Genomic DNA, 144179 nt, shown 5'->3' with positions numbered 1-144179 from the left:
TTCATGTCAAACGGCTTTTGGCTCAATCATTTCTAGCAAATGGCCTTTGGCCCAATCATTCATGTCAAACGGCCTTTGGCCTAATTATTCATGTCAAACGGCCTTTGGCCCAATCATTTCTAACAAATGTCCTTTGGCCTAATCATTTGTATAACGAATATCCAATTCAATTTAATAACTTTGTAGAACTCATACATAAGTGAGCATTTGGAAGTAGCATACTTCAATACATTCTTATTAAGATATTACTCACAGTGTTCTGCCAGTGGATTTGCCTTTGTGCTTGGCCCTACAGAATTTATAACATATCGGGTCACAAGCGATTCAATTCGTTCTCAAATTATTTATTTCTCTTAGGCTTCTTTCTTAACCCTTTAACTCATTTATAATGTTTAAGAGTGCTTAGAAGTGAAAGAGAACGGAAAACAGAACATAAAGCAACTTTTCAAATTTCTGAAATAGGGCTCTTCGCTCGAGCACAGGTTTGGTCGCTTGAGTGGACCCCTTTTGCCTGCAAAAATACTGGTTGCTTGCAATTTACGCTCGAGCAAGACTTTTGATGCTCGAGTGAGGAGTCATGTAAAGCAGGGTACGCTCGATTGTAGATTCGGCTGCTCAAGCCACCGTGCAATCTTTGCAAAACTTCTAGGAGCTACATTTTCACGCTCAAGCGACGCTTTCTCGCTTGAGTGGACATATCGAGTTTTGGGTTTTCCAGAATTCTTTTTGAAGCTCAAAACACATCTTCAAATGACCAATTCATGTATAACTCATCCAAACATGCAAGAATAGACCTAAAAACATAATTTTGAAGGGAACTTTCAACCATAATTCAAAATTCCATGGATCCAATGGTTTTAAAACATGAACTTTACATATATACACAATCTATGTTTTGTGTCTTGCATAAACAAGCTTCAAGGCTTGAAACTAACCCTCAATACATGAAATTTCTTACATGCATGTATTAAACAATCCTCAATGAAACATAACCAACATGTTTTACATTTAAATATGTAAAATCATGGTCGATTCTCACATGCATGCATCCTATGATCTCAAATTCACCAAACTTAGCTTAATTTATGCATTAAGCTTCACATATACTTGGAATTCACTTAGTTATGAACTTAAAATCATGAATTTGAGTTCAATTACTCACCTAAAAGCTTGAACCCTCACAATTTTAGCTAGTTCTAGAGCCTAGCCTTCCAAAACTTGAGTTTTCTTACAAAATCTTCAAGAATGGCTTATTTCTCTCTCTAAATTCGATTCATCCTTTCTCTCTAGAGTGTAGAATCTAATTTGAGCTCAAAAATATGAGCTTAAGCATACTTAGCTCATTTATATAGGCCTTCCCTAATCACACTTAATTAGAACTAATCAATGGTGCTCTAATTCAATCATATTGAATCTAATTATTTTGATCCGAATCAATTTTTAATTAAATTTCACCGTAGATTCTAAAAATCATGCTAAGCACAAAAATACAGTCAATTTCACTTTCTGATGCCTCTACGACCTTCAATTTAAATTCTATAGTAGAAAATCAAACAATTTTTCCTACGATGAGCAGATAGGAATTCAAACACACACATAATCATATAAGTAGCACTCAAAATCATATTAAGCACATAACCACAATCATAATTAAGATAACCATAATCATAATTAAATTTAATTAACATAACACGGGACAGGGTTATCACATTTAGCTTTCTCAATTCTCACAGAACCGGCCCAGTTCATACTCATATAAGTGATTTCTTATTAATAGTATCTTGCTGTACTCCACTTGGATATCCAAGCTATAAGAATCATTAAAAACAAAGCTTATCCTAATAACGTTGCGGGTATCACTTTTCTTATCATAGAAATGGGTAGGAGTAAACCTCCTTAGTGATACGTAAAGTCATCCATAATTCGATTGTCCCTTTGAACCTAGATCTTGGGATCTCCAGTCAACTAGGTTGGGTTGCCATTATGGCAACTTTTAAGTAATAGACTTTAATCCATTCTCCTCAATAAATAGTACACTTTCTCTCTGGCTAGCCTTTTAGTCAATGGATCCGCAATATTCTCCTTTGACTTTACATATTCTATGGAAATTATTCCATAAGAGAGCAAATGCCTAATGGTTTTATGTCTTCAACGAATGTGTTGAGACTTATCGTTATACATATAATTCTGTGTCCGTCCTATTATTGCTTCACTATCACAGTGTATGTATATACCTGGCATAGGTTTAAGCCACATTGGAATTCTTCTAAGAAATTACGAAGCCATTCTGTTTCTTCTCCTGTTTATCTAATGCGATAAATTCAGATTCCATTGTTGACGTTGCTATGCATGTTTGCTTGAAGAATTTCTAAGAGACTACAGCACCTCCCAGGGTAAAGACATATTCACTAGTGAATTTTGAGTCTTTAGCATCCGATATCCAATTTGCATCACTGTACCCCTCGAGTACTGCTGGATATTTGGTATAATGAAGGCCATAATTCTGGGTATGTCTTAGATACCTAAGTACGCTAATTATTGCTTTCCAATGATCGGACCCTGGATTACTTGTGTACCTACTCAATTTGCTTACAGCATAGGCTATATCTGGCCTAGTGCAATTCATTAAGTATATCAAACTTCCGATTATCCGAGAGTACTCTAATTGTGATATGCTTGCACCTATATTTTTTGACAAATGAAGACTAATGTCAACAAGTGTTTTAGCAGGATGGTCATCATGCTTTCCATATTTCTCTAAAATCTTCTCAACATAGTGAGACTGAGGTAAAGCATATCATTCAGATGTTCTAGTAATTTTTATTCTTAGAATTACATTTGCTACTCCTAAATCTTTTATGTCAAACTTTTTGTTCAACAGTTTCTTTGTAGAAATCATGTCATTATTACTTCCAATAATGAGCATGTCATCCACATAAAGACAAATTATGACATAACTTTTGTCTGTGTTTTTAACATAAACGCATTTGTTATATTTGTTTATCTTAAAACCATTCGATAGCATAGCGTGATCAAATTTTTCATGCCATTGTTTTGGAGCTTGTTTTAATCCATAAAGGGATTTGATAAGTTTACAAACCTTTTTCTCTTGGTCGGGAACTTGAAACCCTTCCGGTTGTTCCATATAGATTTCTTGATCTAACTCGCCATTCAAAAGCGCTGTTTTAACATCCATTTGATGTATTTCCATATTATACAAAGCTGCAATCGCAATCAACATGCGAATAGATGTTATTCTTGTCACTGGTGAATAGGTGTCAAAATAATTAAGGTCTTTTTTCTACCTGTATCCCTTAACAATAAGTCTAGCATTTTATTTATCTATTGAACCATCTGCTTTCGTTTTTCTCTTGAATATCCACTTATATCCAAGAGGTTTACACCCTGGTGGAAGATCCACCAGCTCTCAAGTATGATTTTGTAGTATTGATTCAATTTCACTCTCACAGCCTCTCTTCACAACGAAGCTTCAGGACTTGATATTGCTTCGTTGAAGTTTTGAGGCTCATTTTCTAACAGGTATGTCAGAAAATCTAGACCAAATGATTTAGAGATCCTAGCCCTCTTGCTATGTCTAGGTTTATCTGCTTCATTATCATTTTGGTTTTCACTGCTACCTGTAGACGTCCCCGAACGTCCCGGGAGGAAATCCTGTTTTGTTCATTTGGGGCTTACTACAGTTCAGGACTCAATGTCACGGTCCTATATCTAATCTCGCAGAGTGCAATGCAAGACCGATGAATCATCAAAGAGTCCAAATCCGACAAATCGTTTTTGAAGAACTGATTTTTAGAAAGAAGTGCCAAACATGGACTACTTTTCCAGATACAGAGTTGCCACCTAAATTTATTTTGGGAGAATTTAGGAAACCCTGACTCGTTGCCTAAGGCCACATGTCTGTCATCACCAAAGTTGCCTCGGCTCGGGAACTTGAGTACGATTGGGAAAGGTCAGCCATGAGCACCCCCGCTTGCCCGATCAAAGATCGGCCACTACTAAGCATGATATCAAGTTTTGAAAACATATGTGCTCTTATTCCGGTTATTAGCCTAGAATTACTATGTGATGCGCACAGCATACAAGTATAGACTGGGTCGCCTGAATTGGAACAAAACATCTCATGTTCGTTTTGAAAAACGGTTTGAAGGTGCTACTCGTAAGTAGGCTAAGACGTGGATTTTGTCACCGTCGAGTGGACTTAGAAAACATGATTTTGTCACTCTCAAGTGGGCTTAAAACTCTCATTCAATGCATTGTTCTAATTCAAATAACCCAACCTCCACCCACAGGCATTCAGGCAGTTATGTCACATAAGCAAATAGCCTCATGGTAAGCATGCTATCATGGCAGTCACTCACACGTATGCAAGGATGCTAAAGCATAAATACTCACCGAGTACTCCAAGCCAAAACAGAAACTAGTTAGTAATCAATGCATGATCCTAGTTCATGTTAAGATGGCTAATGCAACACATGCAAAATGCAACTAAGATAGGCTCGGCTATTTTAAACATGGCATATGAAATATAACAGATAACATGTATTCAACTTGGAATTGAAGTACAATGCAGTTAGTATGATGCGCCGAGCCCGGTGCATGCAAGATAGATAAATGGATGCAAACATGTGAGCATAAGGATGCTAATTGAAACGTGTCCTAAAACTAACCATCGAAAGTAAGTAAGTAAAAGGGAGAAAGACGTGGGGTTGGAAGACATACATCACACATACGCACACTTATTACAACATTGCCCTCCTCAGAGGGTCTGAATGAATAATACACAACCAACTAGCTAATCTAAGCTAATCAAGCTAATTATTACACAACATTAGCTAATTAACAAATTAACTAAATAGGCAAATGATCTAGCATGCAAACTACATATGATGGACCGCCTCAGCTCTACTTTGAATGATAAGGGATGTATGCATGCTCGAGTCGCCTCGTCGGGAAATCCATCGCGATGCCCCGATTTGCCTCTGTTTGCAACTGGTCCCAGAATACTGTACAAAGCTCCAAAAGACTAAAACTCTACCATGGAAACCTATAGGGATACTGCCGACCAGTTTTTGCTGCTGGTTTCTGGTTTGCTGCAACAGAGAGCAAGAAAGAGGCATGGCAAAGTATTTTCAACATATGTGTGCATGACCACTCTCCCCATCATTGCACAAGCTCCAGGGAGTATAGTCCTCGATCCTCGTGCCACCAATCATGCATCTCGATGAATGATGGCCGAGGAGTCAGATTGCACGACTCAATGTGAAATGGATGGGCAAATGAACATAATAAGGCTTAAACTCCATCATGGGTAATCAAGAGTGTCGGCGACCGGGAATCGAAGCACGTTTCGTCACTTTGAGTACGAAACGTCCCTCGTTTCCCATGTTTGGACTAGACCCTACTCCAAACACTATGCAACAACTAGAATGACATGGCATGCAAACACAATGCAACAACTTGCATGCAATCCTAAACGAAATGCAACTAAAACATGCAAACATGCAAGGAATGACATGCAAAGGTGCAACTAACATACGCAATGCTATGAACTACGAATGGCATACTCAATGCACATGGCGCTATATGGCATACACAACGCACATATGATGATGGACATACACAAAGGCATAATCAAGGCATACACAATGCGACGATCAGGTATGCGACAATATGGACATGGCATACACAATGCAAGATGGACTTAAACTAAAACGAATGGGCCTCAGCCACACTCAAATCAGTGGCCAAACATGATGAAATTAGGCAACAAAAACACATGCAAATATGCACAAATGCAAGGGACCAAACCTAAGGCATCAAATGCAACTCTACCAAAGCATGGCAAGGGATGAAATACGGCATACAATCACACATTTTCCAGCTCTGAAATGACATGCAAGATGGTCCCGAATCATGTAAACACCTCATACAATGCATGCTAGATGGCCCATATACTAAAACTAGTGAAGTGCATTATACTAAAGGTACACAAAGCAATGCTCAAATGACCCAACCAGCCCCAAACAGTCCCTATGTAGGTCCAAGACAGTGGGAAAATGGTCTAAAATGATGGCTCAAAATGCATAGAAATGAAGCTCATGCAATGGTCCAAAAATGAGGTATTCATGCACAACTCTCAAACACATTTAAGGAGTGGAAAACATGAGAATATGGCCGACATATAAGCTCTGAAATATGATTCACAATGATGCCAAAACATGAAAACACCTCAATATAAGCATGCAATAGGCTTCAAAACTCAAAGCTAGGCAAGGATATTGAACTACAACCATGCATAGAAAACATCATTCGACCATGAGGCATAAAAATAGAGCTAAGGCAGTCCAAAACATGCTCAAAATCAGTTTAAGGCATGACCAAAAAGTGCTAGAATCAAAGACCAAAGTAGTATGCAATACAAGCTAGTGAAGAGGGTTTACACTACAAGTATATGAAGCATTCAAGAGGTCACTAAACCAGCAAAAGTTAGAGGTATGACATGCCAAATAAAGCCCAAAAACTCATTGAAACATGGCCAATGCATGCAAGAATGACATGCTCCTTTGATAGGCTATGAAGAGGGTTATTCTACACATGCAAGATGGACACCCAATATGGAAAAACAAGCTCTGGAAAGAGCCTATGAAGGTCCTAAAACTCACCAAAAATGGCCTGAAACATGGCTTGGAAGCATGCAAATAAGGGCTTCTTTGTTAGGCCAAATATGCTAGAAATCAAAACAAGGAGAAAGAGGGTCACCCCTCTCTAATTTTGGCTCTCAAAAACACATAATAACCACCGAAAATCTGCTGGATTTCAGTGGTCAAAAGGGCAAACAAAGCTCAAAACAAAGGCCTTAATGCATGGCTCAAAACAAAGGCCTTAATGCATGGCTCAAAACAAGGTGAAATGACGCATGCAAGGGGGTAGATGACCCCCAACAGGAAAATAATCTTAAACAAACATGTTAAAGACCTCAAAATAAGACTTTTTTCAGTTTACACCAAAGCTAAAAAATGCTTGCAAGTATGGCTAATAGATGGAGCAAAATAAAGCTCAAAAGTGGGAATAGGGTGTTACCCTTGTAGCTTAGCAACTCCAGCGGCGTATGGACCAAAAATGCAGCTCCTTAGGACCTCTCAAGACCCTCCAAGAAGCTTATATTGGTGTTGGAGGTGTTAGGCTAAGAGGTGGTATGCAATAGGCCAAGAACAAGGGACTTTTTGAGGCTAAATAGAGAGATATAGAGAGAGAGGTGTATGTATGCCTTAACCAATTTTCTGAACCCTCTACAAGGAAGGGGAGCCCTTCCTTTATAGACAAGAGGGGCTAAAGCTTCTCCTAGAAGCTTAAAACCAAGGTGGAAGATCCTCCATACACGTGTATGGAGGATCCAGTCTGTGCCTCCCAGCTGGCACAACTAGAACCAACTCACTGAGACAAGACTAGGGGAGGTAGGCCGACCAGTTCAAGTGGTCGGCCGACCACCTACCCTGGTCGGCCGACCAGGGTCAAAAGGTTCAAGTGGTCGGCAGCTTCCTAGGGTGGTCTCCACAGTGAATGCAAGCTAGTGGTGTGGTGGGAGACCAACAATTGTGGCCCAAAAGGGAGGGAGACCACTTACCTGACAAGAAAACCGACCGACGGGGAAAAGTGGTCTCCAAGGAGAGAAGGTGGTCTCGTACCTTTGTACCACCTTCCAAATAATGAAAACAAGGTCCATGCCAAAAATGAACCAAGACGGATGCAAAACGAGGGTTCGGGGGCCAAAACGCACAGCCGGGTGCCCCGAAACTGATTGTTAAGCATCAAAAGTGGCGTGTGACCACGAAGGTGGTCTCCCGGGCCACTATGTCCCTCCAGAGAGAGGAAACAAGGTGTGTGCCAAAAACCGGAGCAAATGGAAAAAGTTAAGCGGTCCCGAACCGAGGCGCACGGCCGACGGCTCTAAAAATCGGAAACTAGTCTCCAAACAGGAACAGTGGTCTATGACCACGAAAAGTAGCCTACGGCCACTGAGAGATGGTCTACGAGACCTCTCTCTCCCTTCGAAAAGAGAAAACAAAACCTGGTTCGCAAACCGAGGCAAAGCACAAAAGAGTCCCGAAGTCCAGAGGCAAGGCTCTCAGCCGAAACTCCGAAACCTCAGAACGAGCGCAACATGCACTATCACCGAGCGCTCAATCGATGACGTCTGAGTCTTAAGGTCGGTCAAAAATGGGATGTCTACAGTTGCCCCTCTTTGACAGTACTCAGAAGTCAAGAAGTGACGGGAGTGAATGTCAAAGCCCAGAGACGACCCATTTTTGACAAGGCCGAAAACTTAGACAAGCAGGCGAGATAATCAAAGAGATGTTCCCGCAGGCAGGGGCAAGATGCAAAGGACATGCAAGATGCCGAATATAACTTATGATCATGCAAAGAAAGCTATAATGAAGCAAATATACACAATAAATGCAACAGTTTTAAGCAAGTGGAGAAAAACCAAACTACATTACATGCAGAAAGGATGTAAGAAAATTATGCAATCTTAGCGAGCATGTGCGATAAATACACAAAAGTGAACGAAGTGTGATGGATACACAGAGTGAGTAAGTATGTGCAATAGATACACTAAAGTGAACGTGTGATAGATACGCGAAACAAATGAAGTGTAATAGATACACAAAGTAAACGTGTGATGAATATACAATGTGAGTGTGTGATAGATACACAAAGGGTGAACACAAAGTGTGATAGATGCACTAAGTGAAAAAAAATGTAATGGATACACAAAAGGTGAACACAAAGTGCGATAGATGCATTTAGTGAACAAAGTATGATAGATACACAAAAGGTGAACACGAAGCGTGATAGATGCACTTAGTGAACAAGTGTGATGGATACACAAAAGGTGAACACAGAGTGTGATAGATGCACTTAGTGAACAAAGTATGATAGATACACAAAAGGTGAACACGAAGTGTGATAGATGCACTTAGTGAACAAGTGTGATGGATACACAAAAGGTGAACACAGGGTGTGATAGATGCACTATGTGAACAAGTGTGATGGATATACAAAAGGTGAACACGAAGTGTGATAGATGCACTAAGTGAACAAGTATGATAGATACACAAAAGGTGAACACGAAGTGTGATAAATGCACTAAGTGAACAAGTATGATAGATACACTAAAGGTGAACACGAAGTGTGATAGATGCACTAAGTGAACAAGTATGATAGAAACACAAAAGGTGGACATGAAGTGTGATAGATGCACTAAGTGAACAAAGTATGATAGATACACTAAAAATGAACACAAAGTGTGATAGATACACTATGTGGACAGATTATGATAGATACACTAAAAATGAACACAAAGTGTGATGGATGCACTATGTGAACAGAGTATGATAGATACACTAAAGATGAACACAAAGTGTGATAGATGCACTATGTGAACAAAGTATGATAGATACACTAAAAATGAACACAAAGTGTGATAGATGCACTATGTGAGCAGAGCAAATGAAGTGTGATGGATACAATAAGAATGAACACAAAGTGCGATAGATGCACTATGTGAACAGAGTATGATAGATACACTAAAAATGAACACAAAGTGTGATAGATGCACTATGTGAACAGAGCAAATGAAGTGTCATGGATACACTAAGAATGAACACAAAGTGTGATAGATGCACTATGTGAACAGAGTATGATAGATACACTAAAGATGAACACAAAGTGTGATAAATGCACTATATGAACAAAGAATGATAGATACACTAAAAATGAACACATAGTGTGATAGATGCACTATGTGAACAGAGCAAATGAAGTGTGATGGCTACACTAAGAATGATTTTAAACGCAACTTCTTTGAATGAATTGTACATCCAATATCGCCCGGCTGCGCCGACTTCAAATAAACCGTACATACAATATCGTGTATGTATAAGAAAGAAACTTGATAGGTACAATGTAATACAATGCATGATGTTTAAGGAATGCAATAAACAAACCTAGCGGCGCTTTAGAAAACACCTCATGGGGTAAGTGGCGATGAACCGCTCTACTCTGACGGGGATCTCCCCTCGTGCTCTTTGAACATTTACCTTTAATCTCACAGTACAAAGGCTCTGAAATACTGACAAGGGTTCTTCACACAGAACACTTTGGATGCTGCCTTTCTTCCTAATCATATTCACAACTTTCCCTATTCTTTAACGGGGTGACAGATTAGGTTGGTTCAGTATCCAGAATTGAGGTGCATACATGCTATCTCAACCTATGGGGCTTCCATACAGATTTCAAGCCGAGGACACGCCTTTGGGTATTTAAACCAGACTTTAGTCTCGGAAATTCCGAACCTTTGCCGTTCTAGGCAACAGCCATTCGAACTCTAGTTTCCACCGTCGTAGTTGGTCTCTTAGGAACTCATTGCGAACACAGCCAAGATGCCTTTGACAGGGAATGGTACTCAGGGAGAGCACTTTTGATCGCCATTCTGGCTTGAAACAGACTTGATCTTGAGCTTGAGGTAGGGGCATACTCATACTTCAGAGCATTTGGCAAGACCTGAAGAGGTACACACGGAATGTAATCTCGGAACTTACTGAAGTTGAAACAAACTCAGATACCCGACATTTTCCTCTTTTCTTTTGCTTTGCAGTGTGGAACCTATATAGCTTCAGATAGGTCCTGGTTTTACTGTTTGCGCATGACCTGGGTTGAAACCTGTGGTTTTATGAAAGAACGAAACTTGTTTTGCACAGATGTGGAGAACGACACGGCACATGGAGCGCAAAACGATTTTATTTTTGAAATTGAGAGATGAGTTCTTGACTGGGGTATTGAGCCTACGACTGAACGCAACGCACTACGACTCAACAATGGAAAACAAAAGGTAAACAACCTACACACATCGAGTAACATTCGAAACGACTCAAAACAAGAATCGAAATAAAACAAAAAGACACAACACTCAGACGTGCACAGGGAGCCTGTTTCTCTGGGTATTATTTCCCACCATTTCTCATTTGTGATTCTCACATCACTCGGCCCTCAAGCTCGATTTTTCTCTCAAAACCCTTTCCTCGCTTTTTCTCTCAGCGCACATTTCTTTATTCTTTAATCTCTCATTTTTCATCCCTCCCCAAGGTGGTCGATGGATAAACAGGAAGTTGCGGGCTCTTGCCTCTAGCATTCTGCTAGATTCTTCTTCTTGTTCACAACAGTGAGTTTCTCCCACAGAAGGGATGCACTACAACTGGGTGTGTAGCAAATTTGCAGCTGACATCGATTGACGATGCTCTGCTGGGGAGTTTGGACGTGATCAGATCTGTCCAGATGAGGGAGTGGAATATCTTGCCCCGTTCCAGTTCGTGCTTCGCACTTGGCTTGATACCTCATTGCTTGGAGGATGAGAGAACTTTCTGTCCTTTTGCGGTCAGCTTTAGTAGTCCCCTTTTCCGGTAGGTATGATGCCCTTTCTGGCAAGTGTGTTGATAAAGGGGAAAAGACAAAAAAAAACCTGACTCAACTGTGCCCCTAGTTCATCATTTTGACCATTTTTTGTTTTTGACGTTCTGCTAAAACAATTTTGACCAACATGAGAGTTAGATTAACATGCTTGTTTGATTTTCTGATTTAAAATCATGCAAGTTAGGCTATGAGCACTGAAAATTTTCTTTTTTGGGTTCAAGGAAATGGTCCAATTTTAGAAAAATGGAATAATTTTTGAGAGAATTAGTCAACCTCAGTAAAAATTCTCAAAAACTATTTTTGCAAATGGCCACTGCTTGACCAATGTGGAATTGATTGAGATGCGCAACCTCAGATCCAAAAACAATGGAAAATTGCCCCTTGTTTGAATTGCACCACAGCGTGCTGTTGTGAAACTCTTGAAAAATGTATTTTCTTTAAAAACCCTTATGTTTGAATTATTTTCTTAAAGCCCCTCGGTTACTTGATTATTTCAGATCTTGTCGGTTAGCATTTTATTTTATTTTCATCAAAACTAGAATTTTTCTAGCCAGATTAGGTTCCCAAACCTAATTTAATTTAATTCTACATAATTTACATGTATTTAACTCCAAGCCCTCACTCTTTATTTAAATTCTAAACTTACCCAAGAACTAGTACTTGTACCTTGTACCTTGAGTACCATCAATCTTGTAAGATACATATATACATATATATATATATATATATATATACACCTAGAGGAGTGTGCCTAGAACCTAAAATGATTTAAATAATAACCCCATCACACTTCCCCAAGGAGGAGCCAATTTTCAAGAACTACCGTCATGATGTTCTAGGAAAACCAAGACCTAGTACCGTAGACCTAGGGTGATGTTTTCAAAACTAGTTTCCTTTCAACTAAGAATCAACCAATTGTTGCATAATCCTATGGTTCAACTCCAAAATCACCCCTATTCCATTAGATTCCAAGCAAAATCCTAACCTTTCCATCCATATCCAACTAAGGGGCTTTTAGGACTTTTTGCCTCAAAGGTTTGTCTATAAATACCAACACACTCCCTAGCTTGCAAACACACACAACACATTCACTCACAAACACATTTCGGTTGGAGAGAGGGAGGAGAGCAAGAGGGAGAAGTCTAGAGGAGAAGAAGGAGGAAGAAGAAAGCTTTCTTGTGCAGAGCTTAGTAGGTAAGCCACAACACAACCTTGTTTTTTATTTTCCTTTTTTTTCAATACATGTTTCTAAGGGTTCTAAATGATGGTTTTAGATCTGTTATTACTAAGTTCTTATGTTAAAAATGCTAAGGGTTGAGTATTGATTCCATCTCTCTTGTATTTTTCCCATTTTGGCACAAAACCATCTTCTTTTTGTACCAAACTCTCAACTTTTCAAGGGCTCTCTTTCAAACAAATTTTCTGAGTTAAACATGTGATAGTTAGCATATTTTCTTCACAAAAGAAATGAAACTTTCCCTTGGTGGAACCCCTTTTTTCATAAATCTTCATGTTTTGGACAAAGTACCCTAGAATCTATTTTTGCAGCCCATTTCCAGAAATTCTAGAAAAATGTACAAAATTATTCTGGACCTATATTTTATGTCAAAACCTTCCTTAAGATGTTAGATTTCAACTAAAATTGGTTTCATCGAAAAACATCAAGCGGTTTGCAAGAAAATCAAATTTTAGTAACGGTCGACGGATCTGGACAGATTCTGGATAGCGCTGGAATATTTTCTAAATAACTTAAAATCTAGAAAAGCAATCCCATTTCCAAAAAGTGTTCTAGAAATTAGATCAAATTCTCTACGAACCTTAGGGAGACCAAGTCCGGTGGAAGATCTAAAGTAGTCATTTTATTTCAATCTTCATGTGATATTAGATCTGGAAACTGTGTTATGTATGGATGTTTTATGCCCTTAAATTCATGAAATTGCCTACTTACATATGAGCATATCTTGGCATGTTATTATGTGTATTATGGTTATGTTATTTATCTTCCTCGCTTTATGGATGCATGCCTATGTGGATATTATTGTCTTGTAAGTTGGATTAACTTGATTTAAAACATTTAATTTAACGGGAAACCTAATTGGGAGGGTATTGGGTTTTCGAGCACTTGAGTAATGAAAAGATGAGAATATGTGATATATGGATTGTTGGGATGCGTTCCCTATTTGGAAGTTAAAGTCTTGCGCAAGTGGTTTTCGGGACCCTTGAATGGAGCGGTTGTATTCGGACCCTAGGTGGTTTGGTGTGAGGAGGGATTCGGGCAAGGCCCTATTTTACCGTCTCTTTTGAGGCCCTGCGGTTGGCGCTACACAGTACATAACCGTTGGTAGGCATCCGAGGTTAGGTTTGCAACAAAACAGCAAAAGAGGGGGCATACCGAATAATCCGCGTCCGATTCTTGTAGTTGGGAGGACGAAATCTCTTTGGGGGATTTCTAGTTTACTAACATCTAACTTGTAACCTTTTATTTATTCATTTGAGTATCATGTTTTATGTTATACCTGTGATTGTGTGTTGGATTGGGAAAAAAGGGGCAGGGTATGTGTGTGTTTACTAGGCATTCGAAGCTCATGGCATATCATGCCAAGTGCCAAAGAGGAGTTTATAGCTGGAGACGACGAGCCTGAAACCTTTGAAGACTTTGGGCTATCTTAGGAAAGTTAGATATTCTTTTGATATTTTGTAAGACTCATGTGAAGATTTAAACTTACTTTTGGGATGTAATGTAAATGAACAAGCTTTTTAAATTAAGTATTCGTAGTTGTTATGTACTTATATTCTATTATTTATATGTACACACCTTATCATTGCTTATGAGACCTTGTGTTAATACCGGTTATGATCTGTCAAAAAGGTCGTGCGCTGCCTAAGAAAGCCGGACATAGGAGGGAGGCTAATTTGACTCCTCCGGCGATCTGGGATCTTACTAGTTATTGACTATAGGACTCATTAGTGACTCTCCCTTGACTGCAACCTATAGTGTAGAATAAGGGCGTCACAGCTGTAACCAGTTCTCATGGTGAAGGTCACAACCGAACTCTTGGATACAAAAATGACAAAGATGACCAGAACCATTACGTGGACACAGTCGAATTTGGAGTGTTTTACGGATGGACTTCAGAATGATGTTGCCTACGTATCCCAAAAATGGGAATCAAGCCTTACGTAGTTTGGGGTAAGGTACACTCGGGTATTAACCTCTCCTTTTGCACTCTAACTTTTGCCAAGGCCGCCCTTTCTGGGTTTTCAACCTTGCGAGCTTTGTTCTTTTTTTCATTTCTTTTCTTCTTTTTTCTTTTTCATCTTTTTTTTTTCTTTTTTTTTTCATTCTTTGCATTTTTTCTTTTCTTTTCTCTTTTCTTTTTTCCTTGCTCTAACTTTTGCCTGGGTTGCTCTTTCGTGTTTTCGGCCCAGCGAGCCTCTCAAGGGTAAAAGTGTAGCTTTGTCCATGTCAAATGGTTTTGAGATCCTGAAGTCATCTGAATCCAAGAGAATGGCTGTTGTTTGCTAATGATGTAGAAGTCCATCCAATGGAGGGTGAATTTGACCCTAGTGTTGTGGATAGGAACTCGGTTGTCCTTCAACAATGTCTTCTTCTTTCCTCCCTTCTGGGGTTTGGCATTCTTGCCGATCTTCATTGATTTGTGGAATAATCCATCTTCGGCTCTTCGAGCACAATCTGGCATCTTTTGTCCCTAGTTCGATGGGTGTTTCTGATCTAGCTTTGCAAGCTTCTTTTGATGACATCTGATCTTCTTGATCTGACTTCCCTGCCCCTAGTTCGAGGGCTGCTTCTGATCCGGCCACACAGGCCTTACATGGTGGTTGACCGTTGAACATTCTGAATCTAAGTTCAAGGTTTGAAAGCAAGGGATCGAGTCTCAAGGCTGAGAGTGATCCTAGGCTGCACAATCTTAAGAGCGATTCCACACAGGTCTTCGTAGGACCGCGCAAAATATTTTTTGAATTTTTTTAAGAAAGCGACAAATCACTCGCGCTGAAGACAGTGTAGAACCAATCTAGATCAAGCCAGGGTCCTTCTTAGTACTCACATTAACAAACATGATTTCATTCATTAAGGGCTTAGCATGCCTCTCTTTCTCTCAATTGATCAAATTTGGCAAAACCCAAGGAATTCCTCCCTCTTCATTTTCATCATAGTGTTTGAGAAGTTTTGAAAAACTTAGATCAATGTAATGAGTTTGAGGCACAGAAAAGTAGGCAAAAAGTACTACCGTTTCATTCAAACTTTCTGGCATAACTGGCACAAGGCAGAAGCAAACACAAGGGTGTGAAAATCACTGCTGTTCATTCAAATATGTTGGCATTACTGGCTCCAAGGCAGAAACAGACTAAAAAAGAAAGCAAAAAGACAAATGCAAAACAAAATAGTGATGCCCGAGGTAACATCCTCGGAATCACCTGACTCCAACGCAACAGGACTGACTCAGCATAAAAAGACTGACTCTATACAAAACAACAAGATTGACCCAATACCCAAGTCAGGAAGCACAAAAGCTAGCATTCGCAAATGCTCAAAATAGTGCATGCCATACGCCACATCTGGAGTAAACTAAGCGCCGCCCGCAGATGGTTCATCCCCTGATCGCATATTCGTACTATCCCCCAAGTTCACTGATCCAGTGGCGATAGACTTTACTGAGCTGGTGCGGCGATGACCTTGTTGTCAAACAGATCTTGTACATCATGGTGAAGACGAAAGCAACTGTCAGTGTCATGACCGGTTTGTTGATGGTAGGCACAGTATTTAGTCTGGTCATGCTTTGGAGGGATAGGATCGGGTAGAGGCCGTTGTTCCAACAGTTTCAGATGTCCTTTCCGGAATAAGACCTCTAGAGCTTTTGACAAAGGCATATAAAGTGGAGTAAAAACCCTCTTGACTCGAGGTGGATATTTGGCTTTTTGTGAGCTACTTCCGGACGCACCGGTGAATGGAGTAGTTGTTTTTGATGTGGTGGTGGTGACCAGGCCCACTTCAGAAGATCTTGTAGCTGCATCACTGTAGACACCCCATTTTTGACCGCCCTTAAGACTTGGGCGTTACTGATGGTTTACTTGGTGGAGAAAGGTGTGCAGGGCAAAGGTTCAAATTCGTCAGCAATGAGAGAGTCAAATCCCAACTTCATACCACTTTTGGACCAAAACAATCTTGATCAAAAGATTTTAGATCTTAAAATCCTCTCTTTCAAAATGTTTTGAAAATAAAATTCCTACGATGTTCCGACGCTCACATTTCAGTAAATGTTACGCTTTTCGGTAAACTGAGCAAGGACAAGTTGGAGATGAATGAAAGAGAGATGAAATCTTTGAAAAATCTTTCAAAACAGTTTGTTTAGGGGTTTGGAGTTGAAGAAAAGAGGAAAGGAGAGGAGAAAACTAGTTTGGGAGAAGTTCGGCATGAATCCGGGGAAGAGAGAGTTGAGCAACCCTCGCTGAATCGGGCTTATTCATTTGAATACTTGAATTTTAGCTATGAGGCCACCACCGTTGGAAAGCTTACTTCTGGGGCTTCATTTTGCACTCAAGAATCTCCTAGAGCCAAGTCCAGGTGCGGGAGATATGATTGGTTGAAGTTGGGTATCATCCCGGTTGGATCGAATCTGCGCGGCTTCACCAAAATGGGCATAACTTTTTCCACAGGAGGAATTTTAATGCAAGGTTTACGCCATTGAAAAGCTAACTTCCGGGGCTTCAATCTAGACACCAACCGGCCACTTTTTGACCTTGGCAGCCACCTATCGGCCATCCATTTAGCCGACCGGCCAGAACAAATAGCAGGCCGGCCATTTTTTGTGCCGACTGGCCATTTATTTGGCCAATGACCTCCTTTCATGGCCGATATGACCCTTTTGCATCCCTCAAGCATGGTGCATGCCAGCTGTGCCAGCTGGGATGCACAAACCCGTCCCCCCATATATATAGGTGGTTGTTTTGAGCCCTTGACCCCTTTTTTTGCACCCTTTGCTCAAGGCTTCTTGAGGAAGTCTTGATCCTTTATCTTGGCTTCCTCAAGAAGCTTACCAGCTGTCCTAGCTTCCTCAAGAAGCCTTGACTCCTTTGCCCCTTTCACTTAGCTTCCTTGAGAAGCTTAGAGCCATTTCCATTGCCTATTTAAGGACCTCTCCTCCTCCATTGTTAAAGGTTGATGGGTTGAACAAAAAAACCAGACCTATACATATATATCTGATATATATCCCCCTCTCTCTCTATATCTCCCTCTCTCTCCTCATTTGGGTGTGTTAGAGGGCTCTAAAGTGTGAGCTTCTTGGCCCTTTACACTACACCTCCAAGCCTACTACCTCCACCATCCATTCAAACACCTTGAGGCTGATTTTCAGAGGCTAGGAGCTCATTTTCTGGACCAAAGAGCTGCTGTCACCTTTTGGCTACAACGGTAACACACTTTTCCCTCTTTGTTCCCCATTTTTGCACACACTTTTAGCCTATCTTGCTTTCTGTTTTGAGCTTAGTGTATAACTGAAAAAAGTCTTGTTTTTAGCTCCTTTTTAAGTTTGTTTAAGAACACTTTTGTGTTTGGGGTTGTCTACCCCCTCTTAGGCCTTGTTTGGCCTCATTTTTATGCATTTTTTGTGAGCTCCGGGACCACCTTGTCTTAAGGTCCTAAGAAGGAGAGGGCCATCCCCCCTCCTTATTGTCTTCATTACTTGCATTTTTGGCCTTACAAAGGGGCCTATGTTTGCACACATCTTGAGCTCGGTTCAGGCATTTTCAGTGGGTTTTAGGACCCTCAGAACTCATTTTCAGAGTTGGTTTGGTCTTGCTAAATGTCTATCTTGCATGTGCTTAATAACTCCTTGCATGGCCCTCTAAAGTAACTCATCATTTTTGCATGCCATGGTTGCATATCAGTGGTTATTTGGGCATTTTTTCACATGTTTTATTCACTGATTTTTGATGGTTTGGTGAGATTCCATGTGCATTATATACTTGCCATACAACCCATGTTTGCTAGTCAAAGTTGCATGCTATTTTAGTCCATCTTGCTAACATCTTTTGGCCATGCTTTGAACTGGAAATATGCATGTTTTGGGACTGCCTTGACTTTGTCTTCATGCTTCATGATCAAATAATGCACGCTTTGTATAGCTGTAAGCCATCATATGTGCCTAGTTTTGAGTTTCGGGGCTCATCTCATGCATCGGGTGCCATATTTCCATGATTCGGGACTATTTTGTATCATATTTTAGTGCTAAAATTTGCATGTTTACATACCATATTCCATGCCTTGCCATGCTTTGGTAGAGTGGCATTTGATGCCTTAGGTTCGGTCCTCGATTTGCGTGCATGCGTGCACGCATTTCGAGTGTCTCATTTTCATCTAATGGCCACTGATTTTGGCATGCTTGCAAGCTATCCATGTTAGTTTAAGTCCATCATCGCATGTTGTTGCATGCCATGTTTGCTTACATGTTTAGGTTGCACGCCTAGTATACATTGCTCATTTGCATGTTCATGTTGCATACTTAGCCTCCATGCCTAGGTTGCATTTCATTGAGCATGCATCCCTTGCCTCTTGATCAATCATGATAGGGGTTGGGGCCCTTTGATGTGTTTTGTGCTTGCATTTCATTTGATATCGAAGTTGCAAAACTTGGCCTCTTAGGCCATCATGCATAATTGATGGCCCGAGGGTCGAGGGTCATGCTCCCTTGAGTCCCTTGCATGATAGGGAGTGTGCCCGCGCATACATTTGCTTGAAATTCCATGCCATACACTGTCTGTCCTTGTTGCTGTCAAAAACCAATTTCTGCAGGGAGTTTTTGCCGACCGGCACTTTAGAGTGCCGACCGGCCATGGATTGGTGGCCGATAATATGAAACCCCAGCCGAGGGATAAGTCCCATGGCCGGCGGGTATTCTCTTCAGCCGATGGTGTCCTACAGGGTTCAGGGAACCTGTCCCAGGATTTTGGCAGTTTTCAGAGAAGCAGGGTAGTGTAAACAGAGGCAGCAGTGGTATGGTACGGGCTTTCGGGGGAAGATAAATCCGAGCATGCATCATTCACGCATCCCGAGGCGGGGGCTGCGGCCATCTTCTCTTTGCATTTAATTTGTTAATTAGATTAGAAATTTTGTAATAAGTAATTTAGTATTATTTATTCGGACTGTAATATTTATTCGGACCCTCCGAGCAAGGGCAATTGTGTAATAAGTGTGCGTGAGTGTGTGTATGTCTTCCAACCCTACGCCTTTCTTCCCTTTTATTTACCTGCTTATGATGGTAGACTAGGACATATTTAAATTAGCATACCTTATGCTATGCATGCGTGCATCCACACATTTGTCTTACATGTATCGGGCTCGGCGAATCACTCTAACTGCATTTGTATTTCAATAGGTGATTAGTTGTAGCATTTTACATGTCATTATAGATTAGCCAAGCCTATCTTAATCGCATTTTGCATGTGTTGCATTAGCCATCTTAACATGAACTAGGATCATGCATATGATTACTAACTAGTTTTTGTTTTGGCTCGGAGTACTAGGTAAGCATTTATGCTTTAGCATACCGCATGCGTGTGAATGTTGTCATAACAGCATGATTACCATGAGGCTAGCTGCTTATGTGATATAACTGCTTGAATGCCTGTGGATGGAGGTTGAATTATCTAAATTGGAATAATGCATTAAAACTGTGAGTTTTAAGCCCACTAGATAGTGGCAAAACCATATTTTCTAAAAGCCCACTTGAGGGTGGCAAAACCTGCATTTTAGCCTACTTGTGAGTAGCAAACCATTTTCAAAACAAATATGAAATGTTTTGTTCCAATTTAGGCGATTTGGTCTATACTTGTTTGCTGTGCACATAACATAGTAATTCTAGGCTAATAACTGGAATAAGAACACATAATGCTTTCAAAACAAGATATCACGGTTAGTAGAGGCCGATCTTTGATCGGGCGAGAGGGAGTGCTCATAGCTGACCTTCCCCAATCGTACCCAAGTTCCCGAGCCGAGGCAACTTTGGTGATGACGGACACGTGGCCTTTGGCACCGAGTCAAGGTTTTCTAAATTCCCCAAAATAAAATATTTAGGTGGCGACTCTGTATCTGGCAAAGCAGTCCATGTTTGGTGCTTCTTTCAAAAATCTGTTTTCTCAAAACGATTTGCCAGATTTGGACTCTTTGGTTCAGATTAAGAACCATGACACAAATCGAGTCCGAACTGTAGCGGGGTCCCTCGCGGACGTGTTACAATCACCACTAGTGGTCACATTTGAACTGCGGGAAAACGCCCTCCTGGGCCGCTCCTTCTCCTGGCCAATGAGGCCCTACTTCATAGCGTCCTCAATCTGTACTCCAATCTCATGGAGGTCTGCAAAGGTGGATAGGGGGAGGACGATCATTTTCTGCATGAGCTTAGGTTGGAGGTTGCTCACAACCATCCGTATTTGATCTTTGTCAGTCGGCCTAACGGTCATCATTGAAGCCTTGGCCCTCCAGCGAGTTACGAAATCGGAGAAACTCTCTTTCGCCTCCTGCCTAGTCATCTCAAGATCATGGGTTGTAATCTCGATCTGTGTATTGTAGGAGTATTGTGCTATGAAGGCCTCGGCCATCTCCTCCTAACTCCTCTTGACGGAATCTTCCAATTTCGCATACCAAATGGCCGCCACACCTGACAAGGTCCGGCCGAACAAAGAGAGCTTCTGTAACCTGGTGAGGCCCATCGGTCTTAGTATGTCCGAAAACAGCCACAAATGCACCATGGGATCCCCAGATCCGTTAAAGCGATCAATATGTGGCATCTTAAAGCGGTCTGGCAGCGTCACGGTCGCGTCGGTGTACCCATCTTCAATGTCTGGAATGGACTTGACACCCTGAGATTTCTTGAACAGCTTTTCAAGCTTGCTCACTTTCAATGTTGTGGGGTCCACCTCGAACTCAAAAGGAGAATCCGGCAGATTGGTGGGTGTTTTGGATAATTGGGGTAGGATTGGGGGCGGAGCCGGCCTGTCGGAATGTCCGCTTCTCCCTGAACATTTGGCGCATCCCCGGGTGCTGGAACTCCTGGTGGGGGAGGGGCTTGGTGCGAAGCAAATGCTCCGGTTTGCTGCTGTAACCTGGCGATCAACTCTGCTTGTTGAGCCATGATCTCGGCCTGTTGTTTGGCAAATTCATCTCGACGAACAGCGTCTTGCTGCATAACCCTCGTACTTTCTTGGAGTTGACGCATCATTTCCTCCATTCTTGCCATACTGCTTTGATCTAGCTGAATAACATGTGTATCTCCCTGAGGTAAAAGCAAGTATCCCAACCCGACTGCACACAGGTGAGATGGATAGTGACCGCTGGTTCGAGGACTGTTGAACTGATGATCTGTGCCTGACTGGCCTTTTTACTCTGCCTCTGGCGAAGGAACACTATTTCGCCCTTGAACTGAATCTCTGACCTAACAAAGTCTATCCGCACAAGTCTAATGTACTCGGGAGATATCGAAGCCTTCTGAAGCTATGGTTCCCAGACTACATTGTAAAAGAAGAAAACAGACAGCATCTCAGCCTGATTTCACCAAAACAGATATGAACATAGCTGAATAACTGCATTCAACCACTGATCACCGTTCCTCAAATTATTGCCCCAAAACTGAATCTGATACCCACAGATATAACCGATTCCCAAAACACTGGTGCCCGTAGGCCTGATACCCAGACTTGCAAACTGATACGTACATTCCTGTAGAGACGCACTCTAAAAGCACATAGCAAGCAAGTGAGAGCCAAAAACACCTCTATGGTGGGGTAGGGTTTCCCTGTCCTATTTTGTCAGGAGCTAGGGTTTCACTACGCACGCAGCGGTTTCAAACAACCTATAATCGGGTGAGCAACCTATCTTAGTTTGGGATAGTCACTATGGATTCCAATATGCACTAGGTTGAATGGTCAAAAAGGGTGCCCCGGTAAAAACCGGGGTTTGTCTTCCCATCGTGGCAAAGCCCATAACTGGTCAGCCTTATGGCACGCTTCTCAAAGCGAGCCTTCGGCAAACCGTTCAGGAATAACAGATGACAAACACTGTGTCCTAGGCGCACCAATGCACATGCAATGCAAAGAAACACATAAGTGTAATCAAAACAAGATATCATGAGTTCGAGTCAAGTTCTCTAAATCCCCAGCAGAGTCGCCAGAAACTGTAGATGTCCTCGAAACGTCTCGGGAGGAAATCTCGTTTTGTTCATTTGGGGCTTACTACAGTTCAGGACTCAATGTCACGGTCCTGTATCTAATCTCGCAGAGTGCAATGTCAGACCGATGAATCATCAAAGAGTCCAAATCCGGCAAATCATTTTTGAAGAACTGATTTTTAGAAAGAAGTGCCAAACATGGACTACTTTTCCAGATACAGAGTTGCCACCTAAATTTATTTTGGGAGAATTTAAGAAACCCTGACTCGTTGCCTAAGGCCACGTGTCCGTCATCACCAAAGTTGCCTCGGCTCGGGAACTTGGGTACGATTGGGGAAGGTCAGCTATGAGCACCCCCGCTTGCCCGATCAAAGATCGGCCACTACTAAGCATGATATCGAGTTTTGAAACATATGTGCTCTTATTCCGGTTATTAGCCTAGAATTACTATGTAATGCGCACAGCATACAAGTATAGACTGGGTCGCCTGAATTGGAACAAAACATCTCATGTTCGTTTTGAAAAACGGTTTGAAGGTACTACTCGTAAGTAGGCTAAGATGTGGATTTTGCCACCCTTGGGTGGGCTTAGAAAACGTGATTTTGCCACTCTCAAGTGGGCTTAAAACTCTCATTCAATGCATTGTTCTAATTCAAATAACCCAACCTCCACCCACAGGCATTCAGGCAGTTATATCACATAAGCAAATAGCCTCATGGTAAGCATGCTATCATGGCAGTCACTCACACGCATGCAAGGATGCTAAAGCATAAACACTCACCGAGTGCTCCAAGCCAAAACAAAAGCTAGTTAGTAATCAATGCATGATCCTAGTTCATGTTAAGATGGCTAATGCAACACATGCAAAATGCAACTAAGATAGGCTCGGCTATTCTAAACATGGCATATGAAATATAACAGATAACATGTATTCAACTTGGAATTGAAGTATAATGCAGTTAGTATGATACACCGAGCCCGGTGCATGCAAGATAGATGAATGGATGTAAACATGCGAGCATAAGGACGCTAATTGAAACGTGCCCTAAAACTAACCATCGAAAGTAAGTAAGTAAAAGGGAGAAAGACGTGGGCTTAGAAGACATACATCACACACACACACACTTATTACAACATTGCCCTCCTCAGAGGGTCCGAATGAATAATACACAACCAACTAGCTAATCTAAGCTAATTATTACACAACATTAGCTAATTAACAAATTAACTAAATAGGCAAATGAACTAGCATGCAAACTACATATGATAGACCGCCTCCGCTCTACTTTGAATGATAAGGGATGCATGCATGCTCGAGTCGCCTCGTCGGTAAATCCATCGCGATGCCCCAATTTGCCTCTGTTTGCAACTGGTCATAGAATACTGTACAAAGCTCCAGAAGGCTGAAACTCCACCATGGAAACCTGTAGGGATACTATCGACTAGTTTTTGCTGCTGGTTTCTGGTTTGCTGCAACAGAGAGCAAGAAAGGGGCATGGCAAAGTATTTTCAACATATGTGTGCATGACCACTCTCCCCATCATTGCACAAGCTCCAGGGAGTGTAGTCCTCGATCCTCGTACCACTAATTATGCATCTTGATGCATGATGGCCGAGGAGTCAGATTGCACGACTCAATGTGAAATGGATGCACAAATGAACACAATAAGGCCTAAATTCCATCATGGGTAATCAAGAGTGTCGGCGACCGGGAATTGAAGTATGTTTCGTCACTTTGAGTATGAAACGTCCCTCGTTTCTCGTGTTTGGACTAGACCCTACTCCAAACACTATGCAACAACTAAAATAGCATGGCATGCAAACACAATGCAATAACTAGCATGCAATCGTAAACGAAATGCAACTAAGACATGCAAACATGCAAGGAATGACATGCAAAGGTGCAACTAGCATACGCAATGCTATGAACTACGAATGGCATACTCAATACACATGACGCTATATGGCATACACAACGCACATATGACGATGGATATATACAAAGGCATAATCAAGGCATAAACAATGCGACGATCAAGCATGCGACAATATGGACATGGCATACACAATGCAAGATGGACTTAAACTAAAAGGAATGGGCCTCAGCCACACTCAAATCAGTGGCCAAACATGATGAAATTAGGCAACAAAAACACATGCAAATATGCATAAATGCAAGGAACCAAACCTAAGGCACCAAATGCAACTCTACCAAAAGCATGGCAAGGGATGAAATATGGCATACAATCACACATTTTCCAGCTCTGAAATGACATGCAAAATGGTCCCGAATCATGTAAACACCTCACACAATGCATGCTAGATTGCTTGGATATCGAAACTAGTGAAGTGCATGTCACAACCCAAACCCGGCCCTATGGGTTTAGCACCGTAACCGGCCAGTAATCCGAGATTACCGAAGGCCTGCTTAACAGTAATACAGTAAAACAGAGTACAGGGCCTGGCGGAAGCCAATACAGTAAATAAATAGTGTCCATTGAGCTGTGACAGTCTGTATGCCAAAAGATTTTTCATGCATTCACATACAACAGTACAGTCTATACAAAATTTACAGTCACACAGTACGGGGACCTAATCCCCTAATAACAGTACGGTAAGCAGTCAGTCTATACAAAGCAGTGAAACAGTACAGAAGGGGGAATTGTAAAACACCCCTAAGCCCTAACACGTTAGGCTCGGAACCTCGCAGTGAGGCACAAAGGCTGGCTTGACAAAACTGGAGTTACCCTGACGCCTCTAGCCGCGGTCTGGTGCCTGTACACCTACATATATATATGAGCAGTGAGCTAAAGCCCAGTGAATAACATAAAGCGTAAAGGGGTTTAGAATGAATGTCCTTACAGTAATGAAAACAGTTCAATTCAATCAGTATTTCAGTTGTTCAGTACAGTAAACAGTCATATGTGGTACATCCATTAGCATAACAGTGACAGTAGGTCTTAAAAGACCGAACAGTAATGATGGCCATTAGTCAGTAAACAGTAGTGGTTCCACGAGGGAACCGACAGAGATCTCTGTAACAGTAACAGTAACAGTAAACAGTAGGTACTAAGGATGCCACAATACAGTTCAGAATATAGGACATACATTCCTTCAGTTAACAGTAATCAGTTCAGAAAGCCGTACAGTTCAGTTGTTCAGAAAATAATCATTTGTGAACATATCTTTACACAATCGTTACTCATAGAGTTCGGCCTACAGTATGCTAGAGCGTGTCTCCCCAGTCGCCAACCCTACACAGTTAACAGATTGAACACACTAAGCTACACAGTTGGGAAAGATAACAACTTAATCCCTAATGCCTCGGTGTGTTCTACATCTATATCCTCAACAAGATGCCTTAAACTAGGCCTAAAAATGCCTAGAAGGGGATGAGGATGCAAAAATGCACATTTAAAAGCATTTTCAGGATTTTCAGAAAAACAGAGTCCCGCTCGAGCGCAGGTTTCCCCGCTCGAGCGTACAGGCAAATGAAGGTACACGCTCGAGCGTAAACTTTCCCGCTCGAGCGTACTGTAAAAGTACTGGATGGGTGAAATCCCCGCTCGACGCCCGCTCGAGCTTGAGACATGACTCCGCTCGAGCGCCCAATCCTTCGCTCGAGCGGACTGTAAAACAGTGCAAGATGCTGGAAGCTCGATTTTCCCGCTCGAGCGGCACTTCCCCCGCTCGAGCGGACGACTGAAATCTGGAAATCCCAGATTCGAGCTCCAGGTTCAAAACCAAGCTCAAAAGCATCAAAACCAATCCTCTTGGGCCCATTTTCTGGAAAACATTTATAAACACATAGAATAACATGAATCAAGGCTCAATTTTGAGAAATCAAGGCCCAAGGGTGGTTAATTCAAACCCAATTTCAAACCATTTTCCAAGAACAATCCTCAATCATGACATGCATGATCTTAAATCATTTTCAAAGCTTCAATGCTGTTTCAAAAGAGCTCAAACCTTCAAAAACAAGATGAACTCATGGAGTATGACCAAAAGATGGACATGCATGTGAGGTATTATGAACTACAACCTCAAAACTTCAATATATGTACATGCATGCAACAATTAAGCTACAATTAGCAATTTGAGCCATAGGGTGGCTCTAGACTTCAACTTAGCTCTAAACCATGCAAGAATCAACTCAAAACATGAACAAGAAGACAATGGAGCTACCTTTAGTCTTGTATTTAGGATAGGGAAGCTCAAATGTACAAAAACTCCTTCAATTCTTCAAGATTCTCAAGCTAAATCAACAAGAACAATTCTCTCTCTCTCTAACTCTCTTCTTGGTCGGTTAGAGGCAACACAAGGACTGATGAAAATGTGTTATGTGAGTGTAATGAGAATCAAAGATGACTCAAGTAGTGGGCCACTTATGTGGCAAAATGGTAAATAAGTCCAACTCTTTTATTAGCTTATTTTAATCTAATTTAATCATACCTAATCAGTTTTCGGGTAAATATTCCATAAAATTACATTAATTATGACGATCATAAAACATCAATCGGTTACTAATTCGGCCGTCGATATGGCCTTCAATTAGCAGTTTAAACATATAAGCATGAACAGATAATCATACAGTCAAACAGATAAAATGCAATTTAACTAACATATACTCAATCAATTCGGTTTCCAATTTCAGTCAGTCAGTTCAGTACTTTAATCAGTTCAATTATCAGTCATAATCAATTCAGTTTAACGGTAATCGATGGTTATCGGTAATCTATCAGTCATAAGTCGGTAAACAGTATGAGGGTTGTTACAGTGCATTACACTAAAGGTACACAGAGCAATGCTCAATTGACCCAACCAGCCCCAAACAATCCCTATGCAGGTCCAAGACAGTGGGAAAATGGTCTAAAATGATGGCTCAAAATGCATAGAAATGAAGCTCATGCAATGGTCCAAAAATGAGGTATTCATGCACAACTCTCAAACACATTTAAAGAGTAGAAAACATGAGAATATGGCTGACATATAAGCTCTGAAATATGATTAACAATGATGCCAAAATATGGAAACACTTCAATATAAGCATGCAATAGGCTTTAAAACTCAAAGCTAGCCAAGGATATTGAATTAAAACCACGCATAGAAAACATCATTCGACCATGAGGCATAAAAATAGAGCTAAGGTAGTCCAAAATATGCACAAAATCAGTTTAAGGCATGGCCAAAAAATGCTAGAATCAAAGACCAAAGTAGTATGCAATACAAGCTAGTAAAGAGGGTTTACACTACAAGTATATGAAGCATTCAAGAGGTCACTAAACCAGCAAAAGGCATAGGTATGACATGCCAAATAAAGCCCAAAAACTCATTGAAACACGGTCAATGCATGCAAGAATGATATGCTCCTTTGATAGGCTATGAAGAGGGTTATTCTACACATGCAAGATGGACACCCAATATGGCAAAACAAGCTCTGGACAGAGCCTATGCAGGTCTTAAAACTCACCAAAAATGGCCTGAAACATGGCTTGGAAGCATGCAAATAAGGGCTCCTTTGTTAGGCCAAATATGCTAGAAATCAAAACAAGGAGAGAGAGGGTCACCCCTCTTTGATTTTTGCTCTCAAAAACACATAATAACCACTAAAAATCCGCTAGATTTCAGTGGTCAAAAGGGCAAACAAAGCTCAAAACAAAGGCCTTAATGCATGGCTCAAAACAAGGTGAAATGAAGCATGCAAGGGGGTAGATGACCCCCAATAGGAAAATGATCTTAAACAAACATGTTAAGGACCTCAAAATAAGAATTTTTTCAGTTTACACCAAAGCTAAAAAATGCTTGCAAGTATGGCTAAAAGATGGAGCAAAATAAAACTCAAAAGAGGGAATAGGGTGTTACCCTTATAGCTCAGCAACTCCAGCAGCGTATGGACAAAAAATGCAGCTCTTTAGGACCTCTCAAGACCCTCCAAGAAGCTTAGGTTGGTGTTGGAGGTGTTAGGCTAAGAGGTGGTATGCAATAGGCCAAGAACAAGGGACTTTTTGAGGCTAAATAGAGAGATATAGAGAGAGAGGTGTATGTATGCTTTAACCAATTTTCTAAACCCTCTACAAGGAAGGGGAGCCCTTCCTTTATAGACAAGAGGGGCTAAAGCTTCTCCTAGAAGCTTAAAACCAAGGTGGAAGATCCTCCATACACGTGTATGGAGGATCCAGTCTATGCCTCCCAACTGGCATAGCTGGAACCAACTCACTGAGACAAGATTGGGGGAGGTAGGCCAACCAGTTCAAGTGGTCAGCCGACCACCTATCCTGGACGGCCGACCAGGGTCAAAAGGTTCAAGTGGTGGGCAGCCTCCTAGGGTGGTCTCCACAGTGAATGCAAGCTAGTGGTGTGGTGGAAGACCAGCAATTGTGGCCCAAAAGTGAGGGAGACCATTTACCTGACAAGAAAACTGGCCGACCGGGGAAAAGTGGTCTCCAAGGAGAAAAGGTGGTCTCCTACCTTTGTACCACCTTCCAAATAATGAAAACAAGGTCCATGCCAAAAATGAACCAAGACGGATGCAAAACGAGGGTTCGGGGTCCAAAATGCACAGCCGGGTGCCCCGAAAACTGACTATTAAGCATTGAAAGTGGTGTGCGACCACGAAGGTGGTCTCCCGGGCCACTATGTCCCTCCAGAGAGAGGAAACAAGGTGCGTGCCAAAAATCGGAGCAAACAGAAAAAGTTAAGCGGTCCCGAACCGAGGCGCACGGCCGACGGCTCTGAAAATTAGAAATTAGTCTCCAAACGGGAACAGTGGTCTACGACCACGAAAAGTAGCCTACGGCCACTGAGAGATGGTCTACGAGCCCTTTTTCTCCCTTCGGGAAGAGAAAACAAAACCTGGTTCGCAAACCAAGGTAAAGTACAAAAGAGTCCCGAAGTCCGGAGGCAAGGCTTTTAGCCGAAACTCTGAAACCTCAGAACGAGCGCAACATGCACCATCACCGAGCGCTTAATCGATAACGTCTGAGTCTTAAGGTCGGTCAAAAATAGGGTGTCTACACTATCCATAGCAGTATCAAAAATTCTTTTATTTGAACTTGTCTCTTAAGTTTCCTTGCATGGAAAATTGTGTTAAAAAAATGATGCATTCCTTGACTTAATAATAGTGTTTAGATGCATATGAAGATTTTTAGATCTATGAACTAAAAATCTATATACACTACTATTGTTTGCATAACTAATGAACACACAATCAACAGTTTTGGGTCCTATCTTAGTCGTTTTGGAACTTGGGACTGTCGCCTTGGCCAAACACCCCTACACTTTGAGGTAATTATAGGTAGGTCGTCGACCTTTCCATAATTCATAAGGTGTTTGATCAAGTTTCTTGTGGGGTACCCTGTTAAGGATAAAGTTAGCAAACAAAATTGCCTCCCCCCACCATGGTTATTAGAATCCCGATCCGGATCTTACGATCCTACGATCTTACGATCCATTTGAGTATAATCGATTCGGATCGTGTAAAAAAATCCTTATAGGTAGAATCTTTCGATCCTGGTAATGGGATTTTATAGGATCGTGGAATCCCGATCTGAATCCGATCCTATTTACAAGCCTTGTTTTGTATTGTATGACATATTTTATTGTAAATTTTATGTTTATTGTCTAAATACCCATTTATGTGGTCAAAATAAATAATAAAAATTAAGTAGTATTGAATCAAATAGACAAAAAAAAAAAATAAACTAGGAAACAAACATTCAAATATTGCGGTAATTTAAGAAAATTAACTAGTCAGAAAAACAAACTTAGTTTTAGCAGAGTTTAAGGAGGGTAAGATGATTGCAACTTTATCCCAATTTTTGGAGAGATTATTTTTGTTATTCGAATCCGCTCTACCAGGGATGCTAACGATAAACCTTATCATTCGGTTAAGTTACTCATTTTAGTTCTTAATCTATTTTCATATCCAACTTTGTTAAATATTTTTCATCACTTTTTATGCATTATTGTAGATTGTAAAGTATTTTGTTATAGAATTCTTCTTCTTCACCTTCTTTTTTGATGAAATACAAAACTTTTACCATCGAGTTGTCTATTATATAATATTATATGTACATTTTACATGGAGTATTATATTTTTCACAATATCTTCACTTTTTTTTAATAGAATATATGCTCATTTTGTGTATACTTTTTAGGAAATATTTATTTAAATTAAATAATTATGTAATTTGACTTTTTCAGTAGGATCTTACGATCCTCGATCCGATTCTACGATCCGATTCTATAAACACCTCCAACGACCCAACATAGGATCCCGATTTTAACAACCTTGCCCCCCACAAGTTTTGTGGTAACCTTGAACTAATTAACATGGCATTCATTATCTCTTTAAGAGTTCGATTCTTTCTCTCAGCAATTCCATTTGACTAAGGAGAATAGGGTGCAGTGGTTTAGTGAATGATACCATGTTCAGAATAAAATTCTTCAAATGGTGCATTATACTCACCACCTCTGTCACTCCTCACTATCTTTATAGTTTTACCAAGTTGATTTTCAACCTCAAGTTTATATTGTCTAAAAGCTTCTACGGTTTCATCTTTACTTCTCAATAAGTAAACATATCAATATCAAGTGCAATCATTAATAAAAGTAATAAAGTATTTCTTACCTCCTCTAGTTTGAACAAATTTTAAACCATAGATATCTGTGTGAATTAAACTTGGAGGTTCAGTACTTCTTTCAACTTTATTAAATGATGCCTTGGTGAGTTTTGCCTTAACACAAATCTCACATTTATGATTAGGATCAAATTCTAAGTTTAGTAAACATTCTAAAGCAACAAGTCTATGTAAAGAATTAAAATTAACATGTCCTAATCTACCATGCCATAAAAAGAAGACTCAACAATATAAACAGAAGATGTGTTCTTATTATTAAAAGCCAAATTAGGTACAACAGTTATTATATTGAGTTTAAAAAGTCCATCACTTATATAACCTCTCCCCACATACATTCTACTCTTGGAGAGTACAACTTTATCAGATTCAACGACTAATTTAAACCCATTCTTGATTAACAATGACCTAGAAATCAAATTTTTGCTAATTTTTGGCACATAGAGTACATTGTTAAGAGCGAGTTCTTTTCTTGAGGTCATTTTTAGCACAATCTTTCCTTGTCCTTCTACAGTTGAAGTGGAGGATTTTCCTATGAAAAGTTGTTCCCCACTTTCCACCACTTTGTAGGTTGTAAACATCTTCTTATCTGCACAGATATGGCGGGTTGCTCCAGTATCCACCCACTATTCCTTGGGATTGCCTACCAAATTTGCTTTAGAGACTACTGCAACAAGATTGATGTTTACCACTCCATTGAAAAGATAAAAGTCCTCGGCTATGTTAGCTTGTGCTGGTTTTTTGCTCGAACTCTCTCCGTCCTTGTGAACGTGACAATCCTTAACGCGATGTCCATCTTTACCGCACACAAAACACTTGCCTTTGAATCTCTTGTTGAACCCGTTGTTGATCCCTTTGATCTTACTAGTGAATCCTTGTTTGAGACCATTGTCATCATGCTTTCGCTTCTTGTTATTGGACTTTGACCCATGTTCATGTTCCACAACATTTTCTTTAGCTTGCATGACATGGTTTCTTGACTTCTTATTGGAACCATGGCTGTCCTTCTCAATTCTGAGTTGAATAATCAGGTCCTCCAATTTCATCTCCTTGCGTTTATGCTTTAGATAATTCTTGAATTCTTTCCAAGATGGTGGCACTTTTTCAATGATTGCCGCAACCTGGAAAGATTCACTGAGAATCATCCCTTCTGCATGTCTGTCATGGAGAATTAATTAGAGATCTTGAACCTGACTAATAACTGTCTTGGAATCCATCATTTTAAAATCCAGAAAATGGCTAACAATAAATTTCTTTGTACTGACGTCCTCTGTCTTATACTTATGATCTAGAGATTCCAATAGTTCTTTAGCAGTGTTTTTGACACTATACACATTGTATAATATATTGTCTAACCCATTGAGGATATAATTCCAATACAGATGCATTAACCGCGACAACCACTTGTTAGTCAGTTTCTCTCTCGTTTAGTGCCGGTGCTTTTCCATGAGTGAAGCAAGCCAAATTTAATGTTGTAAAATAAAATATCATTTTTTGTTACCATCTTTTAAAATCATTTCTATCGAATTTTTCTGACTTCTTCCCATGATTTATCGGTATTACTGGAGTCATCACTGGCATAACAGGTGTGGGGGTTGTGTAATAACAGTCTCAGTACTGTTAGTTGTCATATTTCTGACGAAATAAAAAATGTACCAATCACAATTTTATACAAAAAAGAATTTACACACAAAATATACAAAATAATATTTTGTAACAAAATTCCAATGATAAACAGTATATTACTACTATGTTATCAAAGAAATCATTAAACAGTATATTACTACTATTTAAGAAATTAAACAGTATATAACTACTATTTAATTTACTGAAACAAAATATTTGTCTGTCTTACACAAATAAATTAAAAATAAAAATTTACTTTAAGATTGTTATACCCACAGTGGTATGTGTGTGTAAATTAAATGTATAAATTAAATAAATAATTTAGAAAAATAATTATATAAACTATTTCCCAAATTAAAAGCTTACAGAAAATAATGTCGAGGCTTGTGTTGGACACAATCTCCTTAAAGTAGGTTTCGCCCTCGTTCCGGTGCTTCGAGTTTTAACCGTCGTCTACTTCCCAGGATGCAACGACTAACACTTGATTTTACAGCACTATAAAATCAAGTCTGGTGAACTAAAACTCTGTCGTAACTCTCTTTTTCTTCCTAAAAAAATAAATGCAGTAACACAAAGAAGACCAGAGAAAGAAGGACGGAATTATGATGAAAAAATCTGATCAAATGAATTGCTGGAAGCGGCCTTTATATAGGCAGAAAGGTGGCTGTTCGAACAGGTACCAAACAGATATAAATTTGTTCGTACAGATTGAACAAGTTCGGTTTTGACTTTCAACAGGCAGAAAACCTGTTCGGATGAAGGGCTCTGTTTGGGTGAGAAAAAACAATCTAGACAGATTTAATTTGAATTTTGAAACCAAAATTCAAAATTAAATAAATAAAACGCAAATATTTTTTGCCCAAAAGGATAAGTATTGGGTTGGACAAGCCCAACCTAATCTCACATCACGTACTCGCGCCCAAGCCAACTCGCCCGACCGGGTGAACGGTGGCAGCCGCGCACGTGATTTTTGTTTTGGGTCCAATGGGTCTCGCCCACTTCATCCGTAACCTCACCCTTCCACAAACTTGGGTACCTCTTGGGGCCTATCCCAAATATCCCAAGTTAAGGTATATGAACCCACTCAAATCCATAAGCCTTTTCAATGTGGGACAAGCACATTTCACAAATGTGTAGGAAACCCACCTAAATCCATTTCTACGAATCCGAAAATGCGCGTTGAATTCTCATTCATCCGGAAATGATTTTAAGCAACTAAATACATGGTTTTATTCACTGCGTGGCATTAAACATGAACCCAATGAAAAATATTAAAAATAACGTTTGAGTACCACTTTAATTAATGCTCAAAGTTAGCAAAAAATAAGGATTTTTCAAAACTTTTCAAAGCCATTTTTCCAACAAGATTCTTCTAGCAATTTAGATAACTCCTCGATCTTCTTGAGAGAAACAACTTTTCTTGTTCAAAGCTCCTCATTCTCCTGAATAACACTCTGCAGTTCATTTTCTTTGTCCAGTATACTTTCCTTCAATCTCATGCTCTCAGCCTTTGCTTCCCCAAGAACTTCCTTCAAATATATCACCTCAGATTCAACTTCCTTCAAAGTTTTCTTTAGCTGAGCTCCTTCCTCCTTTGTTGCACTAGCTTCTCCCTCAGCATCTTTTAGCAAATTTACCTGCCTGCTTATTTCTTTTTCCATTGAAGAGTTCTTGCTTTCTGATTGCTTTATACAATTCATCAAATGAAGCTCTTTTTGCTCCCACCCAGCCTTGGAACTCTGGTATTCATTCTTGGATTGTTCAATTGAATTAATAAGAACATCAATCTCGTGCTTTGCATCATCAAGCATTGTTTTATACTTCTCTTTTTTTCGATTTCAAAACCAATTAACTTCAAATCTTCCATTTGGGCTACATAATTTTCATTCTCTGCTTGACTAGCTACTAGTTTTTCTTTGGATTCTCTCACTTCAGAGGAAACTTCATGCAATGCTGCAGCTAAACTTTCCATTGCCTTCTTACCCTCCTCATCTTCATCCCTGGAATTTTCCAACTCATTTATGAGCTTGTTTTTTTTCTTCCAACAGGTTTTGAACATTATCATCTACAAGCTTCTCATTGTTCAAGATCTCTCCAAGCTATTTGCTTTCTCAGCCTGAACCTCTAAATCCTCAACCTTCTCCTTCAACTCCTCCACTAGATTACGTGCATATGATTAAGTCATTTTTGCAGCCTCCAGCTCAACTTCAATGGAAGCCTCTTTTTCCACCAACTTGTCCTCATAACTTTTGAATTTCTCAAGTTCTCGTTTTAGAATCTCTATCTCTGAATTCAGCTCAGACACCAACACGTTGTTCTCTTTAGCCTCCATTTCAAGCTTGGAATCAAGCAAGGCCTTCAATTGGGCCAACTCAGCAGATAGAATCTCCACCTTCTCTGCATGAATCTCAGCAATCTTCGTTGCGTTATCAGCATGGCTGAGGATTTGGTTCTTTGCATCGCAATTATGGCCAATTCTTGCTTAATCCTTTGGAGCTCCTGAGTAGCAAACAGAAGAGCAGTCACATCAAGAGCATGTTGGTTCTTCACAGCTTCAAGCTCTTTTTGCCACTCCTCTTCCTTCTTCTGAGCCACCTCAATTCTTGCATGTTCCATCTCAACAGCCCTGAACTTCTCAATCTCAGAATTCTCTTCGGCTCGCTTTTGAGCCACCAAAGCCTCCCTGAGCTTCTCATTTGCTTCCTCAGCCAATCTCTGGGCTTCTTTTAATTCTTTAATAGCTTGAACTTTTTCTTTCTCAACCAAAACCAACTTCTCCTTTGCATGCTCAAGATCTTCCTGAATAACACTCAATTGAGCCTGTAATTCCGATCCCTTCGAAACCGGTGTTGGTTGTTTCTGAAAATTCAAAACGAAGACACAGTGCGAATCAAATGTCACAATAGTTTCACAACTTACCCATGTTTGTCAGCAAACAAAAGGATTTGATTTAAAAACTCGCTTTTGGAGTTCACAGCTTTTCCTGTTTCTGTGGATTTGAAGTGCATCGAATTTAAATCCAAGCCCAAATTGGTGTATAAAGCGATTAAGCAGCAGAATAAGATTCGGAACCTGTAATTTCGATCCTTTCAAAAATCCATGTCGGTTGTTTCTGAAAAATCAAGATGAAGATGCAATGCAAATCAAATGTTACATTAGTTTCTCAAATTGGCCATGTTTGCTAGTGAGCAAAACGATTTGATCTAAAAATCCATTTTTGGAGTTTCGCTAACAATTCTTTCCTATTTCTGTGGATTCAAAGGAGCAAATTTATTGATGAATAAACAAAAAAAATACAAATATATATATATATATATATATATAAATTTAATACATTTTCATATTCTTGTATATTTATTGAATTTTAAAATATTTTTTCACAAATATTTTCCTTTTTAAATGAATCTAAGTTTGTGCATCTTAAAAGTAAAAAATTTACTAAAAACAAAAATAAAAAAAATAAAAAACTCAAATTTCATAAAATCAATCAAAATCAAATATGGTGATTAATACTTTTTGGTTGTAGCTAGGGTTCATCCGGTCCTCACTCCCACCGACACAGGCATTATTTTTTAGTTTTATAAAAGAGATATCACATTATTCAATCACATAGAAATTTATTAAATAACTGTATAATTCTTGACTAATTATTTTTATAAGTAAATGGAAAGGCCTCTGAAACACTCTCTATAAATCTTTCCTTGATTTGGATTAACATACACAAAATTTGTGCACAAAAATATATTAAAAAACAAAAAATTTGCGTTGTGTTGTGTAGTTCAAATTCATTCTAAAAGCAAATATCCTACATTATATGAGTTGAATTTAGATAATTTTTGAATATTTTTATGTGCACGAATTGAGGGCACATAATTTTCCATCTTGCGTGGGTCTCTTGCTATTGGAGTGTTGCCTATGTCTCTTCTTCCTGTTGCATAAGGATCCTCTAGAGAATTATCCTGAAGTGTTTGGTAAAGTGGTTTACCTGTGGCGCGACAACTGTCCCACTAAAAGTATACAATCCTTGAATTTTTTTTAACTCTGAAATTTTGAATGTCACTCTCACCCCGCAATGACATTTTTGATTTCTAAATAGAATTTTACTAATATCACTCATAAATATATTTGATGTTGACATTCTTTTACCTGTACCAACAACAAATTATAAAGGTTGTAAACATCATAACATTTCAAAACATAATGGTGGCGTGTGATAACATTTACGTTTAAAAAAAAAAAATTTATCAATTTAATTTAAAAAAGAACAATATGAACACACACATATCTTCTCTTTCATTTTTCTTTTGACAAAACTTCAAAAACTATTTATTTTTTGGAAAGTCAGTTTGAAGACGTTTAAACTTGCTGAAATCAAAGTTTTGAAATTCACATAAAACTAACCACATTCGATATAATCTTGACCAACCTGAACTTTTGATGTTGCTTCCCAATTCTCATTACACAAATCAAAAGACAAAGGTTGAAGAAAAAATCTTGCCAAGAATACAAACAAATCAGTGATATTTACAAATTCATCATTTTTTTTTTTTTTTTTTTATAGTTTCCAGTTAGTAGCTCGTCCTGTGTGGCGACTTCTAACAAGTACTCATTCATCCATATGAATCATGGATGACAACAATACCTTAATTTTTTGAGAATTTTCTCCTTGTTGGGTGCCAAATTCAGAATTAAAGTTGACTGGTGGTAGAGCATTTTTTTTTTTTTTTGACAATAATTATCATCCCAATGAAAATAATCCCAAAAGATATTGAAAATTGAAAATTATTTTGTATATTTAGTTTCATCTGCTTTTGTATTCTAATTAACAGCATGGTAGAGCCTCTTTGTTTTGTTTTTTTTTGGTCAATAATAATCATCTCTGAATCAACACAGCAAACATGAAAGAAATCAAAAAGCTAACAAAAACAATGTTAATTTGAAAGAAATCATGTAAAAAGCCCCTAATGAAAACCCTAATTTTTTTACCTAAGAATAGATTTGAAATAAATCATGTAAGAATCTCTCAATCAATACATTCAACAAACTTATATTACTATTACCATTTAAAAAAAATCCAAAATTTTGAAATTGTTTGAAGGATGAACCTGTTTTATTTCGAATCTGTCGAAGGTAGAGGATCCGAATAGCTTCGTTGAAAAAATAATGTAAGGACAAAATTTATAACTAAATTAAGGAAAAATTAATTCCTAATGAGATTTTGTTACTTCTATATAAATATTTGAAAAAATAAACTTAAAAAAAGTAGTCAATATAATATTATACATTAAGTAAAAAAAATGTGGTTAGCAATTATACTTACATAAATTTACTATAGTTTTAATTTCAAATTAAAAAAAAAACTATTTTAAAAGCATTTAGCCAGTACAAAACAGAATTTTCTTAGCAAAAATGAAAGTTCCAAAATTTTGTTGTAAATTTTTAAATGTCTATTGTTAAACATTATATTCTACTTGCTTGTTTGTTTGCTTGCTTGCTTTTGGAGTTTTGATATTTCATCTTTGATCTCTGATCTTTGATTTTTGCTCCGCATTCATTGTATTGTTTTATTTATTTATTTTTTCTTCTTGTTTGATTTTCGCATGATATTTTTTTCATAGTGTATCTCTAAGTGTATTAGTAAAAATGTCACATATTTAAAATGCACAAAATTACAATATATAGAAAAAAAGTAAGTAATTGCCCAAAACTAAAACTACTTTAAGAAAAAATAAAAAATAAAAACAAAAATGAAATTGTTTGAAATAGAAAATGATTTATTTATTAATTTTTAAAAATAAAATTTTAAAGAAAACAAAGAAAACTATATAAAAAAAAGTACAGAAACCAAACATAAAATATAATACAAAAAATAAATGAATTATAGGATTTTCAAAAAGTCTTGCTTGATTTTCGCATGATACTTCTTTCATAGTGCATCTTCAAGTGTATTAGTGAAAACATCATACACTTAAAATGTACAAAATTACAATATATAGAAAAAGAAAAAAAAGAAAAAAAAAGAAGTAAGTATACTTTAAGAAAAAATAAAATAATAAAAACGAAAATGAAAATGAAATTGTTTGAAATAAAAAATGATTTATTTATTAATTTTTAAAAATAAACTTTTAAAGAAAACAAAGAAAACTATATAAAAAAAAAAAACCAAACATAAAATATAATACAAAAAATAAATTAATTACATTTCAAGAAGTGAGATTCACAAATAAATTTTGTAAAATCTTGTCTATTCATATACTTTTTGTGTATATTTTATGTACATCTAATCCGGAGAATGACATTGAAGTAGTCTGCACTTCTGGCATTTGGTTCATTTAATAGCTTTAGCAAACACAGATGTAATAAATTTTATAACAAAAAACACAAATAATTGTGAGACAAAGTATTTAAAAAAAATGAAAGTAACATTCAATGGTGATATAGAATCACATCCGACGTTTTAATTGGAGGTACAACTAGATAAATTGCCATAGAAGGGAAATACAACCTTTATTTTTCATCACAATAATTGCATAACTCAATATATAATTTTAATGTCTCTCACTCTTTCGCACATTCAATTCTATATCAATATTAGAATGAATGCATGAACCAAAAAAATGAAACATTTAAGAACATAAAGAGATGTGGTATGAGACCTTTCAATTGTTGAATTCTATTAATTAGTAGTTATTAGGCTTCAATGGTCAGGCTTTTAATATTTGTTAGCCATTAAAGCTGAGTTCTTTGATTTTATCTATATTCACTTGATAATTTGAGAATGGACATGTGCCAAGCCTTTATACAAACACTTAGCACATTTTTTGAGCATTATTAATGAAATGCATAGTGTAATTTTTTTCTCTGCAATTGCAACATGTTATTTTTTAATAAGAATTTATATTTGTTTTAGATATTATTTAAATACAAAGTATTTTTTAAAGTTTTTTATAAAAATAATTTAATAATCTCATCACTAACCATAATGTATGAGAGAAGTTGAAAAGGGTACGACAGTAAGTATGGGAGAAGTCAAAATGGCTTGTGGGTTGGGAGACGTCAATAAATAATGAGATTTTTTTTTTAAATCAAAAAACTAGAAAATTGATATTAAGATATTAGAACTCCCACCAGGCTTGTGGGTTAGAAACTTCATTTTTCTTATATAATACTAGCTTATCATTCGTGCTATGCACGGGATAATTATAAATATTTATATTTGTTTTAGATTTTTTTTTAATATATAAATTATGTTTTTTAAGATTTTTTATAAAAATAATTTAACAATCTTATTGCTAACCATAGTGTATTGGAGAAGTTGAAAAGGGTACTGCAGTAACTATATATGGATTGTATCTATAATTATTTATATAAGGGGATTTTAAATGTTGATCAAGAGATTTTGACTAAATCAATAAATGCAGGCATGTGGAAAGACATGTGGATTGAAAAAATTTAATAAATACTGATCAGGGGATTTTGACCAAATCAACAAATGCTGAGTTTTTTTTTTAAATAAAAAATAAAAAATTTAAAAAATTCACATTGGGATATTGAAGCTCCTACATGCATTGAGGGTTAAAAATCTCATTTTACTTAATATATGGTATAGATATAGATTAATATATTGAGCATTAAATGTTAGCAATAATGTTTGTTTTAGGAAATAGGTTAAAAGTTATTTTATTTTATTTTTATTGTTTTAAACTTTTTTTGAAAAAATATATAAAAAAATAGAGAGATAATGTGATTTAAAAAAAAGTTAAAAAGTAAAAAAATCTACTTTTAACCTCTTTGTCAAAAGAGGCCTTAGTGAAAAATGCATTGTATTGTGTGTGTGTGTGTATGTGTGTGTTTGTTTTAACAACACTTGTTAACAAGGGTCTTATAAATATGAGGGAAATTATGCACCTTACTACAAAATGTGTAATTTAATTTCGTTACAATTTGGTGTAAAAAAAATATCATAACTAAATCACAAATTTTTATAGTATCAATCACAAAATTTTAAAAAATTTGTTACACCAATTTATGATGAAATTATATATTTTATTGTTAATATTACAAAATTTTATGATAAAATAATATATTTTTGTAATAGAGTGCATATAAAATTATCTAGATATGATAGACAATCAAAATTTAATTATCGTAGCAGCATAGTGTTTACCATAAAATGCTAGTGAATTCTTGCGTTTATCCCTTTTCCAGTTGATGGGTGAATTGCAAGCTCTGAGGGTGATTAGCGGATATTTTGATCCGCCTAAACTGATCGAAACAAATCGATCTGTCGCATTTTGGATGGATTCGTGATGACGAACGAATGGTTACGGATTGATTTTTTCTCATCCGCCTAGTTTTGGACGAATGGCGGATTTGAGATTCTTTTGGCCGCACTGAACTGCCAAACCACGAACCCTCTTAATAATTTGTAAGACATTGTATTTTCAATTTGTTTAGATATTCTGTTTGTGTTTTCAATTGAAAAAGTGTTTAGATGTTTTGTTATGTTGTTCATTTGTTTTCAATTTGGAAATTCTTTTATCAAATGGCAAGTGTTAATATTTGATATTTTTGTATAAAAAATATAAAGCTTAATTTTGTCATTTTTTTTAAGAAAATCAAATTAAATAGTTTTTGAATAAAAAAAATAATGAAATAGTTTTGATAATGCATGGTTTTTTTTTTACGTATTTATTATTGGTATTTGACAATTTACTTGATAATCTTTTAATTATGTTGAGTTAGATTGTTATCCAAAAAAAATGTTGACAATTTGTTGTATTATGTTTAAAATTTGTAAAAGTTTAAATCTCCAAACTGATTCGCATCCATCTGTCAGTCCGCTCAATCTGCATCCGCCAATCCGATGGACAGATGTAGATTATTTTTTTAATCCGCCAATTCAGGAGATGGATGGCAGATTGAAAGTTTCCCGATCGTAACCAAATCGTGAGCACCCTTAGCAAGCCCCATCTTATATTAATCTAATTTTAATAACATGTTAACATCTTACAGATAATAATAATAAACTTATCTTGTAATCCAATACTAATTTAATTCATTAAAAGGCTTTCTGTCTAGAAATTCAAAATCAATCTTTCTTCATCCAAAGATCCAGGCCAAAAAAAGCCTTGTCCATAACGACATGTTAGTGTAAAATGTCCAAATTACTTCTATATATATATATCATATACCTGGTTAGAATCTCACTTCTCTCCTACTCTCTCACACAGTCTCTCTTATCTAACCTTCCTCTTTTTCTCTCTCTCTCTCTCCTCATCTTCTTCCCGTCAGTCTTTCTCCCTCTCCTCATCACCGCTGATCTTCTATGGCAATGGAGCCAGAGTCAATCGCGACGACGTCGTCCTCACCAATTGAGTTCTCTCTCTTTCTCTCTCTCTCTTTCCTCTGTCGCCGTTAATAACAACGTCTCCATTGCCGCTTTTTACCTCCATTTCATTACTATTATTATTCATTTCATTTATTTATTTATCTATTTTAGTTTGCTTGGACTCCAAGCAAATGTTCTTTTCTTTTCCTCCAAGCAAATATTCTTTTCTTTCCCGCTAAGCAACCTTTATTTGCCTCAAAGACAATTATCTTTTTCTCCAAGTTTACTCGGAGGCTACTCTATCTTTCTTTCCCTCCAAGTTTACTTGGAGGCTACTCTTTATTTTGTCTATAAATTTGAACTCATCCTCTCAACTTTTTTTTTATGGTTCTTGTTCTTGGTCCATCCGTATCTCTCTGTCTTTCTTTATGATCAAAATGTAGAGTTTTAGATTAAGAGTAGTTAGCATTTTATTTAAGAGGAGAGTTGTAAATTTTGTTAAACTTTACATACCTTTTCGATTCACAACCTTTGGAGATTTATGGTGATATAGCAGATGATTAAAAGCATTGGTGTTGGAGGGATTTTACATCAAGTGGTCATGGAATTGTTTCGAGGTAATTTGGGTGGTATACAATATGCTTCCTCTAAATCTCTTTGCAAAGAGTTTTTATCTTAATTACTTCACATTTGTACTCTTCTTGATTATTATGGTCATATATTAATAATTCTGTGGAATCATTCTTATTGATATGTTTGATTATTCTAGTCATTTGATAAATTCTGTGAAGTTGTTTTATGTAGTTAATATTGATTTGTCTAGCTAAATGACATAGAAATACTCCGTACATAGATCGAGTCCTTGCCAATAGCTTGGACCAATAGCCCGGATAAACAGCTGTGCTTGGGTGAGGTGGGTGAGGCCGGTCACTTGTCACACCCCAAAATTTGAACAATTAAATATTAAATTAGGATTAAACCCTAATCAATATTCCATCATCCAAATCCTAGGGATGAAACAAATTTAAACGTTCACGTCTCCAAAGAGTTTAAGTAAATTTTCATCCTCAAAAGATTACAAGGAATTAAAAAAAACTAACAAAACGCCAACCAAACCATCCACTACAATTTCATAACTAATCGATACCTCAAACATTAAAGTAACAAAAAATAGTCAAAATAACTTAAAAAATGTAAAGTTACAAACCATGCCAAATTATCAAAATACTAAGGTCATAAAAAAAATAATAAATACATAACTAATATCAACTGTAAGCTCAAGAAAATAAAAGAAGTCCAAACAACGTGTCTAACAACTATAGTTATTTCTCTTCGCCACCGTAGTTCCAACAAATCCTGCAAAAGAAGCTCGGCTGCGCTCAAATAGAACGCACATGAGTTGCTAAGAGACAAAATGGGTCAGTATACAAGTACACTGGTATGAGTACAAGATTTACCACCCACGTGTCCACCAGACACAAACAAAAATACATTTAATTCTTGTTATGGGACAAGACAAGTAGTTCCATTCGCACATGCCGCACAGATTTGTTCTTCCCAGTTGGTCACCCATCCCAGAATTACTCCAGCCTAAGCACACTTAATTGGGGAGTTCTGCTAGGGATTTCACCATCTGGGAAAAGACCTCGATACTATATAAGGTTCTAGATTTTTACTTTTATAGCCCCGGCAACTCTCCTTTCATTCCGGATATGGGACACCGGGACCTTACATCACTGGTCATGTATTGAGTAGGACTGGGTAATTGGTCCTAGATAAATTCCCATATGTCGAGTTGACTTGTTTGTGCAATTTGGTAAATTGCCTGGTATCTCAAATCGAATTGTTTGTGCCATATCATAAATTGTTGGATCCCTAATGATTTATTCTCTTTCCGAGCATTGTTATTCCTGTCATATTGTATACTCTTCGAATAAATTTATTTTTTAGGTGTGGTGTAAATCTAGTGGCGATTGAAGTTGAAGCATTTAAAGGATTATTGAGTTGGAGATTTTTAGACTCACCACTATATATTGTTTTTGGAGATTTATATAAATTATAAATTATCGACATTTGTGTAATTATTTTGGAGCCAATTTGCATTTTTGATGTTATTAATTAGTTAGTATTTTAAATTTGAGGTTAATTTGATTTATTAACGGTCCGGAAATTAGGGCGTTACACTGCATGATCTCAAATCTTAGATCTTCTCTCTTCAATCTCATATCTTCTCTCTCTGATCTGTGAAAACAAGTGATTTTATATATGTAATTTGATGAATTTGTGTAAATCTTAGATTTATTGTTTGCTTAATTGTTGTTTTAAAAATAAATTAATGGGATCAATTTGGATTCAATTATGTAAGTGATTGTTATTTGTTGAACTCATCTCTTTAGATTGAAAAGAGTGTCATTTTGACACTAATGTTGTGTGAAAGAGTCTTGAATAGAACTAGAACACAACAACATATATAGAGCACACATAAAAGGCTTAATAGTAATGGGTTTAATGCTTGATATTCATGGAAGAAGTGATGCTAGTATGGTTATGGATATGAATAATAAGTGTACGGGGAAGAAATAATTCTCCTCGTATAATCCTGTTGACTAAGTCCACGTTCCTCCGTACGACGTCGCTTTGTCACCTGAAAACACAAACGTGAGCTAGCCGGCGGGTGTGTGCCGGAAACCTCTCCGATGCCTAAGTCAGAAAACTTGACAAATAGACAAAGCTCAATGTATTCAGAAAGCAAAATTGTATGTTGTGTTATGTTACCTCCTTCCAAGGTGATGCTTGTGAGCTTTTATAGGTTTCGAGTGGCCCAATCCTAGTAGGACTTTTATTTCTCCATGCAGAGTCCTCCTAGGATTCATACTCCTAAAGGATAATGCTTATCTTTTTACACCCCCCCACTGCTTAAACCAAGTGGGATGGTCTTCACCATGGCCGAACTATCATCCGACCGAGATAAACCTGGCTATGCTGAGCCACAAAGTAAGCCGAACTATCCTTAGTTCGGCCCGTTCCGCTTATATTTCCTTATCTCAGTTCTCATTTGTTCAACTCATGGTGTGCTTGGACCGAACCAACGACTCTTCGACCAGTATAACTCCAAAACCGGTATACCTCTAAAGCCGGTATAAATTCAAGAACGATGTACCTTCAAGACCGATCTAACTTCAAGTTGCTCCCGGACCGAAGTAGCTTAACAATTCACGAGCCGAAGTAACTTCATCTCTTTTGGTCGGAGTAACTTTATCTCCCTTGGGCCTGAGTAACTTTTCGGCCTTTTTTACTCAGTCCGTCATACTTTGGGCCATAAAGTCCGTCTCATAGCTCGGCCCAATTTTCACTCAAAATTACCCTCTCAATAAGATAGTGCAAATTTTTGGTTTACGAGTCTGAGAATTGATTGGTAAGAAAATGTAGTGATTAATGAGTGGAGAACAAGCTGGTGTAATAATTTATCAAAATAAATAGTGGTGGTAGCCCATCCTTGGAGTGTAGTAGAATTTAGGAAAAAAATTGAACAGACAATTAAAATTTTTGAATAGATAGATAAAATATTTGAATAGATAGACAAAAAATTTGAACAGATAGATATAAATTTGAACTGATAATCAATAAAAATTCAAACAAATAAAAAAAAAGTCAAAAGATAAAATTGAAAACAAGATATCCTTAAAGACTTTTTATCAAATTATTTTACCAAATATGAATCTCTCATTAACAAAATATATACATATATATATATATATATATATATATCCACTGAATCTAATAACTTATAATTTTTTTGGATTGTATTTATCATTAATTTTTCCTTTATTAATCTGTTAGTCTCCTACATAATGCCATAAAAAATAAAAAAAAACCAAAAAAAGCCATCTTATCTTTTAGTGATTTGTCCTCATTTTATAATTGATCCCTATTGAGTGGGTATGTTTTCTCTGTCTTATCTTATTGCCCAATTGGTTTTCCAACCGTCCCTAACAATGATTTGTTTTCTCTGTCGTATTTATGTGTGTAAGATAGCTCTATTTCTTTCTCTTTTGGATTTAGGGGTACGGATGTGATCATCGCACTCTCAAAATTTTAAAGATATTAACTACTATATTAAAAAATTTAAAATAATTTAAAATTATAAAAATTTATATTTTTAAATATACTTTTACGCAGCTTATTTAGAATAACTTATAAAAGTTAAAAAAATCAAAAATTTATTAAAAAAATTAAAAAATTTATACTATTTGAAAGAAACTTGTGGAGAAATCTAGAGGGCAAAATTATTATTTTGCTCTTTGAATTTAACTATCCAAAAGTTAAAAAGTTAATAAGGATAGAATGATCATTTTAATTTTATTATAATATTTTATTACACATTTTTTCATAAAGAGTCAAAAAAATTATATCAAATATATATATATATATATTTGTTATTTTTTTAACTGAAAAATACATTTATATAGCATATCCAAAATAAATCTGTCCCTACTTATATGTATGCATGTACGTACGTTGGTTGTTAATTTAGATAGGTACAGCAAACTTCCACATGTAATATGCAGAACCACTCACCTACCTCAATAAAGATGCAATTCATTGGAGGGAGTTGAGTTGGGTGGAGAGATTAAACTTACCAGTTCAAGCCCAGTCCCATCGCAAGAAATTGAATTTGATCTAGTCCGAAACTGCTTCGAGGGATAATTAGACTTATTAATTTGTTAAAATTAGATTTTATTAAAAAAAATTTGATAAAATTATTAACAATATCAAAATAAATAAATTGTTTAATACTACATAGACACGGAGAAAAGAGGGATGAAAATCAACGAACAATTACGGCTCTGTTTGTTTGTATTCCCAAATCAATTTTCTACGTGTGTTTTGGAGCATCATGTTTGGTTACGTTTTCAAATCAATTTTCTACACTCTCTGCAGAGAACTCTGCGCATACAGGCGTGTTTTCTGTCCACCGGATGACCACCCGGTAGACCACCCGGATGACCACCCGGTTGACCACCCGGATGTCCACCCGGATGTCCGGCTGATTTCCAGATTTTTTTTTTTTTTTTTTTTTTTTTTTTTTTTTTTTTTTTTGCAATTGATTTACATAATCGGGACAAATATTTTCTGAAAATTTTTAAATTTTTTATGTGCTTTAAAATAATTTTGAATTGTATATTTAGTTATGAGTTGTAAATTTTTGTATCACATATCAAATGTCACATCAATAATTCCCCACTCAAATCAAACCTCTTTTCCAAAACTATTTTCAAAACTCTTTACCAAACAAATTTTCTACACTCAAATCATAATTCCACAACACACAAACTCAAAATATAACTCATACTCTCAAATCACATTTACAAAACTCTACCAAACGCTACCTACGTCATTATAGGGATCTTTGTCATTTTTAAGTAAAAGAAAATAAAACGATAGAATTTTATATTATATTTGTTGGCTTTTTTGGCTTTCGAAAGTTATTTTTATAATTGTGAGCGTGTCAGTAAGGATCAATCAGTCCTTACAAAAATTTAATTGCCAACAAATTATCAGACGATTGTGTTTTAGTTCTTTCAGCCTTAATGAAGAGGACTTTTACTGGTGACTTTACTTAGGAGGAATAAACTGACAATGATTAAATGAAGAACAATTGCAGTATTTCATTAAGTAAAACGAAAGACTTACAATAATCTAATTCAGCCTCGTAGAGGTTTACAACAACAATTTACTTGAAACTACTCCTATGAACGAAGTGCAGTGCAGGAATTTTAAAGTGCAGAAATACAAAGAACATAAAATGTAAAACTGGAAAGGAAATAAAGTAGATAAAATTGGTTTTTTAGATCTGAGTTTGGGGGCTTTTTCTGGAGCCTTCTCTGCTATTTATACTTCTCAAAAATGACCATCGAACTGCACTTCTAACCGTCGAATCATTCCTCCATGATCGCTGATCATGTTGCCTTATAGTTAGCTCTACTATGCCATCACTTGCAGTTAGGCTTCCCTTCTAATTTTGAATTTGAATGTGAGTAACTGTTGAAACCACATCACTTTGCATCTCTTTTCTGATCCAGTATTACGCAGATCTTGTAAGAACCAATACTAACTGCCACGTGTGCGATCACGATCGAAAACTTGAATAATCTTCCCGTATTGCCCTTATTTTGCCACGCATTGAATTGTAATTGGCTTATACAAAATATATAGCCAACATTACCCCCCGCACTAATATACCCAGTACTTGGTGATATTAGTGGATCAAGGTCTTTTATCCACGTTTTAGAACGTGCATGGGCTTTGCATTTTTAGAAACACAACCGTCATTCATTGATGAACCTTTGTATTAACTCCTTTTTGATCCCTTAAACAAACCCACTATCTCAGTATTCGAAAAGTCCAATTCAATGGATAAACAGACCTTTTCTTATCTCGATCAAGCATATGAAGTGTTGTTTGATAATACTGTTCGTCGTCGAAAGAATCTTCATGCATTGATTAGCCACCTTTACCCACCTTTATATATTCAAGTCATGGAAGCTTTTGCAAATTATCAACCTTTGGACTATAGACACACTGTCCACAATCCTTTGATTCAGAAATTTGTAAATATGGACATTAGAAGTTCTTCTTCTAATCCACAATCTTCTGCATGGGATGAGGCTATGGCTTCTTCTTCCTCTGGGGCTTCTAGTTGGAGAAGCTAGTCGGAACCTGAGGCATGTGAGTTAAGGGAGCAAGTTAATCATCACTTTGTCGAGTTCACTGATCCTCTAGAATTTCCTTTTGATGCTCGAAGTTTAGGGGTTTATCCTTATGTGCCCATTGACCGCCGACGCAGTTTAGAGGACAATCTGCTTGTAGCATGGTACACATCCTCGATGCTTACAAAGACAGTATAAGTTACCCGACACCCAGAAGAAGCACAAAGGTATAACCCATCGTTCTTAGCCAAGAAGGCGAGGCTTTACTTTCGACTGGCTTGATTGTGTTAATGCCCCTCAGTTTCCTCATTCTTTCGAAATGGAAGCCTCTATATGTCACGACCCAAACCCGCCCCTATGGATTTAGCACCGTAACCGGCCAGTAATTCGTAATTACCAAAGGCCTGCTTAACAGTAACGACAGTATTACAGAGTACAGGGGCTGAAGGAAGCCAAAACAATAATAAAAGATGTCCAATGAGCTGTGACAGTCTGTATGTAAAAAGACTTTTTTGAACATATTCACATTCATAAGCAAGGCAGTATATACATACATCATAAACAAGCATTTAGGTTAGGGATCAAATCCCTACCATAATAGTATAGTACAAGTCTATACAGTATATACAAAACAGAAACAGGAAGGGAGAAGCTAAAACACCCCAAAGCAGCCTTAGCTTGGCAATACTTGGAACCTCGCAATGAGGCGTGTTGGTTGGCTTGATAAAAAGGGAGTTTAATCCAACGCTCCTAGCTCCGATCCGGTGCCTGGACATCTACATATATACATAAACAGTGAGCTAAAGCACAGTGAATAACATATGCGTAAAGGGGTTAGGAATGAATGTCCCTTCAGTATTTAAAACAGTCATTTGAACAGTAAATCAATTATTCGATCATAGCAGTCATAAGTGGTATGTCCAATAGCAAATAGTGCAGTAGGTCTTAACAGACCGAACAGTCAGTTGATGGCCATCATATCAGTAAACAGTAGTGGTTCCAAACATGGGAACCGGCAGAGATCTCTGTGACAATACAGTAACAGTAAATTGCTATGGACGCCACGAATACAGTTTGCAAATAGGACAAGCATTCATTCAGTAAGAAATATCATTTCAGAAAGCAGTACAGTTGATCATTCAAAAAATTAGAAAATATTCATGATTGAACATATCTTTACAACATTGTTACTCACAGAGCATTGGGCTATAAGCGGCTAATGAGCGTCTTCAAATGCCAACCCTACACAGTTACAGGATGAACACACACTAAGTTGCACGTTTGGGAAACAATAACTTAGTCCCTATCTTGACTCGGTGTGGTTCTACATCAATATCCTCATTAAGATGCCTTAAACATGCCCTAGGAGTGCCTAGGATGGAAAGAGGATACAAAGATACACTTTAAAACACTTTTCAAAATTTTCAGAAAACAGGGGTCTCCACTCGAGCGTTACTTCCTTCACTCGAGCGGACTGTAAACTACAGTAAAAGTACTAGATGCACAAAAACCATGCTCAATGGGCGCTCGACCCAAGCTCGAGCGTGAGACACAAGTCCTCGCTCGAGCGTGAACTCTCTCGCTCGAGCGTGAACTCTCTCGCTCGAGCGGACTATAAATGTCACGCCCCACGTTTTATTACTCGAAATCATTACCAAATCCATTAATTCACTTCAAGTTCAGAGACAACATGCGGAAATAAACTCAAATATTTGACTAGTAGAATTAAATAGTAATTCTCTCATTCGAATGCAAATTATATACAATATGAGCATCTTATATAAACTGCCCGTAGGCTTACAATCATTAAAGAATCAAAAGAAGGGTGTAACCCTTTTACAACAATGGCACTCCGCCAACACAAAAGAGGCCCCGTGGTTAACAAATAAGAAGATCCAAATCACGTAGCTCATCCTGACTATCACCTGAAAAAGATTCAACAACGTGGGATGAACGTATAGTCCAGTAGGGATCTCAACATGATTCTCAACAATAACAACTTACAGATAGCTATGATCATGAATGCTCAACATCATACTACAATAGTAATGTGATAGTTTATACAAAATATACATAAGTATGAACTTTTCTCAAAACAGCCATTTCATTCAACGCTATAAGCGATTCATCTTTCTTTTCTTTTCATTATCCCTGGTTCCCAAACTTTTATAACAATAACAACATCTTAGAAAACAATTTCACTAAGCCCACTACCTTTTTCCCTTTTTCCATACTTACAACAGATTTTTTCCTTTTTCAAAACATACTTTCAAATACCCAATTTTCCTTCACACTTTCCCAAAATCTCACAATGGCATTTTGATTTGTTCCCAATACATTCATATTTATACATACATGCCTTTAATAAAAAGGAGATAACAAATCATCAACATGTATATAATCAAGAAATGAGGCAACGCGGCCCTCCAAAACTATAACCATCGCAATCCATGATATACTCAGATACACTGAGACAAAAATAATAAGGCTCTGCTCTACCGGCTATATGCACAGTAAGCCAAGGATACAATTCTCACAATGGTATGCCATTTTACCAGGCGCTAGCTGGAAGGGTATGGTACCTTAGATTCTCAGCGCAGTCAGTTCTCCAGGCGCTAGCTGAAATGTAACAGTACCTCTGATTATAAGCGCGGTGTACAACACCAATAATCACAATACAACAAAACATAACCAACAAGTATAATACATACACATAAGCTATTCAAGATACATAAGCAATGTGTTAAAGTATATGAACACATAGGTGTGTGGAGTACATCCCCTATCTCCTCTCACACACTGGAGTACATCGTCTATCTCCTCCCTAACAATTATACATATATAATGTACCTTAGCATTTCATTACATACAATGTTCAATCGACACTGATGTAATGCATACACAACAATTCAATACAACAATGTCATCCTCCACTGATGACCAAGGACAAAACCTCTAGATGTATGTATTCAATACACCTATTAGAAGAGCCTCAACTCTCAAGCAATCTTAAACCCAACAACGACACTAGTACGATAGGTAAAGGTAAAACCCCCAAATGTGTGTATTCAATACTCATGATATAATAGTTCAATTCTCATATTCATTTTTCAAGACTCCTATAGAGTTAACATTTCGATTTGCATTTTAAGATCAACTTTCCTAATTTTCCCAAACCAATATATTTGACAACTTATTCCAAACCACTTTTCCCATTTTACAAAAACAATTCCATTCCTTCCATTTTACAAAACCAATTCCATAGATAATAAAGCCATGACTCATCTCAGTCCAATACATTCATTTCAAAATAACCCCAATGACATAGTTATTCTCTAAACCATTTACACTTTTACACCACCCACTTTAACAATGGTAATTTACAGACATTACTCAACCATATTCCATTTTAATTTACCAAACCAAAATATAAATTAGGGTTTTCTCTTCTTTCCACAATAACATGCTAATTTACATTCCAATTAGCCCAAAGAACTATTAATGATAAAATAATCATTCTCAAACAACCAACCCTAGGTTCCCTCACATGGTTTTCAAAGAAATTCAACATGATATGATTTTTATGCAATACAAAACTACCATGTGTCTATCTATAGACGGAGTATTGAAAAAGAACAAGGAGAATCCCTACCTCAAATAGAGAACCCAAGGAGAAGAAGAGAGAAACTCGAAAGTGCTCCAAACCCCAATTTTTTCGGATCAAAACGTAGGTCATGCCAAACTCCACCTTTCTTACAAAGGATCTAGGCTAGAAACTCACTAGAGCTAGATGGATTTTTAGAAAGAATGAGGGTTTAGAGAGAGGGGCTGCCGATCTAGGGTTTTAAAAAAGAAAGAGGATCAAAAATGGGGAAAAAGACCCCTGTTGCGAACTGATATATACGTTCCTCGCTCGAGCGAAGACGTGGTCACTCGAGCGACCAGACACAAAAAAATCTCGCTCGAGCGCACAAAGGCCTCGCTCGAGCAAATAACATGAAACTTCAGGTCTGCAACCCAGAAGCACGCTCGAGCGAAGAAGCCCAAAACATACAGCTTGCTCGCTCGAGCCAAGGCTGCATCTGAACAAAAACCTGAAGACACACAAACCTCGCTCGAACGTACAAACCCTCGCTCGAGCGAAGAAGCAACAACACAAGGCTCGCTCAAGGGACAAAGTCCTGGCTTGAGCGAAGAGGCTAAAAACTAGACAGCAACCATATGCTTCCAATCACAACCAACCTGAAACGAATCTGTCCAAAACATCCTATAACTCAAATACAAAGTATTGAAGGATGGAAACAAGCTAAATACAACAACCCACATCTACGGAACTAAGTCCGGAATACAATACTCAATGGAGGGAAAACCGGGATCGCTATAGTAAACGTATGAAAAGTACTGGATACACGCATTTCACGCTCGAGCGCTACTTCTCCCGCTCGAGCGGGATGCATGCACTCAGAGTGTATACTCGAGCGTGAAGTCTTACGCTCGAGCGTGGGTCCAAAATCTAAAATTTCTAAATTGTCTGGAATTTCCAGATTAGACCTCCAAGCTCAAAATCAACTTTTAAAGTATCAAATTCGATCCTTTTGGGCTAATTTTCTGGAAAACACTTTAAAACTCATAATATGACATGTTTCAAAGATCAATTTACAAAACCAAAGCCCAAAGGTAGTTCAAATAAAACACAATTCCAAAAATGACTTCAAAAACATGATGAACATAATGTATATGTAACATACAAGTGTTCAATTGAAATCAAAGCTTCAAATACTTGATCAAAAGAGTCAATTCACTCAAAAACATGATGAATTCATGAGCTATAACCAAGGTATGGACATGTATGTAGCAATTTCCATGAAAACAAGCTCAAAATGCTAGAACATGTACATGCATGTATGATTTAAGCTTCAATTCAACATTTTGAACCAATTCTAGACTCTTAATCACCAAACTTTAATGAAACATGCAAGATACAACTTAAATACAAGTTCAAAAAGATGATTCTCCTACCTTAGGTCCTCAATTTCTAGAATGGAAGCTCATTGTGTGCAATTACTCTTCAATTCTTCTAATTTTCCAAGCGATTCTCTAGATGAAGCAATTCTCTCTCTTAAGTTTCTCTTTCTCTCTCGCTCGGTTTTGTCTCTAGGAAGATGAATGAATAGTGATGCCAAGCATAGATAAATCAAGACTAATAGATGGCCTAGTATTGTCCACTAATGGCAATATGGTAAATAACTCAAATTGATGTAATACAACTTTTTAATCTAATTTAACCACTCCAAATCAAATTTAAATTAAATCTACCATAAAATCACATAAATTCTAATTAGCATAAAACACTAATCAATTCCTGATTCAGCCGCCGATAAGGCCTTCAATTGGCAGTTTAAAACACAAAACATGAACAGATCATTTAGCAGTCAAACAGATAGATATGCATTTAAACTAATAGACCCAATCAATCAGTTTAGAATTTCGATCAATCAGTTACTTATCATATTCAGTCACAGTTTAGCAGTAATCAGTGGCAAGGGTTGTCACACTATACCTCCTCCTTCGCAAAATCCCTACTGGACAGAGAGACTGAGGCTTACCCTCTCTGCGGACAAGGTTTTTCCTCCTTATAAGCCTCTACCTTCTCGTACTCCAGCTCAGTAAATGCAAGCCCAACTTCTGCTTGCGGCCTTTTCTCACTTGCCTTTCAATGTTCTTGAAGACGATATCCCTCTCAAGAACCTTCGATGAGCTTGTGATATTATGACTCGGGGTCACGTCCTCAACCCCATCGCCCAAGCAGAACTCGACCATCGAACTGCACTTCTAACTGTCGAATCATTCCTCCATGATCGTTGATCATGTTGCCATATAGTTAGCTCCACTATGCCATCACTTGCAGTTAGGCTTCCCTCCTGATTTTGAATTTGAATGTGAGTAACCGTTGAATCCACATCATTTTGCATCTCTTTGCTGATTCAGTGCTACGCAGATCTTGTAAGAACCAATACTAACTGCCACATGTATGATCATGATCGAAAACTTGAATAGTCTTCCCGTATTGCTTTTATTTTGCCACGCTGTAACAAGCCCGCGGGGGACCTCGCTACAGCTCGGACTCGACTTTTCGTAGTCACGGTTCTAAGTCTGAACCAAAGAGTCCAAATTCGGCAAATCGTTTTGAGAAAACAGATTTTTGAAAGAAGTGCCAAACATGGACTGCTTTGCCAGATACAGAGTCGCCACCTAAATATTTTATTTTGGGAAATTTAGGAAACCCTGACTCGGTGCCAAAAGGCCACGTGTCCGTCATCACCAAAGTTGCCTCGGCTCGGGAACTTGGGTACGATTGGGGAAGGTCACTTCGTGAGCACCCCCGCTCGCCCGGTCATAGACCGGCCTCTACTAACCAAGATATCAATTTTTGAAAACATTGTGAGTTCTTATTCCGGTTTATTAGCCTAGGTTACTATATGATGCGCACAGCATATAAGTATAGACCGGGTCGCCCGAATTGGAACAAAACATTTCATGTTTGTTTTTGAAAATGGTTTGCTACCCGTAGGTAGGCTTGAAATATTTTGATGATTCATTCCAATTTAGATAACCCAACCTTCACCCACAGGCATTCAGGCAGATATATCAGATAAGCACATAGCCTCATGGTAAGCATGCTATTCATGGCAGTCACTCACACGCATGCAAGGATGCTAAAGCATAAAGCTTACCGAGTACTCCAAGCTAAAATAGGAATTCATTAGAAATCATGCATGATCCTAACTATACAGAAATGCCTAATGCAACACATACAAAATGCAATTATAGTAGGCTCGGCTATTCTAAGATGGCATATGAAATGCTACAACTAACATGTATTCAACTTGGAATTGAAAGTACAATGCAGTTAGTATGATGCGCCGAGCCCGATGCATGCAACACAGAGGAATGATGCAAACATGCTGTCATACTGTATGCTAATTGAAATATGCCCTAATCTAACCATCAAAAGCGGATAAATAAAAGGGAGAAAGACGTGGGGTTGGAAGACATACATCACACTCACCCACACTTATTACAGTTGTGCCCTCGCGCAGAGGGTCCGAATAAATATACAGTCCCAATATTACAGTCCCGAATAAAAGAATATTACAGTCCAAAATATTACAGAATTCTAATTAATTAAAGAATTAACTAGAAAAGCGAATAAAACTGGCATGCAAGCCAGGGACTGTCTTGCTTCTGGTGGATGATGCATGTCCGGATTGTCTTGCACGGAAATCCACCGGAATGCCCCAATTAGCCTCTGTTTAGCAGTTATCCTCGAAATGCGTGCCGAATCCCGAAAAATTGCTGATTCCTGGTTTTGCTACAACAGAGAGCAGGAAAGGGGCATAGCAATGTATTTGCACAAATATATGCATGTCTCGATCCTCGTGCCACCAATCACGCATACCGAGGCATGATGGCCGAGGAGTCGAAATGCACAACTCAATATAGGATGAATGCACATGAAACTACAGCTAAAACCTAACTCCATCATGGATAATCCGGAGTGTCGGTGACTTGGGAATTGAGACACATTCCGTCACTCGGAGTACGAAATGTACCTCGTTTCCCGTGCCCGGGCTAACTCCTATTCCGGACACGATGCAATATGCATGATATGCATGAAATGTAACTAAGATGCGATCCTAACATACACAGTGCTAAAAAATGAGGTGCCTCGAAATGCGTGCACACAGGCACGCGAACCGAGAAAATGACGGAATGCTGAAAATGAGGTGCCTCGAAATGCGTGCACACGGGCACGCAAACCGAGGCAGTGCTAAAATGACATGGCAATGACAAATGGGCTTATACCAACATGAGTGAGCCTCAGCCACACTCACATCGGATGCCGTCGGATAAAAAAGGAGTGCCTCGAAATGCGTGCACACGGGCACGCAAACCGAGGCAGTGCTAAAATGACATGGCAATGACAAATGGGCTTATACCAACATGAGTGAGCCTCAGCCACACTCACATCGGATGCCGTCGGATAAAAAAGGAGTGCCTCGAAATGCGTGCACACGGGCACGCAAACCGAGGCAGTGCTAAAATGACATGGCAATGACAAATGGGCTTACACCAACATGAGTGAGCCTCAGCCACACTCACATCGGATGCCGTCGGATAAAAAAGGAGTGCCTCGAAATGCGTGCACACGGGCACGCAAACCGAGGCAGTGCTAAAATGACATGGCAATGACAAATGGGCTTACACCAACATGAGTGAGCCTCAGCCACACTCACATCGGATGCCGAAGGCAGAAAATGAAGTGCCTCGAAGTGCGTGCACACGGGCACGCAAACCGAGACAGCGCATAAAATGACATGGCAATGACAAATGGGCTTACACCAACATGAGTGAGCCTCAGCCACACTCACATCGGATGCCGAAGGCAGAAAATGAAGTGCCTCGAAGTGCGTGCACACGGGCACGCAAACCGAGACAGCGCATACGCAATGCAAATGACATGGAAAATGACAAGTGGGCTTATACCAACATGAGAGAGCCTCAGCCACACTCACATAAGATGCCGGCGGATAAAAAAAAAAGGTGCCTCGAAGTGCGCGCACACGGGCACGCAAACCGAGGCGATGCAAAAATGTGATGAAATATGACAAAAATGATATGCAAGCCTACTAATGGAATTTCAGCACTAAAATATGGGGGAAAACAGCCCCGAAATGAAGCGAAATGACATGAAATGCAAGGAAATGTCCCGAAATGCAACATTAGGCACCCAAAATGGCCTATAGCTATGCCAAACATACACAATATGGACATGCGATGCAAAGACAGAAGCTAGACAGTCCCAAAAGATGCACTTTCGTAGTTATGAACATGGCCAAACAGCAAGCACAGGTAAGGGAAGCATAGCATGCAAGAATGGGGGCCAAAAGAGGGATAAAGAAGCAAGCGGTATAAGCAAAACTCAAACTGAAAAATTTCCTTCTACAACACTGAAGATGGACCAAAAATATGAACATTTACAGTATATGGCAGCCTCAAAATCAGTATACAAACATGCTAAAAATATGATGCAAAATAAGGCTCAAAAGGTGCTAAAACATGAAGTGTATAAAATAATCACCAAACAGAAAAAAAGTGTGAATGAAACATGAAGTATAGGCCAAAATAAGGCCACTTTTAGTTCGGACCAAGGGCCAAAAACAGAAGCAAAGAGGGCTATCAATTTATGCAAAAATGGGGCCAAATAGGGGATATAACTACAAGTGACATATGGAAACACCAAACAATGTTGAGCCCTTCTCCAATTTTGAAGAGGGGCTCAAAATAAGCCTAATATCAGTTTATAACATGCTCGAAAATAAATTGCCCATGGGTCAAAAATAGCATGCAAATCTATGACATACAAGATGGTCAATGAAGCAAGTATATTATGGAGAGCTCAAACAAGGTTGAGCCCTTAATGAGAAGTGATGGTGAGCTCAAAATATGGTCCTTTTCAGTTAGGACCGAAGCTTGAAACCAAAAAGAAATGAGGCTTAGAAATAGATCAAAGGAAAGGGTCAAAAGGATCAAAGTGGAACTTACCCTTGAAGATCTAGACTTTGGTTGCTTCTTGGATGGATTTGCTGCTCCTTTGGCCTTCAAGAACCCTTCCTAGCTGCTGGAAATGAGATAGTGGTGGTAGAGCTTGGTGGTATAGAAGGAATGGAGGTTAATGGACTTAGGGTTTTTGAAGAATTGAAGAAGATGAAGATGGAGTTGGCTATGGAGTTCTTAAGATCAAATTTTCTAACCCTCTAGAAGAAGGTCCTCAGCTGGTTATAAGGTCAAGAAAGGGGGTGTAAAAGGGGGGTGCAAAGGAGAGCAAAACTCTCTCCCAAAATATCCCCCGGATACAGAAAATATCTGGGGGATATTGCCTCACAGCTGGAAGGGGCACAGTGAGGAGAGCACGGCCGGCCGCTCACTTTGGCCGGAGGTGGCCGGCCGGCCACACCCCCTAGCCGGCCGGCTAGGGGTCAAAAGGGTCAACCATATTTTCTGGCCGGCCAGGTATTGGGGAGGTAGCCCTATGTGTGTACAACACAACCATGTAATTGAAAATCCAAGAAAGTGGGCCCAAGGGGTTCAACAATGGCTCGGAAAGAGGGGGTCAAAAGGGTCAAGTTGACTTACTGGCCGGCCATGAACTTTTAGGGGCCTCTCAGGTGTGTACATCACAGATATGTGGTTCAAAGTTCGAGAAAAAAGGTCCAAGGGGTTCAACATTAGCCCGGAAGAAAGGGGTCAAAAGGGTCAGGTGACCTTAATGGCCGGCCATGAACTTTTAGGGGCCTCTCTGATGTGTAGATCACAGATATGTGGTCGAAAGTTGGCAACGCTAGCTCTAAGGTATTCAACATTAGCCCGGAAGTTGGAAAAACGGGCGCCGGGAGGCTCCGGAGGAGAGATAACTGGCTGTCGCAACAATTGCTGGCCTCCCACCCTTCAGTGACCTTCCCTGTGATAAAACAGAGGTACCTGCCAAAAATGAGCGAAAACCGTTGCAAAACGAATATTCCGGAGCCAAAACACGCAGTTCGGGGTCCCGGAAATGGGCTGTTAAGCACCGAAAATTGTATTTGACCTCGAAGTGGGTTTCTCAGCCCTCAGTGTCCCTCAAAATGGATGAAATAGGATGTATGCCAAAAATCAGAGCAAACGGAGATGGTTAGGTGGTCCCGAACCGAGGCACACGGCCTGACGGCTCCGAAAACCGGGAACCGGACTCCGAAATGGGCAAAATGGCCTACGGCCACCAAATGTAGCCTACGGACATTGAGAGATGGTCTACGGGACCTCTCCCTCCCCTCAGGAAAAGAAACGGAGAAAACCGAGTCTGGTTCGCAAACCGAGACAAGGCGCAGAAAAGGGTTTGGAAGTCCGGAGGTAGGGCTCACAGCCGCGACTCTGAAACTTCTGAACAAGCACATTATGCAACATCACCAAGCGCTTAATCGGTGACGTCTGAGTCTTAAGGTCGGTCAAAAATGGGGTGTCTACAGTTGCCCCTCTTTGACAGAACTCGGAAGTCACAAGTGACGGGAGTGAATGTCAAAGCCTAGAGACGACCCATTTTTGACAAGGCCGAAGACTCAGACAAACATACAAGATAAACAGAAATGTGCCCGCAGGCAGGCCCGCAGGCAGGGGGGGCAAAATGCAAAATGATATGCAAGAAGCCGAACATAACTCAATGATCATGCAAATGCAGCAAGCTGTAACTCGGTGTTTAGGGACGTATCCCAGAGGTGTAGGGACGTATCCCAAGAATTTAAGGACGAGGAGGAGAAACAAAGGGACGTATCCTGGTGTTTCAAAATGGTGTGAGCATTGGGACTTCTTCCGAATGCTTTTAACCGAAAGGGAGAAACATAGGGACGTATCCCGGCGTTTCAGAGTGGTGTGAGCATTGGGACTTCTTCCGAACGCTTTTAACCGAAGAGGGAGAAACATAGGGACGTATCCCGGCGTTTCAGAATGGTGTGAGCATTGGGACTTCTTCCGAACGCTTTTAACCGAAGAGGGAGAAACATAGGGACGTATCCCGGCGTTTCAGAATGGTGTGAGCATTGGGACTTCTTCCGAACGCTTTTAACCGAAAGGGAGAAACATAGGGACGTATCCCGGCGTTTCAGAATGGTGTGAGCATTGGGACTTCTTCCGAACGCTTTTAACCGAAAAGGGAGAAACATAGGGACGTATCCCGACGTTTCAGAGTGGTGTGAGCACTGGGACTTCTTCCGAATGCTTTTAACCGAAGAGGGAGAAACATAGGGACGTATCCCGGCGTTTCAGAATGGTGTGAGCATTGGGACTTCTTCCGAACGCTTTTAACCGAAAGGGAGAAACATAGGGACGTATCCCGGCGTTTCAGAATGGTGTGAGCATTGGGACTTCTTCCGAACGCTTTTAACCGAAGAGGGTCTAACCCGTCGCACGCGCGAGGAGAAAGAAAGATAATTGCAAGTGAACTGGTGCATAAAAATGCAAGTAATTGAGCATAACAATGCGAGATAGATGTGCATAATCAATGTAATGGATATAATAATGCTAGTGAAGTGGGTGCTTAATAATGCAACAATGAGCATAACAATGCTAGATGAATGTGCATAACAATGCAACAAATGAGCATAACAATGCTAGATAAATGTGCATAACAATGCAACAAATGAGCATAACAATGCTAGATAAATATGCATAACAATGCAGCAAATGAGCATAACAATGCTAGATAAATATGCATAACAATGCAACAAATGAGCATAACAATGCAGGTGGAGTGTACGTGACAACGCATATTTGAAACAAAATACCGAACAAGGGAATACTAGCCTTAAGTAGACCAATTTCCAAACGCAACCTCCGATTTACCTCTCGGAGGGGTCACGATACATTCCAAAAAGGATACACCTCGTGCATGCCGACTGACGATGAGCTACACATCGAAGACATGAGTTTGAAAATCCCGCAGAAACATTTTGAGCTGAAAAGAGTAGGTCCTTCTTGCGCTTTCTTGACTGTACTTCCAAACCGCAGTTACTACCTTTCCTTTCTGGCTATGTTCACAACTTTCCCTATTCTCCAACGGGGTGACAGACTAGGTTGGTTCAGTATCCAGAATTGAGGTGCATACACGCTATCTCAACCTATGGGGCTTCCATACAGACTTCAAGCCGAGGACACGCCTCTGGGTATTTAAACCAGACTTTAGTCTCGGAAATCCCGAACCTTTGCGTCTTAGGCATCAGCCATTCGAACTCTAGTTTCCACCGTCGCAGTTGGTCTCCTAGGAACTCATTGCGAACACAGCCAAGATGCCTCTGGCGAGGAACGGTACTCAGGGAGAGCACTTCTGATTACCATTTTGGCTTGAAGCAGACTTGATCTTGAGCTTGAGGTAGAGGCACATTCATACTTCGGAGCTTTGGCAAGACTTGAAGAGGTACACACGGAATGTAGTCTTGGAACTTACTGAAGTTGAAACAAACTCAGATGCTCGACATTTCCTCTTTTGCTTTTGCTTTGTAGTCTGGAACCCATATGGCTTCAGATGGGTCCTAGTTTTGCTGCTCTGACATAACCTGGGTTGAACCCTGCAGTTTTATGAAAGAATGAATCTCGTTTTGCACAGATATGGAGAACGGCACGGCACTCGGAGCGCAAAATGATTTTATTTTGAAATTGATAAATGAGCTCTTGACCGGGTATCGAGCCTGCGACTGAACACAACGAAACGACTCAACAAAGAAATAAAAGGCACACAACCTAGACACATCGAGTAACACTCGAAACGACTCAAAACAAGAATCGAGATAAAACAAAAAGACACGACACTCAGACGTGCACAGGGAGCCTGTTTCACCGGGTAGTGTTTCCCACCCTTTCTCATTTGTAGTTCTCACATCGCTCGGCCCTCAAGCTCTGTTTTTCTGAAAAAGCCCTTTTCTCACTTTTTCTCTCAACGAACGTCTCTCTATTCTTCAATCTCTCATTTTTCATCCCTCCCCTGGGTGGTTGATGGACGAACAGCAAATTGTGGGCTCGCGTCCCTAGCATTCTGCTAGATTCTCTTTCTTCTGCTCACAACAGTGAGTTCCTCCTACGGAAAGGTTGTGCTACAACTGGGTGTGTAGCAAATCTTCAGCTAACATCGGTTGATGATGCTCTGCTGGGGAGTTTGGACGTGATCAGATGTGTCCAGACAAGAGAGTGGAATATCTTGCCCCATTCTAGTTCGTGCTTCGCACTTTGCTTGATACCTCGTTGCTTGGAGGATGTGGGAGCTTTCTGCCCTTAGTTGTGCCCTTTTCTGGCAGGTAGAGTGCCCTTCTTGGCAAGTATGTTGACAATGGGAAAGACAGGAAGCCTGACTCAACTATGCCCTTAGTTCATCATTTTGACCATTTTTTGTTTTAGTTTTCTCCTAAAAAAAATTTTGACCAAAATGAGAGTTAGATTAACATGCTTGTTCAATTTTCTGATTTAAAATCATGCAAGTTAGGCTGTGAGCACTAAAAATTTTCCTCTTTTGGGTCCAAGAGATGATCCAGTTTTAAAAATGGAATACCTTTCGAGAAGATTAGTCAACCTTAGTAAAAATTCTCAAAAACTATTTTTGCAAACGACCACTGCTCAACGAGCACGGAACCTACTCTCGAGATGCGCAACCTCGGATCCATGGCAATGGAAAATTGCCCCTTGTCTGAAGGACACTGCATGGCAACGGAATGTTGCCCCTTGTTTGAATGGCACTGCGGCGTTCTGAATGGCAACGGAAAGTTGCCCCTTGTTTGGATAGCACCGCAGCGCATTGAATGGCAACGGAAAGTCGCCCCTTGTTTGAATGACACCACGGTGCATTGAATGGCAACGGAAAGTTGCCCCTTGTTTGGATGGCACCGCAGCGCATTGAATGGCAACGAAAAGTTGCCCCTTGTGTGGATGGCACCGCAGCGCATTGTAGGCAGTCCTTAGAGCGACGAATACAACCAAATTCTCAGATACAGAGAAATCGAAGATGATCAAAACCATTACATGGGCACAGTCAATTTGAAGTATTTTACGGCTGGACTTCAGAATGAAGTTGCCTATGTATCCCAAAGATGGGAATCAAGCCTCACGTAGTTCGGGGTTAAGGTACACTCGGGTATTAACCTCTCCTTTTTAGGCTCTAACTTTTGCCAAGGCGCCCGTTGCGGGTTTTCGACCTTGCGAGCTTTGTTCTTCTTTTCTTTTCAATTCTTTTCATTTGATTTTCTCTTTTGTTCTTTTCTTTGCATCTTTCTTTTTTTTGTTCTCTTTTTTTTTCTTTTTGCATTTTTTGCTTCTACTTTTTTTTGTATTTTTCTCTTGCTCTAACTTTTGCCTGGGTCGCCCTTTCGGGTTTTCGGCCCAGCAAGCCTCTCAAGGGTAAAAGTATAACAAGTCCATGCCAAATGGTTTTGAGATCTTGGAGTCATCTGAATCCAGGAGAATGGCTGCTGCTTTGCTTTGTAAGCTTCTTCTGATGAGATCTGATCTTCTTGATCTGACTTTGGTGCCTCTTGTTCGAGGGCTGCTTCAAATCTAGCCACACAGGCCTCACATCGTAGTTGACCGTCGAACCTTCTGATTTCAAGTTCAAGGTTTGGAAGCGAAGGGGTTGAGTCTCGAGGCTGAGAGCGACTCTAGGCTGCACAATCTCAAGAGTGATTCCACACAGGTCTTCGCAAGACCGCGCAAAACATTTTGTTTTTGAAAATTTTTAAGAAAGCGACAAATCACTCACGCTGAAGATAGTGTAGAACCAATCTGGATCAAGCCAGGATCCTTCCCAGTACTCACGCTAACAAGCATGATTTCATTCATTAAGGGCTTGGCACGCCTCTCTTTCTCTCAATTTGATCAAAGTTTTGCAAATCCCGAGGACTTCCTTCCTCTTCGTTTTCACCGCAGTGTTCAAAATTTTTTTTTGAAAAACTCAGGTCATTACAATGACTTCAAGGCAAGAGAGAGTAGGTGGAATGTACTGCCGTTTCATTCAAATCCCGGCACAACTAGCACATGGCAGAAGCAAATGTGAGAGTGTGGAAATCACTGCTGTTTCATTCAAAAAAAACTGTTGGCACAACTGGCTCCCTGGCAGAAACAGACTCAAAACAAAACGAAAAGACAAACACAAAACAAAATGGTGATGCCCGAGGTAACACCCCTGGGATCACCCGACTCCTATACAACAGGACTGACTCGATATGATAAGACAGACCCGACACAAAAGAAAAGATTGACTCTATATAGGACAACAAGACTAACTCACTACCCAAGTCAAAAAGCACAAAAACTGGTATTTGCATATTGCTCAGAACAGTGCATGCCATTCCCACGTCTGAAGTAAATTGAGCGCTGCCCGCAGGTGGTTCATCCCTTGATCACATTATCCCCCATAAGTTCACTGATCAAGTGCCGATAGACTTTGTAGGACCTGGTGCGGGGATGACCCCGTTGTCGATCAGATCTTGTACTTCATGGCGAAGACGGAAGCAGTCGTCAGTAGTATGGCCAGTTTGTTGATGGTACGCGCAGTACTGGGTAACATCATGTGTAGCCGGAAGAGGGTTCGGGAGAGGCCGAGGCTCAAGGGGTTTGAGATGGCCTTGTCCAACAAGGATTTGGAAAGCCTTGGACAAAGGCATATAGAGGGCATAGAAGACCCTCCGACCTCGGGGTTGGTACTTCAAGGCTTGTGGATTTTTACTGGGCGCACCAGCAAAGGGATTGGCAGGTGCTGGCCTGGTTGGCCGATCTCTTCCGAGTGGAGGATTAGAGGTAACAGGATCGTCCCTGGTATGACAGCCCTTCTCCCGATGTTCCCTTTGATTCAGACTGCCCCCAACTTGAGTAGCGAAAGTGTCATCCACAGCTTTTGCAACAACTGCGAGGACTTGCTCTTTGTTCAGTCCTTTGACTTTCAAAGTCTCAACAGCCAACAGAAGATGTTCATTGGGATCCATGTCCGCCCCTATCTTGTTCCTTCCACTCACCTCCACTTTGCCAAGGGATTGGCCTTCCTCAAATGTAGCCCGTCCCAACATCAGGGAGCCTTTTGACATGAAGTTCCCGGTATGTGGTGTGGTTGATGATGGAGCCAATGTCCCGAAGGCCAGATCTGTCACAGTTCTCTGAAGATCTTTAATCATTCTCTTCAGCTCAAAAGTAGTGGGTTCACGGGCTTGAGATGATTGAGGTTCAGGTGCACCCATCATGCATAAGTCCATACTTTCTGGGATAAACACCTCAGGTTTGGGTAGATGGGCCGGGGTGATGTATATGCTGGGGTCATAGGTGGATGGCAGTATACGGATGAGATTGAGGTAGGCAGGAGATGTTTGGTCATTGGGGTCTGAAGGTGGAGCTATCGTCCGGTTGTCGATGAGATTTTGGACCTCATGACGAAGGCGGTAGCAACGGTCGGTGCCATGACCGCGCTGCTGATGGTACCTACAGTACTTGGCGGGGTTATGCCTGGCAGGGAGTGGATTTGGCAAAGGTTGAGGACTAAGGGGTTTGAGATGCCTCCTTTCCATCAGAACTTTGAATGCGCTGGTTAGGCTCATATGGAGGGGGGTGAAAAATCTACCCTGAGCTCGGGCTGGGCTGGTTATTTGTAGGCTGGCCTTGGCAAAAGGGTCAGCTATGGCGACTGTATTGATTTTAGCAGGTTTGGAAATAGTGCTATCACCAGCATTGGTACTCTCGACTGGGAGCCTTACGGCAACCTCGGTGGACCAATCCTCAATGTCGTGAATGGAGTTAAGGTCCTGTGCCCTTTTGAATTGCTTCTCAAGGTTCACAATTTTCACTGCAGTCGGATCGAGCTTATTAACATCGGAGAGACGAAGCCTCTCAGTAGGCTGCACCAGGGTTGTGGAAACTCGAGCTTGAGTCAACCTTTCTCGGGGATCTGGACCCTGCAAATCTTCAGCTAGTAGAAGTGGGTCGAAGTTCGGCTGGGGTCCCAAAGCTGGATACGAAACAGATGCCCCAGATGGGTGTTGCGTTTCAATACTGGTCTTAGCCTGCATGGCAGTTCCCTGTTTTAGCGCTGCTGTCACGGCCGCTAACTCTTCCGAACCCTGTGCCATCACGGTCTACTGAGTCCGAACAAAGGTGATGTGACTGGCGACTGACGGATTAGATGAACAGATGATCCCTGACCGGCTTTTCTTTACCTTGCCTCAGCGAAAGAACACTGGTTGCCCTTGAACTGAATCTCTGACCTAGCAAAGTCTATCAGCACAAGTTCGATGAACCTTGGGGGATATCAGAGCCTTCTGAAGCTATGGTTTCCAGACTACCTTGCAAAAGAGAAAACAGACAGCATCTTAGCCTGATTCCATCTGAACAGATACGAGCATAGTTGAATGAGTGTGCCCTCTACTGAATTCTGCCCCAAAATTCGGCCTCAAAAACTGAGTCTGATACCCACAGGTAAAGCTGACTCCCAAATACTGATAGTAATGCCCGCAGGCCTGATGCCCAAATTCGCAAACTGGTGCCCGCAGGCCTGACGCCCAAACTCATACACTGATACATGCATTCCTGTAGAGACGCACTCTAAAGCACATAACAGATAAGTGAGAGCCAAAACACCCCTATGTTGGGGTAGGGTTTCCCTGTCCTATTTTGTCAGGAGCTAGGGTTTCATTACGCACACAGCGGCTTCAAACAACCTATAAACGGGTAAGCAACCTGTCCTAGTTTGGAATGGTCACTATGGATCCGAATATGCACTAGGTCGAAAGGTCAAAGAGGGTGCCCCGGTAAAACCGGGGTTTGTGTTCCCATACTGGCAGAGCCCACAACCGGTCAGCCTTATGGTCATGCCTTGACAAGACAAGCCCCTGGCAAACCGTTCAGGAATAGCAGATGGCAAACACGGTGTCCTAGGCGCACCAATGCAAATGCAATGCAAAGAAACACACAAGTGTAGTCAAAAACAGATATCAAGAGTTCGAGTCAAGTTCTCTAAATCCCCAGCAGAGTCGCCAGAAACTGTAACAAGCCCGCGGGGGACCTCGCTACAGCTCGGACTCGACTTTTCGTAGTCACGGTTCTAAGTCTGAACCAAAGAGTCCAAATTCGGCAAATCGTTTTGAGAAAACAGATTTTTGAAAGAAGTGCCAAACATGGACTGCTTTGCCAGATACAGAGTCGCCACCTAAATATTTTATTTTGGGAAATTTAGGAAACCCTGACTCGGTGCCAAAAGGCCACGTGTCCGTCATCACCAAAGTTGCCTCGGCTCGGGAACTTGGGTACGATTGGGGAAGGTCACTTCGTGAGCACCCCCGCTCGCCCGGTCATAGACCGGCCTCTACTAACCAAGATATCAATTTTTGAAAACATTGTGAGTTCTTATTCCGGTTTATTAGCCTAGGTTACTATATGATGCGCACAGCATATAAGTATAGACCGGGTCGCCCGAATTGGAACAAAACATTTCATGTTTGTTTTTGAAAATGGTTTGCTACCCGTAGGTAGGCTTGAAATATTTTGATGATTCATTCCAATTTAGATAACCCAACCTTCACCCACAGGCATTCAGGCAGATATATCAGATAAGCACATAGCCTCATGGTAAGCATGCTATTCATGGCAGTCACTCACACGCATGCAAGGATGCTAAAGCATAAAGCTTACCGAGTACTCCAAGCTAAAATAGGAATTCATTAGAAATCATGCATGATCCTAACTATACAGAAATGCCTAATGCAACACATACAAAATGCAATTATAGTAGGCTCGGCTATTCTAAGATGGCATATGAAATGCTACAACTAACATGTATTCAACTTGGAATTGAAAGTACAATGCAGTTAGTATGATGCGCCGAGCCCGATGCATGCAACACAGAGGAATGATGCAAACATGCTGTCATACTGTATGCTAATTGAAATATGCCCTAATCTAACCATCAAAAGCGGATAAATAAAAGGGAGAAAGACGTGGGGTTGGAAGACATACATCACACTCACCCACACTTATTACAGTTGTGCCCTCGCGCAGAGGGTCCGAATAAATATACAGTCCCAATATTACAGTCCCGAATAAAAGAATATTACAGTCCAAAATATTACAGAATTCTAATTAATTAAAGAATTAACTAGAAAAGCGAATAAAACTGGCATGCAAGCCAGGGACTGTCTTGCTTCTGGTGGATGATGCATGTCCGGATTGTCTTGCACGGAAATCCACCGGAATGCCCCAATTAGCCTCTGTTTAGCAGTTATCCTCGAAATGCGTGCCGAATCCCGAAAAATTGCTGATTCCTGGTTTTGCTACAACAGAGAGCAGGAAAGGGGCATAGCAATGTATTTGCACAAATATATGCATGTCTCGATCCTCGTGCCACCAATCACGCATACCGAGGCATGATGGCCGAGGAGTCGAAATGCACAACTCAATATAGGATGAATGCACATGAAACTACAGCTAAAACCTAACTCCATCATGGATAATCCGGAGTGTCGGTGACTTGGGAATTGAGACACATTCCGTCACTCGGAGTACGAAATGTACCTCGTTTCCCGTGCCCGGGCTAACTCCTATTCCGGACACGATGCAATATGCATGATATGCATGAAATGTAACTAAGATGCGATCCTAACATACACAGTGCTAAAAAATGAGGTGCCTCGAAATGCGTGCACACAGGCACGCGAACCGAGAAAATGACGGAATGCTGAAAATGAGGTGCCTCGAAATGCGTGCACACGGGCACGCAAACCGAGGCAGTGCTAAAATGACATGGCAATGACAAATGGGCTTATACCAACATGAGTGAGCCTCAGCCACACTCACATCGGATGCCGTCGGATAAAAAAGGAGTGCCTCGAAATGCGTGCACACGGGCACGCAAACCGAGGCAGTGCTAAAATGACATGGCAATGACAAATGGGCTTATACCAACATGAGTGAGCCTCAGCCACACTCACATCGGATGCCGTCGGATAAAAAAAGAGTGCCTCGAAATGCGTGCACACGGGCACGCAAACCGAGGCAGTGCTAAAATGACATGGCAATGACAAATGGGCTTACACCAACATGAGTGAGCCTCAGCCACACTCACATCGGATGCCGTCGGATAAAAAAGGAGTGCCTCGAAATGCGTGCACACGGGCACGCAAACCGAGGCAGTGCTAAAATGACATGGCAATGACAAATGGGCTTACACCAACATGAGTGAGCCTCAGCCACACTCACATCGGATGCCGAAGGCAGAAAATGAAGTGCCTCGAAGTGCGTGCACACGGGCACGCAAACCGAGACAGCGCATAAAATGACATGGCAATGACAAATGGGCTTACACCAACATGAGTGAGCCTCAGCCACACTCACATCGGATGCCGAAGGCAGAAAATGAAGTGCCTCGAAGTGCGTGCACACGGGCACGCAAACCGAGACAGCGCATACGCAATGCAAATGACATGGAAAATGACAAGTGGGCTTATACCAACATGAGAGAGCCTCAGCCACACTCACATAAGATGCCGGCGGATAAAAAAAAAAGGTGCCTCGAAGTGCGCGCACACGGGCACGCAAACCGAGGCGATGCAAAAATGTGATGAAATATGACAAAAATGATATGCAAGCCTACTAATGGAATTTCAGCACTAAAATATGGGGGAAAACAGCCCCGAAATGAAGCGAAATGACATGAAATGCAAGGAAATGTCCCGAAATGCAACATTAGGCACCCGAAATGGCCTATAGCTATGCCAAACATACACAATATGGACATGCGATGCAAAGACAGAAGCTAGACAGTCCCAAAAGATGCACTTTCGTAGTTATGAACATGGCCAAACAGCAAGCACAGGTAAGGGAAGCATAGCATGCAAGAATGGGGGCCAAAAGAGGGATAAAGAAGCAAGCGGTATAAGCAAAACTCAAACTGAAAAATTTCCTTCTACAACACTGAAGATGGACCAAAAATATGAACATTTACAGTATATGTCAGCCTCAAAATCAGTATACAAACATGCTAAAAATATGATGCAAAATAAGGCTCAAAAGGTGCTAAAACATGAAGTGTATAAAATAATCACCAAACAGAAAAAAAGTGTGAATGAAACATGAAGTATAGGCCAAAATAAGGCCACTTTTAGTTCGGACCAAGGGCCAAAAACAGAAGCAAAGAGGGCTATCAATTTATGCAAAAATGGGGCCAAATAGGGGATATAACTACAAGTGACATATGGAAACACCAAACAATGTTGAGCCCTTCTCCAATTTTGAAGAGGGGCTCAAAATAAGCCTAATATCAGTTTATAACATGCTCGAAAATAAATTGCCCATGGGTCAAAAATAGCATGCAAATCTATGACATACAAGATGGTCAATGAAGCAAGTATATTATGGAGAGCTCAAACAAGGTTGAGCCCTTAATGAGAAGTGATGGTGAGCTCAAAATATGGTCCTTTTCAGTTAGGACCGAAGCTTGAAACCAAAAAGAAATGAGGCTTAGAAATAGATCAAAGGAAAGGGTCAAAAGGATCAAAGTGGAACTTACCCTTGAAGATCTAGACTTTGGTTGCTTCTTGGATGGATTTGCTGCTCCTTTGGCCTTCAAGAACCCTTCCTAGCTGCTGGAAATGAGATAGTGGTGGTAGAGCTTGGTGGTATAGAAGGAATGGAGGTTAATGGACTTAGGGTTTTTGAAGAATTGAAGAAGATGAAGATGGAGTTGGCTATGGAGTTCTTAAGATCAAATTTTCTAACCCTCTAGAAGAAGGTCCTCAGCTGGTTATAAGGTCAAGAAAGGGGGTGTAAAAGGGGGGTGCAAAGGAGAGCAAAACTCTCTCCCAAAATATCCCCCGGATACAGAAAATATCTGGGGGATATTGCCTCACAGCTGGAAGGGGCACAGTGAGGAGAGCACGGCCGGCCGCTCACTTTGGCCGGAGGTGGCCGGCCGGCCACACCCCCTAGCCGGCCGGCTAGGGGTCAAAAGGGTCAACCATATTTTCTGGCCGGCCAGGTATTGGGGAGGTAGCCCTATGTGTGTACAACACAACCATGTAATTGAAAATCCAAGAAAGTGGGCCCAAGGGGTTCAACAATGGCTCGGAAAGAGGGGGTCAAAAGGGTCAAGTTGACTTACTGGCCGGCCATGAACTTTTAGGGGCCTCTCAGGTGTGTACATCACAGATATGTGGTTCAAAGTTCGAGAAAAAAGGTCCAAGGGGTTCAACATTAGCCCGGAAGAAAGGGGTCAAAAGGGTCAGGTGACCTTAATGGCCGGCCATGAACTTTTAGGGGCCTCTCTGATGTGTAGATCACAGATATGTGGTCGAAAGTTGGCAACGCTAGCTCTAAGGTATTCAACATTAGCCCGGAAGTTGGAAAAACGGGCGCCGGGAGGCTCCGGAGGAGAGATAACTGGCTGTCGCAACAATTGCTGGCCTCCCACCCTTCAGTGACCTTCCCTGTGATAAAACAGAGGTACCTGCCAAAAATGAGCGAAAACCGTTGCAAAACGAATATTCCGGAGCCAAAACACGCAGTTCGGGGTCCCGGAAATGGGCTGTTAAGCACCGAAAATTGTATTTGACCTCGAAGTGGGTTTCTCAGCCCTCAGTGTCCCTCAAAATGGATGAAATAGGATGTATGCCAAAAATCAGAGCAAACGGAGATGGTTAGTTGGTCCCGAACCGAGGCACACGGCCTGACGGCTCCGAAAACCGGGAACCGGACTCCGAAATGGGCAAAATGGCCTACGGCCACCAAATGTAGCCTACGGACATTGAGAGATGGTCTACGGGACCTCTCCCTCCCCTCAGGAAAAGAAACGGAGAAAACCGAGTCTGGTTCGCAAACCGAGACAAGGCGCAGAAAAGGGTTTGGAAGTCCGGAGGTAGGGCTCACAGCCGCGACTCTGAAACTTCTGAACAAGCACATTATGCAACATCACCAAGCGCTTAATCGGTGACGTCTGAGTCTTAAGGTCGGTCAAAAATGGGGTGTCTACACACGCGTTGAATTGTAATTGGCTTATACAAAATATATAGCCAACAATATTATTTAGGTATAATATATAGTGGATATAGTCTTATGGATGTAAATAAATTTATCATTCAATTGTTAGTAATTTATATATATAATTTTTGGGTTGCTCAAATTGTCACGGTCTAAGCTCAAGCTAACTCGAATTTAATTTGAATTTTTAAATTTTTACCTAAATTTGCACTAAATTAAAAAATAATAAGTTACTTAAACTCAAAAAATATTTGAGTTGAGCACGAATTGAATCTACTCAAATTGCACTCCCACTCGTATGGTACCTTATAAATTTGGTCAAGATGTGGAGCCAGGAAATTCCCAAAGCAATCAATTTTTAAATAATAAAATTTTCTATATTTATATAACTACTTAATTAATTATAGGAAAATTGGTAAAAATATTTTTTTATTTTTTATATGACATTAGATTCAAGGATTGCTTTATTTGGTGATAAGAATATAGATGAATTTGTTGGGCTAGAAGAACAAATTATTATTTTGAAAGAATTTTTTTTTTTTTAATTTTTACCCCAGTATTGCTAGACTGCCAAATCATTGCTAGCCAGTCATCAAAATATTAGTCAAACTTCAAAAAAGCCACCGGAGGAGGGTGGTGGCTGCTGGTGACAACTGGTGGTGATAGTGATATAGAGAGATAGATAAATTTTGTGGGTACATAGATGACATGTGAGCATATAGATGGATGATATATGAATATTTAAGTGACACGTAAACAAATAAATGAATATATAGGTGATATAGACAAATAGATAAAGAGTAATATAGTCTTTCAAATTGTTGTTGTTAGTTTGACTCCAAAAGAGTAGAGCTTTGGGTTATTGCCCCAATTTTTTTGAAATTAGACTTATAGTCTGACTGCCCTTAATTATACGAGTAATGTTACACATTATGAAATAAATATCATGAAAAACTTTGAAACTAATTCAAGAGTAATTGCATAATATATAATAAAACATTACAAACTAATTCAAGGGTGGAGATTCTTCATGAAAGCTTTTTATGATATTTCTTTCATGATTTCTAACATTATTATAATTATATATGCATGTCTAATAAATTTTGAAGGAAAAGAATATCTCTAGTCTAAATTTGGAGACACTATTTTCTTGATATGTGAGTTCATCACAGGTCTTATTTTGATAATCCAGATTATTTATTTTGTAAGCCGTGAATGTATAATCATAACCAAATAATTTAATAATATTTATTTTTTTTAAAAAATGAATAATATAATTTTGAAATTAGACCATTTATTTTTTAAAAAGTAAAGTTAATGAAATCATATGATTACAATTATTTGATCAATTTATTTATTTATTCTTTCATAATCTATACATGTAAATACAACAAAATGAAAGAACTAGATCATCAAAATGGAGAAAAGAAGGGCATCTCATAAATTTCCCTCAACTAATTAGCTAATCATATCAAGTGTGGATGTATATACGTGCTTAAAATTTGTATTGTGGGTTGAAATTGGCCAATATAGATTTAGGGGTAGTTGCCAAAACCGTGCTTCAATTCTTAACTACAAAAATATAATTTGAGAATAAAATTATGTGGTGCAAAAGGGTCACTACTAAGGCCTTGTTTAGGGTGTACTAATAAGTATACGTTTTTTATCTTTTTATTTTTTTTCATCACATTACCTCTTTATTTTTCTACATATCTTTTCATAAAAAATAAAAAAATACACTTATTTAGATCATCATAAACCACCCTTAACTTAGGTCTTTACATATATAATAGAATATATATATATATATATATAGTTGAATGGATATATAAGAGATATGCACCAACACTTTCAACTCACTGCAGCCACTGAAAGAAAAGCCACAATCCCACCCACCCAAGAATAAGCTTTTGGCAGAGCTGAGGTTGGAGGTAGGAGCGGAGGAGGGGCATATAACCATATTTCCCAATCAACCATATATTATGGCTACTAAGAGCACCTCAAATTCAAAGATCATTACATGCAAAGGTAGAGCATAATAAGGTTATATCTATGTAAATTAATTATGATGTTTATTTATTCATATATATATATATATAGATGATAAGCATATACAGAGATGTATTACAAAATTTATTTCTGTAGCTCTCCTTTTAATTCGCATATAAGTTGATGATGATTATCATAGATTGATTGATGGTATTAGTATGATTATAAAGAAGAATTTAATGTTGGGAATTGGTTTTGTATGTATGGATATTGGGAATTGGGAAATGGTTGGTGGGCAGGGGCAGTGGTGTGGGGAAAAGGGGAAGGAGTGAAGGTGGAGGAGATACAAGTAGATCCTCCAAAATCATCTGAAGTCAGGGTTAAGATGCTCTTCGCCAGCCTTTGCCACACGGATCTCCTTTGCTGCGACGGACATCCACTCGTCAGTAATTTTCTACTTTTCTTCTTCGCACGAATTATACTTACAATCCTATAGTTTGAAGTTGGTGTCATTCTAGTCTCTAAATTTTTAATTATAATATATTTAATTTTAAATTTTAAATCTTATTTTAAATAAAGATAATTAAAAATATTATTACTTAATTTTAACAGTAAAATCGTCAATTAAATAAAATATACATTAATTTGACAAAATAAATATCAAAAAAATATTTTAAAATTTTTAAAAATTATTTTTACTCGCCAAAGATAAAATTATATAAAATTGATAAATTTTTTAGATATTTTTTTTTATCAAATTAATTTTTATTATATATTTGGATAATAATTATGTAATGGGTGGTTGTTTTTATTTTTATTAAATTAGTTTTTATTTTTTTAAAAGTCAAATATAGCGATAATTTTGATATCATTATTAAACCAATCCCTTAAATCAAAAAATCTAAAACTAAAAACATTTCATATGTTAAATATATCGATTATACCTTAAAATCTTAACAGTCACTCATTACATGATCATCATCCAAACACATAATAAAAATTAATTTGATAAAAAAAATTCAAAAAAATTTATCAGTTTTACATAATTTTATCTTTGGCAGATAGAAATAATTTTTAAAAATTTTAAAATATTTTTTTGACATTTATTTTGTCAAATTATTGCATATTTTATCAAATTAACGATTTTGCTCTTGAAATTAAGTAATGGTATCTTCAATTATCCTTATTTGGAACAAGATTCAAAATTTAAGGTTAAATGTAGAAAAATAAAAGATGACACGAATCTCAAACTATAAAAACTGATAGTGTAATTCGCCCTTCTTTTTCCTCTCCTCTTTTCCTCTCTCTTTTTTTTTATTTATTTTTTATTGTCACATAATTGCTATTAATTACCATGCAATCATATGTGTTCTGATTCTTATATACATAATGTGACTTTTTTTTTTTTTTTTTCAGCCTTTGTTTCCCCGAATTCCTGGACATGAAGGTGTTGGGTAATCTCTCTCTCTCAAATGCAATATCATACCAACTCTATCAGACAAAATGTCTTTTTTTTTTTTCACTTGTCCCAACTACCAGTCGAAAGTAGTAAAACAACACTACTGGTCAAACCGTCCAATGTTATGTAGCCTTTTTTATAATTTTGTTAAATGAACAATATAAGAGGGCCCAACATTTTTTAATTATTTTGGGCCAGTCTTTTTAAGACCGTAGGAGTTAAATTAATTAAATAAGCATAAAAAAATAAAATAAACTAAATAAATTAATAAAATAAAATTTCACATTCAAATTATAATTATTTTATTTTTTCTCTCACGATTAGAAGTCATCAATGGCCCGCAGGCAAAAAATCTAATATTACCTAACTCGTTCAATCCGTTCCATGGCTCTTCTCAACCCGATTGATTGCACAACCTATCTCATCCCATAGAGGATGATTTAGGACTTTGGACAAGGTTTTGAAACCGAAGTCCAACTAACCCGACTTGACTCAAACTATCCCTTAAAGTATATATATATATATTATCTAAAAAAATAACATTGTTAAATTCAATTTTAATCCATTAAAATTTATACTGTTCCATTTATAAAAAAAAAATACATTTGACAGCCTATATTATTCTTGTAAATTGTACTTTAAAAAAAATACATGAAACACTATTTGTTAAAATAGAATTTGACTGTGACCAGTGATATCTTTCTAACTCTCAACTTTTTACATATAATACTGTCATAATTTGTTAATTTGATAAATTTATACTTTAATTTGATTGTTTTAATAGTATTAATTAATTAGATCATATAAATGATTAAAAACGAAAAAATAAATATGTAGAATTTAATAGTCTAAGTCTAATAATAAATGTGTAATCCGGTTTAGTTTGATTTTGATCCATACGATTTGGGTTTATGGGTGAGACGTGGTTTTAATTTTTTTAAATAAATTCGATTCGTACCAACTCGTTGATTGGCCAAAATCTGAAAAATCCATTAATATATGAGATATGGATATAATAGTTGCAAGTCGGGTAAGTCCGGCCCATCTCATTGATGACTCCTACTCACAACCATTACATCCGAACAAAAAAAAGTCAAGAATTTTGCTTAAACAAAACTAATTTAACTAAAAAACTAAAAAATCAAATTAAATTAATTCTTTTCAAACAAAAACTTAATATTTACATACTATATACTTGTGTAATCTTTTTAAGTGTTTGGGCCGCGATATATATGCGTTCAGACAGATACTCCTCTACCGTGCATATTCAAAAAGCTACCTAGCCCGGGTAGCCTTTTATAACATTTTTCAACATGAATGGTACATAAAATTTACACCACGCCATTTAAAACATAATTACAATGTAATTACAATGATTTGTAAAATTCATTTTAAGATTACAAGCCACAAATTTACCAATTCTAATTTTTACCCCAGAGAGGCATAACATATACTACAAACATTCTTAACTTAGAATAGTAACTTTCTTACAATTTTTATTTTTTATTTTTAAAGTGCATACCATAAATTTCTTCTATATGTGCATCAAATCAAACAAATGAGGTTGTGAATAATAATACAATTTTTTTATGTACACAAAATTTAATTATAGAGTCGAGCATGAAATTCACATATTTAACGAGTCTCTCATCATGATTCCAATTTTGTAAACTTGGAATACTCCATAATACACAAGTAGTAGTGGTAGTAGGGGTGATTATTCAGTACTCCCGGAGTATGAACACGTGGTGCTCCATAAAGTTTTGATTGGTGGAAAGACATAAGGGCCCACGATTTATGTTTAGGATGGGGAAACAACATGGGGCTAACTAATTGGCGATTGGTTTGGAGTATAGACACGTGGTGCTCCGGAAGTATTGAATAATTTTCCGTAGTAGTAGTAATTAATTTGGAGAATCCAAAAAAATAGGTGTAATTGTTGCGGATGGTAATGATATACAGGATAGTGGAGAGCGTTGGAGAAGGAGTGAGGGAGGTGAAAGAAGGAGATACAGTGATGCCGACGTACATAGGGGAGTGCGGTGAATGCGCGAATTGCAGCAGCTCCGTAACCAACTCCAACTTATGCCTCACCCACCCTTTACCCTTCGATGGCCTAATGCCCGATGGAACATCAAGGTTGTCCAAGGCCGCCACCACCACCACCACCACCACCACCACAGCGGCAGCAGCAGCAGCAGCAGGAGACCCAGACCAGAAGCAGATGACGAGGATCTACCACCACTTCACATGTTCCACGTGGTGCGAATACATAGTCATCGATGTTCATTACGTTGTGAAACTTGATCCCAGGATTCCTCTTCCACATGCCAGCTTCTTGTCCTGTGGCTATTCTACTGGTTTTGGGGCTACCTTTAAGCAAGTCGTCATTTGTAAGGGCTCCACCGTTGCTGTCTTGGGTCTCGGTGCTGTTGGACTTGGGGTATTACTCTTTTTACTCATTCTTGTTTGGAAACTTATTATTTTAGTAATTTTTTTTATTTTTTATAAAAAGAAATGTAAAAAAATAGAGAAAGTGTAATAATAATTTTTTTTTTGACTAAAATACTTAGTTCCCCAACCCCACAGCTATTGGATTAACAATTCAACGGGAATGGAGCACAACAAATACAATTTATCTTTACATCTCTAACTTCATACCACAACACTCCATCACTCAATCCGGTCAACTTAATCCGTCAATCAAACATGATTTTACATCTTCAGTTTGGGAGTATTATATACATACATATTTGATGTGTGTTAACTAATGACGAAATACAGCAACGACAAAATCCAATAGTTTATTTATTTATTTATATTCCACCCAATCATTCACTCTGAAAATAAAAATGAAAAATGAAAAAACAAATTTGCTTTGCAGGTGGTAGAGGGAGCAAGAATGCAAGGGGCAGGGAGAATAATAGGGGTAGACATAAATGAAAGAAAGCGAGAAAAAGGGCTGGTGTTTGGAATCACCGACTTCATAAACCCCAGCACCACCACTACAGATTCAGATTCTTCTGAATCTAAATCTGAACCTGATGATCATGGAAAACATAATAGTAACAATAATAATAATAATCATAATAAAGCTAGTATTTCAGAAATGGTAAAAGAGTTGACAGGTGGTATGGGGGTGGACTACTGCTTCGAGTGTACCGGTGTCCCATCCTTGGTCAACCAGGCTCTTCTATCCACTAAACTGGTAAGCCCTATTGCTGCTAAAACTACCTCCCTACTGCTACTCAACTATTCTGTTATGTTCTGTTCTATTTTACAGATTTCTCTGCTCTCCAAAATGCTTTGTTTCTGGTACACCCCTTGTGTTTTACAATGTCTCAAGTTGGTTGTTTCCACTCTTCAAAATGGTTTGTTCAAAATGATAATATTCACATTCCGTTTTTATTAAACTCTCTCAGTCATACACTCTCACACCTGTAAATGTAAATTGATATGATCCCTAGCTACCTAATTGAGGAGATGAGGCTTCATATATACTTACTTGCTAGCTCGTACAGTATTAATTAGTAGTAATACTTTGTTTGGTTTTGATTTTGGTTTTGGTTTTGGTTTATGAATGAATGAATGATCACATGCATGCAAATGCAATCACAGGGAATAGGGACAGCAGTAGCCATTGGTTCAGGAAATGAAAAAAGCGGGGAGATCGACTTAGTTCCCCTCTTGTGTGGTAGGACTCTCAAGGGTTCTATTTTTGGTGGCATTAAAGTCAAATCTGACCTTCCCTTCATTCTTCACAAATGCATAAATAAGGTACTATCTATATCTTCCTCTTCTTGTCTTCTTATATATATATATATATATATGTGTGTGTGTGTGTGCGCGCGCGCATGAATGAATTCTGCACTAGAAGAGTCGGAGCTCCTTGAATGATGCAAATGATTCGGGCAATCTAGGAATTGCAACTTGAGTGACAAAGACACCGTGAGTGCTGCATGGCTGGGGTTAATTTGGTCGGAAAAGGCCATCCAATGCTAAAGTGAAGAATCCAAGAAAAGAGTAATGCATAGGAATGTAGAGAACTAGTGTTTAGAGAGATTGAATTTTGTCTAAAGAAGATGTGGGGTATGAAACAATGGTGATTTGGGCTATGAAAGTAACCAAAAATAATAAATGGGAAATAAAAACAAGTACACATCAAAATACAAACAATTTACATGATTCGGCCTTATACCCAATACAAAGACAAGACGGTAAGTAATAATACTTTACTATGAAATAAACAAGTTTACAAATGGACTCAATTTGTCTCTTACACCCTTAAACCCAATACACCCACATATATATGGGAAGTGATTGAGACCCCCTCCAATCACCACCTCCACCACCCCCACACACAAGTGGCGGCTGGTGATTGGAGGAGAAGGAAAAAAAAAAGAAAAAAAAAAAACTGGCCAATCAGAGAGAGAGGGGATCAAGGAGGTAGGGGGAAAAAGGGGGTCCGGATCATTTTTCCATATATATATACCTAAGTCATTGTATACCTAATTTTTATACAAGAAAAAACTCATTTTATATTTCTCTAGAACACTCACTCTATATTTTTCTCTAAGACTTCTCTCAGTTTTTGAGAGGAAAATTTGTGCCGAATATATGGGCCGACCTAAATTCCATGTGGACCTTTGACCGTGCCATCGAGTTAATATGAAATGGGCGTTGGGCCAAGCTGAATGAGCTTGGACTATGGGTCGAGATAAGTCCACAGATCGGACATAAACCGAGCGAAAGATCTCGACCAAGCTAAGTATGCACAGTGGAGAATGACCGAGCTAAGATGACGAGGGTGACTCTTGACCGAGCTGAAAATCTTAGTCAAGGCGAAAGGTCGCGCGGAGTTTGTTCGAGCAATGAGTAAACAACGCTTGACCGAGCAGAACGCAGCGGACCATACTAGTAGAATTCTTCAAGAGCCAACCAGCCAGAGCTACCTTGGACATAAAGCAGCCTGGGGGCTTAACTAGTTGAAATTAGCTCGATTGAAGGTAGCTCAGCAATTGTATACTGCGTGGCCCAATGAGAGTGTGAGGAGGAAAACCCACTAATAGTACGCATCAATACCGTTTGGCTGTTTTGTCGATACTGCTTGGCAATATTAACGCACACACGTGTAAGCCGAAGAGAGGATAGTACATCTCCATGTCCAAGAAAGGACGAGCAAGGTAGTGCGCGCACAAACTATATAAGTCGTCCGGCGCCTCCATGCAAAAGGTCTGCAATTTTCTCTTTACTCAGAGTTATCCTTGCTTAGTTTTTCTTCTCTCTTTAAGAGTGCTAATTTGACTGTTGGAGGGGTTTTTTCAGCAACACACCTACCGGGTAGCTCATCGTCATTGTGCTTACAGGCTGAATGACATCGTTTAGAGCGACACAGAGCTTGGACACAAGGAGTACGAAAGGCGATGAATATTTCATTCTCATACAATTGGCGTCGTCTGTGGAAATTTCGACATACGAAAACCTTGTCTTCCAAGCTTTTCTGATCACTTTCCATGGCGAACAACGATGACATTTCACTGTTCGCCGTCGATGGCATCATGCCAAAGTCTTTTCGGAGGAGTGACAACTTACCCGGTGATCAGACATGGCTGGACTGGAGACCTCCACCCGCGGGTTACACGAAGATGTGCGAGACAAGTGCACAAGGAGTTCAAGGCATTTCTAGAGCCTTGAAAGATGTCGATGACGACGAAAGTCGCATACTCAGCACTTGGAGAGCAAGCTGTGGGACCAAGACGTCATCATCAGAAAAATGGTGACAGAGGCCATAAAGCGCCAACTGAAAGGAAAGGGCATTGCTAGGGTGAGAAACCACAATGAGCATGTCCAGTCCTATCGTTCTAGCAGTCAGAGTAGACAACTAACTTCTTCACTCTCCATCTCGAGGAGTTTTAGAGCCGATGACTCCAATGTACTAGTAGAGGTGTCTCGCATTCGAGACAACAACTATCGTCCCTTATGTCCATTGATGACATCGAGATACTTGTATTCCAATTGATCGAGAGATTTGATGGATTTATTACAGGAGCGAGTGTGCCAGCGGAAGGCTCAAATGGTACCGTCGCTATAGCAGTTGTCTCCCAGAGGTCATACTAGTGAAGATGTCATAATGTTGTCGCTATAGCACTTCCCGCTGGTTTCCACCAGCTAAATTTACACTCTATGACAGAAAAACTGATCCGTATATGCACATGAGCCACTTCTGGCAAGTTATGGCTCAGACGGAACGATGCGTTGATGTGCCTTATTTTCCCATCGAGTTTAGGCAAATTGGGCCTAAAATAGTTCGAGAGGCTGTTGGAATTAGAAGACATTCAACGAGATACATGAATGCGCCACCAACTTGGCAATCATTCATTACAAGTGTAACGCCCCAATTTTTATACCCAAATGATAATACGATAATCATGGTTCTTTAAAGTAAAACTAAAAATAAATCTCCAAACTTGCATTACATGCTACAAATAGTCTTCAGACAATAATACATTCACTTCAAATCAAAATAACATAAACAAATAGATACCCCCAAAGGTTTACAAGTTTCCAAGGCTTAGGTTTGGTTACACAAAATGGTTATTCAAACCTACACAAATGTAGCCCTTGGCTTACAAACAGAGTTACAGCAAAATGAGAGCATTGTACTCTCAACACATATTTTCTCGCCTTTAGTTAGGCGGAATCACCACATCTTTTCCTACACAAAAATCCCGTAGGGTGAGCATAAAGCACAGTAGGAAATCCTTAACAAAGTATATACATTTTATACAAGTCTCAAGAGATGAATGCACATGTCATGCTATGTCTTTTTGCAAATAAATCATGTCTTTATCTTTTGAAAACCATCATGCTCAATGATACCATGAAATGTCCATTGTTCAAAACTTAACAATTTAATTCAAGGGGTGGTAAATACAACTTTGGTAATCCTTAGGTCGGTGTCTGCAAGTAGACTATACGAGTACTACCAAATTGTCATTTTTACCGGTATTAACCGGAAGGCTCGACACCTATCCGCGCAGGTTTTCGGTCTTTCACCCCGGACTCTCAGACAAACTTATTCAATATCATCTACACCACCTATCAAGACTTACCAACATATTTACCCCAAAACCATTCCATGAAAACTTATTTCTTAACATTCTTTTCTCACTGTAAGTTTTCAAATCAACTTTCAAAGTTTAATGTAATCAAATGAATTGATATGCGAATTTCACAAGATGAATATAAATACTTTTATTCCAATTCATCATCCAAGGAATAACACAATTCCCTTTTCTCAAGTATCCTCAACAATTAGTTATTTTAAGACTATTTCAACGTTTTGAACAATAATTTCCAAAATGAACAACAATTCTCATATTCCCTGAAATTCATTATTTATATTAATATAAATTTTTTTTTCCCAAACATCCATTTATTTTGACACACAAAATAAATATAATAATATCATTCGTGAATTTTCAATCTCTTTTAAAAATTCCCAATTTCTAGGTTTTCTCACAAAAACTATACAACTCAAATCTTTTGAAAGAAAACTTTTCAAAATCATCTTTTCTTCAATCAACGAAGATCAAAACCCATAAGATCATTTTAAAAGAACAAGAGACAAACTCACTTTCAAAATCACTCAACTTCTTGAATCAACAATCAATTTTCAAAGCTACCGAAGGATGATTTCAAAAATCATCTAAATCTTGCAAAAATATGTATATACAACTCTAAGAAAATCCCTACCTCAAGTATTGAAGAAGAATTTAGATGAAACCCCAAAATCAACGATGTCTAAACTCGATCTTCAACACACACAACGAAGCCCTCGAGATGATAACCAACTTTGGTGAAGAACTTAGGTCTAAATCCCAATAGATTTGGAGAAATCAAAGAGAGAAGATGACTTCTAGAGAGAGAAGCTCCCGATCTGGAATTCTGAAGAGTTTTAGAGAGAGAGGATTGAAAAGTGATTTGAAATATCAGATTCACGAACTGATATAACATGGTCCACTCGAGCGTGAAAAACCCTGCTTGAGCGTCAAATACACATTCCCAGTACTTTTGCAGACAGGTCAAACTTCTAGAACCAAACATTCTCCGCTCGAGCGCATAAACGGCCACTCAAGCGGACAAGCAACTTCGAATGCATTTTGCATTTTTACTTCGGGGGCGCTGCCCCTCGACCCCGCTAGGGCGCTGCCCTCTGGACCCCCGCGAGCTAACCGGGCAGCTCGGTCCTCGGCATAGTCAACGAAGTGGCAAAACATGAAAAATACGCTATAACCCGATACAAACATTACCTGTTCCAAACACCGCTACAACCCGATAACCAAAATAAGGGAAATACAAGGAACTAAGATACGTAATACCGTTCAAAACCATACCAACCCGAGCTCGGAACACCACAAAGAGACGGGTCAAAACTAGGATCGCTACAACAAGTGCGATCTTCCAGTTGGATATAGACTGAGGGACTCGCTCACGATGAATTAGCCTGCAACTACGGAATCTCTCATGCAAAGGATCAATGAACACATCTAGGTTGAAGATAACACGGCCGTAGCCACTATGAAGACAAATCTGGTAGTGGTGGACAAAGAGAGTAGCTGGAAAAGTCCACTCGGTTGGACAAGAGGACAATCGTCCAAACAATTAAGGAAAAGATCAAAACCGCGGTGCAAATCGCAATAGCCAGAACAAGAGTTCTAACAATGACTGGGATAACAATCCATGTGACGTAGAGGATGATGCGAAGAGAAAGTTAAAAGCCCGGACTGACATCACTACGATCTTCAAGTTACCAATATATCTCATATTGAGTGAAATCCATGACGAGGAATATGTCCAGTAGCCGGCCAAGTTGGGGGATGCCCCTAAAGGGTTTAATCTGAGATACTGTTTCATTTTTCATGATGAGCACTTTTCATGATGAGAGAGGGCACCAAACAAAAGATTGCATGTCGTTCAAACTACACTTAGAAAAGTTGGTGGCTATAAGGCATTTGGATCGTTACGTTGATGAAGGGGTCGGGCGGCTTCTTAAGAACAGACCTTGCCAAATGGCTTGGCAATCAAAGATGTCCTTCCTCGAAGAGTCATCAATTGAAGAGAACTAAGGAGATCGGTTTTGGAAAACATCGGTAAGAAGGCCGAGGAAAAGAGGCACCAAACTCGCAGGATATAAATAGCCGATCTATTCCCAGAACGTGGAACACTGTCAATCTGAAGTTTTATTTTTGTAATCCTTTCCACTATTGATGTAATGAAACAAGTAGACCGTTTTATTAAAAATTACTGTATTTTTGCCCCGTCGAACAGATTTAGCGTGGTCCAAGGAGCAGATCATTTTGACGAAAAGATTAAAATTCCTTATCGAACAGATTTTGCTCAAAAAGAGATTTATTGATGGTTTTGATCAACTTTGGAATTCCTCGCCTGGCTAATTTTGCTTGGTAAGATGAAAGTTGGTGTTTTGTTCAACTTTGAAATTCCTTGCAGGGCTGATTTTGCTCGATAAGATGAAAGTTGGTATTTTGTTCAACTTTGGAATTCCTTTCTGAGTAGATTTTGCTCAGTAAAATGTTTGTTGATGGTTTTGATCAACTTTAGAATTCCTTGCCGGGCTAATTTTGCTCGGCAAGATAGAAGTTGGCATTTTGTTCAACTTTAGAATTCTTTGTCAAGCTGATTTTGCTTTCCAAGAAGTCTTGCCGAGCTAATTTGCTGGCCTAGAAGAAGTTGTTGCGTTGATTTGGCTCGCCAACTTTAGAATTTCTTCACAACATGATTTTGCTCGCCAAGAAGTCTTACTGAGTTGATTTTGCTTGTCAAGAAGTCTTGTCGAGCTGACTTTGCTCTGCTAACTTTAGAATTTCTGGTTGAGATGATTTTGCTCTCCAAGAAGTCTTGCCGAGCTGAGTTTGCTCGCTAAGAAGTCTTACCGAGCTGACTTTGCTCGCCAATTTTAAAATTTCTTGCCGAGATGATTTTGCTCGCCAAGAAGTCTTGCCGAGCTGACTTTGCTTGCCTACTTTAGAATTCCTTGCCGAGATGATTTTTTTCGCTAAGAAATCTTGCCAAGCAGATTTTACTCGCCAACTTTAGAATTATTTGTTGAATTGATTTTGCTTGCCAACTTTAGAATTCCTTGCCGATATGATTTTGCTCACCAAAAAGCCTTGCCGAGCTGATTTTACTTGCCAATTTTAAAATTCTTGGCTGAGTATATTTTGCTCGCCAAGAAGTCTTATCGAGCTGACTTTGCTTGCCAACTTTGAAATTCCTTGTCAAGCTGATTTTGCTCATCAAGAAGCAAGTTGCCGAGCTGATTTTGCTCGCCAACTTTACAATTCCTTGTTGAGAAAATTTTGCTCACCAAGAAGTCTCGCTGATCTAATTTTGCTCACCAAGAAGTAAGTTGTCGAGCTGACTTTGCTCGCCAATGTTGAAATTCCTTGCCGAGCTGATTATACTCACCAAAAAGTAAGTTACCGAGCTAATTTTGCTTCGCAACCTTAGAATTCCTTACCGAGCAGATTTTGCTCGCCAAAAAGTAAATATCGAGCTGATTTTGCTTGCCAACTTTAGAATGTCTTGCCAAACTGATTTTGCTCACCAAGAAGCAAGTTGTCGAGCTGATTTTGCTCGCCAATTTTAGAATTCCTTGTCGAGCTGATTTTGCTCGCCAACTTTAGAATTCCTTGTCGAGCTGATTTTGCTTGTCAAGAAGCAAGTTGTCGAGCTGATTTTGCTCGCCAACTTTAGAATTCCTTATCGAGCTGATTTTGCTCGCCAAATAGTAAGTTGCCGAACTGATTTTGCTCGTTGAGAAGTAAATTGCCGAGCTAAGCTGATTTTGCTTGCCAAGAAGTTGCACTGATTTTTCTCGCCAAGGAAGTTATCGAGCTGATTTTGCTCGCCGAGAAGTAAATCACCCAACTAAGCTGATTTTGCTTGCCAATTGCGCTAATTTTGGTCGCCAAAGAAGTTGCTGAGCGACTTTGCTTGCCAAGAAATTGTTGAGCCGATTTTGCTCGCCAGCTTTCGGCGGAAAACTGATGATTTGTTCAGTCAAAGATAATTCTAACCGAGTAATGGACGCGGTCCAAGGGCAATCTATTTAACTTGGATCACTACTTTGCCTTTGTAAGTTTAAGGCAGGATTGTAGAGTTGATCTCAATAACTTGATATTTGTCTATACTGCGAGGTCAATATCATGCATCGCTTTTTTGGTTGACACTTGCATGTCTTTTACAAGGTCAACATTCGAGCTTCGTTTGCTCAGTAGACATCCAAGCACCATTTGCCCAGTCCAACTTGTTAAAACTCCATTTGCAAGGCCCATTTGCATGGTCCGTTTACAAGGTTACCAGAGTTAAGCCTAGCAAGGTCCGTTTACAAGGTTGCAATAGTCAAGCCTAGCAAAGTCCGTTTGTAAGGTCCATATGCAAGGTCGCCAGAGTTAAGCCTAGTAAAGGCGAGCCCATGACATCAAGCGTCAAGCCAGAGTGGTTCATGACCAAGCAATAACTCATGACTGAGATTGCGATGAAGTAAATCAAATCAATGCCAACCGAGTTGAGAGATTGCTAATTGCACCAATTGAGCTAAAGAGTAAAAGAGTTGGAATAAGTTTTGTTTGCACAATTCTACCAACCAATCACTAAGATTAAGATACGTAGTCAACCATTTTATTCTCGGCCAAGAATAATTTATCCTCCAAGTCATGGGCCCAAACAAATACTTCAAATATTCCCTCAGAGAATTGAAGCCTAACATCCAGCTCGACCGAGCTAAGGATTAACGACGATAGTCAAATGGAGCTCATGGTAGACATGCAATGGTTTATGGGTTAGGCCGAGGTGGTGTGAACATCACCGAGTTAGTGCTCGGCCCATTCTCACGACTAGCCGAACAAAACGAATAAAAAATGACTCACGACATCAAAGATTAAACCAGGGACTGACCGGGCATGGTGCTGAAGAGATGAAACCAAGTAACAACCTTGAGCAACAAAAACTCTTGGTTCTTTCGACCGAGCTTGTGTACGTTAATGAACCAATTTGTAAACTAATCAAGACGGTATTGACCGAGCTAGTGAATCGGTGAATATGGGCAACTCATAAAATGAACTCCTACATCGTCGAACGTGAGTTGGGTCAAGTAAGAGATAATACATCAATCAAGTCGAGAATTTGGACGCACAAAGTACCCAACCAAGCCAAGAAGAACGCAAATCACACTCATGGGCGAAACAATCAACCAAGCTCAACCATGGGATAACTAAACCAGATTCGAGCTCAGCTTCGCAAGAACTTGGCCCAAGAAGTTCGACTAATCAGTTAAGGTGAGGTACTTCAAACCTCGCCCGAGCCACCAAGGGCATCAATCTTACTTCGGCCCAATAAAGTTGGCCTTCTGAGATGGCCAAACAACAAGGATTGTAGATCCATGAACACTCTTAGGCTGGGCAAAAGACCAAACCGAAGCACCACCAAGCTACTTAGCCAAACCAACAACCAAACCTAACTGAAGCACACCAAATTGAGCAACAACGTCAATTCGGTGAACTAAGTAGAAAGGCAAAGAATCGCAGCCGAACTAAGCCCGCGCCTCAGAGATGAGCTGGGCTAAGCTAGAACGAGGATGTTTCTCTTAATCGGGCCATGAATTTAGCTCAGCACAATAAGGTAATCCGGATCATGCTAAAACAGACGTAATTGAGGGGCAATTGAGAGGAAAATTTGTGTCAAACAAATGGATCGACCTAAATTCCATGTAGACCTTTTACCATGCCACCAAGTTAACATGAAATGGGCTTCGGGCCAAACTGAATGAGCTTGGACTAGGGGCCGAGATAAGTCCACACATCGGACATAGACCGGGTAAAGGAACTCGACTGAGCTATGTATGCGCAGTGAAAAGTGACTGGACTAAGATGATGAGGGTGACTCTTGACCGAGCTAGAATCTTAGTCAAGGCAAAAGGCCGTGCAGAGTTTGTCCGAGCAATGAGTAAACAACGCTTAACCAAATAGAACACAACAGATTGTGCTAGTAGAATTCTTAGCTTGGACATGAAGCAGCCTGGGGCTTAACCGGTTAAAATTAGCTCGGTTGAACGTAGCTCAGCCATATACTATGTGGCCCAATTGGAGTGTGATGAGGAAAACCCGCTAATAGTTCATGTCAATACCATTTGGCTGTTTTGTTGATACTGTTTGGCAATATTGACGCACACACGTGTAAGGCGAAGAGAGGATAGTACATCCCCACATCTAAGAAAGGATGAACAAGGTAGTGCGTGCACAAATTATATAAGCCGTGCGGCACCTCTGTGCAAAAGGTCTGCAATTTTCTCTTTACTAAAATCTATCATTGCTTAGTCTTTCTTCTCTTTTTAAGGGTGCTAACTTGACCATCGAAGGGATTTTCTGGCAACACACTCACTAGGTAGCTCACCGTCGTTGTGCTTGCTGGCTGAATGAAATCGTTCGGAGCGACACAAAGCTTGGACAGAAGGAGTACGGAAGGCTACGAATATTTCCTTCCTGTACAATTTCTATTGTTCTTAAACTACGAAATCAATAGTTCCTATTTATAGTTGAGCTCCAGAGACATAACTTGCAATTATAGAGAGTTGAGGACCTTATATATAAATACATGAAGTACCTAAATTCTAGTACAATTTTGGCTGAAGATGTAATACACACGGCATTTACAGTAGGTGCATGTCCTAACCATTTTTCTATCCCTCCCATGTGTGAAACAATCTCTATTGTAGGTTGGCTAGTTAGTGTAAATTACTATGTCACCTAAACAATATAACCCCTCATTTGTTGACAAAACAATTGTTGGAAATATTTTTTCGATAATAATTAATTTAACAGAATAATAAAACAGAAAATAATTAAATACAGAACTAGAGTTAACTTACATCTTTCTGTAGAATCAAATTTAGAACAAATTTGTGATTGAGGCCAGTGTTTGGACACTGTGTCTTTAAGACAAAAATTCGTCCTCTCCTAGGTGCTTGAGAATAACGGACGTCTTGCCTCCAGGATTCAACAATCACCCCAAACAGATGCAGCACCGCGTACAGTTTGTACAGCAAACCAAGCTGTGTTATCAATGTTTCAGTATATAGACACAAAATGCAAGATGAAGACTGTATGAAGCAGCGATTGGAGAAGACTGAAAAGGAAACGGAAAAACTATCTTTTGTTTTGGAATGGGGGTTTGATATATATAGGCAGAGAAGTGCCTTTTCTGGAACAGAAGACCGTTGTGAAGAACAGTCACCAGATCGGAGACGCGACTAGTCGGAGAATGAGAAGAGTTGCAACCGAAAAAATTTAAATTTCAGATTTTGAATTTTCCCGCAGAAAATTATTCAAAATAATTTTGGAGCAAAAAACAAGGACGGGTTTGACCCATACCCACACCCGTGCCCGCCCCGGCCGGACGGCGGCGGCGCCGTGCGTGTGTGGTGATGGTTTTGGGTTTATCCATAACTCCTCCTCCTACAAAACTTGGGTACCCCTTGGGGCCCAACCCAAGGTCTCCAACTTAGAGCTTATATACTCATAGAAACTCTTCCATGTTTCCTATGTGGGACAAGGTTTTAGATACCAACTCATGGGAACCACGCCAAACATTTTTATGTTCATAAGGCTCACTTTGGTATCAATTTCTCATTCACTCGAAAATGGTTTTAACCACCCAAGTGTCTATTCTTGTTCACCACATGGCAAGGAACATGTTGCCACTCGGACCCACCAAAACCGAGGTGTGGGTCCTACATTAATGATAGCTCAAAACTACCAAAAATTAATGGTGATAAACCATTTTTCTCTAACAACAATACCTACCTTACTCTCCAAACTGCATATGGGATAACTACCTTATATGCTCCTTTGCTCAAGTTATCAACGAGCCTTAGAGTGAAAAATAATAATACTAATAATTAAGCTCAAAATATTTAAAATTTAATTATTTTTCCATTGAGAATTCTCAGCGAAACAAACTACTTGAATAACATTGACACAAGAATTTTATTACTAGTAATGAGATTCTCATTTCTTTCAATATTCCTGTCATTCAAGCATAGCCTAAAATAAAATTTATTGATGATTGGTACAAGCCACAAGGAAAGACCTAACAAAGTGTTGCAAATTTCTACAGGAACTCAAGCTGGATGAGCTTTTGACTCACCAAATTTCACTTGATGAAATAAACAAAGCATTTCACCTAATGAAGCAGCCAGACTGTGTAAAGGTTCTCATCAAGTTTTGAGCTCTCTCCCATAAATGTTACACCGTATGTGTATTAATAAGAATATGTTTATTAGGTTTTCTTTTCTTACTTTCTTTCTTTTATTTTTTTCGTTTTGTGTATTGTATTAATAATCAGACTATAACAAGCATGTTTGGGTCGGGTTTTTATTTATTTTTTTATTATTGTTCTTTTTTGTATCATAGAGAAAACATTTCTAGAATGATATATATTATATAATACGGCCTCGTTTGGGAACATACTATTTTAGTAACTTTTTAGCTTTTTGGCTAAAATATAAGTTTAAAAAACTATATGTTTAGGGTGATTTTTTGGCTTTTTACGAAAAGATGTGTAAAAAATAGAGAGAAAAGAGAATCTTTGATTTTTTGGTATAGATTATAAGCTTTTTGACTTTTTTAGTAGCTTTTTGCTAAAATGTTAACTTGCGAAATGAGTCCTTAAATAAATAAAAAAAACACTCATTAAAGAACTCATTAAAGTGAAGGTCCACATTATTGCTTTTTTTTATATATATATTTATATTTTTTTAAGTGAAGGTCTACATTAAGACACAAGATTCTATATTAAATTCTTTTATGAATTTTATATTTGTTTATCATTATTTTTTTTGAAATTATGAAAATAATAATGGGTGCTTATTTGGGGAAGCATTTTTGTGCTTGTATTTGTATTGTAAGAACTAGAAAGTAAAATTGTCCATTTTATTTGTCTAATTGGATAATTGAGATCCGTGCGTAGCTTGAATAAAAAACTAGATGGCTGAGATCCGTGTGTAGGGGTGTAATTTTGACAACCCGAGGCCTGGCTCGCCCATCCCACCCGATGCCCAGTATTATTTTTAATGAAAAATAATAAAATTTTGGTGAAAAAAAAAAAAAAAAATTTGTTTAGGCCCGCCTAAGCCGCCCAAAGCTCGAGTCCAAGCCCAAGTCCAGAGGCCTGGCCCATTGGCCCGCTCAAAGCCCGAATACCCCTGGACATGGACTTGGGCCTAGTTTTCTAGCCCATGAATCGGGCGGCCCGGTCCGATTTTTTGGCAGGAGTCCGCATGGCCCGACATGGGCCGGGCCTAGCCCGAGCCCGACATGGGCCAAGTCGGGCAAAAATTACATCTTTATCCGTGTTTAGCTTGAATAAAAGTACAACATACTTTTTCATCATCTTGGTTATTTATACTAAAATTAATACATACCATATGTCGTCAATAATAATAATAATAAATTTTAATGATCAGGTGTTCGGATCAGTTTATGCGCATCTTGATTAATTTCGAAACCCATGCAAAACAGAGTCCGCTAGCGTGGCCCTAAGGGGTTGATAACACCTAATGAGAGTTAAATCTAAGATATGGAGAAAGCACACCCTTAAACCTCAAACTACACCCACTAGGCCAACTCCTTAAGGTTGCCAACAATAATAATAATAAGGGAATGACTTGTTTCCAGTTGAAATTTCAACTGAATCAGACAATTGAGATCCCGTAAGAATCATTGAACGAAAGATTCTGACCAATAAAAGTGATTAAACGGAAGATTCTTACCGGTAAGTGTTTTTAAAAAAATTCAATTAGGCCATATTTTCATAGACACTTATTGATAAGAAACTTCAGTTTAATGACTCTTACCGATAAATTTTTTTAACTATTTAGATCAGTTAAAAATTTAACTGAAACAAGTCAAATCTTAATAATAATATGTGGATGCCGTGGTTTTGATTTCATTTTCATCGTCTTCTTGTTTATACCTAGGGGCATAAAAATGGCCTGTGGACGGCCTGAAGCCCGCTTGCGGCCCGGGGTGGACCTGGCCCATTTAGGCCCGGGCCCAAGCCTATCCCGAGGCCTTGGACCTAGACCTAGGCCATCGTTTTGAAGCCCAGCTTGGCCTATTTGGCCCAAGCCATGGCTCGGCTCATTGGCCTGCTCAAGACTCATTCAGAAGCCCGGCCCGCCCAAGGCCTAGTGTTATTTTTAAGGGAAAAAAATAAAATTTTGGTGGAAAAAATAAAAAAAAATTAAAAATTTGTTGAGGCCCAAGCCCAGCGGCCCGCCCAAAGCCCGAATACCCCTGGGCTTGGGCCTAATTTTCTAGCCCATGGGCTAGCCCGATTTTTGGTAGGAGCCTGCAAGGCCCGACACGGACAGGACTAGGCCGGGCTGGGCCAAAATTACACCCCTCCTAGTCTACTCCCACCTTAATGGACATTATATACAAGGAATCTTCTATGATTCACACCTTTTCTTAGGAATTTATCATACATAAGTTATGATAATTTGTGATGTTAATATCATAAGTATCATAACTAAATTAAACACAAAATAGAGATTATAATCAAATATCATTTGAGGCATAATAAAAAAAAATTGCAATTATATAACTAAAATAATAATCATAATAAGTCATAATTAATACTATAATAAATTATTACCAAGTCATAACAAACAGTTAACTGACTATAACCAACGAACATAAAAGTCATAACAACAAATATGATACACTTTTTTTTTTTAAGTGTGTATTATAAAATTTTTCTATATATATAGGGTAAATTATACTGACACTCCCTGAGGTTTCTATTTAGGTTTATAATCTCATTACAAATTACCTCCTAAATTGCTGATATCATACTCTAAAATTTTCTAAATGATCATTTTGCTCTTTTTCCTACCATTTCTTCTTCTTATCATCATGACTACATTCTATAACTTTTCATCATTAAATTCTACCTAAACATATTCTTATTGAGTGATGATATACAAACATAAATTTTATATAAAATTTTCAAATACAATGATATAACTTAATGGTGACCTTTCACTTTAAAACAAAATATCCATAAACATAATTTATATTTATACTATCACAACATTTTTATGATATTTTTTGTATAAATTTTTATATATGAATAGAATTTTTTTTTTTTTATTTCCACCATCATTTTTCTTTCCCGTGTATTCACCCACATTTATTGCAATATTACCAAACACTGTCATTCACGTTTATTACAGTACTACTGATTTTTTATATTTTTGTATTTTTATATTTTTTTTTTGTATTTTGTAAATTTAAAAAAAAAATACAAAATATTATACTTCTTAAGTATACTTAGATCAGGTGTATCTAAAAAATAAAAATAAAAAAATTGCTTAAAATATTTTAAAAAAATGAAAAATTAAAAAAAATTAATTTTTTGTGTGAGTTAAACCAAAAATAATAATTATTATTTCTTTTGAAATGACATAAATAAAATAGCAGTGTTATTTTATTATTTTATATATATAAAGGTTAAGAGCTAAATATGTCATTTTAATCTGACAGGAGAGTAAGTGTAATTTTTTAAATGTGAGAAAAAGATTTATATTAAATAGACCTCAGGGGATATTAGTGTAATTTACCTATATATATATATATATATATATATATATATGTTATACACACATGTTAGGTGCACATTGTACATCATGTACCTAATACAATATAGTGATTGTGGGCTACCATTTCCCTACTCTACTAATTAATTACAAGTTGCCCCTAGCTATTGCCAAGTTATTGTGTCAATTTTGCTCGTGTACAAAGGGAATTTGTCTTACTTATTGATGGGTAATTATTTAGTTGTTCAAAATAATTGTGACATTGTTTACATACGCCATGTTTGGTTTATATTTGTGAAATAATTTTAAAAAATAATTTTTTAGAAAGAGTTTATAAAATTAAAATTTTGTTTGATTGTATGTTTTGAAAATAATTTTAGAATTTGGGATGACTTATTTTTTATTTTTTTTTGTAGTTTAATAAATAAAAAATACTTCATATCACTAATTCAATATCACTAATGACATGGCATCATGTGAACCCCACTATTGATATAATAATTTGGCCTTTGTTTTTTTATTTTTTTTCTTGCACTTGCCAGCTCATTAGCAGTGCTTTTAGAGCTACTGATTTAGTGCTCTAAATCAAAACTGTTAATAAATAGGTGTAAAAGAAAAAGTAATTGATTGATGAGTAAGATGTGAGATAAGAACAAAGGAAAGGGAAAAAACAATTGATTGATATGTGTAGTAGAGAGAAAAGTGATTTAAAAAAAAATTAAAAAAAATTTCAACCAAACAAATTTTAAAAAAAAAAAATTCTGAAAAATTGTCTCTCAAAAACAAACCAAACAAGATAGTGTTTCAAATTAATGACGCAATGAAAAATTTTACCGACTAAATAAATTGGCTCATCTTTGTTAATAGTTGAAAAACAAAATTATTTATGTTTGGTTCACTAGAATAGAATAGAATGTAATGATTATTTGATCAAAATATTCATTCTCATGTTTGTTTGACTACAAAAAAATAAATTAGAAATGGAATCATTATTCACCATTGTAAGGTAATGATCATTTCATAGAGCAGTTTAAGAAATGATCATTCCGTTCCATTTTATCTCATTCCAGTGAACAAAATAAAACATTAGTTTGTATTGCAATTTTTCATTGTTAAGATTGTCATGCAGACAATGTTATATGGTACTTGAAAATATCTAATAATTTTATCATATAGAGTTATATAAATACAATAATATAAAGATTTTTTCATACCAAAAGGTATTTATCATTCATGGTAAGGGTGGGCGTCATATCCTATTGGGTCGTCTTCGTGCCATGTCATCTCGGGTTCGTGTCAGAATGACTTCAACACTAACCCAACCCATTTATCATTTCGTGCTATCGTACCGTATCATTTTTTATCCATGCCCGGTTCGTATCGTGTTAATGTGCCATGTCAAAAAATTTCACTATTAATGAAAAATATCAAATGTATTAAAAAAAATTAAATTTTTTTTCACAAGTTAAATTTAATAAAACTAATCTCTATTAAATGCAATTATTTATAAAAATATTTGATTTCAACTTAATTTTATTTTCTTAATTTATAAAAATTATATTTTATTATTATATTTTTTTACTAGATTTACTCAAATAATAGACAAAAAATACATTAAGTTCAATTAAAAGCAAAAAAACACATAAATTAAATTTAAAATCATATTTTACATATTTTTAATAAACTGGATATAATTATGTAAGAGATTAAAAAATGTCATGATACTCTTTAGTAAAAATAATATTAAATTATGTAACTAAGTTTTCATTATAGAGTTATCTATGTCAATTTCGTGTTATATAGATTTGACACTAATCTGACATGTTTAATATTCGTATTATCGGATCGTGTCATATATGTATTCCTGTCAAGAAATGATAAATTATAATCCACTAACTTCGTGTACTGTTCGAGTCGTATTATCATGTCGTGTTACAAATTCTATCCTTAATTCATGGTGAGATTCATTAAACTAATACAATTAAATTAATTATTACATTTCTTGTATGTCTAGTTTGATATAACTGTCACAATATTTATAAATTATATACTTATTTATTTTTTTACCTATTTGATGGACTATTATTGTCCGCGAGATTCTTGGGGAAATCTTGGTAGCGTATGCAAAATGATAAAATCATGATCCTTCTGTTTTTTTTTTTAAAATCATTTTATCATTTGTTTTTAAAAACTTACAGTACTCGCATGATTTTCTGCTTTGTTTCGTGTCATTTCAATACCTTTTTCCATACCAATAATTTTTTTTAAAATAATTTATATATAAACAATCCTTCAAGTTACCAAAGTACTTCCAATTATTCTGAAGACGTTCCAAGAAAAATAATAACATAAATTTTGTTTTATTTGGGTGAATAGAGCCCCTAGTTTTTGGATAAATATATAGACTTATTTTTAAAATTTGGTTAAAAATCATTTTTTAATCTATTTTGAGTCACATCACCTTTTTACTTTTTTAAACCTTTTTTTTTAATTTAAAAAAATCAAAAAATCAATTTTTAACTTACTTCTCAAAACAAGCCATAATTTACTAAAAATGTGGGCACACACAAACAAATCATGAGAAATAATTTCACAATTAGATCTAAAAGGGTTATTGTAACAACTAAAAAAAAAAAAAAATGTTTAAGACACCTAATTTATTATCTCTAAAAATCATTTCTAATGATGTGTCTAACAAGTGTCAAATTTTAATTTATCAAACATTTCATCATGTGAAATTTAGCTTCAATACCACGTCATTAGGCGTCATTTAGAAGTAATAAATTAGAGGGATATAGTATTGTTAATTAAAATAAGGATAATTAAATGAGTAATGTCGGAAAGAAAAAAAAAGTGTGTCATATACTTTATATAATAGTATAGATAGATATACAAAAAAATATTATGCTTACACAAAATTTATACCCAAAAAAAAAAAAAAAAATCACAAGAATAATGTAACAATATTATTCTTGTAAATAAAAATGAAACAAATGTTTACATTCAACCACATTATTCTACATAAAAAAATAAAATAAAACAAGTCTAAATTTTAGGTTTATATCATTATATATATATATATGCAATACATGCAGAGAACACATAGTTCTCCTCCAGAGCCGAACTCTGAAACCCACAGTGAGGGACAACGAGGACGACCTCCAAGTTTGTCGGTCCTTGACCATTTTCCATTGATGTCGAAAGCCAACTCACAAGAAGTCATAACTTGCAAAGGTAAGCAACCTCCTTCCTTCCTTCGTCTGTATGTCTTTTAACTTGGTTTCTCTCTCAACAACACACATACAAATATCTACCTACTAGCTAAAAGCCTAATTCATAACATTCAGGTTCAAGTCCACCACAATATCTGCGACCTCTCTCTCTCTCTCTCTCTCTCTCTCTCGCACAAACACAGATTTAATGGATTCTAATCCGTGAACATAATCTTGAAGTTCCATCGCCACAACTTCTCTCTGTATCCGACGGATCATATCTAGTATTTTTAGTATTATATATATATATATATATATATATATGTATATATTATCATATAAATATCATGCAATCTACATATTAATACTTTTTTAACATTTTCTTTTGGTATTGTATATATATATATGTGTGTGTGTGTGTGTGTGTGTGTGTGTGTGTGAGTGTGTGTGTGTGTGTGGCAGCGGTGGTGTGTTGGGCAGCGGGAGAGGCAGTGAAGGTGGAAGAGATACACGTGGATCCCCCTAAATCATATGAAGTTAGATTTAAAATGCTATGTGCCAGTCTCTGCCACACCGATATCCTATGCTGCAATGGCTTTCCAGTCGTTAGTACACACTACCACTTCCTTCTAATTAATGCTCTGTAAATTTTCCACACATTTCCCCATTATCTTGGCTGATCATCCCATTTTCCCTTTCCTTTTCCAGCCTTTGTTCCCTCGAGTTCTCGGACATGAGGGTGTTGGGTAAACCCTCTCTCTCTCTCTCTCTAAAGAAATTACAACTATTGACATGTAGTAGTAGTAGTAGTAGTGATGGTGGTATGTGAACTATTAAATTTGAATGCACGCATTATAGTAGAGAGCATTGGGGAAGGAGTGAGAGGTAAAAGGAGATATGGTGGTCCCCACATTCGTAGCGGAGTGTGGAAAATGCAAGAATTGTAGGTCGGGAAAGACAAACTTATGCCTGACCTACCCTCTATCAGCGTCTTTCACTGGACTGTTTCCTGATGGCAGCTCAAGGATGTCCACCAATGGAGGTCAACGACTCTACCACTTCCTGAGCTGCTCCACGTGGTCTGAGTACACTGTCATTAATATCCACTACATTGTCAAGATTGGTCCGAGGATAGCTCTGCCACACGCTAGCTTCATTTCCTGCAGCTTTTCAACTGGATTTGGAGCAGCATGGAAAGAAGCCAAGGTTGAAAAGGGTTCTACTGTCGCTGTTTTGGGTCTTGGCGCTGTTGGACTCGGAGTACGCTACCTACCTCTCAACTATATATATATATATATATCTAAATGAGTCTAATTTGGAAAACTGTGAGCCAGGTGATAGCAGGGGCTCAGACGCAAGGAGCGGGCAGAATAATTGGAGTGGACACAAACAAGAAAAAACGCGAAAAGGGAGTGGCCTTTGGAATGACTGATTTCATAAATCCCAGTGAGCATTCAAAAAAATCTATTTCAGAACTGGTTACAGAGTAGACAGGAGGATTGGGTGTGGACTACTGTTTCGAGTGCACTGGAGTTGGAGCCTTGGTCAATGAGACCATCAAATCCATAAAACCAGTATTATTATATAAAATCCCTACACATATTCATATTCGTAAACACAAACACATACTAATATCTATACATATATAACGCACAAATTATCTCAACAATTTTGAGCTTACTAGTTAATGATAAAAGTTTTCAACTGTTTTCAAGCCTTCCTTTCAATGATTGTTCAGCTTAATTCTTTTTTCTTTTTTTGTTTGATGGTGGTGGTGGCTGTGTACGAGATCAGGGGGTGGGGATAGCAATATTACTTGGGGCAGGAACTCATAAAAGTGCAGAAATCAACTTCATGCCCCTCCTTTCGGGCAGGGCAATGAAGTATTCTGTTTTTGGTGGGATAAAAGTTCAGTCCGATCTCCCTGTAATAGTTGACAAATGCATAAACAAGGTATGTACGTATGTAATACATTCCTGTTTAGTGTTTATGTTAAAACCTATCACCTACTTCACCCACTTAAACCTACTCCACTAAACCTAACCCACTACACCACTACCACCTCCACTTCACCTACTCCTTACCTACTACACACTCACCCTTCCTGTACAATTTCTATTGTTCTTAAACTACGAAATCGATAGTTCCTATTTATAGTTGAGCTCTAGAGACTTAACTTGCAATTATAAAGAGTTGAGGACCTTATATATAAATACATGAAGTACCTAAATTCTAGTACAATTTTGGCTGAAGATGTAATACACACGGCATTTACAGTAGGTGCATGTCCTAACCATTTTTCTATCCCTCCCATGTGTGAAACAATCTCTATTGTAGGTTGGCTAGTTAGTGTAAATTACTATGTCACCTAAACAATATAACCCCTCATTTGTTGACAAAACAATTGTTGGAAATATTTTTTCGATAATAATTAATTTAACAGAATAATAAAACAGAAAATAATTAAATATAGAACTAGAGTTAACTTACATCTTTCTGTAGAATCAAACTTAGAACAAATTTGTGATTGAGGCCAGTGTTTGGACACTATGTCTTTAAGACAGAAATCCGTCCTCTCCTAGGTGCTTGAGAATAACGGACGTCTTGCCTCCAGGATTCAACAATCACCCCAAACAGATGCAGCACCACGTACAGTTTGTACAGCAAACTAGGCTGTGTTATCAATGTTTTAGTATATAGACACAAAATGCAAGATGAAGACTGTATGAAGCAGCGATTGAAGAAGATTGAAAAGGAAACGGAAAAACTATCTTTTGTTTTGGAATGGGGGTTTGATATATATAGGCAGAGAAGTGCCTTTTCTGGAACAGAAGACCGTTGTGAAGAACAGTCACCAGATGGGAGACGCGACTGGTCGGAGAAGGAGAAGAGTTGCAACCGAAAAAATTTAAATTTCAGATTTTGAATTTTCCCGTAGAAAATTATTCGAAATAATTTTGGAGCAAAAAACAAGGACGGGTTTGACCCATACCCACACCCGCGCCTGCCCCGGTCGGACGGCGGCGACGCCGTGCGTGTGTGGTGATGGTTTTGGGTTTGTCCATAACTCCTCCTCCTACAAAACTTGGGTACCCCTTGGGGCCCAACCCAAGGTCTCCAACTTAGAGCTTATATACTCATAAAAACTCTTCAATGTTTCCTATGTGGGACAAGGTTTTAGATACCAACTCATGGGAACCACGCCAAACATTTTTATGTTCATAAGGCTCACTTTGGTATCAATTTCTCATTCACTCGAAAATGATTTTGACCACCCAAGTATCTATTCTTGTTCACCACATGGCAAGGAACATGTTGCCACTCGGACCCACCAAAACCGAGGTGTGGGTCCTACATTAATGATAGCTCAAAACTACCAAAAATTAATGGTGATAAACCATTTTTCTCTAACAACAATACCTACCTTACTCTCCAAACTGCATATGGGATAACTACCTTATATGCTCCTTTGCTCAAGTTATCAACGAGCCTTAGAGTGAAAAATAATAATACTAATAATTAAGCTCAAAATATTTAAAATTTAATTATTGTTCCATTGAGAATTCTCAGCGAAACAAAATACTTGAATAACATTGACACAAGAATTTTATTATTAGTAATGAGATTCTCATTTCTTTCAATATTCCTGTCATTCAAGCATAGCCTAAAATAAAATTTATTGATGATTGGTACAAGCCACAAGGAAAGACCTAACAAAGTGTTGCAAATTTCTACAGGAACTCAAGCTGGATGAGCTTTTGACTCACCAAATTTCACTTGATGAAATAAACAAAGCATTTCACCTAATGAAGCAGCCAGACTGTGTAAAGGTTCTCATCAAGTTTTGAGCTCTCTCCCATAAAATGTTTCACCGTATGTGTATTAATAAGAATATGTTTATTAGGCTTTCTTTTCTTACTTTCTTTCTTTTATTTTTTTCGTTTTGTGTATTGTATTAATAATCAGACTATAACAAGCATGTTTGGGTCGGGTTTTTATTTATTTTTTTATTATTGTTCTTTTTTGTATCATAGAGAAAACATTTCTAGAATGATATATATTATACAATACGGCCTCGTTTGGGAACTTGTTATTTTAGTAACTTTTTAGCTTTTTGGCTAAAATATGAGTTAAAAAAAACTATATGTTTAGGGTGACTTTTTGCCTTTTTACGAAAAGATGTGCAAAAAATAGAGAAAAAAGAGAATTTTTGATTTTTTAGTATAGATTATAAGCTTTTTGAATTTTTTTGTAGCCTTTTGCTAATATGTTAACTTGCAAAACGAGCCCTTAAATAAATAAAAAAAACACTCATTAAAGAACTCATTAAAGTGAAGGTCCACATTATTATTTTTTTTATATATATATATTTATATTTTTTTAAGTGAAGGTCTACATTAAGACACAATATTCTATATTAAATTCTTTTATGAATTTTATATTTGTTTATCATTATTTTTTTTGAAATTATGAAAATAATAATGGGTGCTTATTTGGGGAAGTATTCTTGTGCGTGTATTTGTATTGTAAGAACTAGAAAGTAAAATTGTCCATTTTATTTGTGTAATTGGATAATTGAGATCTGTGCGTAGCTTGAATAAAAAACTAGATGGCTGAGATCCGTGTGTAGGGGTGTAATTTTGGCCCGTGGCCTGCAGGCTGCCCGAAGCCCGCCGGCGGCCTGAGATGGGCCCGGCCCGTCTAGGCCCAAGCCCAGACCAAGGCCTTGGGCCAGGGCCTGGACCATCGTTTTGAAGCCAAGCCAAGCCCGGCTGTTGGGTCCGCTCAAGGCCCGCCCAAAAGCGCAACCCGAGGCCTGGCTTGCCCATCCTACCCGATGCCCAGTGTTATTTTTAATGAAAAATAATAAAATTTTGGTGGAAAAAATAAAAAAAAAATTTGTTTAGGCCTGCCTAAGCCGCCCAAAGCCCAAGCCCAAGCCTAAGCCTAGAGGCCTGGCCCATTGGCCCGCTCAAAGCCCGAATACCCCTGGACATGGACTTGGGCCTAGTTTTCTAGCTCGTGGATTGGGCGGCCCGGTCCGATTTTTTGGCAGAAGTCCGCATGGCCCGACATGGGCCGAGCCTGGCCCGAGCCCGAATGGGCCAAGTCGGGCCAAAATTACATCCTTATCCGTGTTTAGCTTGAATAAAAGTACAAGATACTTTTTCATCATCTTGGTTATTTATACTAAAATTAATACATACCATATGTCGTCAATAATAATAATAATAAATTTTAATGATCAGGTGTTCAGGTCAGTTTATGCGCATCTCGATTAATTTCGAAACCCATGCAAAACACCCCCTCCACGTGGATTGAAAAATCTCAAGCAGAGTCCGCTAGCGTGGCCCTAAGGAGTTGATAACACCTAATGAGAGTTAAATCTGAGATCTGGAGAAAACACACCCTTAAACCTCAAACTGCACCCACTAGGCCAACTCCTTAAGGTTGCCAACAATAATAATAATAAGGGAATGACTTGTTTCCGGTTGAAATTTCAACTGAATCAGACAGTTGAGATCCCGTAAGAATCATTGAACGAAAGATTCTGACCAGTAAAAGTGATTAAACAGAAGATTCTTACCGGTAAATGTTTTTAAAAAAATTCAATTAGGCCATATTTTCATAGACACTTATTGATAAGAAACTTCAGTTTAATGACTCTTACCGATAATTTTTTTTAACTATTTAGATCAGTTAAAAATTTAACTGAAACAAGTCAAATCTTAATAATAATATGTGGATGTCGTGGTTTTGATTTCATCTTCATCGTTTTCTTGTTTATACCTAGGGGCGTAAAAATGGCCTATGGACGGCCTGAAGCCCGCTTGCGACCTGGGGTGGACCTGGCCCGTTTAGGCCCGGCCCTGGCCCGTTTAGGCCCGGGCCCAAGCCTATCTCGAGGCCTTGGACCTAGACTTAGGCCATCGTTTTGAAGCCCAGCTTGGCCCATTTGGCCCAAGCCATGGCTCGGCTCATTGGCCTGCTCAAGACTAATTCAGAAGCCCGGCCCGCCCAAGGCCTAGTGTTATTTTTAAGAGAAAAAAATAAAATTTTGGTGGAAAAAATAAAAAAAAATTTTAAAATTTGTTGAGGCCCAGGCCCAGCAACCCGTCCAAAGCCCGAATACCCCTGGGCTTGGGCCTAATTTTCTAGCCCATGGGCTAGCCCGATTTTTGGTAGGAGCCTGCAAGACCCGACACGGACAGGACTGGGCCGGGCTGGGCCAAAATTACACCCCTCCTAGTCTACTCCCACCTTAATGGACATTATATACAAGGAATCTTCTATGATTCACACCTTTTCTTAGGAATTTATCATACATAAGTTATGATAATTTGTGATGTTAATATCATAAGTATCATAACTAAATTAAACACAAAATAGAGATTATAATCAAATATCATTTGAGGCATAATAAAAAAAAAAGTTGCAATTATATAACTAAAAGAATAATCATAATAAGTTATAATTAATACTATAATAAATTATTACCAAGTCATAACAAACAGTTAACTGACTATAACCAACGAACATAAAAGTCATAACAACAAATATGATACACTTTTTTTTTTTTTTAAGTGTGTATTATAAAATTTTGCTATATATATAGGGTAAATTACACTGACACTCCCTGAGGTTTCTATTTAATACCGATCCCCTTCACGTTTAAAAAATTACATTCTTTTCCCTGAGGTTTATAATCTCATTACAAATTACCTCCTAAATTGCTGATATCATACTCTAAAATTTTCTAAGTGATCATTTTGCTCTTTTTCCTACCATTTCTTCTTCTTATCATCATGACTACATTCTATAACTTTTCATCATTAAATTCTACCTAAACATATTCTTATTGAGTGATGATATACAAACATAAATTTTATATAAAATTTTCAAATACAATGATATAACTTAATGGTGACCTTTCACTTTAAAACAAAATATCCATAAACATAATTTATATTTATACTATCACAACATTTTTATGATATTTTTTGTATAAATTTTTATATATGAATAGAATTTTTCATTTTTATTTCCACCATCATTTTTCTTTCTCGTGTATTCACCCATATTTATTACAATATTACCAAACACCGTCATTCACGTTTATTACAGTACTACTGATTTTTTGTATTTTTGTATTTTTATATTTTTTTTTTGTATTTTGTAAATTTAAAAAAATTACAAAATATTATGCTTCTTAAGTATACTTAGATCAGGTGTATCTAAAAAATAAAAATAAAAAAATTGCTTAAAATATTAAAAAAATGAAAAATTAAAAAAAAAAAAATTTTTGTGTGAGTTAAACCAAACAAAATAATTATTATTTCTCTTGAAATGACATAAATAAAATAGCAGTGTTATTTTATTATTTTATATATATAAAGGTTAAGAGTTAAATATGTCATTTTAATCTGACAAGTGAGTAAGTGTAATTTTTTAAATGTGAGAAAAAAATTTATATTAAATAGACCTCAGGGGATATTAGTGTAATTTACCTATATATATATATATATATATGTTATACACACATGTTAGGTGCACATTGTACATCATGTACCTAGTACAATATAGTGATTGTGGGCTACCATTTCCCTACTCTACTAATTAATTACAAGTTGCCCCTAGCTATTCCCAAGTTATTGTGTCAATTTTACTCGTGTACAAAGGGAATTTGTCTAACTTATTGATGGGTAATTATTTAGTTGTTCAAAATAATTGTGATTGTTTACATACGCCATGTTTGGTTTATATTTGTGAAATAATTTTGAAAAATAATTTTTTAGAAAGAGTTTATAAAATTAAAATTTTGTTTGATTGTATGTTTTGAAAATAATTTTAGAATTTGGGAGGACTTATTTTTTATTTTATTTTTTTGTAGTTTAATAAATGAAAAATACTTCATATCACTAATTCAATACCACTAATGACATGGCATCATGTGAACCCCACTATTGATATAATAGTTTGGCCTTTGTTTTTTTGTTTTTTTTCTTGCACTTGCCAGCTCATTAGTAGTGCTTTTAGAGCTACTGATTTAGTGCTCTAAATCAAAACTGTTAATAAATAGGTGTAAAAGAAAAAGTAATTGATTGATGAGTAAGATGTGAGAGAAGAAGAAAGGAGAGGGAAAAAATAATTGATTGATATGTGTAGTAGAGAGAAAAGTGATTGAAAATTTTTTTTAAAAAAAATTTCAACCAAACAAATTTTAAAAAAAAAATTCTGAAAAATTGTCTCTCAAAGACAAACCAAACAAGATAGTGTTTCAAATTAATGACGCAATGAAAAATTTTACCGACTAAATAAATTGGCTCATCTTTGTTAATAGTTGAAAAACAAAATTATTTTTGTTTGGTTCACTAGTATAGAGTAGAATGTAATGATTATTTGATCAAAATATTCATTATCATGTTTGTTTGACTACAAAAAAAATAAATTAGAAATGGAATCATTATTCACCATTGTAAGGTAATGATCATTTCATAGAGCAGTTTAAGAAATGATCATTTTGTTCCATTTTATCTCATTCCAATGAACAAAATTAAACATTAGTTTGTATTGCAATTTTTCATTGTTAAGATTGTCATATAGACAATGTTATATGATACTTGAAAATATCTAATAATTTTATCATATAGAGTTATATAAATACAATAGTATAAAGATTTTTTCATACCAAAAGGTATTTATCATTCATGGTAAGGGTGGGGGTCATATCCTATTGGGTCGTCTTCGTGCCATGTCATCTCGGGTTCGTGTCAGAATGACTTCAACACTAACCCAATTCATTTATTATTTCGTGCTATCGTACCGTATCATTTTTGGTCCATGCCCGGTTCGTATCGTGTAAATGTGCCATGTCAAAAAATTTCACTATTAATGAAAAATATCAAATGTATTAAAAAAAATTAAATTTTTTTTCATAAGTTAAATTTAATGAAACTAATCTCTATTAAATGAAATTATTTATAAAAATATTTGATTTCAACTTAATTTTATTTTCTTAATTTATAAAAATTATATTTTATTGTTATATTTTTTTACTAGATTTACTCAAATAATAGACAAAAAATACATTAAGTTCAATTAAAAGCAAAAAAAAAACATAAATTAAATTTAAAATCATATTTTACATATTTTTAATAAACTGGATATAATTATGTAAGAGATTAAAAAATGTCATGATACTCTTTAGTAAAAATAATATTAAATTATGTAACTAAGTTTTCATTATAGAGTTATCTATGTCAATTTCGTGTTATATAGATTTGACACTAATCCGACATTTTAATATTCGGATCGTGTCATATATGTATTCTTGTCAAGAAATGATGAATTATAATCCACTAACTTCGTGTACCGTTCGAGTCGTATTATCATGTCGTGTTACAAATTCTATCCTTAATTCATGGTGAGATTCATTAAACTAATACAATTAAATTAATTATTACATTTCTTGTATGTCTAGTTGATATAACTGTCACAATATTTATAAATTATATACTTATTTATTTTTTTACCTATTAGATGGACTATTATTGTCCGCGAGATTCTTGGGGAAATCATGGTAGCGTATGCAAAATGATAAAATCATGATCCTTCTGTGTTTTTTTTTTTTTTTTTTTTTTAAATCATTTTATCATTTGTTTTTAAAAACTTACAGTACTCGCATGATTTTCTGATTTGTTTCGTGTCATTTCAATACCTTTTTCCATACCAATAATTTTTTTTTAAAATAATTTATATATAAACAATCCTTCAAGTTACCAAAGTACTTCCAATTATTCTGAAGACGTTCCAAGAAAAATAATAACATAAATTTTGTTTTATTTGGGTGAATAGAGCCCCTAGTTTTTGGATAAATATATAGACTTATTTTTAAAATTTGGTTAAAAATTATTTTTTAATCTACTTTGAGTCATATCACCTTTTTACTTTTTTAAACATTTTTTTTAATTTAAAAAAGTCAAAAAATCAACTTTTAACTTACTTCTCAAAACAAGCCATAATTTACTAAAAGTGTGGGCACACACAAACAAATCATGAGAAATAATTTCACAATTAGATCTAAAAGGGTTATTGTAACAATTAAAATAAAAAAAATGTTTTAAGACACCTAATTTATTATTTCTAAAAATCATTTCTAATGACGTGTCTAACAAGTGTCAAATTTTAATTTATCAAACATTTCATCATGTGAAATTTAGCTTCAATATCACGTCATTAGGGGTCATTTAGAAGTAATAAATTAGAGGGGACATAGTATTGTTAATTAAAATAAGGATAATTAAATGAGTAATGTCGGAAAGAAAAAAAAAGTGTGTCATATACTTTATATAATAGTATAGATAGATATAAAAAAAATATTATGCTTACACAAAATTTATACCCAAAAAAAAAAAAAAATCACAAGAATAATGTAACAATATTATTCTTGTAAATAAAAATGAAACAAATGTTTACATTCAACCACATTATTCTACATAAAAAAATAAAATAAAACAAGTCTAAATTTTATGTTTATATCATTATATATATATGCAATACATGCAGAGAACACATAGTTCTCCTCCAGAGCCGAACTCTGAAACCCACAGTGAGGGACAACGACGACGACCTCCAAGTTTGTCGGTCCATGACCATTTTCCATTGATGTCGAAAGCCAACTCACAAGAAGTCATAACTTGCAAAGGTAAGCAACCTCCTTCCTTCCTTCGTCTGTATGTCTTTTAACTTGGTTTCTCTCTCAACAACACACATACAAATATCTACCTACTAGCTAAAAGCCTAATTCATAACATTCAGGTTCAAGTCCACCACAATATCTGCGACCTCTCTCTCTCTCTCTCTCTCTCTCTCTCTCGCACAAACACAGATTTAATGGATTCTAATCCGTGAACATAATCTTGAAGTTCCATCGCCACAACTTCTCTCTGTATCCGACGGATCATATCTAGTATTTTTAGTATTATATATATATATATATATATATATATATATGCATATATTATCATATAAATATCATGCAATCTACATATTAATACTTTTTTAACATTTTCTTTTGGTATTGTATATATATATGTGTGTGTGTGTGTGTGTGTGTGTGTGGCAGCGGTGGTGTGTTGGGCAGCGGGAGAGGCAGTGAAGGTGGAAGAGATACACGTGGATCCCCCTAAATCATATGAAGTTAGATTTAAAATGCTATGTGCCAGTCTCTGCCACACCGATATCCTATGCTGCAATGGCTTTCCAGTCGTTAGTACACACTACCACTTCCTTCTAATTAATGCTCTGTAAATTTTCCACACACATTTCCCCATTATCTCGGCTGATCATCCCATTTTCCCTTTCCTTTTCCAGCCTTTGTTCCCTCCAGTTCTTGGACACGAGGGTGTTGGGTAAACCTGTTGGCATATTATAATCACCGAAAGGCACTTGGCATATTATATTAGCCGAAAGTCACTAGGGTCTGTAATCATTTTTATGCACTCAGGGATCATCTTGTAATTGTCTTCCTTGTAAACCCTAATCTTCATTTATAAATAAGGGGTGATATCTCATCATACCCTAAGCTGGTTACTCAAGCTTCATGGTATCAGAGCAGAACCTATAGGGTTTCGGCTCACCCTCGTTGGTAGACCTTTTCACCAACAACACTCTAGGGTTCGAAGCTTACCTGGGTGGATCATTACTCAGCCGTCTTCCTCGGTCGATTTCCTCACCTCGTCGATCTCCTCGCCTTCCTCTGTCGATCGTCACTCAGCCATCAGCTCCTCAGCTCGGCGATCTCCTCCAGCCATTTCGTCGCTCGTCTTCTTCGTCACTCGTCTTCCTCAGCCTCTGTTCTCGCTGTGGTATATATAAATATGTATATATATATACATATATATCCTGATATATATATAAATATAGCCTGATATACATATATTTATATATAAAGACATGTATACATAAATAAATCAATTTAAAAAAAAAAAAAAAATAATAATAATAATAATAATAATAATAATAATAATTAATTAAAAAAAAAATCGATTCTTAATTTTGTTATGTCTTTATAGTGGTCATTGTGCCTGTTATCTCACTACCACCTTCCGGGTTTGTGATTTCCACTAGTTTGTTGCGGGTTTGGTAGTATTGTATCCATGACAGATTCCACTAGTGTGTCCCCTTCGTCTCAAACACCAAAAAGTGAGAGTCTCATTCTACCTACTACCATGACTGAGAACCCCAACCCTAGTCTGAAAATCACCACCTCTCTATTTAATGGTCAGAACTACCTAGCATGGTCTCAAAGTTTGACTTTGTTTTTGAAAAGCAGAGGGAAGATGGGGTATGTTGATGGCAGGATACAGGCACCTAGTACCACTGACTCAAGTTATGACCAATGGGAGATTACCAAACTCTTTGATTATGAGTTGGCTTATCCATTCGATGGTTCCAGAACTTGGTGAGGGCTACTTGTCTATGGAGACTGCCCAGGACATTTGGGAGGCTGTGGCTGTTACCTATTCCCGCAAAGGAAATTTTTCACAGGCATTTGAGTTGCGTCGCTCTATTAAGAGCACACTTCAGGGGGAGCAGACTGTTCTTCAGTACTTCACTTTCCTCACCAACGGCTGGAAACGCCTTGACCACCTGGAAGACTATAAGCCCGTTTGCCCTACTGATTCTGTCGGATACAAGAAGTTCATCGCACGGGAACGGGTCTTTAAATTTTTGGCCGGCCTAAATATGGAGTATGATCCAGTTAGGGGTCGAGTTCTGAGTATGGACACTCTTCCTTCACTGCAGGAGGCATTTGCCTATGTACAAAATGAGGAGAGTCGTCGGTCTGCTATGATGTCCCCTGTCTCTACTGACCGTTCCGCATTACTGTCTACTCCTCGAGATGGCCTCAGCCTGCCTCCTCCGTCTGCTGCTAAGGAGTCTGTATTCTGTGATTATTGCAAGAAGCCGCGGCATACTCGTGAGACATGTTGGAAGCTTCATGGGACTCCATCTGGGGGTCGAGGTGATCGGTCTGGTTCTCGAGGAGGTCGGTCAGGCCACTCTCGAGGACGTGGTTCCTATTCCCGGGCTCATCAGTCTAGTGCCATTGATACCCTTGATTCTAATTCCACTTCTGTTACCCAAGCTTCTGATACTGAGCTGGAGGATGCTTTGCGCCAATTGTTGGACCGCCGATCCTCTACTGCTCTCAGTACCGCTTCCTCGTCCTTTGCCCGCTCAGGTAACTTAGCATTTTCTCCTTGTGCTTTCCTGTGTCATACATCTTTGCCTTGGATTATTGATTCTGGTGCCTCAGATCATATGTCTGGCTCCTCTGATCTTTTCTCTGCCTATAAGCCCTCTTCAGGTCAGGACAAAGTTAGGATTGCCGATGGAACTGTTTCTTCCATTTCTGGAAAAGGTTTAGTCCAAGTCACTCCTACCATGCATCTATCTTCTGTTCTCCATGTTCCCAAGTTTTCTGTTAATCTGTTATCCTTAAGTCGTCTTACCCAGGATTTGAATTGTTGTGTGACGTTTTTTCCTGATCATTGTCTTTTTCAGGACCTTGTCACGGGGAGGACGATTGACAGTGGTAGTGCAGAAAATGGTCTCTACTTCCTAGATCAACCGGACAAACTTGCTCATTCTTCCACCACGTCTTCTACTACCCCCGCTGATGTATGGCTGTGGCATCGGCGTCTTGGGCATCCCTCATTTCATTTACTTAAGCATTTATTTCCTTCTAGTTTCGCAAATCATCATGTGTCTGACTTTCTTTGTGAGTCTTGTCAACTTGGAAAACAACATCGAGCTTCTTTTGCTCCCAGTTTGAATAAAAGCTTAGTTCCTTTTTCATTAATACATTCTGATGTTTGGGGTCCCTCTCGTGTTCTGTCTGTGAAAGGTCATCGCTGGTTTGTTACATTTATTGATGATTTTTCTCGTGCTACTTGGGTGTATCTCATGAAAGATAAGAGTGAAGTTTTCTCTGTGTTTCGCACTTTTCATAAGATGATTTGTACTCAGTTTGGGGCCACTATCAAAATATTTCGTTCTGATAATGGCGGAGAATACATAGATTCTGGGTTAGGACAATATTTCTCTACTCATGGCATTATCCATCAGACCTCTTGCACCAATACACCTCAACAAAATGGGGTGGCCGAACGCAAGAATCGGCATCTTCTTGACATGGCTCGGTGCATGTGTTTTTTTATGAACGTGTCTCGATCCTATTGGGGCGACGCCGTTCTCACCGCTGCCCATCTTATTAATCGTCTCCCTACCCAGGTCTTGGACAAACAGGCTCCGCTTCACGTCCTCCTCGGTTCTCAGTCCTTGTTTTCTATTCCTCCCAAAATATTTGGTTGTGTCTGTTTTGTCCATAATCACTCTCCCTCTCGTGGTAAGTTGGACCCTCGCTCCCTCAAGTGTGTTTTCCTTGGTTATTCTCCTACTCAAAAGGGGTATAAATGTTACCACCCTTCTTCTCGTAAGTGGTTTGTGTCCATGGATGTCACTTTCTTTGAGTCCCAGTCCTATTTCTTGTCCTCTCCGGTGTCACCGTCCTCATTTCCGGGGGAGCCTTGGTGTGAAGTGAGTCCTGTGCCTCCTATGGTAGAAGTGAGTCCTGTGCCTCCTATGATAGAACCAGTTGTTCTTGCACCCCCTTCTTCTACTGGAACTATAGAACCCACTGTCACCAAGAATAAGGATGGACATGTTTATGTCCGGGACATCGACAGAAAACAAGTTAACTGGATACACGGGACCGTTTCTGCTACTCCACTGCCATCTCCTGCTTCTGATGAGAGTCCAGGTAACTTTGAATCTCGTGAGTCCATTGATCTTGATGTTCCTATTGCCAAAAGAAAGGGTGTGAGATCTTGTACTCAACATCCTATCTCACAGTTTGTATCATACTCTCATTTGTCATCCTCATATAGAGCGTTTGTGTCCAATATTTCCTCTGTTAGCATTCCTAACCATTTTCAAGATGCTCTTGCTATCTCTGAGTGGAAACTAGCCATGATTGAGGAAATGAAAGCACTTAGGAAGAATGGCACTTGGGAATTGACTGAGTTACCTACGGGCAAACGACCTGTGGGCTGTAAATGGGTATATACTGTGAAACACAAAGCAGATGGGTCTATTGAGCGTTACAAGGCAAGACTTGTGGCAAAAGGGTTTACTCAGACATATGGCATTGATTATCAGGAGACCTTCGCACCCGTGGCTAAAATGAATTCAGTCAGAGTACTTCTTTCTCTAGCAGCTAATCTAGATTGGCCACTTTATCAGTTTGATGTCAAGAATGCTTTTCTCCATGGTGACCTCGAAGAAGAAGTATATATGGACATTCCTCCGGGTTTTGAGGATCATCAAACAGAAGGGAAAGTATGCAAACTTCGAAAGTCATTATATGGTCTCAAACAGTCTCCAAGGGCTTGGTTTGAGAGATTCACTCAGGCTATGTTTAAATATGGCTTCAAACAAAGTCAGACAGATCACACATTATTTGTGAAACATTCCTCATGCGGTAAGACTACAGCACTTATTGTTTATGTAGATGACATAGTTCTTACAGGCAATGATAGTGGGGAAATCTCTCTATTGAAGAAACATTTAGCCAAAGAGTTTGAAATCAAAGACTTGGGAAGCTTGAAGTATTTTCTGGGAATTGAAGTTGCTCGCTCTAAGGATGAGATATTTATCTCACAGAGAAAATATGTGCTTGACCTGTTGAAGGAAACTGGGATGCTTGGCTGCAAGGCATGTGCCACCCCACTGGAACCCAATCAGAAATTGGGGGATGATGAAGGAGGAGAAGTTGTGGATAGGGGGAGCTATCAACGTTTAGTGGGTAAGCTCATTTACCTATCTCACTCCCGTCCTGATATTGCTGTTGCTGTCAGTGTAGTTAGTCAGTTTATGCATGCTCCTCATCAGATTCACTTTGAGGCTGTCATGAGAATCTTGAGGTATTTGAAGTCTGCTCCTGGTAAGGGTCTGTATTTTTCAAAGTATGATCATCTTCATGTAGAAGCCTATACAGATGCTGACTGGGCTGGATCAGTCACTGATAGGAGATCAACTTCAGGGTATTGCACATTTGTCGGCGGTAACCTAGTTACTTGGAGGAGTAAGAAACAGAATGTGGTTGCCAGGTCAAGTGCAGAAGCTGAGTTTAGAGCTATGGCATAAGGTGTGTGTGAACTTTTATGGATCAAATTATTGTTGAGTGATCTAGGTATTGCTCAGACGGACTCCATGCGGTTATACTGTGATAATAAGGCCGCCATCAACATTGCTCACAATCCAGTTCAACATGACAGGACAAAACATGTTGAGATTGATCGCCACTTCATTAAGGAGAAACTCACTAGTGGTACCATTTGTACTCCTTTTGTTCAGTCTGGTGAACAACTTGCTGACATTCTCACCAAGGGAATTGGGAATAAACCGTTTCATGACATATTAGGCAAGCTGGGCATGAGAGATATCTTCGCACCAGCTTGAGGGGGAGTGTTGGCATATTATAATCACCGAAAGGCACTTAGCATATTATATTAGCTGAAAGTTACTAGGGTCTGTAATCATTTTTATGCACTCAGGGATCATCTTGTAATTGTCTTCCTTGTAAACCCTAATCTTCATTTATAAATAAGGGGTGATATCTCATCATACCCTAAGCTGGTTACTCAAGCTTCAAAACCCTCTCTCTCTCTCTCTCTCTCTCTAAAGAAATTACAACTATTGACATGTAGTAGTAGTAGTAGTGATGGTGGTATGTGAACTATTAAATTTGAATGCACGCATTATAGTAGAGAGCATTGGGGAAGGAGTGAGAGGTAAAAGGAGATATGGTGGTCCCCACATTCGTAGCGGAGTGTGGAAAATGCAAGAATTGTAGGTCGGGAAAGACAAACTTATGCCTGACCTACCCTCTATCAGCGTCTTTCACTGGACTGTTTCCTGATGGCAGCTCAAGGATGTCCACCAATGGAGGTCAACGACTCTACCACTTCCTGAGCTGCTCCACATGGTCTGAGTACACTGTCATTAATATCCACTACATTGTCAAGATTGGTCCGAGGATAGCTCTGCCACACGCTAGCTTCATTTCCTGCGGCTTTTCAACTGGATTTGGAGCAGCATGGAAAGAAGCCAAGGTTGAAAAGGGTTCTACTGTCGCTGTTTTGGGTCTTGGCGCTGTTGGACTTGGAGTGCGCTACCTACCTCTCAACTATATATATATATATATATCTAAATGAGTCTAATTTGGAAAACTGTGAGCCAGGTGATAGCAGGGGCTCAGACGCAAGGAGCGGGCAGAATAATTGGAGTGGACACAAACAAGAAAAAATGCGAAAAGGGAGTGGCCTTTGGAATGACTGATTTCATAAATCCCAGTGAGCATTCAAAAAAATCTATTTCAGAACTGGTTACAGAGTAGACAGGAGGATTGGGTGTGGACTACTGTTTCGAGTGCACTGGAGTTGGAGCCTTGGTCAATGAGACCATCAAATCCATAAAACCAGTATTATTATATAAAATCCCTACACATTCATATTCGTAAACACAAACACATACTAATATCTATACATATATAACGCACAAATTATCTCAACAATTTTGAGCTTACTAGTTAATGATAAAAGTTTTCAACTGTTGTCAAGCCTTCCTTTCAATGATTGTTCAGCTTAATTCTTTTTTCTTTTTTTGTTTGATGGTGGTGGTGGCTGTGTACGAGATCAGGGGGTGGGGATAGCAATATTACTTGGGGCAGGAACTCATAAAAGTGCAGAAATCAACTTCATGCCCCTCCTTTCGGGCAGGGCAATGAAGTATTCTGTTTTTGGTGGGATAAAAGTTCAGTCTGATCTCCCTGTAATAGTTGACAAATGCATAAACAAGGTATGTACGTATGTAATACATTCCTGTTTAGTGTTTATTACCAGTGTTGTGTCACTTACATATTGAACAAGTCTTCAATTTGCCAAGTAACTCAAATTACTATAATTCACTGGTTGATCCAGATATACAGGTTTGTTGAATCTAACTGAATGCTAACTTTATCAGTTAATGAAAAAAATTAACACTTTGTTTAGATACACAAGAGGACGAGTAAAGGAAAATATAGTAGAATATGAGGGGAAGGAACAGAAGGAGAAGGGAAGAGAGTGAAGATGTCACTCTTCTTGTTTGGTTAGACAACAACTAACCATGGAAAAGAAAGAGTGATCTTCACTTCCTCTTGATTATTAGAGAAAAAAGGTGCTCACATTGTGAGTCCACTTTCCTCTCACAACCCATATTCCCTTCTTGAAAACAATCCAAACATGCCAGGGTTCAAATTCTATAGCTATCAAAAATAATTTTTCAATGACCTATTGAGAAGAGAAAAAAAAAAACTGAATGTTTTTTCGTTTTGTTTTTTCCTTGCAGGAAATCGATAATATGGATGAGCTCTTGACTCATGAAGTTCAACTGGAAGATATAAGCAGCGTATTTGAGGTGTTGAAGAAACCAGACGGTGTTAAAGTTCTGATCAACTTTTAATTAATCTCAGCCAAGCTTGACCACTATATATGTATGTAGTCATCAGCACCTTTGGATTGACTACTTTTATGCAGCAGCTGCATAAATTCGAATATGCTAAAGATTCCATATTAAATATATACTATATTGTTTTTTTTCCGCATCATTTATTACAAGTTTTCAAAATAATGGAATTTCAGCATCATGTGATCACTCAATTTTATTGTTCTTTCAACATGCAAAATTTCTAATATTTTCAAAGCACAAGCAATTCAATCTATCCTGTATCCAAAGCTCCAGTTCAACTTTAGTTTTTTCGTCAAGATAAAATAAAATATAATCACTTTAACTTTGCCCAGGTATTTCAATTGCATATTCATTAGATAGACTCACTCGTAGGTCTGTCATCAGGTACTCTCTCATACACAGATTCACTTGTAGGTTTTGTTGTCTTTATCGTTCTCAAAAAAGAGCTAAACAGCAATTTACCAAACAAAAAGCTTTGCTTCCCTCAAAAAGAAATCAGATTTAGTGAAAAACCATCCAAACTTTTTCAGAAGTACATAAAAAAGATAGCGCTGGTGAACAAATTGAAAGGAGAGACGATGATGACCATGACCATGATCATGATGATGGATGGAGGATAAAGATACGGACAATAACTCCCACCACATGACCATCTCGTAGGGAATAGGGATGCAGATACTTCCAAGTTCCAAAAGCGATCACAGAATCACACCATGACACCACCTTTAACGTGGGATTCTTTTCAAATGTCTGAATTTATGATCGCATGTGCATTTTAGAATCACTGGATTCCAAGAAGAAAAAAATCAAAATTTCCAATGCCCATGTTTGCTTGCCTATCAAATCTTGGAGAGAGAACATATTGGCATAAAAGCACTTGGAAGAGTACAAACCAAAACATGTGTCAAATGAAAAGCCAAATAATTCCAATTCAAGACAGGAATGGAGAGTAGAGTTGAGCCCAAGGATAATAATTGGAGTGTTGAGAAAAAAGAAAGGCAAAGATGTAGAGCAGGCTAGCTCTATTGAAGAGAGGAGTGTGATTTTCATCCACAACTTAGTTTAAGGTACTATTCTTGTGTGTGCCAAAGGAAGAAAATGTTTTAAAAGATGATTCAAATAGCAAGATAAGAACAACTTGTCTTCCCAAGAAAACCAAGTGGGAAAGGGGGTGTGTCCTCTTTTCCAAAGGAGCCAAATGAGGTGTGTCCTCTTTTCCAAAGGAGCCAAATGAGGTGTGTCCTTTCAAATAAGAATGTGGCCATAGGGCAGTTGGGGAGCACGCCCTCCACTAGAAATTAAAACCAAAACAAGCTCAAGCCGCAACCACAAACTTCCTAGGACAAGGTGATGTGTAGTTTTCCTCTAGTCTAGTGTTGTTTGAGTGGTGGTATTATCTTTGGTTTTGTTGCCTTTAGTGTTTCCTCCTCTTGGTGTGTGAGGATTTTTGTTCTCCTTTGGCCACCCTTAGTTGCACAAAACGGGAGTGAGAGCGAGAGCGAGGAAGCATGAGCCAATAAAAGTTTCTTAGGTTGGGAGCGCCTCGGGGAGCAGGAATATATATATATATATATTTTAATACATATTAGAAGTTTTTTTATAAATATTTTTATTTTAATACACATTAATTATTTTATTTATTTATTATATTTTTTAAATAATGTACTATTGTTTATTTTTTTTAATTTTATTTTACGTATGTGTTCGTGTTTTTTTTATTAATACGTATAATATATACTCATATATATATAATATATATATGTTTGATCTTATATTAACTTATATATATATATATATATATTACTTATATTATATAGATCGTGATAAGGCCAGAGAGAGAGAGAGAGAGAGAGAGAGAGAGAGAGAGAGAGAGAGAGAGAGAGAGAGAGAGAGAGAGAGAGAGAGAGAGAGAGAAGGCAAAGACGAAGGCAATCGCAAGCAGATCGAAGGCGAGAGCGAAGGTCAACGTCAATGTCGAAGGCAAAGGCGAAGGCGAAGGCGAAGGCGAAGGTGAAGGTGAAGGCGAAGGCAAAGGCGAAGGCTAAGGCTAAGGCTAAGGCTAGGGCTAGGGCTAGGGCTAGAGCAAAGGTCGACATCGAAGGCTAGGGCTAGGGCTAGAACGAAGGTCGAAGTCGATGGCGAGACCAAGTTTCTCTCTCTCTTGGACTGAATCACGTTTTCTCGCTCCACAGAAACGCGATTCTTACACGTTTCTTTCTAGGAAACGCGGAATCGCGATTCATACTCAAAATCGCCACCTGGCTGCACGATTCCTGCAACTAACGGCCTATCCTCTTGGGATTGTGGGTGCCTTTCTTTTTAGGCTTGGTCAATTTTAGTGTTGCCTCTTTGTGAGGTTGTGGCCTTTTGGCCATGTCCTTGTATGTCCTTTTCGGACTTAAGTCCTGAGTTTTGTTGTATATCGTCTCTCTTTTTTGGTAATAAAATGCTTACTCACCACAAAAAAAAAAAAAAAAAAAAAGAACCTTCAATTAGCAATCAATGCCACATAGACTTTTAGCTGTACAGACAAATTTCTGGGATAAATAGAGAACTGTGGAGCCAGGGGAGCACAAAAGGTTGTGGTGTCAAGAATGTTGTGGGCAGGCAGTTAGCATATAAGAGGATCTAAGGGAGGATGTTCCTATTATGCAATCCTAAATTGTTTGCAAATTCCAACTAAAATTTAATTCCATTTGGAACTCCACACTTCTCTCCATCGCAATCATCTTGACATGTTGCCTAATGTCTCCAATGCCTGTTAGGAAAAGGTTCCCTGCCATCTTCATTGGCCCCTCAACCCACTTTTGGACATGACTAAATGAAATAAGCCCCTTCGAAAAATGTCCATGAAGCAATTACATTTACAACTATGAAAAAGATCAATAAAGCCAATAAACACGGTTTCCAATCTGTGAAAAGCAGCAAGAAGATACAAAGCTATTTCTCAAAGTTTCTGAAACTAGCCTCTAGAAGAAAATGGTAACCAATCTCCCACTTTGTATTATACCTTAAACAATACTTCGCAGCTTCAAATATGCAGAGTTTCAATATCTTAAAATTTAAGAAGAAACCAACACAACTTAAAGCAAACATATTGTTATTGACCTAGGTCATAAGAATCATACCCAGTGCACACAAGGTTCCTCTTAGAGCAGGGTCTGGGAGAGGTAGTAAGTAGGCAGCCTTGCCTTCATTTGTTTATGAAGAGGCTGATTCCTATGACTTGAACCAGCTCCTCACGTACATATATTTATGAAATTTTCAATGAATTTTGCCTCACCCAAGTACGTATTCAACTAGTTGAAATGAACCTTAGTTTTTTATTATCACGCAACAAACAAAAGCAGATCTTACATGGTAGCTTCTTCTGGGTCACTTGCAATTGGCACAGCAGGCATATTATTGCCACCTCTCAACCGTGAAGACACGTTGTCGATGGCAGAATTGAGTTGGCTAATCTTTGCATTCAAGGTCTGCCTGGTTTTCTGCATTTCAGGAAAAAATAAATTATAGCAATGTAATCCATATTTCAATCAGGAGAACTTTAGTGCACAGCCAATAGCAATTAATCACCTCTAAACCTTCATCATAATATATTGGTCGCCTGGCTCTCCGGAAACCATATTCATCTTCATTTAGCAATGATCTTCTGATCTAAAAATACAGTTTGGGGGGGTGGGGGGGTGTGTTGGAGCAAACCATAAGTCCAATTAAAGCATAAACCACAAATCACAATCCCAAATGAAAATAGAGCATAGACCTAAACACTTTAGATGCAGAACTAGAGAGAGAGATGAAGTTTCACATTTTAGTCCAATAATTATGAAAGGAACTTTAGACAGTATGTAATTCTTCTGTATATTCAACTGTATCGTAATACAAAGGATACATCTGATTATATAGTACTCCTCACCCTAAGATTAAAAAGGAAACGAAAATATTCACCCAATCTCTCACAATCTCTCAGAATATATACAAAATACACTACCACATATACACAATATTCTCACACCTCTGCTCAAACGCAAGGTGTTGTAGCAGAAAACAATGAGAATTTGCTAAGAAGAAATTGAAACTATGCAGTGGTGTGAGTCTTAGTAAAGAAGTCAGCAAGTTACAGAGCTAAAAAGAAGAAAGAAAGCGAGATAGACCTAGACTGCAGATGCTAACAGACAAAGTGACAATCAATCTCAATGCAATCTAAATAACACTGTGGTTGTCATAATAGAGGTCAGTCAGAGAAGACAGATGCCTAAGTCAGAAAGAAGACAACGAAGCCAAACAGCTTCAGCAGTAGCATGAGCCATAGCACAGTACTCCGCATCGGCAGTAGACCGAGCAATAGCAGTTTGTTTCTTACTTTTTAAAGAGATCAAGGAATCGCCAAGAAACATACAAAAGTCAGAAGTGGACTTACGATCGGTAACATCACCAGCCCAATTAGCATCAGCATAGGCCACTAACTCCAAGGGAGAAGTAGAAGATAACAGCATGCCTTGGAAGATAGTATCGCGAAGATAGTGAAGAATCCGAATCAAAGCAACCCAATGTGTAAAGCGAGGAGCATAGGCAAGATCAAGGCGTGTAACCATCAAATAGACTACGCAACCCACAATTTCGCGATATAAAGTAGAATCATCCAGAAGGAAGCCATTAGTAGTATTGAGCTTCACATTAAGCTCAATGGGAGAATCAGAAATCTTAGTGTCAGTAAGACCGGCACAATAAATAACCACATTGGCATACTTGGCTTGAGACAGAAAGTAACCCTTGGGAGAAGAAACCACCTCAATATCAAGAAAATACCGCAAGAGTCCTAGATCCTTCATTTCGAAAGTGCGGAAAATATGCTACTTGACCTTAGAGATAGCAGAAGAGTCAAAGTCAGTGATGATCATATAATCCACATACAGTAATAAAGTAACAAAACCAATAGAGGTATAGAGGAGAAACAAGGCAGAGTCGAACCCAAGCTCAATAACAGCTGTCTGAAAGCGATCATACCAAGTACGAGAAGATTGCTTCAAACCATACAAAGCACGCCAAAGACGACAAACCTGTCCAGAAGAATGATGAAAGCCCAGGAGAGGACGCATGTATACCTCTTCAGTGAGATGGCCATTAAAAAAAGCATTCTTAACATCCATCTGATAAAGAGGCCAATGACGAACAGCAGTAACAGAAATCAAAATACGGACAGTAGTCATATTGGCAATAGTTGCAAAGGTCTCCTCATAATCAATACCATACTCCTGTGAAAAACCTTTGGCAACTAGGCAAGCTTCGTAGCACTCAAGGGAACCATCAGAATGAGTCTTGACTTTTAAGACCCATTTGCAACCAATCATATTCTTGCCAGCAGACAAAAAAACCAGTTCCCAAGTACTTATCTTCTGCAAGGCAGACAACTTATCCTCCATAGTTTGAATCCAATTAAGATCCAAACAAGCCTTCTTGTAAGACTGTGGTTCTGAAAAAGAATAAATAATAGACAAAAATGTACAATATGAAGGAGGAAAACATGTGTTAGAAAAACCAAGTTTGACAAACTGTTTACGGATGCGAAGAGGATACTTACGGAGAGCAAGATCAGAGTCGTCAGAAACAGGAAGAGCAACAGTAAAAGGAGAAACAACTGGTAGAGAAAGAGCCTTGTGACAAGAATAGATTAACGGAAAAAAAGGAGCAGACGGGAGAGAAGAGGAAGAGGAAGAAACAGACTCATAGGGTACATTGGAGAGGGACTTAGTACAGGGGTGTTAGGAGGAGAAGAAGGAACAAACTCATGGAAAACAGGAGAGATGTACTCATCAGGAGGGACCTCAGAAGGAAACGAATCAATGTGAACCAAATCCTCTTTAGAAATTGGAGCAGTGAGAGGCAGAAGCTAAAAGTAAGCGAGACATTCCAGAAAGGCAACATGACAGGAGACATAAAGGCGACGGGAAACAAAATCGTAACAGCGATAACCTTTCTGAATAAGACTATAACCCAAAAAGACACACAGGACAAACTGGGCACTAAGTTTTGTCCTATCTTTGGGAGGAAGAAAGACAAAACGCGCAGACCCAAAAACATGAAGGAGAGAATAACTAAGAAGATGAGAAAACAAAGCCTCATAAGGAGAACGACTAGATAGTAGAGGGATAGTTATACCACTGAAAAGAAAAGTAGCTGTAAGAACGGCCTAAAAAAGAGTTGGAACAGAGGCAGACAGAAGGAGAGATATAGATGTCTTAAGAAGATGACGGTGTTTAAGCTTCGCACGACTATTTTGGACGGGTGTATCAGCACATGAGGTTTGGTGAATGGTACCCAAATTTGCTAGATACTCACAAAACTCAGTTTTAAAATATTCCCCTACCTAGGTCAAACCGTAATAATTTAATGGTAGACCCAAACTGTGTAGTGATCATAGACTGAAAGGTACAGTATATTTGGTAGAAGTCAGATTTATGAATTATAAGATAAACCCAAGTATAGCGGGTGCAATCATCCACAAAAGACACATAGTATGCAGATTCCTTTTTAGAGAGAATATGAGAGGGTCCCCAAACATCCATATACACGAGAAAAAGGAAAAACAGAAATAGAAATACTTTTATTAAATGGTAAAGTTGACATTTTGGCAGGTTTACACCCTCGACATTCATCAATGATACTAGGAGAAACTTTACAAAATAATCCTGACTGAGTCAAAGACCGTAAGCAGTCAACAGAAAAATGACCTAGGCGAGAATGCCAAAAATAAAATTGACTTGACTGAGAATCTAACTGAAATGAGGAAAGTACAACTGGAGCGGTGGATAAAGGAAGATGCAAGCTTTCTGCCACATAGAGATCTCTAACTCTACGATCGGTCCCCCCAATCTGCTTCTTGGACAACCGATCCTACACATAACAAACAAAAGAGGAAAAGACAACATCAAAACCAGAAACATCAAGTTGGTTTATAGATAATAAGCTGACAGATAGCTAAGGAACATAAAAAACAGAGAGAATAATAACAGCAGACATGGTAGAAGGTAAGACAGACCCAATAAACACAGCAGACATACTAGACCCATTAGCAGTATTAATAATAATAGGAACAGGAGGAAGACTACAGTTTTGAAGTAAAGAAATGTGAGGAGTCATATGATAAGAGACACCAGAATCAAAAAGCCAAATGGAATAAGGGATATCGGAGGAAGACCCAAGCAAACCTGAATGAAGAGGGGTAAAAGCGGAGGCAAATGGTGATGGTTAAAAGGTGGACAGGATCTGCTGAAGTTAAGCAATCTAAGCACTCAAGAAAGCCAAGTCAAGATCGGGAGGAGCAGATGTTGTATAAGCAGTAAGAGGGCAGAAAGTACTCGGAGCAGGACGGCGAAACTTTGTCTGAGGTGGTTGATAAGACGAAGCAGGCTGACGTCCTTTCTTGGGACAATTAAGCTTCCAATGGCCCCTCTAATGGCAGAAAGCACACTCATTTGAAACAAGGGGCCCTTTCTTGGGCTTTGCAGTGGCCTGAACCAGATAAGAAGGTGGGGTCGATAATAATGGAGGTTGAGCAAGAGCTAGGAAGATAGATGGAGACGGAGTCTGACTGGCCATCTTGAGACGGGTTTCCTCGGAGAGAAACTCACGAACAATGGCATCCACACAGGAAAGAGGAGACCGGTGAAGGATGCCACCATGGATAAACTCATGCTGGGGGAAGAGAGCCATTAAGAACTACACTAAACGACCCTACTCCCAAAACTCAATATAAGCATCTAGAACCTTGAGGCTGGAAGGTTCCATAAGAGTCAACTGATCCCAAAACCTGTCATCTCAATATAGAAATCTTGAATAGAAAGATCCTGCTATCCAACTTATACCGCTTGGCAAAGTTGGATTACTGATAAACACTCTGTAAGTAATCCCACACTTCTTTGGCAGTGCTGTATTTAGAGAACATCACCCCGATACGGTCATCAACGGAGTTATGGAACCAAGTCAAAATTTGGGCATTATTACAATCCCAAGTGTCACAGGAAGTCAGATATCCTTCTTGTTTTGGATCCGATGGACGAGGAAAAGAACCAGAAACATATCCCTATTTTTTCGATTGAGAAGAAAATTTTTCATAACACTAGACCAATAAGCATAGTTGTTACCTGTAAGTTTGCATTTAATAACCTGAATTTTATCTTCTGACATTGTAATGAACTAAAAAGAAAAGAGAAAGGAACTGATGGGCAAAGTGTAATAACCCAATAAATCTAAGGGGTCAAGCTATAATAACCCAAATCTACCACAGATGGGTCAAATACTGGTGGACTGAGATCAGATACAACATGAAGAGAGAGTGCTTCGTGATCAAAGAATAGAGACGAAAGACGAAGAGATTCGATCAACACAGCTAGAAAGAGAACCAAAAGTCGAGCAAGGATCCAAAGCAAGGCAGAGGTCGCGAGAGAGACGAAAGACGAAGAGATTCGATCGACACAGCTAGAAAGAGAACCAAAAGTCGAGCAAGGATCCAAAGCAAGGCAGAGGTCGCGAGAGAGAGAGAGAGAGAGAGAGAGATCCCTCAAACCCAGACTAGAGTCCTGACTTCAGACCAGGCACTAGAAGTCTATCGTGACTTCAGAGAAGACCAAAGAAGTCTGTCGCAACTTCAGAGAAGAACAGAGAAGGCTGTCACGACTTCGGAGAAGCCCAGAGAGGCCTTCGTGACTTCAGACAAGGCTAGAGAAGACTTCAAACAACAAGCGTGAACGAAAGAAAAAAACTTCGAATGATTAAGGCCAGACCTAGGGTTTCGAACGTGGCTCTGATACCATGTAAGTTTTCTATATATTCAATTGTATCGTAATGCAAATGATACATCTGATTATATAGTACTCCTAACTATAAGACTAAAAAAGAAACGAAAATATTCACCCAATCTCTCACAATCTATTAGAATATATACACAATACACTACCACATATACATATATACACAATATTCTCACACAGCAATGATGAAAAATATTCAAAGAAAATAGTCATTTGGAAACTAGGGGATACAAATATTGTAAAATGGATTTTGAAGTACAATAGTCAAAATCAAAGAAGCACGGACATGGATGAGGAAACACGAACATGGGACACTGTGATTTCAAAAAAAAATGACACACAGTGGAGTCACGACAATAAAATATATGTTCATATATTGTTATTTGCTATGTAGATTAATATTACACATAAACAATCAAAATTAACAAAAACTAACACTAATTCAATATTTTAAAAAAATGACTTTTAAATTAACACTTATATCTTTTTAATGGATGATTTATGGATTATTTACACAGAGACCCCTAAACTATTGAGAAGTATCATTCTAACCACTAAACTATTGGCGCGTTTCACTTTGGCCTCTTCACTTCCATTGTTGCACCGTGAGTTAAACCAAACTTTTGATATTTTTAGATGCAAATACCCTTTAGCACTATATATATTTATAATTCCATTATTATTGTTTTTTAAATATAAGCATTCATCGATTATTATTGTTTTTTAAATATTCTTTGTAAACATATTTTTGTAGAAAGAATATTTTTTTTAAAAAAATAATAAAACAAAAAAAACTCATATTATATATACGTATTAGTTAGTTTAATGAATGCTTACTTTGAAGTTCATGCATCCCAAAAATCTCCTAAGAATATTCTCTATGAATATAGTTCTCAAAGGAGCTCTCATGCCACAGTAGCAGTACACATCACCAAAATTTTGTGGTTGTTGGCTATTGAATGTGATTTCCTTCTTGTTTGAGCTTGTGTTACTACTGGATGTCATTTTTATAGTGTTTGGTGAATTATGGAGAGGAAGAGGTTTAGGGAGAGGGACTAGAGTAAAATTAAGAGTAAGTGTTGTTAGGTGTGTTAACTGCGACAAGGTTGCTTAACAACTCCACCAATTCCAAGCCCGAGGTTGTTACGTAGCCGACAGTCAACACGTAAAAAAGCCACTCGGATTCCTTATGAAAATGAATCCTACTTTGAATCGATTAAATGCTAGATCGTTCCCCTTAAGTGACGCATTGCACTTGCCTCCGAGTGTTTCAAAAAGTGAGCAAAGGGCGCCGCATCAACGCCTGAATGCAGTAAAAAATGGACAAAGATTTCTGCGTTTTTCTGGACGAGCGAGGATAAAGAAACTAGTCAAAGACTATATATTTAAGATAGCCACATGGAATGTAGGAACTTTAACTGGAAAGGCTATGGAATTGGTAGATGTCGTGATTAATAGGAGAGTTAGTATAACTTGCATACAAGAAACTAAGTGGACGGGTGAGAAAACTAGGGAAATAGAAAATAACGGTTTTAAACTATATTATAGTGGCAAGGATAGACACAGGAATGCAGTAGGAATAATAGTTGTCAAGGATCTTGTAGAATATGTAGTTGCGGTCATTAGAAAAGATGATAGGATTACGTTAGTTAAACTAGTTATTGGAGAGAATAGAGTGAACATAATTAGTGCATACGCCCCCCAAGTAGGATTAGATGATCAGACTAACAGTGATTTTTGGGACCAAATGGATGAGGCATTACAGGAGATACCCGTTTGAGAGAAGAGAACCTAGTTATAGGTGGTGATTTCAACGACTATGTAGAAATAGATAAACTAGGTTATGAGAGATTGCATGGTGGGTATGGTTTTAGTGATAGAAATGAGACTGGAGAGAGTATTTTAGATTTTGCGTTGACTTCTGACCTAGTGACAGCCAATACTATGTATAAGAAGAAAGAAGAGTATTTGATAACCTTTAAGAGCGGAACAATTAGAAGCCAAATAGATTACTTTTTAATAAGAAAAGTGAATCGTCTAAAATGCAGCGACTATAAGGTAATTCATGGAGAGAACCTGAGACTCAATATAGGATTTTGGTACTAGATTTATGCTTTAAAGGGCAATACCAAGCTAAGAAGGATAGTGGGCGTTCTAGGACGAGATGGTGAGACCTAAAAGGAGATAAACTAAAAATATTTAATAATAGAATGGATAAAGAAGATACTTGGGATTTGAAAGATGGTACTAACACTATGTGAAACTCGATGGCCAATTGTATAAGAAAAATCTCAATGGAAGTTCTTGGAGAGTCGAAAAGAAATAGACCCAACACTTGAGAAATTTAGTGGTGGATAGAGGAGGTTCAAGCGGTAGTAAAGATGAAAAAAACAATGCTTTAAAAAATAGCAGAATGATAAAACTGAGGAAAAAATTAAGACATATAGATTGGCTAATAAGGAGATCAAAAAGTAGTGAGAGACTAAATTGAAAGTCTATGATGACCTATACACTAGACTAGATAGTTAGCAGAGAAAGAAGGAGATATACAAACTCGCTAAGATAAGAGAGAGGAAAACAAGGGATTTTAATCAGGTTAAGTGCATCAAGAATGAAGACTCTAAAGTGTTAGTGAAGAATAAAGAGATTAAGGAAAGATGGAAGAACTATTTTGCGAAGTTGTTAAATGAGGAACATAGAGATAGGTCAAAAGGGGAGGAAGTAGGCAGTAATAAGAAAAAATCAGGACTACAGGTTCTATCATAGGATTAGGAACTTTGAAGTGGAGATTGCATTTAAAAAGATAAAATCAAATAAGACTTTAGGACCCAATGATATTCCCGTTAAAACTTGGAAATGTTTGGGTAACAAAGGGGTGGCTCAGTTGACTAGGCTATTTAGCAAGATTTTGTTGACTAGGAAAATGCCAGAGGAGTGGAGGAAGAGTATTTTAGTGCCAATCGATAAGAATAAAGGAGATGTCCAGAACCGCAACAACTATAGAGGAATCAAGCTAATGTGTTATATAATAAAAGTGTGGGAGAGAGTGATAAAACGTCAATTGCGAGATATAACAGAGGTGTTAAGAGAATCAATTTGGGTTTATGCCTGATAGGTCAACAATGGAAGCGATCTATTTTTTAGGAGAGTAATAGAAAAGTATAGAGAAAAAAAAAAAAAAAGAGACATTCATATGATTTTTATCAATCTTAAGAAAACATATGATAGAGTGTCTTAAGAAAACATAGATATAATCTGATAGATGTTAAAAAAGAAAGAGGTGACAAAAGGTTACGTCGATATAATTAGGGATATGTATGAAGGTGTGGTGACCATTATTAGATCACCTACTGGAGGGATAGGTGAATTTTCAATTACTGTAGGGTTACACCAAGGATCAACCTTAAGTCCTTAACTTTTTTACTTTAGTTAAGGATGAATTGACAAGAAATATTCAAGATGATGTGCCATGGTATATGTTTCTTGCAGATGATATTGTGTTAGTGAATGAGACTAGAGAAAACACTTGGAGAGAAGCATTTGAATCTAAAGAATTTAGGATAAGCAGAACTAAGACAGAGTACATGGAGTTAGTAACAGTAACAATGGAAGCAGAGAAGAAGTAAAAATTGAGAACCAAGAACTTCCGAAGAGTGAACATTTCGTTATTTAGGATTGATTATCACAATGGCTAGAGAGATTGGAGTGGATGTGGTCCATAAAATTAAAGGAAGATGGCTTAAGTGGAGGAGTACGTCTGGGGTACTATACGATAAACGAGTACCCACGAGACTAAAAAGGAAGTTCTATAGAACAGCAATTAGGCCAAGGATATTGTATGAGACGGAATGTTGGGCAACAAAGATAAGATGCGTGTTGCTGAGATGAAGATGTTAAAGTTGATGTGTAACAAGACTAGAAAAGACAAAATTAGGAATAAGTATATTCGAGAATGGGTAAGAGTAGTACCGGTAGAAGATAAGTTGACAAAGAATAGATTGAGATGGTTTGGTCATATACAACGGAGACTAACAGAGACAGTAGTGAAAAGATGCAATACAATGACAGTAGATGGAAATGTTAGAGGAAGGGACAGACCTAGATTGACGTGGCTAGTATAGTAAATAGAGATATGAATCTCCTTAATTTGACTAACGAAATGGTCTTGGATAGAGTCGAGCCGACCCCATTTGATGGAACTTAAGACTTAGTTTGGTTTGATTTGGTTTTGTTGTTGGGTGTGTTATATAGAGTGTTAAAGGGTATTTTCATCTCAAAAATGTAAAAGCTTGGTTTAACTCACAGTGCAGTAACAGAAAGGGTCAAAGTGAAACACGCCAATAGTTTAGAGAATCTATTTGTATGCTTTTATAGTTTAAGGGGTCAAAGTGATACTTCTCAATAGTTTAGAGGGTCCATTTGTACATTTTCATAGTTTAGGAAGTCAAAATGACACTTCTCAATAGTTTAAATGGTCTACGTGTAAGTAACCCATCATCAATTAAGTATTTAAATTTAAGCAAAAAGTAATAAACATTCAACATCCAACATCCATCAAAAACATCCATCAAAAGCACTAAAGAAAATTGGGGAAAAAATAGTTGGTGTGTCCCCAGAAAATAAATTAATTAAATAAAGGGACACGCCACGTGGCACATCCCATATGTGTCCCAGCATCCGATATCAATACAGCACTTGTTTTGAAGTGTTGTGCTTCATAGGTCAAAATGCTTCAAGGCGCAAATAAAAAATTAATCATCACCAACATGATTTCAAAGCAATTGAGTATTATATGTGAGAAGTGTTGGAAAATGGCTACCCAACAATCACTCAAACAATTTTGGAAGACAATTGGAGAAGGAAATCTTTTAATTCATATTACACACATACTTCAAATAACTAGATTACAAATATATATATATATATATATGAAGTTCTAAAACAACTCTTTAGATTCTAACATTAACACTATTCAACACAATATTAAGAGTCATTTCCTCCACCAGACTATGTAACCACAAAAACATGAACATATCACAAAATACCACTAAAGTTTCTTGACACACAACTACATGCATGAACTTATATAGTAACTCCAAAATTACTAAAAACAAGTTTTTTTCCTACAAGAAGACATTGATCACTGGAAGAGATGCAAAGAATAGAGGAATGATCTAGATTCATTTATCTGATTTTCTTGACAAGGAAATTGAAGCCAGGATACAAATGTGAAAACTAATCACTCCTAAATCCTCATCCAATATGCAAAACCAGGCGAGTCTACTTTTAAGAGATCATAAAGTACAGAATTGCAACAATTATTCCCCTGATCTCTCAACAGATGTGTCTTGGAATAAAAACACAAAAACCCCTCATACTTTGATTTCTATATGCAAAAATCCTAGTACTACAGGGTGGGTCTGAGACAACAAAGAGAAAGGGGGTTGTTCACTATCCAAAACTGAACCTAATACTCCCAAACATATAATAGTACATGTAGGTGTGTATACTGTCAACTCAAGTTACCTGTATTCAGAATAAAGGCATGTGGCAACTTATTCTCAACATGAACAATCTTTCACTTTCTTTTCTTTTTTTCGGAATAAATAGAACATTCTTTCACATAATTGACAAGGGAAAAAACGGTGTCGTTCTTGTAGAGTCACAAATTGAACTCTCACACCTGTAGACTATTACTTTATTACATAGGAATAGCTGGGTGCTAATTGGTGGAGATAACAGATTAAAGCTTAATGGAAGCTAAGCTATATAATCACCTGGGGAGCAAAAATATATGCTAGAGTTCCAAACAATGCACTTCCCACAAGGAAACCTGCAACAAAGTCACCTCCTCCACCTCTACGATCACTGCATACAACAAAAGAAATGATAGCCAAAAAATAAAAATAAAAATAAAAAAAGTTGTACTTTGAGTAGACATAGAGCGGTATAATTATCACAAATAAAATTCTTAACGTGAGACGCTAATCAAGAAATAAGGAAACAGTAATATAAATTTGCAAAATGAAAACACCACCTTCTACCTAGAAGGCTAGCAGACAAGGCCCACCAGTATATATCTCATCTCATCTAAGCAGCAGGAATACAGACACAAGACATATACAAAAAGCAAATTAATCAAGCTATGCAAAAGAGAAGAGAGCAAAAGAAGTTGTTTCTATCATTCTAGATAAGAAGTTTTGAATGATTGCTTAATCATTGTTAAGATTGTTGAGCCACTCATGCAATTCTTGCATATTGTTGATGGAGATGAAAGCCTTCTATGAGATATGCTTATGAGGTCATGCGGGGCACACATAGCTATTAAGAATGTTTTCAAGAAGAAAAAAAGAGATTATATAAGCCTTATACAACTACCATTAAAGAGCATTGGGATAAGCAATTACACAGAAACATCCATGCTGCACGCAGCTTATTGGTTGAATCTGCCTTTTGAAATAATTAAAACTACATTAGTAAAGTGGAATTAGTGGATAAGCAACAACCGTAGTCAACATATAGAATCCCAAGGAATATCAATATTGAAACTCATATTTGACTACCAAATACAGCAAGCTGCAAATATGAAGGTCTCTATCTGCCCGTGGTTAGAATAAGGAAATTATATTCAAATATTTTATTCTGATTTGTTTTTATTCCTTGATTGATGTAATGGGCTGTCATGAGCTGGCCCGTAATTCATGCCTTATGGCACTCTTGTAATTATGCTTTATTCTCAATATAAAAGGGATGAGATCTCACTCATTCCCTATCTCTTTCTCTTCTCTAAACTTACACTTTCTTTTCTCTAAACTTACGTGGTATCAGAGCCACAATAGGAGGGACCTAACACCAATCACAGCCACTTTACTTCCACCGAAGGACTGCCTAGGCCACCCAAACCCTCGCCTGGGACAGCCGACCCCTACCCAAGCCAACTGAAGAAAGCTCTTGGTCATTCGGCCCTAACCCAGTTAAGCCGAAGGTCAGTCGGCTCTCTACCATGGCAGCTGAAGGCTTCTCTGTCCTCCTCTAGGCCTGTTGGCAGCCCTAGCCTGTCCTTTATAGGTCTGTCGACAATCCTGGAGGCTCCGTAGACCACTTCCAATCAACTCCTAGTTCAGTCCATTGGCTTCTTTGTCTCCTGGTTGGTTGACTGGTGTCTAACAAATGGGTTACGCTCTTGTCGTGGCATATACATCTATAAAACCTTCTTCTCTCTTTTCTTAAAAAAAAAAAAAAAAAATTCTATGAGTTCTCAATTTGTTATGCTTTCATAGTGGTAGTTGTGTCTTTCCTTCCAGTATTATCTTCCAGGTTTGTGATTGGCACTGTGTTTGAGAGTTACATAGGAGAGTATCCATGGCAGATTTCCTTAGTGAGTCCACTACTTCTCAGCCATCTAAGAGCGAAAGTTCCAATATACCTCCTACTATGACTGATAACCTCAACCCTGGCCTAAAAATCACCACCTTTTTATTCGATGGTCAGAATTATCTAGCCTGGTCGCAGAGTTTGACTATTTTTTTGAAGAGCAAAGGAAAGATGGGCTATGTTGATGGAAGGATACATGCACCCAGTACCACGGATCCTAGTTATGATCAGTGAGAGATCACCAACTCTCTGATCATGGGATGGTTGATACATTCTATGGTACCAGAGACTGGAGAGGGCTATTTGTCTATGGACACTGCTCAGGATATTTGGGAGGCTGTAGCTACTACTTACTCCAAGAAAGGAAACTTCTCACAGGTTTTCAAGTTACGTTGCTACATTAAAAAGTCGGTACAAGGTGAGATGACTATCCTCCAATATTTTACCTTCTTTAGCAATAAGTGAAAGCGACTTGATCACCTTCAGGATTACAAGCCTATCTGTCCCACTGATTCTGCCGGTTACCCGAAATTTGTGGCACAAGAGCGAATCTTCAAGTTCTTAGAAGGCTTCAATGTGGAGTATGATTCAGTTCGAAGCAGAGTACTTGACATGGACGTGCTTCTTTCTCTCCAGGAAGCCTATGTTTTTGTGCAGAATGAGGAGTCACTGCTATGCGATGCTTCCTTCTGCCACTACTGATCGCTCGGCCTTGGTTTCTGCACCCCCTCGTGATGGAGAGCGTGTGACTCGTGGTTCTCGACCTTTCTCTGAGACAGATAATCTTTTTTGTGACTACTACCGTAGACCTCGACAAACATGAGAGACTTGTTAGAAGCTCCGTGGGACTCCTTTTGGTGGCTAAGGAGACCATCCTGGTACTCGAGGGGGTAGGTATGGTCAGTCTAGAGGCTGTGGGGCCAATGCTCGGGCACATCTTTCAAACACGGTTGAGCCACCATCTTCATCTCTAGTTGTCTCACCTACTGCTAATGTTTCGGGGTTATCTGCCTCAGATTTTGAGATAGCTTGCTAGGCCGTCAAGCCTCCACTTCCACCACAGTTGTATCCTCTTCTTCCTTTACCAATTCAGGTAAGTTGGCTTCCTCATGTGCATTGCTATCTCATACGACTATGCCATGGATTATTAATTTTGGTGCTTTCGACTATATGTCTAGTTCATCTCATTTGTTCTCAGAGTATAACCCCTCCTTAGGTTAGAAAAAAATGCATATTGCTGATGGTACCATTTCGTCTATGTCAAGAAAAGGTTTAATTCATGCCACCTCATCCCTTCCTTTATTCTCTGTCCTCCATGTTCCCAATTTTAGTGTTAATCTTTTATCTTTGAATCGTATTACTCGTAATCCGAATTGTAGTGTAACGTTTTTTTCCTGATTATTGTCCTTTTTAGGACCTTATCACGAGGAAGAAGATTTGCAGTGGCAGAGCGAAACATGGTTTCTACATTCTGGATCAGACAAATAAGTTGGCTCATTCATCTATTCAGTTACCATCCACCAAGGAAGACCTTTAGCTGTGGCACCGTCGTTTAGGACATCCTTCCTTTTTACTACTTAAGCATTTATTTTCTTTTGTTTTTGAGAAAAATAATTTGCCTGATTTTCAGTGCAAGTCTTGTCAATTTGGAAAACAACACAGAGCTTCTTTTGCTCTTTCTATTAATAAAAGTTCAATTCTAATGTATGGGGTCCTTTACGTTTTGTGTCTTTAAAAGGTTAAAAATGGCTTGCTACTTTCATAGATGATTGTTCTAGAGCCACTTGGGTATATCTAATGAAAGATAAAAGTGAGATGTTTTCTACATTTCAAAACTTTCATAAAATGGTGCGCACTCAGTTTGGAGCGGTTGTCAAAATTTTGCATTCTGATAATGGGGGAAAATATATTGACTTTGGTCTTGCCAGTTATTTCACCACTCATGGTATTATTCATCAAACTTCATGCTCTAATACCCCTCAATAAAATGGTGTTGCCGAACGAAAAAATCACCATCTTCTTGATGTGGCCCGTTATCTATCTTTTGAAATGCGTGTTCCTCGATCTTATTGGGGGGAAGCGGTCTCACTGCGGCTTATTTGATTAATCGTCTTCCTATCCAAGTCCTTCAAATACAAACCCCTCTTCAAGTTTTGTTCTGGTCCACCTCTTCTAGGTTCTCCATTCCACCTAAGACCTTTGGCTGTGTTTGTTTTGCCCATAATCATTCACCCCACCGTGGTAAATTGGATCCTCAGTCTCTTAAGTGTGTTTTTCTGGATTATTCTGCCACTCAAAAGGGTTACAAGTGTTATTATCCTCCTACTCGCAAATGGTTCGTCTCCGTAGATGTCACCTTCTTTGAGTCTCAGTCTTACTTTCTAACCTCCCTAGTGTCACAATCATCCCTTTAAGGGGAGCTTTGGTGTGAAGAGATTCCTGTTTCACTACCGCCAGTGGTTGAATAGATAGAGGATGATGAGCCTGCAGTTGTTGTGGAAAAGGAAGCAAACTAAGTTTAAGGGCAAGAATAGAAAGAAAGTCACCTAGATGCAAGAGACTACTTCCTCACCCTTCTCTCCTGAGAGTCTAGGTAATTCTAATGCTTCTATTCCTGAGTTTTTAGATCTTGATATTCTCATTGCTAATAGGACGGGGGTTAGGTCATGTACTCAACATCCTATTACTAATCATGTCTCTTATTCTAATCTGTCTCCCTCATTTAAAGCCTTTCTATCAAAGTTTTCTTCTGTGAGTCTGCCTAACAACTTTCAGAATGCCCTTTCTATTCCTAAATGGAAACATGCCATGATGGAGGAGATGAGAGCTCTCAGTAAGAATGGCACTTGGAAGTTAGTGAAGTTACTTAAAGGAAAAAATACAATTAGGTGTAAGTAGGTGCACACTGTAAAACACTAAGTAGACGGTTTCATAGAATGGTACAAAGCAAAACTGATTGCTAAGAGCTTCACTCAGACTTATGAGGTAGATTACCAAGAGACATTTGCACCGGTTGCTAAGATAAACTCTATGAGAATGCTACTCTCTCTTATAGCAAATTTGGATTGACCACTTCATTAGTTTGATGTGAAAAATGCCTTCCTTCATAGAGACCTGGAAGAAGAGGTATATATGGATATTCCTCCTGGTTTTGAGGATGCTAAGTCCAAAGGTAAAGTGTGCAAGCTCCGGAAGTCACTTTATGGGCTAAAGCAATCTCTTAGGGCTTGGTTTTAAAGGTTTGCTCAAGCTATGCAGAGATATGGGTTCAAGCAAAGTCAAGCTGATCATATCTTATTTGTGAAACACTCCCCTTGTGGTAAGACCACAACTCTTATTGTTTATATTGATAATATTGTTCTGACATGGGATGATGTTGAAGAGATCCCTCAGTTGAAGGAATACTTAGCCAAGGAGTTTGAAATCAAAGATTTGGGTAATTTGAAGTATTTCTTGGGCATTGAAGTAACTCGGTCCAAGGTTGGCATCTTCATATGCCAAAGGAAGTATGTACTTAACTTGCTAAAAGAAACTGTGATGTTTGGAGGTAGACCATGTAATACACCTTTAGAACCGGGCCAAAAACTGAGGATCAAGAGGGAGAGCCAGTGGAGATACCAGAGGCTAGTGGGCAAGCTCATATACTTATCTCACTTGCGTCTAGACATTGCTATAGCAGTAAGCATGGTTAGCCAGTTTATGCATGCTCCTAGAACTTCCAACTTAGAGACAGTTATGAGAATTCTGAGGTACCTGAAGACTTCTGCTGCAAAGGGTCTCTATTTCTCGAAACATGGATATCTCGGTATGAAGGCATTTACTAATGCGGATTGGACTGGATCAGTTACTGACAGACGATCAACCTCTGGATATTGCACATTTGTTGGAAGCAACCTCATCACATGGCAAAGTAAGAAACAGAATGTAGTTGCTAGATCTAGTGCTGAGGCAGAATTCAGAGCTATGACACAGGGTGTATGTGAGTTGCTATGGATTAGACTATTGTTGGAAGACTTAGCAATCCATCAGACTGATTCCATGAGATTGTACTGTGATAACAAATTAGTGTAGACGTCCCCGAACGTCCCGGGAAAATCCCATTTTGTTCATTGGGCTCATTACAGTTCGGACTCGATGTCACGATTATGAATTTAATCTCGCAAAATGCAACACAAGATCGATAAATCACCAAAGAGTCCAAATCCGGCAAATCATTTTGAAAAACTGATTTTAGAAAGAAGTGCCAAACATGGACTACTTTGCCGGATACTGAGTCGCCACCTAAATATTTTATTTTGGGAATATTTAAAAAACCCTGACTCGTGCCTAAGGCCACATGTCCGTCATCACCAAAATTGTCTCGGCTCGGGAACTAGAGTACGATTGGGGAAGGTCATTTTATGAGCACCCCCGCTCGCCCGATCAAAGATCGGCCACTACTAAGCATGATATCTTGTTTTTGAAAACACATGTGCTCTTATTTCGGTTATTAACCTAGAATTACTATGTGATGCGCACAGCATACAAGTATAGACTAGATTGCCTAAGTTGAAACAAAGCATCGCATATCCGTTTGTTTTGAACATGGATTGAAGTTTGCTACTCGCAAGTAGGCTAAAACACGGGTTTCGATGAATTATTCCAATTCAAGCAACCCAACCTTCACCCACAAGCATTCAGGCAGTTATATCACATAAGCACATAATCTCATGGTAAGCATACTATCATGGCAGTCACTCACACGCATGCAAGGATGCTAAAGCATAAACACTTACCGAGTACTTCGAGCCAAAGAAAGAAGCTAATTAGAAAACATGCGTGAATCCTAACTATGCTGAGATGCCTAATGCAACACATTCAAGAATGTAACTAAGATAGGCTCGGCTATTCTAAGATGGCATATGAGATGCTACAGGTAACATGTATTCAACTTGGAATGGAAATACGATGCAGTTAGTATGATGCGCCGAGCCCGGTGCATGCAAAACAGATGAATGGATGTAAACATACGAACATAAGGATGCTAATTGAAACGTGCCCTAAAACTAACCATCATAAGCTAGTAAATGAAAGGGAGAAAGACGTGGGGTTGGAAGACACATCACACACGCACACTTATTACAACATTGCCCTCCTCGGAGGGTCCGAATGAATAATACACAACCAACTAGCTAATCTGAGCTAATTAAACTAATTATTACACAACCCAAATGAATAACGAATTACAGCTAATTATTACACAATACTAGCTAATTAACAAATTTAACTAAGGAAGCAAATAAACTAGCATGCAAGCTACATGAAATGGATTGCCTCAGCTCTGCCTTGAATGATAAAGGATGCATGCATGCCCGAGTCGCCTTGTCGGGAAATCCATCGCGATGCCTCGACTCGCCTTTGTTTGCAATTGATTTCAAAAAGTTGCACGAGGCTCCAGAGAGATGAAACTCCACCCAGGGAAGCTGTGGGAAGGCTGCCGACCAGCTATGGGCAAGGGAGACCACCTGCCGACCACCCTTGGTGGTGAAGACCAGAAAAGGTGGTTGGCCTGCCAGAAAACCTAGTCGGCCAACCAATTCATTCTCCTGGTTTTTGCTTTTTCTGCAACAAAGGCAAGAGAGAGAGAAGGCAAGGTATTTTCAACATGTGTGCCCGACCATTCTCCCCATCATTGCATAAGCTCTAGGGAGTGTAGTTCTCGATCCTCGGGCCACCAATCACGCATCCCGATGCATGATGGCCGAGGAGTCAAATTGCACGACTCAATGGGATATGAATGCACATATAAGCAATTAAAACTAACAACTCCATCATGGATGGTCAAGAGTGTTGGCGACCGGAAATCGAGGCACGTTTCATCACTTAGAGTATGAAACGTTTCTCGTTTCCCGTGTTTGGACTAACTCCTATTCCAAACACAATGCAACAAGTAGAATGGCATGGCATGTACAAATGCAACTCTAGTATGCAATCCTAAATGTAATGCGACTAAGTGATGCAAACATGCAAAGGATGACATGCAAGCATGCAACTAGCATACACAATGTTATGGACAAATCAAGGGCATGCTCAATGCACGTGGATTATATGGCATGCATACACAATGCGCTAACATACGCAATGTTATGAACGAGACATACGCAATGCAATGATCGAACATGCTATAACATGGACTATATGGCATACACAATGCAAGATGGACTTAAACCAAGATGGATGGACCTCAGCCGCACCCAAATCAGTGGCCATACATGATTAAAATGAGGCAACAAAACACATGCAAACATGCAAGATGCAAGGGCCCAAAGCCTAGGGCACAAGATACAACTGTATGAAAGCATGGAAATGATGAAATATGGCATACAACAACACATGTTCCAGCTCTGAAATGACATACAAAATGGTCCCGAATCACGCAAACAACTCACACAATGCATATTGGGAGGCCCAAATACCGAAACTAGTGAAGCACATTACACTAGAGGTATGCAAAGCGATGCTCAAATGACCAAACCAACCCCAAACAGTCCCTATGCAGGCCCAAAACAGTAGCAAAATGGACTAAGATGATGGTTTGAAAGGTACAAAAATGAAGCTCATGCAATGGTCCATAAATGAGGCATACAAGCACAACTCTCAAACGCATTTAAAGAGTGATAAACATGGGAATATGGCAACCTTATACGCTCTGAAATAACATGCTCAATGATGCTAAGACATGGAAACACCTCAAGTTAAGCAGGCAAGGGCCTCCAAAACTCAAGGCTAGACAAGGATATTACACTACAAGTATGCATGGCAAGCATCATTCGACCAAGAGGCCTCAAAACAGAGCTAAGGCAACCCAAAAGATGAACAAAATTAGTTTGAAGTATGGCCAAAATATGCTAGAATCGATGGCCAAAACAACATGCAATGTAAGCTAGTGAGCATGGTTTACACTACAAGCATGTAAAGCATTCAAGAGGCCACTAAACCAGCCAAAGACAGAGGTATGACATGCCAAATAATGACCAAAAACCCACTGAAACATGACCAATGCATGCAAGAATGACATGCTCCTTTGATAAGCCATGAAGAGGGTTATTCCACACATGCAAGAGGCGAACCCTAGAGGACAACACCAACTCTGGACAAAGCCTAGGCAGGCCCTAAAAGTCACCAAAAGGGGCCTGAACCAAGGCTTGGAAGTGTGAAAACAAAGGCTCCTTTGTAAGGCCAAAAATGCTAGTAGACAAGACAAGGAGAGAGAGGGTCACCCCTCTCTGATTTTGGCCCTCAAAACCACATACCAACCACTGAAAATCCGCTGGATTTCAATGGCTAAAGGGCCAAGCAAAGGTCAACACAAAGGCCCTAAGGCATGACTCAAAACAAGGCAAAATAGAGCATGCAAGGGGGGGGTAGATGACCCCCAACAACAAAATGGCCTTAAACAAACATGAAAAACACTTAAAAATGAAGCTTTTCTCAGTTGACAACGAAGCCTAAATATGCATGCAAATAAAGCTAAGAGAATGATCAAAACAGAGCTTAAAAAGGAAGAAAATCAGTTACCCTTGAAGCTCAACAAAAACCAGCAACTTCTGGACCCAAAACACAGCTCCTTAACCTCTGAAAATGGCCTCCAAGAACCTTAGGTTGATGGTAGAAGTGTTAGGCTATGAGGTGGTGTGCAAAGGGCCAAGAATCACACACTTTGGAGCTCAAAATAGTGAGATATAGAGAGGGATATATTCTTGCCTTAAACAAATTTTTTTGGAACCTAGTACAAGAAGAGAGAGGCCCTCTTTTACAGAGGAGCAAAGGTTCAAGCTTCCTCAAGAAGCTAGAGCAAAAGTTCAAACTTTCTCAAGAAACTAGAACAAGTGTTCAAGCTTCCTCAAGAAGCTAAAGCAAGGGTGCAAATCCTCCATACATGTGTATGGAGGATCCAATTTGTGCCTTCCAGCTGGCACCCACTCAAACAGACAAAACAGGAGGAAAGGGGCCGACCAGAAAAGGTGGTCGGCCGACCATTTCCCCTGGTCGGCCGACCAGGGCAAGTGGTCTCCCACACAAAAACTGGTCGGTGGCTCCATTTGGTGGTCTCCACTTTGAAAGCAAGCTAGTGGTGTGGTGGGAAACCAGCAAATGTGGCCCTAAGACTAAGAAAACCAGCTTCCCGACAAGAAAACCGGCTGGCGGGGAGAAAGTGGTCTCCAAGAAGAAAAGGTGGTCTCCCACCCTTGTACCACCTCCCAAACAAGAAAAACAAGGTTCATGCCAAAAATGAACCAACACGGATGCAAAACGAGAGTTCGACGGGCAAAACGCGCGGCCGGGTGCCCCGAAAACTGGCTATTGAGCACCAAAAGTGGCATACGGCCACAGAAGTGGTCTCCCGGACCACAGTGTCCCTCTAGAGGGAGGAAACAAGGTGTGTCCCAAAAACCGTGCCAAACGAAGAATGTTAAGCGGTCTCGAGCAGAGGCGCACGGCCCCAAAAATCAAAAACTAATCTCCAAACGGGAACAGTAGCCTACAACCACGAAAAGTAGTCTACGACCACTAAGAAATGGTCTACAAGACCTCTCCCTCCCTTCGGGAAGAGAAAACAAGACCTGGTCCGCAAACCGAGTCAAAGCACAAAAAACAGTTTCGAGACCCGGAGGCAAGGCTCTTAGCCGAGAACTCTGAAACTTCAGAACGAACACAACATGCGCAATCAACGAGCGCTCAATCGATGACGTCTGAGTCTTAAGGTCAGTCAAAAATGGGGTATTTACAAGTAGCGATCAACATAACTCATAACCCAACATGACAGAACCAAGCATGTGGAGGTTGATAGGCGCTTCATAAAGGAAAAACTCACTAGTGGCACCATATGTACTCTATTTGCGAAGACTGAAGATCAACTAGCAGATGTTCTTACCAAATGAATAGGGAGCAAACCATTTCATGACATTCTCAACAAGCTGGGCATGAGAGATGTCATCGTACCAGCTTGAGAGGGAGTGTTAGAATAAGAAAATTATATTCACATATTTTATTCTGATTTGTTTTTATTCCTTGACTGATGTAATGGGCTATAATGAGCTGGCCAATAATTAGTGCCTTATAGCACTCCTGTAATTATGCTTTATTCTTAATATAAAAGGGAATGAGGTCTCACTCATTCCCTATCTCTTTCTCTTCTCTAAGCTTACACTTTCTCTTCTCTAAACTTACAAGGCAGTACAACTAAACCACTACTGGAATAGACAATTCAATAGGGCGGATAAACAAAGCAAGTAGGGTGTTGGGAGCACAAAGCATAACCTAATGAATGCTACAATGGCATATGATGTAAGTACCATGCCTCGCATAAGAAAATGTAACTAATAGTTAATTTAGCAATGTACAACACACCTTCTTTTTTCTTTTTTTTTTTGTGTGTGTGTGTGTGTCTTTTTTGTGATGTGTAATATAATGCACACAATCCTTATAAGCACAATACTCATAAACATATTTCCATGAACATACCTACTCCCCATAAACTAATGAAAATTCCACAATAAAATGAGGGTACAACAATCTTACAACACTAAATACCAATGCATGACGAGATAAGTTTTTACATAATCTATAAGCCTCCATTAGAAAGGTAAACATCATCATCAAAATAGTCTTCCAACTCATACTAAAGTTAAAAGGACTTGCACATAAATTGAAGACAAAATTTCATACTTGTACTCCGCACGGACAGACAGGTTGTGGTTGGTTTGTAGTTGGTTGGATTTCCTTTTATATGTCAATCTTGATGTATTACCAAGTGAATTGCACTTTGTGGACCAAAGTTCATGTGATTTGAGATGGGATCCACCTACACCAGAATCAGAACAATTAACCATTATAAACACTCATCTACACCTCAAATGAAAGAAAACATAAAGAATGTCTCGTAAGAAAATTTTCTTAAAGTATCGAGAATAATCTAGTTCACAAGTAGACTACTTATGTATAAGTTTTGGGGCTTAGCATATGAGAGGTTTAACTTTCCTTTGCCCTAGAATTGTTCTCAATGTAGACAATGTTACTCTTCATTACTAGTGAAAGCTATTGGTATTCCTCGTACATGAACAAACCATCTCAGTCCATTTTCTTCTCATTCTATGCATATGCCGCTACCAAATTTTTTTTTTTTTTAAAAAATGCTTGGACCCTTTTTTTGAGACCCACAACTCCCTTTGGATCTTAACCATAAATGTATGTGTGGGATCCACTCATGTATGTGTAGGCCCACACCATCAATGATTGTGGGAGTCCCCAAAAAAAAGGTCTCAATCATTGTTGGTTTTTTTTTTTTAGTACAATACATATGCTACACTTGTACCATCTCACGAAATCATTCGCTCCTAATTTACTTTCTTCATTTTACCACGCATCCATCCTGCCATGTTGAATAATAAACAGCAATGCTACGGACCAAGAAATTTTGTTAGCGAAAATTATCTTGAAGCCTTTTCCAGTCGACCGACCGATCAATCCTACGCTTTTCTGGTCGTCCGGCGACAGCTTCGAGATATTTCGTGATACACTTATTTAGGGAATAACAAGAAAAGACAAAAACAAAAAATAGAGAGAATCAATGCAACGATTTTACATGTATGATCAACTCTCCACAGATGAAGAATAGAGAGTCTCCAAGGAATCGATCTCTAGAAATCGCTGTTTGAAACATAGAGAAAACACTAAAGCAATCACATAGGATGATTACTAGGTGTTATAAGTATGATATAATGCCTTCGTTAAGAGAAAAAAAGAAGAACATGGTTCATTTTGGAATTACTATTATTATTATTATTATTATACTAATAAATACATGAAGAACATAGAAATCAACAAAGACGCTGCAGCACTGTCGAAAAATTTCCGAATCAAGATTTGAAGAAATTACCTGGGATCGAAACAGAAGCGATGCTGATTGTCGCCATGGGTATGAGAAGCAAATCCAATACCAGTCTGGGAGAGAGGGAGAGAGGGAGAGAGAGAGTGGTAAATGAGATTTTTGGGTGATGGCAAATAATCATATCAGTCTATTAAAACTGTTTATATATTGTTTTATTTATTTATTTATTTATAATTTTTAAGGTACAAATAAATTGTTTATTTATAAATTGAAAAATAATATAATCTGAATTTATAATTTTTAAGGTACAAATAATTAAAATACTGAAACTGTTTATATATTGTTTTATTTATTTATTTATTTATAATTTTTAAGGTACAAATAAATTGTTTATTTATAAATTGAAAAATAATATAATCTGAATTTATAATTTTTAAGGTACAAATAATTAAAATAAAAGTAATTATTTGAAAATTGAAAAAATAATATTTTAATATTTTAATTTTAACTATTACTTTCTTTTTTAAAAAAATAATAGAATACTTGGGTCAAAAGTCTAAAATTAAATTTCTTTTTTTTTCAAAGATCCATGGATTAAACAACAATGTTTATATGAATAAGCTCCGTAAATTGACCAAACTACCACTCCATATCTTT

The 144179-nt window shown here is 38.3% G+C and overlaps 2 protein-coding genes and 3 pseudogenes across 5 annotated transcripts; 3 read left to right on the top strand and 2 right to left on the bottom strand.

The window, feature by feature from the left end:
• Window positions 1-34095: 34095 nt before the first annotated feature.
• Window positions 34096-35854, bottom strand: LOC145797465 (putative WEB family protein At1g65010, chloroplastic; annotated as a pseudogene).
• A 38513-nt stretch (window positions 35855-74367) lies between these two features.
• LOC145796802 (8-hydroxygeraniol oxidoreductase-like) lies at window positions 74368-91546 on the top strand. 2 transcript variants are annotated; one of them, XM_082881969.1, is made up of 7 exons: window positions 74368-74581; window positions 74842-74984; window positions 75959-75996; window positions 77964-78444; window positions 78886-79209; window positions 79620-79778; window positions 91197-91546. In XM_082881969.1, the coding sequence occupies exons 1-7, from the start codon at window positions 74536-74538 to the stop codon at window positions 91305-91307; spliced, it is 1302 nt and encodes a 433-aa protein (XP_082738095.1). In that variant the 5' UTR covers window positions 74368-74535; the 3' UTR covers window positions 91308-91546. The 2 variants fall into 2 exon arrangements, with proteins under 2 accessions (XP_082738095.1, XP_082738096.1); XM_082881970.1 differs by having other exon boundaries at window positions 74390-74581; window positions 74848-74984.
• A 6768-nt stretch (window positions 91547-98314) lies between these two features.
• On the top strand, window positions 98315-101979 carry LOC145797464 (CYP enzymes assisting alcohol dehydrogenase-like; annotated as a pseudogene).
• Window positions 101980-114718: 12739 nt separating this feature from the next.
• On the top strand, window positions 114719-115678 carry LOC145796801 (CYP enzymes assisting alcohol dehydrogenase-like; annotated as a pseudogene). The gene is made up of 2 exons (XR_014337340.1): window positions 114719-115126; window positions 115201-115678. The product of XR_014337340.1 is annotated as a CYP enzymes assisting alcohol dehydrogenase-like (transcript).
• A 3760-nt stretch (window positions 115679-119438) lies between these two features.
• On the bottom strand, window positions 119439-143744 carry LOC114259976 (uncharacterized). Of its 2 annotated transcripts, XM_082881968.1 has the most exons (5): window positions 143571-143744; window positions 142361-142496; window positions 131056-131146; window positions 120045-120125; window positions 119439-119956 (listed from the first exon to the last, which is right to left on the bottom strand). In XM_082881968.1, the coding sequence occupies exons 1-5, from the start codon at window positions 143701-143703 to the stop codon at window positions 119822-119824; spliced, it is 576 nt and encodes a 191-aa protein (XP_082738094.1). In that variant the 5' UTR covers window positions 143704-143744; the 3' UTR covers window positions 119439-119821. The 2 variants fall into 2 exon arrangements, with proteins under 2 accessions (XP_082738094.1, XP_082738093.1); XM_082881967.1 differs by lacking the exon at window positions 120045-120125 and having other exon boundaries at window positions 143571-143705.
• Between the last annotated feature and the right edge of the window lie 435 nt (window positions 143745-144179).

This window comes from Camellia sinensis, chromosome 8 (genome assembly GCF_055761805.1).
Source record: "Camellia sinensis isolate YWXY chromosome 8, ASM5576180v1, whole genome shotgun sequence".
Taxonomy (NCBI): Eukaryota; Viridiplantae; Streptophyta; class Magnoliopsida; order Ericales; family Theaceae; genus Camellia; species Camellia sinensis.
Note: the sequence above shows the minus strand (reverse complement) of the source record. Positions and strands in the feature narration are given on the sequence as shown.

Bases quoted from the DNA above. Each gene is read 5' to 3' on its own strand.
- LOC145796802 (XM_082881969.1), top strand. From the start codon at position 74,536: ATGGCTACTAAGAGCACCTCAAATTCAAAGATCATTACATGCAAAG. The intron at 75,997-77,963 runs GTAATCTCTCTC...AATGATATACAG, and splicing joins CCTGGACATGAAGGTGTTGG to GATAGTGGAGAGCGTTGGAG. The intron at 78,445-78,885 runs GTATTACTCTTT...TTTGCTTTGCAG, and splicing joins TCGGTGCTGTTGGACTTGGG to GTGGTAGAGGGAGCAAGAAT.
- LOC114259976 (XM_082881968.1), bottom strand. From the start codon at position 143,703: ATGATTATTTGCCATCACCCAAAAATCTCATTTACCACTCTCTCTCTC. The intron at 120,126-131,055 runs GTGATTATATAG...CTGTATTTTTAG, and splicing joins CATATATTTTTGCTCCCCAG to ATCAGAAGATCATTGCTAAA. The intron at 119,957-120,044 runs GTGATTAATTGC...CCTGAAATGCAG, and splicing joins ATTATGATGAAGGTTTAGAG to AAAACCAGGCAGACCTTGAA.